This window comes from Aulonocara sp. 'chitande type north' Nkhata Bay, linkage group LG5 (genome assembly GCF_057382095.1).
Source record: "Aulonocara sp. 'chitande type north' Nkhata Bay isolate Kocher_YH1m ecotype deep benthic linkage group LG5, A_spYH_male_GT1.1, whole genome shotgun sequence".
NCBI lineage: Eukaryota > Metazoa > Chordata > Actinopteri > Cichliformes > Cichlidae > Aulonocara > Aulonocara sp. 'chitande type north' Nkhata Bay.
Genome location: NC_141348.1, coordinates 17,856,012 through 18,000,190, shown reverse-complemented (window position 1 = coordinate 18,000,190; position 144,179 = coordinate 17,856,012). Strand labels below are relative to the sequence as shown.

Genomic DNA, 144,179 nt, shown 5'->3' with positions numbered 1-144,179 from the left:
ATTACGATCCCCCCACCCCCATCCTTCTGACAAACTGGCTAATTTGTAATTGGCCATGTGTCTGGCAGAGGAGGCGCTCCTTTATCACAGCTAGATTGAGACATGGGGAAAAGGAAGATGGATGGGGAAGAGATTCTTACCCTTCCTGTGTGCATCCTCAAATAATTTGTGTTGCAGCGACATTTTAAATTGTTTTGATTCTTTACTTAATATACCGTTTAATATACTTTCTAGTATATTTGCAGAAGTTTGGTGTTGTTTTTCCATCTTAGTGGAATCCTATACTTATCATGATGGTACAAGTTTCCTCGCAGACTGGTGAACTGAAAAAGTTGGTGCAGTGCATTGCACTTTGTTGCTTACATTTCAGTGGCTCCATTACAGACAGAGGACATTGAGATGTAATCAAAGGAGCTTGCAAAGAAAAGCGTCTGGACTTCTTTAAGTTACTTGAAGACGTTTCACCTCTCATCCGAGAAGCTTCTTCAGTTCTAAGGTCAAATGGTGGAGAGTCCCAGATATAAACCTAGTGGGAGTAACCCCCCACAGAGGGACAAAAGGACCCCTGATGATCCTCTAATCGCCTGAGCCAAGGTGCGAAACTGGGTGTGGGTCCCAATCAGCCAGAGTTTCGGGTGAGTTCATTGTGAAACCTGGCCCCACCTTATCATGCGAATTCCTGAGATCAGATGGCCCAGGATGTGAGTGGGCGTTAAGGCGTCTGGGAAGGGATCTCAAAACTGGATTATAGATGGCAGAGAGTTGGTGTCGTAAACCCCCGCCTCTGTTCAAAGATGGTCGCTCACAGTGGACATAGATGGCTTCTTTCACTCCTCTTTCAAACCATCTGTCCTTTCTGTCCAAAATGTGAACATTGGCATCCTCGAAAGAGTGTCCTTTATCCTTAAGATGCAGATGGACTGCTGAGTCTTGTCCTTGCTTGATGTTCACCAGGGAAGACACAAAGGACAACTGTTTGCCTTTCCTGGACTGCGCTGTGCACATTGAAGAGAACGGCAAACTCAACATCGAAGTTTACCGGAAGCCCACACACACGGACCAGTACCTCCTGTTCGACTCCCATCACCCTCTGGAACACAAACTTGGAGTAATTAGGACCCTACACCACCGGGCAGAACATGTTCCCTCTAAGCCTGAAGGAAAAAAGAAGGAACACACACATGTAAAGGAAGCACTCAAAACATGCGGCTATCCTAAATGGGCGTTCTTAAAGTCAGCAAAGAGGCACAGAAAAGAAGACCAGACACCAGCGAGGGAGGATAAGAAAGACAGACGCAACAACATTGTCATCCCCTATGTAGCCGGTGTATCAGAAAAACTCAGGAGAGTTTTCTCCAAGCACGACATCCCAGTGTATTTCAGACCCAGCAACACGCTCAGACAAAAACTGGTTCACCCAAAAGACAAAACGCCAAAACACAGACTTAACAATGTGGTATATGCTGTACAGTGCAGCGAGGAATGCCCAGACCTCTACATTGGAGAGACCAAACAGCCACTTCACAAGCGCATGGCACAACATAGAAGAGCCACCTCCACAGGACAAGACTCAGCAGTCCATCTGCATCTTAAGGATGAAGGACACTCTTTCGAGGATGCCAATGTTCACATTTTGGACAGAGACGACAGATGGTTTGAAAGAGGAGTGAAAGAAGCCATCTATGTCCACTGTGAGCGACCATCTTTGAACAGAGGCGGGGGTTTACGACACCAACTCTCTGCCATCTATAATCCAGTTTTGAGATCCCTTCCCAGACGCCTTAACGCCCACTCACATCCTGGGCCATCTGACCTCAGGAATTCGCATGATAAGATGGGGCCAGGTTTCACAATGAACACACCCGAAACTCTGGCTGATTGGGACCCACACCCAGTTTCACACCTTGGCTCAGGCGATTAGAGGATCATCAGGGGGTCCTTTTGTCCCTCTGTGGGGGGTTACTCCCACTAGGTTTATACCTGGGACTCTCCACCATTTGACCTTAGAACTGAAGAAGCTTCTCGGATGAGTGGTGAAACGTCTTCAAGCAACTTAAAGAAGTCCAGACGCTTTTCTTTGCAAGCTCCTTTGACTACGATGACCTGGATGACTGAGAACCTTCACAGACATTGAGATGTAATCAATACCATTTTTGAGGGTTGCCGAATTTTTGTATTTTCAGTTTATTACTTTGGAATAAACAGTCAAAAGAGAGGGATTGTGGTAACAATAAGGTAAATTAAATGTAAACAGAAATTGACTATGTACTGACTTTATATAAAGGGATTGTGGATGATACCAGAGAAGAGGGCATATGGGATTATGGTGTTTGCAGATGACACTGTAATCTATAATGAGAACAGGCAGCAGGTGAGTGAAGTTCTGCTCTGGAGAGAAGAAAAATCAGACTCGGGATTAGAAATAATTATATCATCTTAGTTTGGACAGTTAGGGTACAAACTAAAAGAGACGAAAGACTGAGGAGAAATGAGAAATCTAAATTGTTCCCTCTCCTGAAATATGTAAACTTAATAAAGTGACATAATGGGAACTCCAGACAAAAATTATTGCAGCATTGAGCCCCTCTGTGTAACGTTGTATATGTGTATGTGTTCTTTTTGCATGTGCTTTTCCTATTTTTCTATTTAGATGTGTTTTGATGCATAAGTTTAAAAAATGTATGCAATTTTAATGTATTAAACCAGTTTTTACACCACTGGCAATATATTAATGGGTTGTGGCATACCTTAAAAAAATAACAACCCACCAGAAAGCTTGTAGGCTTATTCCACCCAAACTACCCTCAAACTTCCTTCAAAGCCTCTCTTGGCCTCTCTTTTAAAAAAAAAAAAATGGCAGAATACAACATTAGACTCCACTAATGTCAACCAGTAACATTCAGATGTCCTGATCAATAATCCAGTGCCCAGAATCATGTTCTCTTAAACCTATCCATAGTTTCAGATATGTATTTGGAGCATGCTTTTAGCAATATTTGTGCCGTCATGCTTTATGTATCTATGTATTAAAGGGTTTCTTTAATAAGTAGCCACACAGTGGCAGTATTTGCACCAAAACTTTATAACTGTTCTTTTTTTACATAAAATTTTGATTAAATATTCAGTAAACTCTACGTCAGTATCTTCTTAAAAATGAGACATTTCTACTGCACAAGTTGCTTCTTTAACTTTGCTGTATTGCCTAGCACTGCGGTGCACAATTACAGAAAACGTGAACTGACAGTGTTGCTTAGCTGCTTGTGTGGTCGCTGTTGAAAATGCATCCAGCATATTATTTAAATCCTTAGTCTTACTGGGCAGATCATACCCTGCTGTGAACATAGGCACATACATACGCATGCACCGCCTGCATGCTGGGAGAGTCTTGTTCCGACTGCAGAGACATATGATACTTGACAGTGGCACACATGAAAGGGAGGAGAAAAGATTGTATGTGCAACATCTATAGTTTCACCTGAGTCTCGTCAGAGTCACATAGCCGTGCCTTTAACTTTTTGTGGATATCATTTTGTAAACATTCCTGTATACAGAGAAACATCATTATCAAAGCTGCACTATCCGGTACTTCTTTTTGCATACTCGCTTGCTTTCTCCCTCTGTCTATTTTCCTCTTGCTAAAAAAACCCCAACAGTATAAAGTGATAAAGGAACATTGTGTTCCTCACTCATCTGAAGCCACTATCAGTCTGAGACAACTGTACACCTATGAATTCATGCATACACACCTCGGGAACAAGGTGTGTATGCATGGGTTCGTTTTTTTTTTTGTTTTGTTTTTTTACTTAGATCCTTTTTCTGGTCTTTCTTCTGTCTTTCCTCTCCCTGTCTCACCACAGCTGCTGGATGGCAGAGAGGGAGAGTAGTAGTAGAGGTGGGATTCCCAGACTGCCCATTTGCCCAACCCAGCCTCTGCACTGGCTTGATAACACTATCCCCACCCCCTCTCGCTGCCTCCCCCTACTCCTCCTTCTGCCCCAAGCTGCTGTGCTCTGCAGACCGGTGCCCATGGCAAAGCCACCCAGGAATCTTATCTTCTGCCCAGGCTCATTTCTGGCCCTGCCTGTCTGCCTGTGTGTGTGTGTGTGTGTGTGTGTGTGTGTGTGTGTGTGTGTGTGTGTGTGTGTGTGTGTGTGTTCTCTCCACCTGCCCATTTACAACACTGTCTTGCACTCTCACTTTCTCTGTTTGTCTGTTTGTCTGCTAGTCTCTCAAATAGCCTACACTCCACCCAGAATTTCCAAATGTCTCCCTGATCACATGCTTCAGGGTTGTCGACCTGGTCATGTGCGGCAGTCTCAGCATCTTAATGTGTGCCTTTTGGACAGCCAGTTTTCTTCAGCAAGCCTGCCTATATTTCATAACTCTCTGTCCATCTTTATGCTTGTATACCTGCATGTGTATCTTCTTTTCCCCCTTCGATCTGCTTCTGTGTCTTCCTCCATGTTTTCCTTCCTGTCAGCTTACTGTACATGCCTGGCTGTCTCTATCTGCCACTCTCTTTCTCCTCTCCACCCCTACTAGCTTGCGTATCACCCATTCTACCAGTCACATCACTGTCTGTCTAATGTCTCTGTTTTCACTATGTTTATCTGCCTGTCAACCTTTGTTCTTGTCTTTTTTTTAATATACATGTTTATCTTGTGAAATGTTTTTCTCTTTCTGTTTTATTAGGCTTCAGTTTAAATAGCATAATTGTATTCACCCTATGTGGGAAGCTGTTTTCAGTTAAAGTCTGTAAATCCAAGAGCAAGCTGGTAACATAGTGTCTAATTTGTCAACTATAGTGTCATGCGTTTGTGACAAGAGTTGTGCAGCATTTAGAAAATATGACTACATGGCCTTTGTGTGGTTTTCACACTGTACAGCATGTGTACATCACCCTTTATTCAATGACATCAGCCAGCAGAAAAGAAGAACATTCATTACCTTGAAACTCCTGGATATGACAAGAAAAGAAACAACTAGAAACAGAGACAGATGCCCCAGAGCACTCATTGTCTCAACAATTGACATGAGTGATAATCAACATTTCCACCGACACGCCATTCAAATCTCCTCCCATCGATATCTTTGATATTGCTCGAGGCATTGTTCATTTGTTGTTCCACACGTCTGTCATAGTACAAGTAGCCCCCACACACCTCACCAGCCCCATAACACAAACACACACACACACGCACACACATACACTCATTCTTCCTTGTCTGTGACTGAAATGACTATTGACGTTTTTGGATTTGAAATGTGTTAGAACGGAGACAGGTGTGTGTGTGTGTGTGTGTGTGTGTGTGTGTGTGTGTGTGTGTGTGTGTGTGTGTGTGTGTGTGCACATGTGTGGTAGAGGGGGCAGCGAGAGGGGCCACTACACATGGTGCAGTCTCACATGTGCTTTTGATTTCCTTGTAATTTTGTTACTGGTAAGCATTAATCCTCTTTCTGTCCAGGATCAGAGACAGCAGTGGAGCAAGTGCTACTAAGATTGGTTGGATAGCAATATGGGATTACGTTTTATTCTTAATTTTGTCTTTCTTATTTGTTGGCTTTTACACTATTACGCTTGTAAAATGTGAGACTGTGTTTTGAAAGAACAACAAAAAGAAATTAAGAAATTAGAGGGCTGGAGACCCATTAAAGACACCACTGTGTGTGTGTGTGTGTGTGTGTGTGTGTGTGTGTGTGTGTGTGTGTGTGTGTGTGTGTGTGTGTGTGTGTGTGTGTGTGTGTGTGTGTGTGTGTTTCCTTGTTCTTTTTTCATCTGTTTACCTGTCTTTGATGGAGGTCATTTATATTATTTCTCAATCAAAAAGGAGATCTGCAATACCCTTGATTTCTTGGTCACAGTTCATTTAACAGTAATAATAGAGATTGATGTAAATATTCCATATGATAGCTCCTCATTCAGCTAATGATCTTGAGTTGATTGTCACTTTAAGGTATTTTCACTCTCCTTTCCTGAAGAATTACAATAAACATGATGTTCATGCTGAAAGTCTAATGAAAATATATAGCTTTTTTGGGTAGGGCATGTTCAGCAGACCATTTGAGTTACATAACAATGACATGAAAATGAGGCATCTCATTCTGAAGTCATCGTAAATGTAACATCAATAAAGCATTCCCATCCTCAATCTGATCACCATAAATTAACATGTCCATTACTGGGAAAATACAGTATGTCTTCAGATTAGTTTAACAATTTGTTCATAACTGGTGTTGAACAGTAAGCTGAAAATCACTAGTACCTCTTGTTGAGTTTTGACTAAGCAGTAGCCTAGAAGGGTTTCCCATTCCCCTTTTCACTCACTGACTGCAAGTCACTCCTTCAGTCCTGGTGAGTCTCACCTCCCATTCCCACTCTTTGTTCAATGGTTATGACTTAGAGGCAGAGAGTCATTTTTGCAAGTCCAAGCCAAGTCTCAGGTCTCTAATGGCTGAAATTGATGTTTTATTGTCAGATAAACACTAAAAAAGTCTCCCTATAACACTTTGTTATATGTCATGAATTATGTTATATAGCTTCTATTGATAAACATTTAAAATGATGCGTGCATACTCACTTAAGAGGACTGCTGCAATAAAGGAAAATGAAAAACTGCTCAATTGAAGTCGATAAATTCATGAACTTCTTTGCTTGTTACAACTGGATGTAGGATGTTAACTGACTTAGTTTGTAGCTCAACCTTCTGATTCATAAATTTTTCCATGTTTAAAGTTTGGAGAAAACATTTGAAAGTGTTCTTACATCAACTATGGTGTTATTCAATAACAGCAAAAAATGGAAATATTAAAAATAAAATAACTTTTTAAAAATTGCAAGCCTGCAACAGGTTGACTACTTGAACATCAGTCCTGGAATATTTTAAACAGAACAGTTAGACTTAAAAAATATCAGTTTTGACAGTGTCTTGGTGTTAAGTCTGGCTATGTGAAGGCACATAATAATGCCTCCATGGCTGTATACCTGCTCCATTGGTGCTCTGGTGACTGCCGGAGCAAGTATTTTCATAGTTACATGATAAAGTCTTGGAAAAACTTTTTTCATTACTTTTCCACACAGTCAACTTCATATTCATCAGATACCACCTGGATGTACCGAATAACTTCAGCCTTTACCAATGAGTCATGGTCCTGAGGGTACCCCACCCTCCGGAAGGGGCCCAGCCGGGCCACAGGCGCCAGGCCCCGCCAATCGGCCACCAGGAGTGAGTCTGTACATACATGAGCGCCCAGCCCCAGACACCAAGAACCACCAACACACCAATGTCTGAGGGCATCAGCCACCGACAGGGAGTGTGGTGAGGGGAGATAGGCCTCCATACCTCGGAGAGCCTGAGATGTTCCCAGAGAGGTGGAGTCTAAGACCCAAGCTGACATATAGACACAGACGAACAGGCGCACGACACAAACATGCATTCCCACCCCCATATACACAAACAAATACTTGGCACTCACCCAACGTGGAGACAGACACAAACAGACACTATACACACATTCACACTCCCCAAACATACTCTATATCCCAGGTCAGGGTACCCCTGCCCCCAGAGGGGCAAACCGTACCCAGACCAAGGGGATGTAGCTCTTCTCTCTGGGGTGAAGGAAAGCAGACCGCCTTTTTATCTGCAGTAGCAGGGAGGCCCTGCATCCCAGACCCCAATCTGACGGCCAGCAATTCCTCCGAGCCCCTCAGCCCCGACGGTTAAAGGGGATGAGTGAAGACCCCAAACCTCCCTCCCCCCGCTCATATATAGTGTTGCTGCGTGCTGTTCTAAAGTGCATTTAAAACCCAGGAGGGCATGGTGCTTCCTGCTAGAGAGCAGCACAGCTCCTCCCGACAACCCTCAGTGTCTATATGCATTTAAAATTGAGGGTAGGGCACCAGCGCCAGAGGTGGGTTTGAATACACAGACCATCCACTGGACGCTGTATACGTGCCCACTCCCAAGGCCCTATATGTATGTGTTATGAGAGTATGAGTAATGTGGATGTCTAGGTTGCGGAATAAAATTGAGGCACGGGCGGACAGTAGGGGACAGAGGGGGAGTGCCTCCCCTGCACCCTGGTGACACACCTGCACCCCAAGCCCTGCGTGTGTGTGTGGGTGTGGTGGACCAGGAAGAGGGAGGCAGCTAAGGACGGGGAGGGAAGAAAGGGAGGGTCAAGTGGCCCCTCCCTGGGGCCAGCTCCCCCGCTGACCCCCGTAGGCACCCCAACACTCTGGAACCCACCACAAGGGCAGCAGCAGCACCGTCCCGCCCCACAGAGTCTGGGGTAGCCCACCTGACCCCACCGCAGAGAAAACTGCACCCACCCCATCATCCAATCATCTCCCAGACTACATAAGACAATAGACACCCAGGTTGAGTTCATTCTCCACTTCTCCTATATCTCTCCCCCACCTGCAGAGTGAACTCCTGTAGAGAGGAGACCTCCTGCAAAGATATAACAGCCTCCCCACCAGTTAGAGAGCCCTCCAGTGGGGCCAATGCACCAGAGGTCCCCCGCACGGGCCTGCTGTCAGAGAAGAGCTGATGTTGATGCTTTTAAAGCGTTCATGTCGTTTGATGTTTGAGCTGATAAATGGTAGGTCTGAAATTTCTAGATTATTACATAGTGCCTGTTCTACATCTATCCAGGGTTCATCTAAGAAGGTGTGTTTGAACCATCTAGAGATGAACTGAAACCTGTTGGCTAAAAAGTAGTGATTAAAGTTAGGCAGATCTAGTCCTCCTTTATCCTTGGTCCTTTGTAATGTTATTAAGCTGAGGGGGGTTTATCTTTCCAAAGGAATTTAGAAATATACGAGTCTAGAGATCTGAACCAATCTTGTGATGGCTTACTTGGGATCATTGAAAATAAATAGTTTAGCAAATTAGCAAGACCATCATTTTTATAGCGGCGATCCTTCCCATGAGTGATATGGGTAGAGATTTCCATCTAGCCAGATCGCCTTCTTCTGTCTTTAAAAGTGGGATGTGGTTTAATTTAGTTAATTCTGAAAGCTTAGGTGAGATATTGATACCTAAATATTTAATATTTCCAGATTGCAGTCGGGTAGATGAAGAATTATGGAAGGAGCAATTAATCGGAAGAACTATAGATTTTGACCAGTTAATTGAACAATCTGAGACACTTGAGAAAGAGTTTATCAATGCAATTACATCAGAGAGATTGGTTTGTGAGTTTTGGAGAAAAAGCAACACATCATCCGCATAAAGGCTGATTTTATGTTCTATATTTTTACATTTTATGCCCTTAATTGTTGTAGCCTGTCTAATTACTGCTGCTAGTGGCTCAATAAAAATTGCAAACAGTGAAGGGGAGAGTGGGCATCCCTGCCTGGTGCCCCTCAGGAGACAGAAGCTGGAGGATGTTTGGTCATTTGTTTTGACTGTTGGGGAATTATATAATATTTTTAACCAGCTTACGAAAGAGTTTCCAAAACCAAATTTATGTAAAGTTGCAAATAGAAATTTCCAGTTAACTCTGTCAAACACATTTTCTGCATCAAGAGACAATATTATGGTTTCAATGTTTTTACTGCATGAGTAGTCTATTAAATTAAGTAATCTACGTGTATTTGTTGATGAGTGCCTACCTTTTATGAAACCAGTTTGGTCAGGATGAATCAAAAGGGGGGTTATTTTCTCTAATCTCTTTGAGAGAGCTTTGCAGATTATTTTAAGGTCTACATTAATAAGGGATATTGGACGATAGCTTGAAGGAAATACAGGGTCTTTGCCTGGGTTTAGTAAGAGACTAATATTTGAAGAGTTCATATTAGGTGGTAGTCATTTTCTTTGATTTCCTTCAACATTCTGTGAAAAACTGGTGCCAGGATCGTCCAGAATTCTTTGTAAAATTCTGCTGGAAAACCATCTGGACCTGGAGCCTTATTATTGGGCATACTTATCAGAGCTTCCTGGAGTTCACCTGGTGTCAGTGACGAATCCAGTGTCATTGCTTGGGTGTCTAATAATTTTGGAAGAGTTACATTGTCGAGAAATTTATCAATTTCGTTTTTAGATGGGTTTATTTGTGGTGTCTATAAAGTTTCATAGAAATCCCTAAAAATTTTGTTTATTTTTTTAAGGTCATATATTGTGTTCCCAGATAAATCTTTAACAGCACATATGGTTGTTTTTTCTTTATTGATTTTTAACTGGTTAGCTAGAAATTGTCCGGATTTGCTACCATTTTCAAAATTTTGCAGGTGAAGTCTTTGTACTAAGAATTGAGTCTTTTTATTAATAATTTCATTTAATTCTAGTTTTGTTTTGCGTATTTTGTTCAATATTTCTTGATCTTGGCAGGACACATAGGTTTTTTCTAAGGATTTGATGTTTTTTTCTAATTCCTGAACATTTTTGTTTTCTTCTTTCTTTTTATGTGATGAGAAAGAAATTATTTAACCTCTCATCACAGCTTTCCCTGCTCCCCAGAGGACAGATGCTGATGTTCCAGGAATGTCATTATAGCTTAAATATAGAGTCCATTCTTTTTTAAAGTATTTGATTAACTTTTCATCTTTGAGTAGTGATGTGTTTAATCTCCAGTTTTTACTTGGCGTAGTATTATTCTTGTGTATTAGTGTTAAAGATACAGGAGTATAATCGCTGACAGTTATAGGGTGAATCTCAGTGTCTGAGATGTCACTCAGCAGTGAGCTGCTGACTAGGAGATAATCCAGACGAGAGTAGGAGTGATGGACATGTGAAAAGAAAATATATTCCTTACTGTTGGGGTGAAGGGAGCGGCATGCATCGCAAAGACCAAAGTCGCTGTATTGAGCCTATCCATTTCTTCATTTAGCCCCAGGTTGAGGTCCCACCCAAGAAGAAGTGTGCAAGCTAGGTGTTCAGAGAGTGCACTAAAAAATTCGTGGAAGAATGAGGGGTCATCAACATTTGGACCATATACACTTACAATACATAGCGTTTGATTAAGTATAGATAGTTTAACGATTAGGAATCTGCCCTCTGGATCTATAACTGTGTCGAATATTGTGAAATTAATATTTTTATGTATTAAAATTGCTACTCCTCTTTGTCTAGAATTATAACCGGCTGAAAACACATTAGGAAACTCAGGTGTTTTAAGTTCATTCAGACCTGTGACAGGCCTGTGAGTCTCTTGTAATAAAACAACGTCTGCCTGTAGGTTTTTATGTTGGTTAAATATTTTAACCTTTTTTCTCTGGAGCCAGCTCCATGCACATTCCATGTGACAAACCTTAGTGTGCCCATAGTTGTGTGTTTGTGGCGAATGATGTACGCTGTGTGTCTCACTTAGATGGGTGAGGAAAATGGAAACACATCATTTGTTTGTAAATAAAGAGAAGAAAAATGCACGTCGAGAAGCTCCATAGGTCTGACTATGTGTGTGCCTAATAACTAATATGAGCAAGTGTGAGCACATCTGAGTGTGTGTGTCCTATATCTGTGTGTGCTGTGAGGCTAAATGTGGTCTCCCGCTTCCTGTCTTCGGAGTGCGATGCGATGCACTCTTTCAAACCCTATGTTTTTCACCGTGTCCCCCGGTAGCTTCAGGTGGGTTTTAATGAAGCTTCTCACGGTCGTTTCCGGGTCCTCTCTGGCAGACTCTGGAAAACACAAGATTATCTCTCATGCTACGGGCTTGTAGATCAATAACGGTCTGTTTTATTTTCTTATTTTCTATGTTTAACTGGGTCACCTTTTTGGCTAGAGATTTGACCGAATCCGGCAGCGCGGCGTTTTCCGCAGCAAGTGTTTCCACCTGCTGCTGGCTGAACTCTTCCTATAGAGATTTAAATTCCCGGCGTAAGATCTCCACCAGGGACAGCCTCGCATCAAAACTGGACAATCGCTTATCGATTGACTCCAGGATGTCTACAACGTCTTTGCCGGCAGGCAATGTTGTGCCGGGGGAGTCTGCCGGGCGACATCTTTTAGATGACGGCGTCTCAACTTTGGCTGGGGAAGACGCGTTCTGGGCCATCTTCATTACTAGGTCATGGAAGCACCAGTCGATGAAATCTTGGAGAGCGTCTAAACTCTCCTCGTTATCCTCCAGGGTGTTGGAGATAGTTGGACAGATGTGGTTAGTTAAATTACAGCGAGGCTGCCAGTGTCCGGCAGCCTCGCCTCTGTCAGTGCGCCCCAGGGCAGCTGTGGCTACAATGTAGCTTGCCATCGCCAGTGTGTGAATGTGTGTGTGAATGGGTGAATGACTGAATGTAGTGTGAAGCGCTTTGGGGTCCTTAGGGACTAGAAAAGCACTATACAAATACAGGCCATTTACCATTTACCATTTATTTGGAATACTTGATGTTTAAAGCGTTTTTTATGCTACCATTTGCGTTTTTCCTCCAAATCTCCGGCGTCTGATGTCACCTACAGCATAATTCGCTTACCTCCTCCGACTCCACGTTTCTACAAACAGAAATTCTGAAATATTGCAGTAAAAACACAATTAGTTATAACATAGCTATAATACATTATATTTCATTGTTATTTAATTAAATAAATGACAATGAAATTCACATAGATGATGGTAGAATCATTAAATGTTTGAAAAGGGTGTTCTTACTGGTTATCATCTCCTTCACCTCCCGTTTGACTCGAGCTTGCCCTTGGACATCTTGCACCAGTCAAAAGAGACTTCTGCAGTGCTGTTACAAAACACACCAAGTGAATGGATTGCATTTGGCATCCTAATGAGGTGTCTGGTAAGTGAGTAAGTGACAGATAGAAGCGCTGCACTAAGTTACTAAGTTGAATGAGGTCTCCTTGAATGAATGGAGCCAAAACCTCCACAAGTTCTTTGAGCTGACTCAACTCTCTGGCTGATAACCTGAGCCTTTTATGACCCTGGGCCTCCAAGAATTTGGGGATTCCAGTCAGTGACTGCCTCTACAAAGCGTAAAGTGCTGGTCCATCTTGTTGATACAGCTGTAGGGATGTGCCGGATGGCTCCACAGACACCATCTCAAATGCTTCTTTTAGTCCACAAGTAGAATGTGGTAAACTATAGAACTTAGTCACTCTTGCCATGACAGTGTTCAGAACGTTTGTCTTCTTCGGTATGTGTTGTATAACAAGCTGTAGTGTATGTGCAAAGCACTGCAGACGTTGTTGTTGTTGTCAGCAGCTGCTCTCGATAGATTCCATGTCATCCTAAAACTCCTGACTTGAGTCTTCCCGGAGATCAAAGTTTTCCAAGTCTTCAGCATCTTCACTACTTGGAGCAGATGGAAAAGAACTGTGAAAGTCCAGGCTGGGGAACAGCACTAAAACCCCATCTCATAGAATCTTTATTTAACTAAACTTTTTTGTTTTATTTTGGTTCTTTTTAGACAAAGTAAAGATAGCATTGGTTTTCTGTTTTTATCCATTTGCACTACACTTATTTTAGTGTGATATAAATGATTGGAGGTGGAAGCATTAATTCCACAACATGCCTCAGAGACATCTGGTTCCCTCCAGGCTTTATGTCAAAGCTGCACTTCCAGGCAGGTGCATTCCCTTTGTGTTTGAGACAGGGGAGCAGAGTACTGCGGCGTAGAGGAGATCGATCCACCCTGGGAAGTGTTGTCTCTGCCTCTGCATGACATGAGGTTCTAACATAAAGGGAGAGGTCACCCACCTAGAGTCAGGCCGACACACCTGTGCCCATTAGGCATGTGTGTGTAAAAGTTCACTTACACACACACACACACACACAAACTCAAACATATACGTCTAAGCTTACACTTAATAATTTTCATAGAGATTTCAACTTTATTTGGTTGACAAAATCAGTTGAAAATACAGTTTATTTTTATGTTGTCCTAACAATAATGTCAGAACTACATCAGCTCAGATTCTGGATGCGTATTCACATTTACGTAAGATGAAGTTGCCTTGGGAACATCTCCTAGCAGCATCACCCTTGTTAACTTTCCTACTGCCTAATGATTCAACACCTCAGTAATGAGGTCTAGGTGGGTAATTAACAACAACCCCGCATCAGAGGGGTTTTTTTTCTCTCTTAGTAGTAGGACATATAATTACAAGAAGATAACACTTCTCAGATTTTTTTGACAAATGAAGAACTCTGGTTTATGCAAGGCGTATTCAAAAGATGAATATATAAATATATTAACCATGAGCTATCACCATTTAGGTTACAAAAACATATGCAAAGTGTTACTAAAGGGAAGAACATTTTAAGCATATTGTTTTATTTCCACTCTACAAACAGCTCCCATAAACCTGATCAAATCTTGTTCATGTGCAGCACTATAAAATGTGATTTCACCATGTGGATTGAGTGTAGTCAGTATATAAAAGCTGAAGTTTATAACAGTCCTCTTAATACATTTTTCTGTCAGCTGCATGAGTGAGTTGGAAAGAAAGATAGTGAAGGCAACAGTGAACTTAGCCCTTGTGATGTGTCTTTCCCTGTGGGCTTACTATATCCAGATTAAGGGAGAGTTCACAGATAGGCGACAGGCTCCAGCACCCATATCCAATCAGACGGTTCCCTCAGGGGAACCATGTGGTGCACACATATGTGGCCACAGCCTCACAGCATGACACCACAGTGTCCTCCAGGAGTCCTCCACAAGGATCAAGGGAAGCTGTTCGTGAGAGAGTAGCACTTTGCAAGAAGACTAGGTGGTGTATTTGCAACCCGTTCTCACTCCCAAAGCGTAACATTTTACGCTAGGTGACAAATCGTCACCATATTACGTTTTCGGCTACCCACCACGTTCCTAAATGACGACCTCGGAAAAAGAGGAAATATGAGAACCGTCTGGACTGAACCTACACATGTTCGCTCTTTTTCTTCAAATCGCTTAGAAACACGCTATTTAACATCATTAAAGTCCTGGTTACGGTCTGGAATAAGGTTATGGTTAGGGCTAGGGATAAGGTTAGGTTTAGGGCTGGAATACAGGGCTGGAACGTCTATTACCGCGGGAGCGTCATTGCACTGGATTCCAGCCATAACCCACCGCGTACCATAAGAACGCCGAAGGTCTCCTTTCGCGTTCCTCAGGAACGCCGCGGGACGTGACAAAACGTCGACATGTTACGCCTCGGGAGTGAGAACGCTCTGGTATTTGAAGATCAGGCAATGCATTGCATGAACACTGGCAAAGTATGTCATGGTTTGTGCAAAGTTCTTGAGGCACTATTAGAGCAACGAAGATGAGGAGAGGAGAGAAGGAATGTCCCAATGTGCTCATGTCTGATTTTTTGCAAAGCTCACACCTTTAAAGGACCTCAAAAGCTGATCTGAAAGTCTGTTTGTAACACTATTAACTTCTTTGTAGTGGAGATATCATCTGAATTTCAGGAGCGGGACCACTCCCCCTTCACGCCCCTCCGGCCTCAGACCATAAAAGCCCCCCTTCTCCAATACCTGTTGTTCTCATTTTTCCCTCTCTTCTCCTCTTCTCCTCTCTTCCTTTCCTTAATTCATTTCCTGTTAGTACATGGGGATCTGCCCGGCCCGGGAGCCGTCACCAGTCCCCTTCGAGGCCTTCCCCAAACCGCAGCACCAGTTCACACTTCCTCATCCCTCATTGCCCATCGTTACCGAGGATGTGGTCCCAGCTATTGAACTCATTTTTATCCTTATTTGAAGATTCCTTACATAGGTCACATGTGAGTAGCACTGTGAGCTAAAGAATAACATTACGTGTACATTATTGGTGTGTCTGCATTCTTAATGTTACGCATACGTTACGTGCATGTTATTGTTTTTAAATACATTTTGCTTAAAAAATGCTTTGTTATTTTGATGTCACTGAATTGTGTTGCCATGCATATCTGCAAATAAGTGTTCATCAACCAGTGACGCTAATGGTGCCTGTGATTGATTACTTTGTCATGTACAATGAATATGGAGCTTGCAAAGAAGAAGAAGAAGAAGAAATGTAAGTATTTATTATTCTTTTTTGTGTTTCAGAATTGCTGTACCTTTGCCGTACCTTTCTTTCTGTTTGACTGTATACAGTGATATAATGAAGAAAGAAAGAATAAGAAGATAAATTAACACACATGTTTGTGCTTTAATACATGAGCAAAGTAAGCAAGCACTGCAGACCAGTAAATAATTAATCATTGTATAGTTATTGGTTTAAAGAGTTCACAGTTTTATAATCGTACATCCTTCCACAGGTTTTTAAGAACACATTACTATGAAAAGCCTTACACAGTGACAAAAAACAGTCCAACACAACTCCCAGAGCCATCACACTTGATCTTTATGAATGAATCACACTATCCTACCATTTTCCTCTCATCTCCCTTCCTGCCCCCTACAGAACCAGAGCAAAGCCATAGCTCATATTTTCACTGACAAAAGAGGTGACAGTGAAAGGAAAGTGAAAAGGCTATAATAAATGCTATGGGAGAGGTACAAGGAAGAGAGTGCAGCGTTTGAAAATGGTAACCTTTTTCACATGCTGATTTAGTATTCATTATTAATGACCTTTCTCTACCTGAGCAAAGCTGTTGCCAGGAAGCCCCTTCGTGTTGGTGTCTGCCAGGAGCTGGGGAAACTGCGGCCTTGTTCAGACTTGTTGGCTGATGGATTTCGATGCTTGGTATGCGTCTTTCGCACAAATACTGTTTAATTTGTTCCGCAGAGTCCACACACTGTGTAAAGAATGGTACGAACATAACGGTCAAGATGTTAAAGTTCAGAGTGGCATGCTGGACACAAATTAGGGGTCAGAAAAGGCAGACTGGTGTTTTGCTATTTGCATTGTCTGTCTCTACCTGAGAGGAAAGAAATAAAAAGAACGGTGTGCAAGAAGACGGGAAGATAGGCAGCACGTGCAATCATCCACTTCTCTCAGTCATCTCGCATTTGCCTCTTTCGATTTTATCAAGATGGCATTTTCATGCTAATTGATCTTAAAAAGCAACTGTGCACATGGTGCATTGTGAGTGTGCTGCTGTGAATGCGTGTGTGCGTCGTTGTGAGCTTGTCTGTTTGAACAATCATCTTAAATGTGCTCATCCAGGCTCGATATTCTATTCACAGAGCCTACACACCGACAATCACTCCTACACTGTGAGAGACATGCTCCTAAGCACATTCAAACTTCACTGGCAGACAGTACTGTAAAACTGATCTATCTATCTATCGCTCCACCTGCCTGTTTATCTAGCAATTCTTTCTATCACTCTACCATTCTTTTCTCCGTCTGCCTCCATTCATCTGTCATTATCAGACCAAAAAAATGTAACACATACTTCCTCTCCTTTGCCGATAAGGCTCTCTACACATCACTCAGGAGCAAGCTGTGGGGACCACCAAAAGACACACACACACCCACAAGTAACTCTGCGAGATCTCACCTCAATTACACCATTATTTCTTTTGTTGTCATTTTTCTGTCTAAGTCTTCAGAAATATGTCTTTGCTGCCTCTTTTGTCTAGCCAAACGCCAAATTATTATATTGCAATCACGGGCTCTTCTCTGTGCCAGGGATTTACTGTGCCATCAATATTCACTATCACTTCCTCTTTGCAGCTATAATTAGACTTCTTGCTGCCATTGTATTGTGGAGAACTTCAGCCAAACCACAGTCTTCTGTGAGACTTTGGTCCCACTCTGATGACATGGATGGGAAATTTGTTGCATGGCCACGAGATGTTATTGACAGTGATATTTCTGTCAACGCTCTCCATAGTAAATTAAATTAAAGAATACTTTGTGATGATGGTGCTGGTTTAATTTTAGTAGTTAATGCCAAAAGGTCAGTTTTTTGATGCATTGTGTCGTTTTTTTGTTTTCCTAGACCCACTGAGCAATACCCTCTTCTGATTGCACTACATCCCCTGATCAAAAATACTATTTTATGTGATAAGGCAAATTGTTATAATTGCCCGACAACAACAGCTGCATAATATCATTATCATCCATCCCTAATTTAAAAAAAAAATGAATTCAATTTAACCGCACGTGATAATGGGCCTGTTGTGCTTAGTACAAATCAGATAGCACATCTTGTGGCCACAAGTAATTCATTATATTCCTAAGTATTATTAATAAAAGAATATTTTTCCCACCTATCACCAATGGGAGCTCTGTGGTAAAGATCGGAATTTGACTAAATCAATTAAAATACCTTACTTTTCCTTCACTACTTCACAATCACAATTTTTATCACAAACTGCATGCTTGTGATCTGAGTTACCTTTATAAATATTTAAGTCTTTTTTCTAATGAAACATACATTAACCAGCCAATCATTAGGTACACCCTTGGAGATGCTTAACACAAATATCTAATCAGGCAACCCAGAGGCACCAGCTCAATGCATATAGAGATGTAGCATGGACAAGATGTCCTGCTGAGGTTCAAACTCAGCATCAGAATAGGAAGGAAAGGTGATTTACTGACGCTGGACCTGATATGTTGTTGATGCCAGATGGGCTAGTTTGATTTTTTTCAGAAACTGCTGGGATTTTCCCACACATCCATCTCTAGGGTTTACAGAGAATGGTCCAAATAAAGAGAAAACATCAAGTGAGCAGCAGTTCTTTGGACAAAAAATGCCTTATTGATGCCAAAAGTCAGAGAATAGCTGAACTCCAAAGAGGTTATATGAAGGCAGTAACTGAAATAACCACTTATTACATCCAAGACCACACTGACTGACATTGGAAAAGCATTGCCTGATCTAATGAGTGTAAATTTCTTCTGCGAAATTTAGACGGTAAGGTTAGAATTTGGCATAAAGATTATAATCTACCTGAGTATCTTAGCTGACCACATCAATTAAACTGGTTTCTTGAACATGACAGTAAGTTCACTGTACTCAAAAGGAGAGCTCAATACAAAAGAGCACCTTTGTGATGTGGTGTAAGGGAAGACTTGCTTCATGCAAGCAAACAAATCTGCAGCAACTGTTTGATGATGTCGTTTCAGTATGGACCCAACTCTCTGAGGAATGTTTTGATCACTTTTTTGAATGTATACCACAAACAATTAAACAACGCTGAAGACAAAAGGGACCCCAACCCAGTGCTAGCAGGAAGTAACTGATATCATGTTTGGTGAGTGTATATATGATTTTAGACATGCTAAATGGGTTCAGTGGGAGATTATCTAATATGAAACACTATATTTTAAAGTTTCAGTCTTATGACTATGGGTGTCTCATGTGACACTGTTTATTGCTGAATGAGGTAACAACAGTGTACAGCTGCCAGCAAATGAAAGTACTGCAATATTGATGCATTTGTAGTATTATGAGCAGCATGTCTGTGGTGTCTTTCCAGGGGGAAATGCTGTATTAAGTTACTGCTAATGTAAACCAAACATTTCCTACTGCTGCAGCTTCACATTAAAAGCATTTCACCGTGGAAACATGAGTTGACCTTTTTTATTAAGTAATCTGCCACTGACTGCAAAACAAGACAACAGTCACTTTCTGCGATTTTTGACAGCAGATCAGTTTGAAATATTGCACGGAGTAATGGAACAAGAGGGAGAAACCGCAGCGAGCTGTTAGATGAAGAGCTGCAGGCGACGTCTCGGTGAGGTAACCAACTTTCACTGTGCTTTGCTGTTCGCAGGCTCATGCCGTGTGCAGCATAAAATCAGATCACAGTTGTTCGCCGAATGATGGAAAAATGGCTATAATTTGTGAACTAGCTTGTTTTGCTGCCCCCAGAATTGTTTGACCTGTTGTTTTAAAGTGCTGCTGCTTTTACCACCAGTAGCTTAACTACAGGTTGTGCCAAATCAACCAAGACTGAAACCTTTGAAGCTGACATTTTAAGTTATAATTCTTAAGATTTCACCCCATGTTGGATTTTTTTAATACCTGAGGTTAGACATGCATTGTAATTATGCAGAATTATTTGACCTGTTGAATCATATATCTGCTGTTTCAGCATATTAATTGCTGGTTTACTGGTGCTAAAAGTGTAAAAAGAAAATGTGTATAACACCATAGAATTCTTTGGTTATAAAATAAGGCGTCATCAATTGCTTGGGAAAGAATCATTCTTTTAGAAATTTGTAAAGAAATAGATAAGTGCAGAGTTTATACACCAACCATTCAAACATTAAGAGCTATGACCTCAATACTTTTGATCACATTGTGTACACTTAATGAATTATTTAAAATTCTCTTAAAAACATGGCAAAAATCGAATTCACGAATTCCCTCGATTTGAGGTTAGGGTAAGGTTAGGTTTAATTTAAGGGAGTAGTGCCATAGGCTCATATTTGCTTTGGCATGTTAGGCTTATATTCATATTCTCTGGCAACCAGCGTGATATTTTCAGATATTTAAATGTATGCATGTGTAGAAAATACAATATAAAAATGGACACGTTCAAAAAGTATTCTCACACACAGTGATACATGCACTACACCTCATCTTCTCTCAAGACATTTTTTGCCCATGGGTATACCAAACAGCCAGGTGTTATCGTGCTCCCCTATGAGTCCTGTTTTCCTTCCCAGAGCAATTAATGACAAACTGGAGTTGGAAATTGTGGCCCCAAAATGGCTGCCTATCTAGAACTGAGGTGTCACATCACCCTGACAACCGGGGCAAGCCCTCGGAGTATCATCAGTGTGCACCAACAAAGCCAGGAGTCAGAGTTCATCCCACCTCGTGACCTCTCTGTGGAATTGATCTGTTGTGGTGGAAATGGGATTTTGGTGCTGCATGATTCAGACAGCAGCGAGTAAATGAAGTCATTTTCTGTCTATGATGATTGATTGCATGTATCATGTATGACATCAGATCCAACAAGCCAGTTTTATAGTCAGAAAGAACACAAAATAGAATTAGGTTAATTATATGTCACATTTATGAGCGCGAAATCGTGCGTGTGCGTGGGTGTCAAAGGTAGGAATGTGCACGGTGCAATCGAGTGTATAGGTGATGTTGTCAAGAAGCTGGTGTTTGTAAAGAGACTTGTGTGTTTTCAGGGCAGCCAGTCAGTCAAGGAGAGGAGCTGTCAGCATGGCTGATCTGTGCAGCCGGTGCTCGGCACAAGCAGAGACGCCTACCCATGTCAAATGTCACAGCGCTAATCTCTTTCCAATGCAGGCCAGGTATAACTGCAGGGGCATGAGGTACACACACCTCATTGCTCCACATAGTAAGAGCCCCTTGAGATCCAGCAATTCGCAAATCTACAGGATTTATCTTAATAAAAAAATAGCACCCTGTTGAGATTATGATGGCATATGTGTAATCCACAAATTTTCCAGTTCTTACAGAGCAACGGGGATTACTTTCCTGGTCATATCAAGTATGGTGGCACTGTATAAACTAAGCTGAACTCTTGGTTTTTATCACCCAATGGTGAGTGGAATGTGATTCGCATACTTACATTATTGTGTTTAATTATGCAAAACAAGGTCTAAATGTATGTGGATGTACTTTTATATCAAGCTCATAATTTCATGTTGTGTATTAAACTAAACAAAGGTTTTAAGACATGTTTAGGCCACACATCTGCTGCAAGGCCGCTTTGCAGATAATTCCAAAGGTTTAATGTGTTATTGAATGTGTTTGTGGCCTTGTTTGTTTTTGCCTAAGGGGAGATAAGTCACCGCCTCTTATCCCTGTGTCAACAAACTTCCACTGGAAGACTGTTCACTCCACACATGACCCAATAAATTGCTTTTTCCCCCCCTCTGGAAATTAACGAATTCTCTGTCTCCGGATCAGCAGCTATTTTTGTATATATGCATTTGCATAATAAGTGCTTAACATTTATAGCTCCCCTTATTTATCACATAGTAAACCTATAGTTTTATGTGTAAGTTAGATTGGAATCTTCGCATATAATAAATACATTTTAAACAATCATAATATTATAGATATTCTAGCTATAGGTATCTGTATCTATGTAGATATAGATCCGGCTTATGCCAAGAACACAGTGTCATTTTCAAAAGATGCACATTTGAAACTACTGCAGTAATTTTGTTCCTGGCACATCCCTTCCAATCTCTAACAAATTGTTGCTAATCAAGTTAAAGAGGACCCCCCCTGCCCTTCTTGTCCCTCTAAACTTTTTGAGCATTCAGTCATGCACCTGCCATTTCCTCATCCCTTTGTGCTCTTCCTACTAAATTACTGAGAGGTGATATACAGCCCGAGTGTCCCAAGGCTAAAGGAGATTTAGAACTTTGTCCCATATGAAGGAGAGGTGAGAAAAGACATTACTATGCAGAATAGGTAATATTGAAAACGCCAGAGCACTTTACGGTGCCCAATGCAGATTATCAATCTATTTGTGTAACTTGGCTACTTCATTTCCCTTTTCATTTATTTGCCTTGCTGCAACCGTTTACAGTGCTGAAACTGAAAATTGAAGCAATATTCCTAGGCAAAATAGCCATCTTCTGAGGGATAGAGTGACCTCTTTTGTTGAGCTCAGAGGAATCTTTTGAGAGAAATGGCATTTCTACATATGATTATCTACACCTTGTTTATAGATTCTTCTCCAAGGCCTTCAGCTTTGTCACTGAGAATTTATCGGGGCATCTTGTCTTATTAAAGAGCAACACTTGCCACCATTGTGCTGTATTAAATTTAGCACCACGGACAGAGGCACGCTTTGCTTGTCTTCCCACTAGTTTCAGCACCGTGGATAGAGGCTTATCTCAGTCAGCATTCCTGTGTTTAAAAGCCTTTTTGTTGTTGCTGTTAAACAATTGCAATCTGTGAGGCTGTAAATATTAACAGTCCAAGTCTTGATTTATTTTGCTAATGAGCACTGAAAACTTAATTATAATTCCATTGCTTCAAACAAATATGAAGGGGGGTATAAAATAACAGTAAATAAATGTGGAAATTGTCTGACAGACTGGGTGTTTTGAGTATTGCGGAAAGGATTTGCAAGAGCTACACAATCGTATTTGAGTATACCCAAATGGACTGGAATAAGTGCCATTTGGGGAGTGCACAGACACGCTGTAACACGTCTTTCTCGCTAACTGCGTGTCATCAGTCCGATGGGCTCAGCCACCGCAGCCTCTCCACTACCTCTCAGGTAGGCTGTGTGACGAAGCAGACCACGAGGGACCCGTTGTGGCGCCATACCTTGCGTAATCATCGCGACAGTACCCACTGAACATAATTACAATGATTTGTGCCCTCCCATTTCACCCTTGTATTAAAAAATATTGCTGCAGGTAACTCAGGCGTGAGCGCAGACAGGACTGCTGTGGTGAATGGAGTGTGGCCCCGAGGGAAAGCTTGGAGAGCAGAGCACAGTGTCATGCCAAAGAAAGCCAAGTCCCACCCCCCGGCCCCCCTCCTTTCTCCACTACCACCACCATTACCACCACCCCCGCAACTGCTGGGGCTCGGTCATGCCGTGAGAACGGGATGACATTACCGGGCCATTTAGCTGGCGGAAGAGCGGAAAGAGGTGAGAGAGGCGCTGTGTCGCCCTGAGAGTGTGTCTTTTGTTATTTAATGGTTAGCTAATTTCTGGGCGGGGTGTCGGGTGGGGTTTCCACACATCCCCCCACCCCACCCCCCTCCCAAAAAAAGAGGAAAACAACATAGCACAGCACGAATTTTAAGAGTCATACCCTGGCCTTACTGTGGCACCTCGGCGTACATATGGCTGCGCGCATGGCAGTCCCCCAAGGGCCCACTGTGAGGTAATGGGTCTGAATCATTCTATTTAAAAGGAGTGTCCAGCAGACACAACTGCCAAGAGCCAACTAGCTTAACTTCACTGTGAGTTATTCATCGTTAACATTCTGCTTTGCTGACCGCTAAAATGGCTTTCATTAGTTTGGATTCAAACAGGATTATCAGCATTCTTATCATTTATACACTAACAAGACCCCGGGTGTTGCTGTTCTCCTCTGGGGATACAGATAAACATGTACTTACTCCCAAAGGAAACAACCAGGAATGGCAATTATCCCACTGAGAGGTCGTTGTCCAAGCTAATAGGAAGCTGATGTAACCATCTGATCTTATATTCAGCTGAGGTTTTGGTTACAGTGAATGTTCAAATCCACCGCCGTTGCACCTTCCCCGTGTAACGTCGCAGATTTCCGTTTGCGGTAGTTTGAATCAGATGATACTTGCTGTTATATAACAGAGGTTATTCTGTTTAGTCCGTTTTTATCACAGACATAAGCACGCCTTTAATTGGTGCATGCCTTCAATGGGAAATGTGTAAACACCTAACTCGCTCAAACTGTCAATTTTATAATGAAGGACTGCCAAAATAATCAGAATAAGGCCTCCGGTTTTATTTAAATTCAGATTTGTTGGTGCCTTCAGGCTCGTAAACTAAAACGATTTGATGAAGAAGCTGAGTGAATGTTTAGCTCATCAAATGATCAACAAATGATCAGGAAATATCTTTTTTCTTTCTTTTTTATGATTTTGAGCTCATTTCTGGTGTAAATGGAATCAAAATGTAGTCGCCCCCCCACCCCATTGTCTTCATTACCTGAAATAACCCGAATGGCTTTTTTTCTTCCTTTTTTTCTTCCTTGTGCCCCCTCTCTACGCCACTCGGCGGTGCTCACAGACTTCCCCTTTCTGAAAATGAAATAATCTATTCGGTGTGACTTTCGAAACGGCAGAAGAAAGTAATAATAATACGTAGTCTAAACCGCTGCAAAAAAAGCTGTGCTTGCTTTTGATAACAGCGAACAGTCGAAGCCGTGCGAGGAATTCTCCATTCGTGTATTTTTGAGCTTCGCCTGTAAGGCTGTGTTTCAGCACCACGGAGCTGTCCACCGTCCTGGAGCGAAGCGAGGATGCAGCGACTCGCTGCTGCTGCCGTCGAGGATGAGGAAGGTGGATGAAGGATATGCAGAGTGACTTAAGCACATAAAACAATAAATAAACCTCCGATTAACCGCAGACACCATCAATTTGTGGTCAATGTTTATTTTCACTTAATAGTAGGTACATTTCTGAAAATAGCTGTACGGCTTATTACTCCTGATAAAAACTGTGTGTGAGAGAGTCTTTGTCTGTGTGTATCTGCGTGTGTGAGTGTTTGTCAGTCACCCAAGTATTGCATTCTTAAGTTCTTGAAAGTGTAGTTATTTGCTCTGAGTAGGAGCACAAAGGACCGTATTCTCTATATCTCTCTATTTATAGACCCTCTCCCCTCGGTGGAATGTACCATTGTCTACTTGCCGAAGAAAAGGGGGGGGACAGAAATATGCTGGGTTTATATATGCCGAGTTTAAAGCGCCCCCCCTTTATTCTAACCTCCCCTCTGTTCTGGCAGAGATCGAACCGACCCTGTTCGTTTAAACCGAGAAGACACCCTTACAGACTCCTCAATGCAAAAAAAATAAAAGGGTGCCAAGAAGCTGGGACGAAGGAACGTGGGTGTAAATAGACAGTGAACGCTCTTGGTCTCTCTCCCTCTCTCTCTCTTCTCTCTCTCCCTCCCCCTTCTTCTTCCCTCTCTTTCTCTCTCTCTTTTATGAAATCAATGAACGAGTTATTGGTTAGGACATAAATATAAGGAATCAAAGCCTCCACCGGGACCAACGGCACTGCGCGCTTTTGATATGCGTCTTCGCCAAATGCTTCATGTGTTTTCAAATCATTGTAAATACTGGCTTTGATAGGACGAGAGCGGAACCATCCCTGGTACGGCTTGGTCTCGGAACCAAATTTTGACCAAGACTTCCACCAGCTTTTTTCCAACGTAAAACGAGACTCCACCATTACCATCTGCTGCTGTTGTACCCATCCCAACTCACTGGCCGGTCCGAAGATGGCAACTTTAACCAACGGGCAGGTGGACGGCACGGTGCACGGTGTTGGTGTGGTCTCCGCCAGCACGAACGGGCTCGTGAACGGATTAAACCACAGCCACAGCCCGGCGGGATGCCCGGCCACCATCCCCATGAAGGACCACGATGCCATCAAACTCTTCATCGGTCAGATCCCCCGCAACCTGGATGAGAAGGACCTCCGGCCCCTCTTCGAGGAGTTCGGCAAAATCTACGAGCTCACTGTGCTCAAAGACCGCTTCACGGGCATGCACAAAGGTGGGTTATGCCCATATTCCCCGCGACACCTATGGCTCTATTTGTTTTTGCCAGAGTGAAATCTGTCACACGTTTGGTGAGAGCGGGGCGCCTGAATCATGCGGGATTTAATAGGTAGAGCAGCGCAATTGTTGGCCAATTGTTTCTATAGTGCTGGAGCTTGAATTACTTTTCTGCATGTTTATTCGCATTTTGTTTCATTTGTGGCACGTAGAGGGGGACATTATTTCCAGCGTCTGACTTGTCACTGGCTCCCAAAATCAGTGCTTCATTTTCTACCCTATTAAACACACATATGCAAGCATAAGAGTGTCACGAATCGGGAGTCACGACGGCATGAATATGTGTGGGGGGTGATTTTTAGGAGGACCAATGTTCCTATAGTGTGCACGGGAGTATTCACACATCTAGTCCAGCGGTTGTAAACGTGCTTTCATTCACTCTGCTGAATCCTGATTATTAACCTGGTGTTTTCACGTTGCAATAGCAGGGAGGCTGTTTGATTGCCTCAAAGCAATACATTCTGTAAGTCGCTCAGTGTGTGTGTGTGTTGGGGGTTAGTTGGGTGGGGGTTGTGATGAGTTGGCGGGGGAGGAAGGGAGTGAGTGAGGGAGGGTGTGCGCGTGCACATGTACACGAACGTGTGCAACAGTGGAAGGACTATGAGCATGTTGTAATTTTGTGCAGCATTTAAGCCTTTGTCAGTGTTTCAGGTTTGGGTGATCGAAGTGATTCCCTCTTAAAAATAAAAATAAAAAGAAGAAATCGCACTAAAGTGGTGATTGCATATAGAGGTATTATTTTAACCAGTTTTGAAATATTCTAATCAAACACTGCCTTAATAGCTTTTTCTGTACCAACAATGACTGACCCTGTCAGGGTTGCCTTTGTTATAGAATTGACGACAGTGAATCATCATAAACTTTTGATGCAACAGTGTTATATACCCTTCTGGTGTAATATAAAGAATTGAAGTGCTCCAGCATGAATGATGGTGCCTTACCCTTGCATTTTATTTTCTACTCTCACGGGAATAGTCATTCTGTGGAAATCACCATCTAGTGAGAGGTCACAAATTGATCTGCTATACCTGCAGGACACATCGCAGGGTGAAAAGTAAGCTGCCACTTTTCAGGACCCCTCTCCTTTGCCTTTTAAGCCATCACCCCCCACCCTGAACCTTTGCCTCGTGCAAACAATGTGTGACATCCACCATGTGTCAGGAAATGATTATGATATACAAATAAATTCCAGAGGACAGAGAGTGTGTGCAGACATTGAGGGAACCAAAGAGGCAGGAGAAGAGGAGGAGGAGGAGGAGGGGGGTGTATCTTTTATTAATAGCCCAGCTGTAGTAGAGACTCCCTGTTGGACGGTTAATCACTAGTGGCCCCAGAACTATAGGCATGGCTCGCCAGCTGATTCTAAGAACTGTCTCCTAACTGCGATATACGGTCCTGCTTCCCAGGCTGAGCCCCCGCTTTCATTAGCGAGCCCCCGCTGTGCTCATATTTTAACTAGCTCGAGGCACCAGCTACTCCTTGGCTTACCAGCTCACTGGCTCACTGCGAGCTGTTTGAAGGCCGCGTTTCCCCCGCACCCTGAGGTTTCCGTAGAAGATGCCCAAATTAGCAGTAAAAGACAGTACATCCCACGGATAACGGGCAAAGTGACCGACTGTCGTCACACTGGGCTTATTGAACACTGCACAATATCGCATGAACTAGGTACAGTAAGCCATCACAGGAAGATAAATGCAGTTCGCAAATATTAAAATATATATACGAAGAACCTGTTTTCTAAAGAGATCACCATTACTGATCTGCAGAAATGAAAGTGAAATTAATCCATGTGAACGAATTTGATAGCAGTTTTATGTATGAACACATTTGAACTGGCTTTCAAGCTGCTACGCTTCCCTGTCAGCTTTTCCGCATATGTGTGGCTCTCCCCTTTCCTTTCAGTTTCTTCAGACTGTTTGCATTTGTCCTCTTACAGAATAGAGAGCATCAAGCTGAGGGCATGATGACCCTTTAAGGTGTGAAATGCTCCAGTGGAGTGAAGTCTATAGAACTGTCCAGCAGAAAAGTCCTCTTCCATCTTTTCTCCTTTTCATTAACTCTGCTTGATTCCATTCATTCCTTCCCTTCCTTCGCTCTTCTTTTCTCTTCACTTTATGCACTGACACCTTGTGTGTTCAGTGACAGTGCATCTTGTTCTGTAATGGTTGTGGTAGTACAAAGCCCCAGCTTGAACCACAGATTGTAGATGATCGACTGCCATTTACTTTACAATTTTGTTCTACCTCTGCTTTTCCATGTAGCACGTAGCTGGTAACTGTTATTGTTAACATGGTAATGCCTTGTCTGGGGATACTTTTGTGTTCATTTAACGTTACTCACAGAGACATGGCATTTTAACAAAGACCTAAGCATGGTTTTCAGGGAGATAATACACAGCTTTTTCTGCTATGGCAGGAAATAAAAGACCCTCATCCTTTTCTGCTATACATCAACAGGCATAAAGAACAGCCTTTGCTATGGTAATGCTACCGCTGAAGAAAGCTACCCCTCTTATTGCTATTGTCAGCTGTGCCTGTGATACTATTGCCATAACCCTCCCCATAATGACCCCATGTATCATTAGTAATCTAGTCTTTAGGATTGTGTCCCCTTGGAATGGAGGGGAGGAGGGAAGCTTGGGACGGAGGTCGACAGAGCTTGGTAGCGGGTGCAGGGACACCAGTGCAGGCCTACATTCTCCCAATGATTTTATTTCTCTCCCCTCTGCGACTCAGCCATGCTAATAGAGGCCATTTATAATGGTCACCGGCTGCTGCTGCTGCTGCTGTTGCTGCTACCAAGCACAACGGGACGGCGAGCACAAAGAGCCAACCCTTTCTCTTTTCTCTGGCAATGCTGCATGGGAGGTGGAGATCCATTCAAGAAGAGCAGGTGTAGATGTGATTGCTAGCACTATTCATCAACCTGATTTCGTGTAATAATCACTGGGGCAATTGAGCTGTGATGATACGGGGGAGCACATTTAATAACCAAAGGTGTTATCTACTGTTTACTGTTGTCACATCATCACGCAGCATTGTATTTCTTGGCAAACCTTTATTGTCAGCATCTTTCTTTCCTCTTAGCAAACACAACTGTCACCAAGTTTGTTTTAGGGCCATTGTTTCATTTGGTGCTTATTTAATGTGAGTAATATATTTGTCCTTGGTCAAACTAAATACATTAGCAGCGGCTCTCGCCATAGGCTCCGACAGTTAAAGTAGTTACAAAGCTGGAGAGTTGCTCAAAGTCAAGGCAGGTGTTGAAAACTCATTTAGAGTTGGGCCAAATTGTCCGTTTTGACCTGGGAAGTGATGTAAGCGAGGCGCCACAGGTCTTTGGCCGAGACTACACCCTTTCATAAGGCTTTCTCAACTTACACAAGACACTACTAACCCAATGAAAAGAAATGGATTGGTTGTTAAACCATTTTATAAGTCCATCAATACTGCAGAAATTTATTTGAATATTTACGATGGAATATGATTGAAATCAAATAAGCAGAGATGTAGTGTAATGACCGACTGTAATCTTGTTTAAATTTACCCATACTGCAGATGCCTTATGCTGCAGATGGGGACTATAATCTGTGCAGGTCATAAAGGGAGTTATGGTTCTCTCGAATTCCCTCACTTTAGATATTATAGCTCTTTCACCTGAATCTGTCAGGCAAGCAGATTTAGAACAGAACAGCTCATTTGGCTTATCATTCTCAGTGAGGCCAGAAAGTCATGATGCCAGTAACATGAAAGGATCTTTTTTTTTTTTCAGGAAATTGTATGTTACAGGTTGTTGGATGCAAAAAAAAATTATTTATTTATTTTTATTTTTAAAAAATGGGGCAATAAAACCAAATTTAGCTTTGAACAAGAAAAAGAACGAAGTACGGGTGTGTGTTTTCGTCCTGCAGGTCTGCGTTAATGCAGCATGCGTTCCGGCCGAAAAATTTCACTCCGGTTGCATCATCCTCTCTGTGGGATCCTTCCCTCTCCTCCTTTCGCATTCAGTTTTGGATGACTGTGTGAGTGAGTGTGTATGTTTATGTGCTCCTTGTCTCCTTGGCCCGTGTTCCACTCAGCGCTGTTCAGAATGCACGCTCAGGTCTCACATTGTGCTCCAAATTTATGAAGACGCATCGATTTCGAGTGTTTCGTCAGGGAGAAAGGCAGCATGTGTCGTAGAGGAAGGCACTTCATACCAAAGTAAACTCAACAACCGGTGCCATACCGCGCCCACTGCCCTGGCAGAGCCCAGAACTGCCAAGCAACAAGAAGAAATCGAGAGGCGGAGCCAGAATGAGGAGTACAACGAGTCTAATTTGTCACGAGGACCGTTGTCAAACCAGTGCTGCCTCTGTTGTCCATTATTATTGGAGGGGACTGTCAGATGGGGGCTGGCTTATGGCCGAGCGGGGAGCCAGTTAGTCACACTGAGAGATGGTCTGACCAAGCCAAAGGAGGCAGTGCTCATGGAGCTTGTGCAAGGATTAGCATGCTAACAGCAGGTTTGGAGTTATGTGGCCTGTCAGAGAGGTGGAGCCCTCTGGCTCCCCTGACCTCGGCAGTCCTCTCATTAAACCACTGACCTTTACATACACAGAGAATTATGTAAAGAGAAGGCTGTGCACCTGCCTGTTCACCTCATTTCATGTCCTCAAGATTGATGCAAATCAACTGACACACACTAAGCATTCAACCTGCAGCAAACTTTCTTTTTTTATCTTTTAATAATTTTTGTTAATAACAACAGCATACTTTCTAATAACTGTTTCTTTCCTCCACTAACACAATGCACATCATTTTTGTATAATTAGAATTCAAAAATTAGAAACAACTGCCTTGTGGTTCAAACCTGTTCCACGTGATAAAGTTGTGGCCAACAGCGGTCAGTGGCGGTGACAGATGTTTCCAACACTTTTTAAGGTGACTCTTTGAAAAACTTGTATGTACATTATAAAAGCTTTCTTGTGTTTTGACAGAGTTAACCCAGGGCTGAGTTCAAATAAAGCATGCCTTAAATCTTTCAACAACATTTGGCTTTTTAGTTTTTCATAAAAAGATTGCTGAGATGCTTGCGCCACAATCTGCGTTTTTTTTCTGTCTTTGTTTCCTAATCTTGCTTTCTTATTGCTGTGTTCATTGCCCCCGTGTGCTTTTTTTTTCAGAGGATGAAAAAAAAACAACCTTTTTTTGACAAGTGCTCCTTGGAGAGGTAAATGTTTTCGGTTTTCAAGGCTCTTGCATCAGTTAAATATTATTGTGCTTTGTGGTAAATTTTTTAAAAGTTGATGCTTTGGGCCTCCTCAATCTTTTAGCTACCCTTAATACTACTTCAACGCCCCCTGCTTCAAGCACCGGTGGCCGATTGTGGAGATGGAGAATGCAATAATTTTGAAATGTTGGAAAGTCTTACATGTTTTTTTTGAGTTTCATTTTGTTTTGCTGCTGATTGTGTTCAAGTCTGCAGTGCTAATCATAGAGCTTCCTGTGAGGAAGAGCTTTGTTTTTCCTTTCAGCTTAATAAGGTTTCCTTCAGTTTTTCAAAATTTTAATGTATTTCGAAATGATAGAGATGATATATAAAAGCATTGTCATGGAGCTGCATGTATGCTAATATAAAAAAATATAATGTGTCTTTTTTCTTTGTTTAACTGTCTAGATTTTGCATTTAGTTTCATTTCTAGAATACTTATCTGTGGCATACAACTACACAGGCACTCCACTCTATATGTGGTTGTTGAGTGTAAAAGGTTTAACAATAGTTCCTTTTGTTCAGCAGTCAAAGGATTATGAATCTCTTCTGTTTTTGAAGTTAGAAGCTGGTGTTTTGCCTTTTCGATTAGAACTTCTGGCTCCTTTTATCAAGCTTTGCACAGTCAGGAGGCATTATGGTCGGAAATTTTATAATACACATATCTGTGTCTGTGCACCTGTGTATTTAAAGCGAGGTATATATACATTTTCTATATATATCTGTCATCTTTTTATATGCATACAGTTTAGAATTATGTGATCTGTGCGTATCAGCATACAAGAAAACACAGTGCCACATGTGCTTACAGTGCTGTGAGTTCAATCATAGCCACAGTAGCGCTCAAGAGTGACTTTTTTTAATGCTTACTAATATATCTTGGGTCCAAACCTGATTCAAAATCTCAGTATGCTCATAAAAACGGGCCCAGCTGCAGCTCTCTACTGCAGAGGCTTTCCACAAGGAAATAGCAGCATGACACAGCAGCAATATGAAAAATAGAACCAAAGTTTGTCACAGCCAACTGTGGCAATGGCCCATTAATGCATACCCTGCAAGCATTAATTCTTGTTACATATCCAAAGGACTCTCATTCCTTTCAGTCCCCGTTCAAATAGATTAATATTGTTTCTGTTTTGACCCTTTCTTATATTGTTCTCGAGGCTAAATTTGGTTTTAATATCACAAAAGCAAATCATTGCTACTACCTTGCAAACAGACACAGCTTTTTCAGACTGTAATGCATGTACTTTCAATTACCGTTTTAGCTCCTACAAGACTGTTTCATGTAGACTAAACAAATCATTCGGCTTTGGAGATTTATGCTTTATAGGAAGTTGAATTGATGTTTATTCTCAACCAAATTGCTAAGCATAACTCAAAGTGGCGTATCTAGGTCCATCTGCTAGGATATTCTAAGGCAGGGATTACATGAGCCGTGTGCTATCGTTGCACGCAGAAAACACCTCATGGGCTGTCAAGCATGTGTGACTTGTCAGGCCAGATGCATATTTAGCCTTCTCTGTATGCTTGCATACAACCTCATACGCTGCGCCATGACTGCCACATTTTGAGCGTCCCTGATTCCAATTCCGTTTCTTCCCATCTCCCTTCATGCCTATTTCATGCCCCCTCCAATTAAAAATGCACCACGTTGACTTGTAAAAGGAAGGTGGGAATGGAGGTTAGGGCTTTTCAAAGAGCCCCCTCAATTATTCAAAGGCAAGTTTGATTCAGAAAATGGAGGATGATTAATAAGTTATGTGGAAGTTTTCGAGGGTTTGGGTAGCAAATGTAGTGCAAGATGTTCTGACAAAACTAGGAAAAGCATCAACCAAACAGACATGTTTGTTGTAAATTAGGCTTGACAAGTTTTGACTTCCAGAGTTAGCCTCATATCAAAACTACTTGTTCTCTTTGTAATATATAAGTGTGGTTTCATGAGTTAGCTACTTGCTTCAGAAAAGATTTGTAACTGCTCAGTTTTCTGTTCGGGGAAAATGTGTAGTTTGCACAATCCTGAACGACATCAGCTTTGAATTTGTATATCAAATTTGTATTTGTTTCTGAATACCCACTGGGTCCATTTTCATTCCCTCCAAAATGTGCATTTTGCCATCAGATATTACCATTCAAATGATATTGGCATCACATTGAGGGAAAGTACATCAAGGCTTTATTCTGTCCTGCTGGTTGGAGAGCAGATAGACCAAAACATATCGCTGCAGAGGGAGATGGTGCAAGAGTGCGTAAAACGACAAGGAGCTCTAGACAGAGAGAGCGAGAGAGACTGGGAGAGAGAGCAGGAGAGAGGGAAGCAGAATTAGAGACATGTTGAAACAGGGATGATGTAAGAGAATGCGTGAAAAGAGGCAAGGGAGATCCATGGAGGAGAGCGCTTGGGTGGGGGGCTGCACACAAAGACAAAAAGAGAATATCAAGAGCCAGAGCGATATAAAAGAAGGAGAGCGGAGATTGTAAAGGAAGGTGCAGTCTAAAAATGGAGGCATGGAGAGATTGTTCAGTGACAGACACGGAGTGAGAAAAAGGAACGAAAGGGAAGACGGAAGGGGCTGAAAAGAAAAGACCGAAAAGCAGGGATGGGAAACGACAGGCAGAGATAGAAGTAAAAAGAGTGAGGGAGTCCCAGAGACAGATGTCGCCCTCGCTGGCCCCGGCAGATTGATAGCTCCTGGCCCAGTTCCATGCCAGGCTCTGACCCCTCTGTCCTCTGCTGTAATTTATAGGCTGCATTTTACCAGATTTAAGCACTACTCTGTGGCCATCATGGCTTGAGAAGGGAGAATGACCTTCCTGGGATGGGAGCAGAATTAGACCCCTGCAGCGCCCAGGTGCCCCAGGGGTAAATAAGGAAGTGCCCTCCATATTAGCATGATCTCTGACAACATGTTAATTGGACTTGTATACTTGTCAGTGGTGTGTGTGTCTGTTTGTGGATTTTCCTCACATGCTACTTTTTGAAGTTTGATCTTGACTGCTATTTAAAGTTGCTCACGTGAGGGTGCAGCTGCGTAGGTCGCTTGTGGACAGAAACAACTTTTTACTGCATTACAGAGGTTTTCTATTGTCACTGGCATGCTTCAGCTGTGTTGCATCAAAATTGAATGCAATATGCATTTCATCTCATGCAGCAGAAATCCTGGACAACCCAGGATTTTTTTTTTCTTTTTCTGAAAGAAGTTCAAGTGCCAAAAGTAACAAGAGTAAAAATTTACAAACTTCTTCCTTTTTTTTTGTAATGCAGATGTTTCATTTTAGTTTGGAACTGACTAGCTGTTAAAGCTGAAGAACCACCAGATCTTTCTTTATGGAAAAATTAGTTGAAATCTGTATTTGCTGTACTGTGTAAAATTTGTGCAACTTATTGCTTCTGTGCAACTTATTGCTTAAAAGTGTATTGTGCAATTTATTTAAGGTTTTCAGGGGGAAAGAAATCACAGTGGTCTCAAAAACTCACAAAAACTCTGGTATCAAATATGTAACTTGTTGTTATAGGGTTAAATAACAAGTTAACAAGCTGGGACGTGGGATTTGCCTGCAATCTAAAGCCCCCTGTCAAACATAGCTGCCTGGAAAAAATAACCGAGCGTTCGTGTTCATCACATGTAAGCTGATGTAGAAAATATATTTTATGGTCTTTAATAAGAAGGTTCCATTCCACAAATCTGCACCTCAAAAAGGAGGTTTGAACTTGCATGGACTTATGAAGCGTATTAGCTCACGCCTTTATTTAATTTGGCTTTAATTAGAAGCAGACTGTTGGTGCAAATTAAGTGAAAAAGACTCTGTGAAACTTTGTATTGTGGTTCTTGCAAAGCAAATATGGTGCGTGTGTGTGTGTGTGTGTGTGTGCGTGCGTGCGTGCGTGCGTGCGTGTGTGTGTGTGTACATGCACATCTGGAGCGTGCCCCCTTGTAGACTAACTTGGCTGGCTAGCTGGTGGGCTCAGCTGGGTTTGTGCTTGGCCATTCAGAACACTACCTCAATGCACAAATCAGCCCAGGGAATGATCTGGACAGAAAGCCTTCAGCAAATTATTACAGATTTGCAATTTAATGGCTTCGGAGGTCTCTCCCAGCCCCACACAGGTTCCCAATGAGACAGAGCCTATTAGTTTGGTCCTTTAATCACAGAACAGGAGATGGAACCCTGGCCAAACCTATACATAGCCTGCTTCACTTGGTGTGGAATGATTTCATGGGGTTTATAGATAGAGACAGTGAAGTCTGTGTGTGTGTGAGAGTGTGTGAGCACTGGGTAGTTGATAAGCTTTGCTTTCCCCGGAGCAACAGAAGTGTGTGTGTGTGTGTGTGTGTGTGTGTGTGTGTGTGTGTGTGTGTGTGTGTAGCAGAGAGAGAGAGAGAAAAGTGTTCTTACTTTATAGACTGTTCATCAATACTGTAAGGACGCAGTGGGCAGCAGCAATTAATTTGGCATTGGCTTTACCTAAAGCTAACAAAAACTTTCCCAGTAGTTTAGAAGAAATGTCAAACTAGTGGTAGAAATCCATAATAACCATCAGTAATAAATAGTAAACTGTTAACTGAACTCAAGTGAACAGTTATTTCACAATTACCAAACAGTATATTCACTAGTCATTTGTAGTGTTACAGTTTATGCCTTTTATAAGACAAAGGTTCAGTCATGTGAATTTCCTCAACATCATTTTTATGTCCATTAAAGCAGGTGTTATAAACCTAGGTGTTATTATTCATTATGATTTAATTGTATACAGCAATGAAAAGTAAGTGACATACTCAGTTTACCATTGATTGTTAGTCATTGATTAAAAGTTACCAAATTAGTTTGTCTGTGAAGGTTCTCAGTCATCCAGGTCATCGTAGTCAAAGGAGCTTCAGACGCTTTTCGTTGCAAGCTCCTTTGACCAAATTAGTTTGCATTGGCATTTTCTGAAAACGTTTCCATCCAAACATTTTTTATTCTCATGTGTAAAAGATACTGAATTCTGTCTAATATTTTTTATACAAGGGAAAACATTTTGAAACTTATCTTAAAAAGAAAACAGCAAAATGTAAAATGTTCACTGAGCAGATTTGCTGTTCACAGCATCCATAGAAATGCAGTTATGTTTTGAGGTGATGTTCTCGCTGACACACCTCAGTGTGTGTGTACTGCTTTAGGCTTTCAAATCCATTTCCAAAACCCAGATTTTATTTGCAGTTTATTAGATTTAGGTTGAAGAGGTTTAAGCTCCCATGTTTTGGGAAATTAGAATTTTACTTCGGAAGATATTCATACAGAATGAAACAATGCATTTAGATAAAGGCGTAGCTTTAACGGCGATACTATTTGTTACAGATAAATGGCTTGTGTTTCAGAGGGCGCTTGAGACTTTTCCCATAGCCATAGTTGCCCTGATTAATGTGCCATCGATGCAAAATGTAAAAACTATCACTCCAATCTGCCTTTCAATGTCCCAATTTGTCCAAGAGGAAGCCAAGCTTTCTAAATGAGCTGGATAAAAGTGACTGCCAAAGGGGATGAATATATATAATTATCTGCGGCTGGAGCGCCAACAAAGGGACTTTGAAAATCAACTTTGTGCGCCAAAGGCTTCATTAGTCTGACGACAACAAAATGTCCCCTTAACTTGCAGGCGGAAAGACACAGGTATCTGCAAAGCTATTAAAAGCCAGCAGTCGCGCAGCCTTGTGTAGCCCAGCCACTATCTGTTTGGGATTAGAAGCTGTTTAATGCGCTAATGTTAATATGCTAATGTGTTAATGTTATGTTAGTGAATTATTAGGTGATTTAAGAAATGGCTGGCTGCTGTTTTGTTGGTCTTACGCACTGACACGTTAGAAAGGATGGATAACTGTGTTTACTTTGTATATGGAAATCCCTGAGTGTCTTTCATCTGTCCTTCCTATAGCGACTAGTGGTCCATGTTAGCTTTGCAAACATCTTAATTGTGTTAAATGAAGGAAAAAGGGGGGAAGATTAAAAGCCATTAATGTGTGTTGTGTGAGGATATGCTATTCCCGGGACAGTGCTTTTGTTCACTTTGCCAAAGCAGAGCAGAGAGTTTCACCTTGAAACTCAATGCACACCAGAATCATTGTCATTGTGCCTACCTAAACCACTGCTGTCTCTCATTCTCACTGTCAAACTTGCTTTGCTCGTCTTTGCATTTCTTTTTGTGATTGCCTCTCTCCATCCTTCTTACTCTCTTTGTACGTCTCTCCCATTTTCTCTCTGTCTCTCTCGTGCTTTTCCCTTTGTAGCCCGGTTTCTCTTCATTGCTCTCCCTCTCTCTGTCTGTCTGTCTAAGCGTCAGATAATCTCACTGGGGGAGACTTTAGAGGACTCTCCATCTGTGTATAAATAGCTCTGGATGAATTATTGAGGGACCTGGGGTTGCTAATAATCCCGCAGGACCCATCTGACAATGACACAGAAGATGGAGGGAAAACAATTACGCAGGCTTTCTCCTTCAGAAGAGTGGGAATGGGGATGGGGGGAGGGGGGGAACTCCGCGGCCTCTGGGAGCCTCCTCACGGGGCCCAACATCTTGGCTAATAAACCCAATTAAGTCTCCAGAATCAATCGGAGCCCCGGGGGCGTCCTCTCTCTTCCTTCCCCGGACGGTGTGCAACAACAGGAAGTGTAATGATTCATGTTCCCCCTTCTGCATTTGGATCGTCCTCTCATCTCCATCTTGCAGGTTGGCAAGGCGGACGGGACAGGACAGGATGTCCGCTGAGGCAGGATAATAGGACAGGGAGAGGAAAGGAGAAGAGAGAGGCAGGTGGAGTGGCGAGGAGCTCAGAGGAATATTAATGGGAGTCTTTATCCTGTAAGTGTTTTACCAGGGGGATGAGACATGGGACCACTCCCATGACAGAATTCACTTTGTCTTCTTAGTGATACATGATTCATCCGGAGATGGATTCTTGATTAATCAGCTTTGCCTGGTCCTTGTCTGACTGTTGACCCTCTATCTATCTATCTATCTATCTATCTATCTATCTATCTATCTATCTATCTATCTATCTATCTATCTATCTATCTATCTATCTATCTATCTGTCTGTCTGTCTGTCTGTCTGTCTGTCTGTCTGTCTGTCTGTCTGTCTGTCTGTCTGTCTGTCTGTGAAAAAAGCATAATAAACTTTGCTGAAGTCTGAATGTTGAATTTATGTTCAGTTAATTTCAGTCAGTCAGTATCCCCATTCAAATCCACACAGCAACTTTTGAACATGTTAATTTTAGATCCATTAAGCGAGTGCAGCGTGAGCAGGTGTGACTCATGTTTCGTGTTTCACTGTCAGTTTTTTCCAACTAAGAAAAACCTACAAGTACCATTTCATAACAAAATCTCTTAGTAAAGCAGACTACAGATGATGAAAAAACATTGTGCACACAACTGTCACACACACTGGGCCGGTATAGTCTGTCTCTTAATGGTATTTATACACAAGAAACCAAAAAATCACCATCACCATCTATAAATCCTATACTGCTGTGTAGTGCTGTTTTTGAAGGAGCGTTTTGGTGTCCCACAGTAGTCCAAACACTCCTTAAGAGGTTTTTCCACTGACTAAAGTATAATATTCCCATATAATACATTGAACTATAGTAACATGAGCTCAAAAATGCCCATTTGTTATCTGTCCCACATTGTTTTATTAGTCTCTGCCTCAATAAATTTCCCACAGTGACTGACCTGGTATGTCCGGGTTCAGACTTTAAGTTCGTCATAGGAGTCACTGCAGTTTTAATAATTCATATAATGAAAAGCTAAAATTAGTCCCCCCCCAAAACATTTCCTGACAAAATGGCAGCGGCAGGATGGGAGTGAGGTGATTCGTCTGCCTGGATTTTTGGGACATTTAACGTCTGTGTTTTGCCATCAGGGGAGCTTTTAACAAGCTCATACAAGTGGGTGTTGGAGCATCCATGTTTCATGGGATGCACTCAGAGTGAGTGCTGTTTAAGAAGGTATTTTATTTTGTGCTATGAGAGCTGAAGCATCACATGCGTGCCTTTTCTGTGCACGCCTCACGTCATGCGATTGTATGAATATGTGGACGTTTTCAGTGCACTCGGGATAAGGGGGGGGAGTGGAGGTTGAGTGAGGGTTGTTGCAACTCTGTGTGTGTGTGTGTGTGTGTGTGTGTGTCTGTGGGGGCAGAGGGAGTTGACACTGTCCTAATGATGCATTTTCTACTCCATTGATTCAATGGCTGTGCTCTCCACTAAATCCTTCACATGCAACACATTAAAGCTGGCCCTTTTTCCTCCTTCACCGATCGATTAGCACAGCTTAGAGACGGCAACTCTGGCAAGCAGGGCGAGAGATGGGACTTGTTGTCTTCAGGGACTTACGCGCACACAAACACAAGCACAAACCATTTAAAAGTTCTCATTGTTTCTCACGCATGTATGTCACAATCAAAACAAAAGAAACAAACGAAAAAGGCTTTTTATTCATCTTTAGTTGTAATGTTAGAAGGCATCAGGTCAGCTCATCGTTACTCCCAGCTCATTACATACTGATGCATCGCTGTTCACTGTTCCTTTACTGTCATTGGTTTTTAATATCCAAAGTAGAAAAGCATTGAAGCATAGAAAGGTTAGATTAGGAGTCGGTGCTATAAATCAGATGGCCTTCAACCCTAAAAAGAACACATGAAAACAACCCTTTAACCACCTTAACCAGATGTTAAAAGGCAGACTCCCATCTGCTGCTTCTCCTGCGTATCCTTGGAGACGCTGACAAGTCCCATGACAGTGACAATCCCAATCATTTTCCTACAGTGTCATACCGCTTAGATGTGTAGGGACTTCTACTGAAGTCTAAAACACTACCCCGCTCATTGAAAACGATGTTGCATCGAGGGAAAAACGTTTTTAGTTTGCATGAATCTGTAATGTCGATTGTTTTTGTCTCCCTTTATTATCCCCCTAAAGGTACCACATTGAAATGTAAAGTTACCTGGTTTTCAAAGCTTCTATTATCTGAAATAAGGTTGTTTTTATTCCCACATCTTTCAGGGCAATCTGGGAGTAATTTATTCTGGGTATTTTTCACTGTGCTGCTTAAAATTCACATTCAAACCATGAGCAAGCTTTGATTTGCCTTGATGATTTAACAGTTTTGCAGAAAATGCCCAGTTATTAAAATTTATTTTACACCCCGAGTCAATCAGAACTTAGTATTCACACAGAATACAGTATAATGACTTTTATTTTACGATCTTCATATCCTCATCTCCAAAAGTAATTTAGTTACAACCGGAGTCCCCTTTATTGTTCAAAATGACTATGTCCTGCACTTTTAAGAATGGAAAAAAATATAACAGACGTACAGAAGTGCCGTCCCTCAGAGATTCATCCATCACCTGGTTATTAACATTTGCTCTATCTATTCCTGCTCTCTGCTTCCCTCAGTGGTACGCTTGTTGTGCGTTTCTATATTATGGATTCTTCCAGTTCCCCCCAAAGAGAGGGCTGAGGGATCTGCATATAGCTGCCTATGGGAGAGCTGAGACTGCTATTACACTCTATTACAAATGAATTCACCTCCTCTTTCATAACACTGCCCCTTAGTTCTGCCTCACTCTGCTGAAATAATATCATAATCAAGACCAACATTCATTCGTCCCCTGAAACAACTCCTGAACTTTTAAGGCCTCTTTCACGCAGTGAAAAAAAAAGATGCTCGATTTGAGCAACTGAGTTATTTTTTTCCACTCGTACACTCAGTTCTGTTCTCTGAGCTCGTACTGTGGGCTTCAAAGTGCTTTTTTTTTTTTTTCATTTAATCAGCGATTACAGCAGCCAATTAAAGATTTTAAGACGATACAGGAGAAAGTTGGCGTGTTCCCGGAGACCTTGGCTGTGTCCCCTAAAATAGCCTCTATCCTCTGTCTCTTTCTTCCTTGGTGAGTAATGATCTGAAAGGTCAGCAAAGGTGAAGGGGATATGAGCGGCTGCTGCTCACTTTATTGAATTACTATTCCTCGCAGAACCAAAAGTGAGGGGGCTTGTCTGGGCTTTTACGTTTCGATATCAGATTTACTTGGAGATATGTGACTTTTTTTCCTTTTTTTCTCAAGTCTGCCACTTTAAGTCATCCTAAACATTTCCCTGTATACATATGCATTAGAGAAATGGCGAGAATGATTCTGCAGCGAATAAAGATAAGATGGGAATATAGCTATAGAGACATGGTTTTAATAGCTGTGTTTATTTTTTATTTTTTTAAAGCAGTTTTTTTCCTCTGCATTGCAAGTATTAACTTTACTCTTTTAATTTTATTGCATTTGAAAACCAGATACAGACTGAATAGCAATTGTATGGCTCATACCGAGTGTCCCAGTTACAGCAGTACAAGGGCAACTGTATCGTTGAGAAACTCTTTTAATATAACACTTATTAGTATTCCACTTTTGCACTCAGTGCTACTCATTTTCACCATACGACTAAAAGACCAAGGCTTTATATGCCATTTCTCTGAACACAATAAGTCAAGAATTTTTGTCTTTACTCTGACCCATTTCAAGAGTGAATTGAAGAGCGTTATCTAAGCCTCAGCACTCACAGAAATCCAGTCAGAACGTTCTTGTCTTAAGGTCAATCTTTTAAAAAGGAGAAAAAAAACATTCCTCTGTTTATTGAGCAAAGTCTGTCCTTGGTCAACCCTTTCAGGTGAAGATAAGTGCTAACAGAAGTGAGGTAGGGGGAGACGTGGAGATTTCTATTGACTGACTGAAATTGGACAGCCTCAAACAAAGTTTCATGCCAAAGTTTTTCAAGGCAGAGTTCCAGGGATTTCAGCTGTGCCGTGGATAAAGCTTTTTAATGCTATTGACTCTTTTTAGGCTCTTACCAAGTTGTTCTGAAATATTTAAATGATCACTGGGAGTTTCTCCTCATCTGTAGCTGGGAATAAAAGGAGGGAGAGAGAGGGAGAGCGAGAGGAGGGAACTTTTTATGTCCGCCTTTTACAATCCCTGAATTAATAGGCAGAAGATAATTAGAGAACTCTGTACAATAACATTGTCCCTCAAGTTTTTTAGTCTTGGGTGGCATCAGGCAGTGTATGCTGGTAAAAAGTGATTCATGTGTCCGGTAACAGTGCTGAGCACTAATTCATTAGTCCTTTTAATTTTAGTAGGATTATAATTAGTTTCAAAGGAGAATTTGAAGAATGGTGTGTCCCCAACCTGGGCCATGGATGTCACAGAGATCACGGTCGCTATATTGTTTCTGGGAATCTGAGGGTTTTAATTACCTTTACACCCAGTTTACACGTTAAATATGTCGACAGTCTTTAGTTATTAAAAAATAAATAATGAAGTAGCATATAGATACATTTTTAGTATTTGTTTAACATTTGTTCGAATTGCTATAGCATGGAGGTTAGCTCTGGTGCCTCGTAGCAAGAAGGTCTTGGGTTCAAATCCACCATCTGTCCTGAGCCTTTCTGTGTGGAGTTTGCGTGTTCTTCCAATGTCGCATGAGTTCTCTCCAGTTACTCTGGCATGCTCTCACAGTCCAAAGACACACAGTTGGTGGAGTTAATTGGTGATTCTAAATTGCCCATAGGTGTGGTTGTCTATAGTAGCTGGGACCCTGAATTAGATAAGTGGATCAGAATGGACTGGTGAACTGATAAATCTATGTTGCTACTTACTAACGAGGTAAACTGTTAGATTGGATGAAATGGCAACATATGTACGTCTACATGTAACATACCACATCCTCAAAACCAGGAAAGGTTGTGTGGATTCCTTCTATTTAAAAAAAAGTTAGCAACAGATTACAGCACTTAGCTCCTCGTGAGCTAAAATATAACCCAAAAAAATCAAATATCTGATTTGCATAACACAAGTTGGATTGAAGCACTCGTTTCAAATCGGGGGTAATGTTAGCCAAAGTCCTGACTTGATACTCGGCATCAGTCATTGAAATGAAGCTTAGCTTAATAAGGAGAATCTGTTTCCATTCAAATGTGCGCATTACATGTTTGAGCAATTCTCCTCTTCACTGCCACTTTCCCACTTCCACTTTACTGTCAAAGTCACTGCAACTTTGCGGTCCAATGATTTTCTTGCCCTCTTATCCAAGACGATCAGTCCACCATCCCTATTCTCTCTGCACATAGCTCTTCTGTCTTCCTGCCTTTCAACTGTCTTTGCATTCCGCTCCATCTCCACCTCATCCTGGATAATCAGAGAGTAACACGAAGTCTCCATCAGCCATCTGCTTACCCTGCTCCATCACCAGCATCTAGACTCTGGGGTCCTGTCCCATTTCCTACTTTTGTTCAGGACACCGCTCTGCTATGTTGCATTATCGGTATCTAATCGCTAAACTCCTCTAGATTCATATATAATGTATATACAGGATAATGTTCTTTGGTATGAATGATCCCTCCTCGTTGAGTTATCTTTTACAACAGAATGTTTAAACAAACAATGAATCAGTCCCATTGGCAACTTGTTGGGCAACCCATTGGCAAAGGCAGCTCATCAAATTTGGGTTTTCCAAATCAACAAGGTCAAAGCTCCATGTGGTCCAACACAGCTGTCGTTTAAATAAGGTCTGGTGATGGCAGATTTCTTTCTTCTTCCTCCACCAGAAAGTATTCAGCCTCCACCATTCCCCTGCTGCTTTCTTTCATCTTCTCTCATTTCCTTCCCCATATTTCTCTCTCTCTCTCTCTTTCCCTCCCTCCCTCTTTCGCTGTCTCTCGCTCGTTTTCTGTTTCTCTCCCTCTCAGTGGGTGTGTGTCCCTTTAGGGTGTCTGCTGCAGTTGAGATAAGAAGCGAGTGTAGGACACAGGGGGATGGTGTTCACAGAAGCTAGGTGATCTTATCTACTCTCTCTCCCTCTCCGTCTCTTACCGAGCATCCCTCGCTGTTCTGTTTTTCCTCTCTGCTGTTCTCCTCCCCCTCTTTCTTTTTGCCCTTCTTTCCATCTTCCATCGTCTCTCTCTCTCCTCTCCTCTCACACACACACGCACACATACATTCTCTCAGATCCCCCTCTGCGCTGCTGTTGATTTGAATTTGAAGTGATGGGAAACCAAATTGGCAGCATTGACAGCAGAAACAAACAGCTTATCTCTCTCTCCTGGGCCAATATGGATCTTAGTCAGATACTAGAGCTGCTGCCAGCATCTGACTTGTGACAATGATGATAAATTGAACATTTGTTGACTGTCACTTTTCATGTGTGTGTTGGCGTGCATGCGTATGTGTTTGTGTATTTAGTCATGTTAGAGCATCCATCTCTCATACGTGAGTGGATCTAAATAAATGTACTTAGCACATCTTTCATTTTCTTCTATATTACAGTATGCTCTACTTAATACGAGACAGCTATAATATGTAGCTATTTCCAGGTTAAGTTTTAATGTACAAAATGCACAGTGATCACACGGGTTAATATGTAGTAATCCAGCATGTCTTTGGTTGCTTTTACTCTCAGAGTTACATCTGCTGTTGTGATTGGGTAGATTATAAAATGTGGGGAAGGCAGGTGCATTTGAATAAATGGAAATTATGATTTCATAAATAAAATAGATTTACATTTTGTTTTTGTTTGGGAATAAAATACTAAGTGGTGTATTTTATTGGTGATTAGATCACCTAGTTCCTCCACTCTGCATGCCAAAGTGTCTTTGCAGGCAAACAAATACATAACTAACATTATGCAGCCTGTCTTCTAATGTTGCACATTCTGTTCTATATACAGTAAATGCAATTCATCACTGTGGGTGTGAAACAGTCAAAACTTTCTGGGAACCTCTGGAGCAAACTGTTTAGCTGAAATATGAAATAATCTCCATATCTGCATCGCAATGTTACATATTCACACACTGCTAATAATTAAAAAATGTTAATGTAAAATGTCATCATGAGTATTTTAGCTTTTGCTACTTAGGTGTATTTTGTGAGTAAAAATTCATTTTTAACATTGCATTTCTGTTCTTGCTTAAAGTAAGCCAAAGGAGTACGTCTTCCTATGTTGAATACGCTGATTGCTGTAGGTGACTGTGCTCCAAACATGTGAATGAGCGTCAGACGTGTGAATCAGAGGCTTGCGTGTCCTTCCTTTGGGACAGCAACGGCATGTAGTGCTAACATGACAGGCCCGGAGAGGACAAGGAGGTAGCCAAGCTGTCAGCGGCCAGCTCCCACTTCGCCTAATGAGAGAGAGGCACGTTAATTAAAAACACCAACAAGCAGAGCTCCCTGGGGTCCCACCATCAGGGCGACCTGGGGTTAAAGACACAGAGCAGAGAGGATGGAAGCTGCTCTCCTTCCACATACTGTACATGATGTTACCCTCAACAACAAATAGCCCCCAGTATTTAAAAAGGACAAAGAGCTTCGAGAAGGGGGTGCATTATTTAAAATGCACTGTGTTTTGGTCTTTGGTCTGTAAGTAGGGGTCTATGATAATCATCTCAGACTTAGGTGCTGATGCTCTCAAAACAAACTATGTACCTTTGTTCTTACAGATTGGAAACAGCAATAACAATAAATATATTATATGCACTATGAAATATTTTCTTGCTGCTGTGATATAATGATTTTGAATACCTCTATAATCGCTTTTTTGGAAAATTCCCAGATATTGTAATGCAACAAGTCCAAAGGCTAATTGTGCACATTTGGTTCTTTCCCTGATTGTGACTGAAATGAGTGTAAATGAAGAATATTTACATTTTTCCCACAACCTGGATGTGAGCAAACACCCAAAATACCTGTGCGTACAGTATGAGCTCAAATTGCGCATCAACCTATTGTGCAATTGTCTCTGTGAGCGTTTTATTAATCTGTCAAACACATGAATCATTAGGCTTGATCTGTAGATTGACAGTTTGTCAGCTCTCTGACAGTGGTGTGTGCCTCACTGTCAGCGGGGGGTGGCAAGGGAACAGCGCGCACGTTCCCCCACGGCTTCTTCTTCCTTGCCTCCTGCGTCTCCATCTTCTCTCCACCCCCACATGTCAGCCCAGGTGCTAACAAAACCGAGGATTGTGGGTAGTCTTGGAACATATGGAGCAGGGAGATGGAGAAATGAAGAGTGGAGGGAGTAAAGTAGAGGGAGGGTGGGTAAGAGAGAGAGAGAAAGAAGCTGTCAGGCTGTCTATCCCTGTCACAACAGCCAGAAGAGTGCGATGGACGAATGGATAACTGCTATTTCAGGCTGCCAGGGAGAAAGCTCAGTCAGATTTGATGTGGGCATGGTGGCTCTCGCGCAACAGAATACACAAATCGTCACACGTTGACGCAAATTTTAGTCCCACTTATTTCCCTTCTGCATGCAAGTGGATTGCATTCGCGGTCGCAGAAATATTCAATTTGTTCAGTCACCGAAATGCTGTTTATTGTGGACACACAAGCACGAACAAATTCCCTCTGCGGCCATGTAGACAGAGTTTCAGAGCTATGGCTGCAGGCTTACTCCGTGTGGTTGTGCGTGTGCGTGTGTGTGTGTGTGTGTGTGTGTGTGTGTGTGTGTGTGTGTGTGTTGTTTTTAGCTATTTGCTGATGATTGGTGCATCCCCCTCCCGTAGCTGTCTCTCCTCTGTCCCCAGTTCACATAACATAATTGTGTCTTTCTCTCTTGCTGTATTTCAGGCTGTGCCTTCCTCACCTACTGTGCCAGAGAGTCAGCCCTGAAAGCCCAGAATGCATTGCACGAGCAGAAGACCCTGCCAGGAGTAAGTCGCACACAAGAAAAGACATGCCAAGCCAGAAGCGAAATCTTACATAAACACGTCTTGGATTCAGTCGCACACAAACACAGATGCTCATTTTAGCATATAATGACTTATATTTATTTCAGATCAAAGAGGAGACTCTGTCTTTGCCATGCCTGCCATGTAGTGCTTATCACTGGCTATACACCACACTTCTTTCTCTTAAAGATCTTTTTTTTCATCTGCCACCCCCACCCCCACCCCCCCCCCCCCCCCTCTCCTTTCACTGCCTCCCTCTCTCTTCACTTTGACAGTCACACATACACAAACCCATAGGGATAAACCACACGGCATCACATCATAGGCATACTATTTATAGTCCTTTCTCCAGTTTGTGTAAATGAGTGTGTGTCTGTGCGTGTGCATGCGCCCATGTGTGTGGGCAAGTGTGTAGAGAGATAGACGGAGAGAAGGAAAGAGGAATGAAAATCTGGTAGATGTAGACTCTTTCTACATTTATGTGCACACTCTGCATTAAGTCCCAGGCTGGCAGCGAAACAGGAGTGCATTGTGAATGCATATCAAGAGAGCACATCTTTTACGACAGATGTCCGTCCACGTGCTGCGGCCGCTGCTGTTCACACGCACATGCAGCTGGAAGCAAAACATGCGCGTCTGAATGCTCGACTTCTATTTTTGCATGACAGGATGAGGAAGTTTTCACTTTGTCACAGAGAAGATGCAGATTTTCAGTTTGTAGTAGTGTGCGCATGCGAGTCTGAGGGTTTTATCAGCAATGTGAGCTCTTCCCTTGGCGCACACATGATTTTATTATTACATATGTGTGTTGTGTGCATGTGTCTGTCTCTGTCACACGCTTTGATTAGTACGTGCATGCTCCCCGATGCCTGAGTGTGAGCGTGAACATGGATGCGTAGCCGGCATTAGCTACGCATATGTGTGCGTGTGTGTGAGTCTTAGGAAGTTTTGATGCGTTTCTGTCAGGCCTGGCTCGGTTTGCTCTGTTCGTTTTTAATGACGCCTCCAGGGAAGCTGACAGTCGCCGTGTTGAGCGCACAGCCTTTGATGTGAGTGATTATGACATCACAGACGTGCAGTCAAGAAGAGCGGAGGAGTGGGGATCCGTGCTCTCAGTCTTTTTTTCTTTTTTTTTACTTCCCAGTGGCATATTATTCAGAAAGAAAGAGGGAGGGAGAGACAGAGACACGAGGAGAGATTAAATATTTGGCCAAAACCAGAATGCGATTTTGTGTTCACACAAAGTGTGCTGCCGATTGATGTTTTTGCCTTTGTTGCTATTGTTTGACACAGACCAGAATATGTGGTTCACAAAAACATTTTTTGAGGATTCTGCCTTTCCATCTTGAAGGGACTATGTTTGGCTTCACATGCTACATAGAAATGCATCACCAGCAAATTACTGTAACCAGTCGCTTGTAATTAATATTGTTTTTAGAAGGAAGATGCCAATTAGAGATGCCTTTGGCAGTTTAGGACAGTCTGTGTTTGACCTATGGCGAGAGCTAGATAAACACAGGCAGGCTATAGGACAGACCTAGATGTTTAACAAACCCTGAAGCAGAGAATTCAGACAGGCAGACCAGGAGACTGTCTTTTGTTGCTGGTGAAGGTAAATCCAGCAAAACAGAATAAATGAGTTCATTAGAAATAGAGCGAGGACTTGGCCCTGGGAAAGGCAGTGGGACGTTTTATGGCGCACGGCTACACCCTCTTACTTCCATTCCTTCATTCAGTGTTGTTTTTCTTCCTACCTACCTTCTTCACTCGCTCTCCGTCTATCCTCTATCAATCCCCCCACTCACAGGCCAACACAACCAAAACCCGGCAAATGAAATCTCCTTTCTACCCTGTTAAAGCCTCTTTCCCCTTCACTTTGTGTCCTGATGCGCTTTTTTCCGTCAAAGTTGCTCCCCAGCTCTTACATTTAAAAAGTTTTCTGCCGTCCTTTTTTTTTTTCTTTCCGTGCTGCCAGGTGAGCTGAGAGAAGAGGGGATTTGACTTCCTAGTGGAAATGCCCTGTAAGCATGGCTGTAGGCTGTTGGTGTAGCTCAGACAAAGTACTAAGGGATGCCTGATGTGAATGTGCACGCACACATGAGCGTAAGCATGTGCGTGTGCGCGCGACCGAGCGGGTGCAGTGTCAGGAGAGACTTTGGGTAAACAAGTGACAAGCAGAAATACTGATGTTAAAGTGACGCTGACATTGTACTACTGGTGATAGATGACAAATTGTTTTCACATTGCTCATTCCATTATAGCACTACAAACTACAGGTACACAGGATTATGCTGATGGAGAATATGTGTCTGCTAGCGTAATTAAATCAGCTCTACTGACAAGTGACACAGAAGCCAGCGCTGCTGAACATTCAAAATATTCAAGACATGGATCCAGTATTTGAATGATAAACCAACGCAGTGCAAAGGGAGCAAAGTCAGCAAGTAAAGAGTGAAAGACTCTCTTGAAGTGTGGATGGATCACTGAACAGTCAATAGGTCATGGAGCAAGAAATGACTGCTATTGATTATTGTGTTGTATATAATAGTCTTATTTTTGGTTCAAAAAGCAAACGCTTTGGTAAAAAGTGTATCAGTTTGCTTTTGATGTTCAAACTTGATTGAGCAATCAGTTAAATTTAATATTTTTTTGTTGACATTCAACTACAAAGCGTGTATTTTGCAGGCACTTTAGGCACTGTTTTAGGCATGAGTACCACAGTGTGTGGGTCTGCTGTGTCAGAATTTTATTAATCAACACCATGAGAAAAATACTGATCTACACGTGAAACAGCAGGCCATCTGCAGCAGTTTAGCGTTACGGTAAGCTTTCACAGTTACCATAAATGCAAACGTACCATGTAGTTATGACTGTTCCAGATTTTGACAATTCTTGTTCAATATGGCTACATTTCCAACATAATGGGAAATATGCCTGTGAAAAAGATTTTCCCTTTTTTGAGTTAAACAGACAACAAGCACATAAATGGACAGAACAAAAAAAAAAGGGGGGGGGGGGGGGGGCGCGTCCCAAACGCCAGGCCCTGACTGCCACAGTTATGATCCTGCGCTCCAGTTTCAGACTCGTACTATGGCAAGAAACATTAAAAAGCTCCTGTATTGATTCTGGCAAAAGAAGAGCCCTCACGAGTGGGAAGATGTATTCTTGTGTGCGCACGTGCATGCGGGTGTGCATTTACGTGTGGGTCACGGGGTGGAGTTGCAGCGCTAGCACTAGCACATGTGCTCATGAAACACTGCACAAAGACTCGCCAGCAGATTCTGGCAAACATAAAAACACTAACACCCTCAACACACGCAGAAAGGACATACATACATATATATATATGTGTGTGTATATATATATATATATATATATATATATATATATGGGCCAGTGCACTACCAAGTGCCCCCCACACAGGGCACAGAGGGAGCTCGCACTCTCGCATACATAGCGCTGAGCTCAAAGTTAGAAAATAATGCATACAAATACACACAAACAGGTACAAAACACCCCACACACATGCACTCACACTCCAAACACTTCTCTTGTAACTGCAATACAACACCCCTCATAAGCACTTCCATTCAAAAACATGATACTCCGATACACACAGAAAGACAGAGAGAGCGAAAGAAATAGGGAGAAAGTAAAAGAGAGAGAGAGAGCAAGAGAGTGAGAGAAATACGGCGTCGATTGACTCTCACTGTAATAGTGAGCCAGATGAGAAAATATAGAACACTGTGAATCAATGCGTCATTTCAGAGCGCTTTCACACACACACACACACAAACACACACATAAACACACAGAGTTTTCAGCCCAGGGGCAAACAAACAACAGAAATCACAGGAAAGCAAATGAATAGCAGGATGGAGGAAAGAGGAAGGGGTGGATGATGGCAGATTGGAAAGAGTGGGTGGATGGAGGGAGTGAAAGGAGAGGTATAGTCAGGGTGCCTCCATACCGAATGATTTGTGTCTGTTTCTTTTTCAACCCACCCACCACCACCCCCGCTTTCAGTCCTTGCTCTCAGTCGAGATAATGCCAAGGCAAAAAAAAAAAAAAAAAATCCATGCCATTGATTGGCTCCTGCGACCCAGTTTCATGGCAGCTTTTTCTCAATAAGTTGCCCTCATTGGTCAATAACTGCCAAGCTCCCCAGGTGACATGGGTGAAGAGGTGTTTGGATGGCGGGGTTTTTGGTGGTGCTCAGTTATGATTTGTGTACAAGTACTGTAGTTCAGTCCTTCTTGTAGATTTAGATTTATGGCTCAGCGTGCGGGAGGCATAGCTACACGTCCACATGAATAATGCCACAGACCCTGGAGCTAAAATATCCCCGCTCTCTCCCCAAGCTATCACCTCATCAACTATCCTAATCACCCCTATCCAAAAGAAAACAATTTGCCCCATAAGGTGCTCCATTTAATGAATGCACAGTCATTGAAAGAATGCCGGGGTGATGCACAAGCAAGTTTTAGCTTGAAACGACTTCTCCTCACACACACACACACACACACACACACACGCACATACAGATTTTAGTCAACTCATAGACATAATGAGCAACTTATTTCAGTCTCACATTGCCTAAGATGAAAAAGAAAATAGCAGCATGCATTGGCAGTAGTCTGGATGAAGAAACAGTAGACTGTACCCAGCGTCCACACCAGAGCAAAGCTTTTAAGTGAGGCGGTAGGCAGCCGGAATCTGGCAGGTCATAAGCCTGCAATAAAAATTTAAATGAGTCTCCCCAAACAGACAGTAGAAAAGCAGAAAGACTTTCTGTAAATAGTGTTTGTAATAAATTCAGAGGTAAACAGAGATTTCAGTTTGTTGAAAAACTTAATTTTGTAAGTTCTTATTTCTAACAATTTACGTTTTAGAGGTGCTATAGTCTGTTTTTTATGCTCTGTGGCTTTTTGTTCTTTGGATTACACTCTCAGTTTCAGTCTTGATGCTTCAGCATACAATAATATTTAGGACAATAGCGTGGGTCAAACTTTTTGGCAGTAGCTTGGGATCGTCGCCTTCTGTCATTCAATGGAGCAATGTCCCAAAGCCAGGGCCAAAAAGACATTGTTCATGGTTTGTTGTGGAAAAACATAACTGCTAAACTCCATAAATGTCTTTGGGATGAACTGAAAAAGTCTCTGTCCGCCAGGCCTTATCACCCAAACACCAGTAACGATAATGTTCCTGTGCCGAAACAGGCCCATATTCCTGCAGCCGGGTTCCCAGCTCAACCTCCACTGAAGAATGGCGGCTAACAGAGCAGCAGAATAATGCCATTGGTTTTGGTTTTGATTGATTAACTGATTGATTTGTGCCCTGAACTACATGGAGCTATGTCCATACGGGCTTAAGCTGCCACTACTGTATAAGCCAATCCAACCAAAGTGATTGACTGACAGTTGAGCAGCATCTAAAAACCCTTCACCCCAGATCTTCCAAACAACTTTGCAAAGCCGACAGTCTCACATTCACATCCATGTCATTGCTGTGGGTGAGAAAGACAAGGCTGCACCTCTCTCCTGCCTCCTAGTTTCAATTTTTAATCTTCCTCACCTTTAAAGTGTCCGCTATTCTTCTGGCAGTTAGGTTGTTACGAACAGGGTGGGACGTCATTTCAGCTTTTTTTTTTTTAGCCCTACACCTGCCGCAAGCAAAATCTAGCATATAACCATAAATTGAAGTGAACTTTTTTTTTTAATATGGTTGTGGTGTTTGGTTGTCCGCATACTTTTGGCTTATATAGGATGGCTTTGGCTGAACCCCTTTAAGGAGTAAAGCATGAATGGTGCCATAATTGCAACAAAGATCATTACATGCCTACACACCATCTTTTGTCATATAAAGTCTGAATGGTCCCATTATCATTGGGCTCCAGGCCTGATGTTACAACCTCCCATTGCCAAGTGGAGTTTGAGCAGATTGTACAAATGAGAAAAATTTATCTGTCTCGAGGCAGTAGTTCACTGTAGTCCAATAAGCCAACTAATTTCAGAGGTGGTGCATGCTACCTGCTGGGTCAATAGACTGATGATCCATATGTGAAATTATGCACTTTTTCTTTCCGTTTTAAGGGTTTTTTTTACTACTGAGCCATACTGCAGCACATGTAGCATTATATTGCTAATCCAGTTTGGGTTTTCGCCAGTGTAACTGTTCCAGTCAGCCCCATTGCCAATCATCATCGTGACATGTGTTGACTCAAGTTTGTTGCCGTATGAATCATTATTCTAATTACAGATTACTCTCATAAGAAAGATTACTACGGTGCTGCTCGCAGGAAATGATGAGGAAGACAAAGAAAGACCTCAGCCAAGAGCAGCTTTAAAACCCGTGATATGCTCTCCAACGAAATGGCTTGAACTGTCTGAGAGATTCTAAACACCTTTAAGAGGTACCATTATTTAGACTAAAAGCATGTCCCCCACTTCAGAAATTTTAGAAGTGGGATGCTCTTTTTTTCCAGCACCTCAGTCTATAGCTGGCTCAAGCTCCTGTCACAGTCTGAAATCATCTTGTCTTTTCCTCGAGTTTGTATTGATCCGCGAAAGCACGGTCTTAAAGCGCACCAATGAGTCTTCGTCCTCAACAGCCTGCTCCACTGAGCATTTACAAGTGCTAATGTCACAACTGGCATTTTCAGGCTGTTCCTTGCACTCACCAAAGTGAAAAGAGGTTTTTTAAAAATATATATATATCCAGCCGCAGTTTATTCACTTTTAAAATCTTGAGAGAGAAAAAAAAACGCTCTGTGATGCCCAAGTTACTGTTCAGAGAAATCACACATCCAGTTCTTGCTTGATTGGAATTGTTTTGTAAACCCTCAAAGCCATGAACTTGCTTACAGATACAAAGCTGGCAGTGACTGTGACTGTCGCTGGGGAGAGGACAGAAGTGGAGGCTGCTGCAGCTGGAGCTATTCAAAAAAGAAAAAAAAAAAACCCCCACTGTAATAGCATCCTAACCAGTGTGCGCCTTGGCTTCAGCGCTGGGTGTGCATATAGTTCACAGATTTAAGTGTCTCCATAAGCTGGTTGTGATAGTCATTCTGCCATTGTCATAGTTTTACCTCCTGCTGCTGCTGCTGTATTGAGTTCGCCTGACTCCAGCTGCTTTGAAATTTCCTGCCAGGACAGGGACTTCTTTTTTTCCCCAAATAGCTGTATGTCACACTGCTATATCTATTTGTCTTTTTCATGCTCTCAAGCCTCCTCACGCATACAGTACAATGTGTCTTTCCACACCAGCGAGTGCTGTGTTGTCTGATTTCTTTTATTGTGGCTTGTTCAGGTAATTTACCATGCACATTAAATGTTGAAGAACAGTGGAAAGATAACTGGAAACAATAAAATGCAATAAATCAGTCACGCCTACAATATAATTTATCTATTAAAGTGGTGTTTTATTGATCATTGGAGGATATTACAGTTCGCATTGCACACCTATCCTTTCTGTCAAGCACCAGCGACTAGTCTGTCCTACCTCAGTTGTTAATGTGGGGCAGAGCAGATGCTTTTAAACAGCAGCAAACATTTTCATTCAGTGTTCTCTTTTTTTCCTGAGATTTTACAGCGCTCTTGGAGCTTTTACTGTGAAGCCCACTGTGCTCTGCATCTTTTTATCAGCCCTTTCTGTTAATCAGCGCTTTCCCTTTTTTTTTTTTTTCCTCAAGCAGACCAACTGCTGTTATAAAATGAAAGCTTGCTGAGCTTAATTGTCTTTAAGTCTGTCTATTTTATTTGAAGTCTCGAAATGAACATTAGTCTTGACTCGTTCTCCAAAATGGCTTTATAGAATTTTTGGAATAAAGTTGTTCGAGTGTTTAAAAATTGATGCTAAGTTGCATTCTAGATTCGATTTCTTCGGTAACAGTATTTTACAGTGAACGAGATAGCCAATAAATAATTTCACTGTGATTGCAGTGAAAAAAAAGCCCAGTTTGAACAAGGCCTTTTATAATGAAAACATCTAGAAAAAATTGCTGCCAGTTCAAGGCCAAGTGCAATCATCATGCACTCCTTCTATCATTGATGTAATCTCTCATAATAACTTCCGAAAAGCTACCAAAGTGAAGCGGAAATATGTGGAAAATAATTATAAAAGTGTTGGATTGTGGATGGAAACATTGCCCATTGGTTTGTTACTCGCACTGACTACAGTACTAAAAGTTTTTAATACTAGGAGCCAGTGGTACCACGCTGCAATATTAATGTTGTTTTCTACTTAGAAAAGTTTTTATGAAGCATAAAGTAACCACACAGATTTCACAAAGAGGGCTTTACCCTTCTGTAAATACCATTCTCATGCTCAGTGGAAATGTGCAAAGGAAAAAACAAAACCCATTTTATTCCGTGACCTTCACCACCTCACCTCCGCTGTAGCCGTTGGAATATATAATGTGGCAATTTCACTTTCTTCGTTTGGCCCATATCCTCTGATACGTTCCGCAGAGTGCGAAGTGGCACTCGGAAATCTTATTCCCAACTCCGCTGAAGCAGCTGGTGAGCTGGTGGCCGGCAGATGTGATAATGACACAACGCACCAGCTGAGACGGCATAGCGGGCCACGACTCAGGCAGCTTTTAATAATTGATAGCAGCCAAGGCCCCGGATTGGCCAGTAATTGCATTACAGGTCACTTCTCAATAGCAATTTGTGAAAGTTGTGGTGATGTGTGCCGGGTGGCGATCAATAGGCACTGTCCAGAGAGGCAGACCCCCTCCTTCTCTCGCTCGCTCTCTCTCTTATGCTTTCTATCTTTCTGTGTCTATGAAGGTTGGATGTCTAGTGAAAATATTTTCTTCCAGTGCTCAGTGCAGCAACACGGTGAGGATTCATTCACTTAGCATCAAAACACTGACAATAATTTAAGACCCGCGAGCACCTGTTAAGCACATTAACCCCTTCCAACACTTTTTAAATAAAACATGTGCAGTACAAGCTTCCTGCCATTTCCAGGTAGCCTAATGTTGTTTCGCAATGCTGGAGCCCAGCCCGTTAAAACAGTTGCATGCCTTCAATTCAATCAGACAGAACTGCTATTTTATTTGAGCTTCATGTTTCAGTCTGATTGTGTTCACATGAGCCGTTTTCTGTTTGGTAGGGGCAGATTATTGTTATGTCTTTTGTAACTCTATATGAACGGCAGCAGCAGCTGGCGTGAAGAGCGACAGTAACTTTTTTGTGAGCAGCATGGCAGCATGGCATCTGATATGTGTTTACGTGAGCATGAGTGCACAGAGATTATTTCTGGAAATGTGTGACAATGAGATCTGTTTGTATTTTAAGATACTTGTTCTTAAATGAAAATTTATGTGTTATTTTAGCCTAATAGCTTAATTAATAATATCAAGTTGGCTGCCAAAGTAGCTTTGAGTTTATTTTTAGTATTTTGGAGTTTTAAACATACAGCCAACATTTCTGCCCCACTGCTTTTCGCAAGTGCCATACCTCATCACTGGAGGTCCCTATACATTAGCAATATATGGCACACTTGACTGAAACACAACCGAGTAAATTGAAGCCTCAGGTTCCCAACGTCGAAACAGAACAAGAGCTCAGATTTACCCACTGCACGGTGTTTTACTATCCAGCCTGCAGTGCAGGCTGTGAGCCTTGTGGCCCCCTCTGGCTCTCTGGCTGCACTCATTCTCATGGAAGTTATTTACTGTTCTAGCCGTTATTTTTCTCTTTTTTTCCTTCTCCCATTGTTGATGTCTCACCCGCTTTGACATGTAAACTATCAGTGTGTCATTTCGCTGCATCTGGTGTTCATTCTTTTCTCTCTCTGTATCTGCCTCGCTCTCTCCCTCTTCTCCTCCTCCTGCTCCCCTCTGCTGTGGGATGGAGAGGAGGAGGAGGAGAAGAGAGAAGAGTGGAGGAGACAGTAGATTTTGCATGCTCTAAATACAGCCTCTACGTGTGTGGGGTGCTGTCATCAAAGGAGAGAAGGGACAGGGGATGGTTCACTTCTTTTGTGGTGGTGTGTGCTTGCGTGTCTGTGTGTGCGACTGTTTGCTTATGCAACTAAGTGTGCATTAATTCAAGCAAACATCAAAAATGCTCCCTCATCCATCTCTCTGTTTAACTCTTCTCCCCCTTCTCACTCCCCGCCTGCCTGCATCGCTCTCTGTAATGCTCATTTTAGCATCATTTTGTCCGCATTGCCTTTTTTTGTTTGTTTGTTTTTGTCGTTAGGCTCTGCCTTTTGCCTGCCTGTCTGCTTTGGTGTGTCTCACCTCTCTTGCATGTGCTTGGTGGGGTGTGACAGCATTGAGAAGTCACCAAAGAGGTAAATGATGATAGGCCATCCATCATGCTTTATGGACTCTGTATGGTGCTGCCGTGGAGAGTGGCTGCACTGTGCAGTAACTCAGAACACTCTGTCCCTCCATATAACCTGGCAGGGGCTCTGCTGTTTGCCTCGTCTCTCCTGGGTGAGTGTTCATGTGTGTGAGACACAGGAAGAGCGCGGGTCTGACTCACCCACTTAAGCGTTTCTCACTGTGTGTTTGTGATTCAGGATGTGTGTGGACGAGTGAAGGAGGGAATGGAAAGAGTGTTTGTCCACACTGCCAAACCATGGGCAATGAGCTTTCATTATGGTCTGATATGCCACTGCTGGGAGCATCACCTCCAACCAGCAGACACAACAAGGTCTGCATATGTGTGTATGTGTTAGCGAGTGATAGAGAAACAGGCAGAACGACAGTGAGAAAGATACACAGAAAGACTTACCTGAGTACAGTTAGATCCAAAAAATTTTAGACAATCACACATATTTTCTTGGTAAATGTAGCGTGCTTATGTCTACCAACACACTGGATTTTATGTAAAGTAATCAAGATGTAATTAAAGTGCAAATTTTAGGGGTTAGATAAAAGCATTGCACTAACTGGTTATCCATGTTTAAATGTAGAGGCCCCAATTTCAGAGCCTAAAAAGTAATCGGACGGTAGGCAGACAAACATTTCCATGGCCAGGTTAGGGCTGGCCCCTTGTCACTCCATGACAAATTAACCAAATAAAGTATTTTGAGTTGGTTCCAAGTGTTGAACTTGCATTTGGTAGCTGTTTACTGGAACTCTTAGTATAGGTCCAAAGAGATGTCAACACGAGTGAAGAAGACCATCATTAGGCTGGAAATTGATGATAACCCTATCAGAAAGAGAGAAAAAAGTTTAGGAGTGGGGCCAAATCAACAGTCTGGTCCATACTGAAAAAGAATGAATGCACTGGGCAGCTCAAAAACACAGAAGAGCACAGATGACAGCTAAAAGTGAAAGATTAGAGTTTACTTTTCTAACCAGATTTTGCCGAAAGAGTCTGCACAGTTCTGGAAAAGAAAGAAATCTTTGGACGGATGAACTCAAGGGTAACGTGAGAGGATGAGATGATATGATAGGAAGATAACAGTATAGTGAAGCAGAGAAAAAACTCATGATCTGAAGCAAGTCACATCATCTGTCAAACGTGATGGAGGCAATGTCATGACATGGACATGTATGGCTTCAAGTGAAACCGAGCCACTACTTTTTATTAAGGATGTGATAGAAGTGGCCGGAGAAATCCTTGACTTTCTCCTCAGCTTCAGACAAACGCTGCAAAATAGACTGAACAGTGATTCACTGTGGAAATGGATGATGACCCAAAGCAGAGTGCAAAAACAACCCCTCAGAGTTGGCCACTGAAGGGTTGTTTGATTGCTGATCTCAGTCCAGCGGAGCATGCTTTTCAGTTACTAAAGACTAAAGATAGCTACAAAAAACACCTGGCAAATTATCTCAAGAGAGGAAACAAGCCTTATATCTGAAAGGTATGTTAGTTTGTCCAATTACTTTTTAGCCTCTGAAAATTTAACAGTTACAAAAATGTTTGTAAAACTCTTTTCAGTTATCACATTTTGATTATTTAATTTAAAAGCTATTATTAGAGTAGATATAGCTTGCTGTGGCTTACTGTTAGATTATCTAAACTGATATTTGCAAGTAATAATAGAACATAGAATAATAGTCATAGGACATAGTGCGGCTAACAAATTAAATTATACACAGTTTTGTGTTTTTACTTTACTTCTGTATTGCATCTGACCCCCTTTTAACAAATCCCACCCCTTTTTTCTGTAACCATGATTACGGCTCTGAAGGCATGCCCAGGCGGTCCATTTGTCAGGCAACATATCACCAATACGAGAGTGGCCACTGGGAACTTCTGGAGATTTCCAGAGGGGGCCATTTAATTTGTCCCAGTCGCAAAGCAAATGTACTAATTAAATTTGACAGTCTGCACATTAGTTTATCTGTTCTAAAAGTAGGTTACATGTTCAGCTTTCTACAACACAATAGTCTCTGTACAGTGGATCAGGTGGATTCTACCACCAAAAGAAATACCTCTAAAATACTGAAAGAAATACAACTGTTGCAAGAATTATGTTGTTAATCTGTTTATGTGATTATTTATTTTTCTTTGTTTTATATATGGCCTGTGAAAAACTTGGAACAAATAGGAAAAATAACCAATGCTGCAGTTTTCGAATGTCCACTTGCGTCTATGTGATGTCATCAGAAGGTGAATGTGAGGCTCCATTCAGATGTCTGCATGAAATCTTTGAAACTGTGCACAGTCATAATACCTATGCGTCCTCTGTGAGCAATCAAAGTAGAAAAGCAACAACTGTTGGTGTGAGTGGTGCCTCTAGTATGCTGGCATTAGTGCGAACAACGCCTGTGTTTTTCTTCATACTAGAAATGTACATAAAAAATCACAGTGTAGCTTGCACCTTGGTTTTGGGACACCTTAATATATCTGATACTAACTGGTTCAGAAAGGGAACAGAACATCTGACATTACATTGTACCAAAGAAGAACACTACGTATCGATCCTTACATCATCATTTTTTACCTGCAACTTAAGAAGATTTTACATTAGAAAAATCACACAATGTTTTTAATTCTGTGCAAAGACATTGAAGAGTGTCAAATTTTTGCAAGGCTCAGCATCTTAAACATACAGAAACAAGAGATTTGTGCTTCACACTCTCCCATGTAGTTTTACTACAGGAATACAACACTGGCAACAAATACCAAAACAACAGCTCATGTTAGCTTTAGGGAATTTTGGATTTTTTGTTAGGGAGCTACACAAAACACTTCTCCCAACAGACATGAAATATCCAAATGTTATTTATAAAGAAGCGATTGTACCAAACAGTGCAACATCTTTACAACCTTCTAATCGTATTACAGCCTCACCTTCATCCTTTTCCTTTCTGTTCATCCCTCCTCTTTTTCTCCATCCTTTCTGTTCAATACCTCCTGTATCTGGTGAGCCCTTTCACACTTTTCTTTTGTCACCTTTCCACATGGAAGAACAATTGCTCAGAGTTCACTCTGTCTCTCTGCCTTCCTCTCCCACACCTCCTCTCCTCGCTACCACTCTTAGATCCAGAGGGAATCACACTGTCTGAACCAAATGTGCCACAAACTTGTCAGATGATGTTTGTTTTCCACCCCCTTTCCCATGCCTGTTTTTTTTTCTTTTTTTTTGCCTGTGTGTTTTAATGCTGTCTACATATTTGACAAAGTGCTGTGAGATGCACTGCCCTCACATGTCAACAGACTAAAATTTTGCAGCATCATTAATGAAACAAAAATCTACAGGGTGGTTGTATGTGTGTGTATGTGTGGTGGGGAATGGGGACTGGGGGGGTGGGGGTTAGTCCCAAGCCTTGTGTGATAATACGGTTTGTATGTTCAGACAGCTTGTTAGTATGCTTGTGAAGACTGTGAGTAAACAGCCTTTCCTCTGAGGTTCCCTAGAAAGTTTGAATAAAGGATCTTCTACTGAAAACTAAAGGTGGTTAAGGGACTGAACAGCTGCGTTCCTTTGGATCTGTATACCCAAGAAAATGTAGCACAAGCTCTAGCTCCATTTCCCTGTAGACATTATTTGCCTGCTGAATAACTAAAACTTATTAGAGAGTAGCTTAAAGACAGATTGGTGATGTTCCTTAGCTTAGTAAGTGTCACGAAGACCCACTTTCAAAGCCCTAAACTGAATTGGATTGAAGTCAGAAGGGTTAGATTATTAATAATTAAACTTAAACTGACCAGAAGATCAGGAATTAATATTCTGGGCAACAGGTTAGGCAATTTTACAATTTTAATTCATTCAAATTACTACTTTTGACTATATTCCTAGCTGCTTTATAAATTTCTGTATAGCTCTCTGGAAATACGGAAAACTTGGCCTCCTAAAGTCACTCAACTCTTAAATGCCTGATCAATGATGGGCAGGACAAAAGGGTAAAAAGAGAGAGAAAGCAAAGCGAGGAAAAAGAAATAGGCAGGAAGGACAGTTAAAGTCTGCCAAGAAGCAAGGTAACTTACCTCTGGCAACCCCACATTGTAGACACACCTCTAAAACTCATCCCAAACTTTGGCAAGATGCGGTCCAGCACTAGCCTCCTTTATGAATGTCACACACCGTGAGAGGAAAATGATTACGTTGCAAAGAAGACAGGGGGGCAGAACAGGAGGGGACAGGAGAAAGCGAGAGAAGAAAAATCACTTTGATGGATTATGCTTCTCGTGGGACAACCTTGTATCGTTTTTGGACAGGAGTCTAACTCGGCCAGATTCTCTGTTACAGCGGCGATTCTCCTCTATTCCTTCCGTCTCCTTTTGTCATCCAAGATGTGCGCTAGCTGTGACAACAGTGCCAGCGGTGATACCTAATGATACCGCTTGCAGAAACTAATTACTACCAGTGATTAAGAGAGGAGACGTGGCTTCTACCGCACATGCTGTCTTTGGGTGGGGGGAGCTTTTTAATTGCCTTTGCCAAATAAATGATGGCCAAAGATGCATGGACCCAGACTTCTTAATGGAGTCTTAGTGCTCGGTGGCAAAGAGCGAATACTTCAGGGCCCTTGGCACTCCCTGCACACAGATGGTGCCGCCTGTTCACAACCAGCGCTTGTTGTTGATCAGTGCGTTAAGGGCACCTGTGAAATTAAACAGACAAATGAATTCCCCACTGGCTGCAAAACAGAATATTAGCATTGCATGAAAGATGGCTAAACTGATTCATGCATTAACCACTTTTAATGCCAAAGGGCAGAGCATTTTAATTTAGTTAGTCACAGGTTCGGCTCTGTGAAGTTACTAAAGGAAGCAAAGATAAGGCTGTAGTAACAGTTTAATCTCAGCTGGATGTTGGAGGTGTGGTGCTTGTGCACATTTGTTAGCCCTTAAGCACATCTAGACCTAATTAACAATCATGTTCCACAGCAAGGTTGTCTTTGGCAAGGATCCAGCCAACCAATAATTCATTTACTGAACAGTAACACGTCTGCCTGAGTAGTAAAGGACTTAAAAGTTTGACATGGCTCTTGCAGAAGCACTTAGTTCTAAGCTGCCTAGTGTATATTTCCCTCTTTAATGGCTTCTGTGAATAGCTTTCTCTGCACACTAATAATTAAAAAACTCCACTGCTTCACATTATTACGTTTTAAATGATCATCTCTTAAATTCCTGTTTATCTGTTTTCTGTAGTGAGAAGACAGTGGTTTTGTGTTCTTGAACTGCATTTCCCAGTGTCGTCTTTGACTCTGTGTTACCAGTACTCCAACTCTGACAGCAGCTCCCTTAATCCCAAAACAAGCTAGCATGAAATGAACTACTGACACTAGTGAGGCAAATACAAAGGCAGATTTTAGGATGGTGTCTAAGAGTGACCTTGTCTAGAGGGGCACAATCATATCCACACTGTATGAACACATCAGACACAAAGACATTTTAACTATGTCACTGCTTCAGACATGCTGCTGTTTGCTTAAAAGCTTAACTAATAATACCGCATTAACTAAAGGCATTTGCTGCTTAGTAAAAGTTGCCAGTGGACCTACACATTAGCGCTTAACAATACATCTAAAAAACTGCATCTCCATCTAGGCACTCACCCAAAATAACAATATAATCAAAGTGAGATTGCTTCTAATAACTGACAGTCTGGTCTGAGCACGAGACCTGCATCACTCACTCACCATCGCTGTGCTTTTGTTTTTCCGTCTTGGAACGGTAATTTTCGTGTTAACTCAGAATTAAGCATTTCGGGACAGCCGGTTATCCTTTTAAGCCCCTCTGAGCAAATGTTTCTCTATACTTTGAGTGTGGGCTTCTGCAGATGGCGTTCTGTTCTTATTCCACTCAGCCTTGGTGACTGCCTCTACTCATACCAACTACGCACTTCTACTTGTATTTGTGCCATTACTTAAAGCACACCAGAGAATTTTTAGAACAGCTACCCACTCAGGACCGGCTATTATTATGTGTAGTTTAAAACCTCAAGGCTGCTGAGCATTTCAGCAGCCTTCTACAATGCCAATTTGTAAAGCCTCTATTTGAGCTATAGTGAAGAGGAACATACATGCATCCTTCACAGATGTCTCTCCTTAAAAGACTTTTTAAGCAAATAAGAAAACAACCAAATGCTTTCCTGATTGAATATTCACTATAATCGTTCACATCTGGTGGGTGACCCTCTGAGCGTTTAAGTGCCTGGTGGTTTTCACATGTTATTCTCATATCCAAAATTGCCTTTTGGAGTTTCTAGCTGAACTTTGATATTCAATTCCTTTTGTTGCAAGCTCTATGCAGGCAGTGGCACTGGTGAATCAATAGCAATTTAACAGTGAGTTATAGCTGGGTATGTGCATATACTGGACAGCGTGAGCACGTTATGATTCGGGTGTGTTTACTCAATGAGTGCTGAGTCAGCAATAATGACACAGCATTTCTTTCTTGTCCTCCCCCTCACTGTATCTCTTCCTCCCTCTTTGGGATTTCTGTGTTATTTTTCTTCTCTTGATCTCATTACATCATGACTCAAGGGCTGTATTCATTAAAGTTTAAAAGTACAATGCAATCCAAAGTCACTCGCAGCGACTAACGCAGAACCCGTTTGGCTCTTTCTCCGCATCTCCACTTTCTTCCCTCCTTCACGTCTTTTATTTATTTATTTTTGTCTGCGCAATGCTATGGAAGAGCAATTTTTTTTTTCATTTGCTCCGCTACTCTTTCACCAATGAGGCAGACTGCTGAGAAAGTCTGCCGACAATAGCTGGAGCCCAGATGTTGAGACTGGCAGTTGACTCTTGACGACAATGCTTCTGTTCTTTAATTAAACTTTTGTAAAGTTGTTTTCATTTCCTCCTGCGCAAGCTGTACTGACAATTTCTTTTTACATGTGGATGTAAATGTGTTGGCTCTTTGTTGTTTTGCATCTTTCCTTCCCCGAGTCTTAGCAAAACCAAAAAATCATTCCAAACCCTCCAAAGACATAGCTTGTCTCATCAACAGTGGTGTGTTTTTAAGAGACAAAGTTACATAACGTAGCCCTGGCAGCAAAAGATGGTAAATAAATCTCTTTAAATGGAGGCTGAAAGATATCCAGCTTCATGCAGTCATTAGCAGCGATGTAGAAAAGGTTGATAATTTCACAGTTATCCTCCCATGTTTGCCAGCACTGCACAAACGTAGCCGATTTTGCCTACTTATAAATTCTTTGAAAACTGTACAAGCATGCCTGTTTTCTTGTCATAATGAGAAACAAATTATTCTCGTATGACCACGAGGTCACCGTGCCTTATTTTTCTGAAATCCTTTTCTAAAAGCACACGTGTATCCATGTCCTTATTTTGCCTCCCTTAGCAGCTCATAACCGACACAGGGACAGATATTTCTTAGTAACTGCTACAAAATGTCTGATAACCTCATTAAATTCAGAGACTGTTTGACCTGTATGGGGGGGGGGGTTTGTCTTCCAGCACTTTCAGTCCTTCTCAAAAATGGGAAAACAGTTCTGTCCAATTATGTGGCATCAACTGTCAGCATTTGCAGAACAGATAGACACCCATGTATCCGTTATTAATCATTTGATGTCATCTTTGTGCAACACAAAAATGCGTGTGGTGATGAATTATTGATGTGATCCTGGAGATAACAGTTGCGCTCTAATTACATGTCATCATTACCAGGTTGAAACCAGTCTCCATGTCCCTTTAATGTGATTACGCATTCATAATTGTGCTGTTATTAGCCTAGTTTATTATTCACAACAGTAAAGCCCACTAATTAGCATGGGTCCGCAGCGTGTTGTCGCTCATTTTCTGTGTGAAATGTATGTTTAAAGCTTCATGTTTTGTTTTTAACTTGAAACGTTGCTGTGATGTTGATTTTTTTCTGTGGGGGCAGAATACTAAAGAAGTAGAAATGGAGTTTGAACAAAAAAGTCTAGTTTTTTGGGTTGTGTGGGTGATGTTCAGTCGGATAGGTGGCCCATCACTGGAATCAGTGGTGATTCCAGAGTCTGTTAGGTCAAAATTCACAGGGGCCCTCCAACCAGCGCTCATCACCATTATGTTATAAACAATCTGAAAACAACAAAAAAATGGACTCCTTAGCTAGGCGTTAATTAATATTACATGTCAACATGAACAAAAACAATAATATAATAACAACTTTATTTAAAAAGCGCTTTTAAACAAAGTGCTGAACAGTTATTTGAAGATAAAAAGATAAATAAATAAAGGCAATACAGAAAAAAGCTATACAATTTACAAACTGATAACAATTTAAAAACTAATAGGCATAAAATTAAGACACATAGGATAGGGTGAACAAGTGTGTCTTTAACTTAGCTTTATAAACCTCCACGGAGCATGCCTGCCTAATATCTTCAGGGTTGTTCCACAAAAATGGGGCACGAAAAATACGCTCCTCAATAGTCTTTTTTCTAGCTTTAGGAACTTTTAGAAGGCCAGTGTCCTGAGATCAGAGGGCACGGGATAGAACATAGAGGTGCAAAAGGTCAGAGATATATGAAGGTGCCGAACCATTTAAAGCCTTGTAGGTGAGCAACAGGACCTTAAAATCTGCTCGAACCTGACCAGGCAACCAGTGAAGAGATGGGGTAATTTCCCAGTTTTGGTTCAAATGCAAGCAGTTGCATTTTGTACCATCTGTAAGCCTCTAAGACTTTTCTTCGGTAACCCAGAAAGAAGAGTGTTACAATAATCAATGTGTGAAGTCACAAATGCATGGACAAGAACCTCTGCAGTGTCCGGTGATTCCACCAGCATTGCAATGCAGGTGGAAGTTATGTTATTCAAGTGTTGCTCTCCCAAAGTCAGTGTTAAACTGGCAGCATTTAGTTACTGACCCTTATATTTAATCATTATCATCTGCTCCAATCACATCTGTCTTACTTTTTCTCCTCTTCCTCTTTATTTTGTCTCTCCAGAAAGCACAAATCCTCTTCGTCTTGCTTTCATTGTTCTCCTTGGGTTCATTTAAACAGAATCAGGTATGAGTACAGGTTGGCAGATCGATCCATATATTGATAACATCGATACCAGCGCTGGTATTGGTATCGGAGGGATACTAGCTCGATATGATATCAATGTAAGATGTCTCAACCTTTTTGTGCTGACTATCACATCTATTTTAAGCTGATCCAAAGTGCATACAGCCACATTTACATGCCACGTCTCCAAAAGAGCAGTTTCAAAATACATGACTTTCATAGGTGAAAAGTATCCATTTTGGTATTGGCAATACTGGCCTAGTATTTACTTGGTATCATATCTGTATCAAAATTTGCAGTATGAATTATATATTATATATATATATATATATATATATATGTATGAAGTATGGTGGGGCCTCATTCAGGGCCCAATTAGCAAGGTTGTGTTTCCTACTTTCCCTGCAAACTTTGCCACCGAACTTTAAAGTTAGTCTTTGTTATAGTAAAGATAATTAGACATTTTGATCTAATTATCAATACAAGACAAACATCTGATGTAATGTTACAGCTTGTGGTTTCAATTCATCAGCAGCTCTGCGCTTAGCATTAGCCTAGCCAAAACCTAGCCTCATACTGGGCTCCGTTCACACCTCTTCTTCCATGAAGTGACGTGTAAAAACAAACACTTTTGGCTTTGGTTTCAAAAGATACTTTTTTCTTATGCCTCTCCTTTAGAAAAGCCACTCAGATGTAACTTTCCTTCAAAACCTAAAGTACATTTTTTTTAAAGAAAGTAAATCAATGGAAAAAGTCTGTGAGTCAGACCGCGCAGGCTGTTGGGGGTGCTTTACTCAGAGCAGCTTTTTCCGTGTGTGGCTCTATATGTAAAATATGTTGACCTCAACTGGGACCAAGAGTAGAAAAAAAACTATTAGAAACCAAGCATTTAGAGTAGCCTAAAGCCTGACCTATTGACTAAAGTGGACACTTACATAGGTTGACCTCATAATCTAAACTTCTGCCTACACTTAATTTGCACATCCATCATTGTAACATTATAGTGTAGCACAATAACATGATAAATGCATACATACATATAGATGGATAGACAGGGAGACAGGCAAGCAGCCAGGCAATTATGGGAAATGGTGGTTTTCAGGAATTTTGACTTTTAAGGGGCGCCTTGTCAAACACACGGTCACAAGAACTGTTTGCGTTCCCACTACATTTGCCCAGACTGACAGAGACAGGTACCTGCTAGCCCTGAGCTTGAAGGATCATGGAGTTTGAACAAAACATGCTAAGCCTAACAGCATAAAGGGCCCTGCACATACACCGCGGCAGTGCAAGTGTGCTGTCCAGTACTCACGCACTGTGGTTAACTAATGGTTATAATTAGCTATATATATTAAATCCTAACAGTTTAAGGCTGCTATTGCCATTTTCATTTTGAATAACATCTTATTATAATTATTTTAGCACATGTATGTATATATATATTCATTTTCCTTAGGTTAATTTTGTTGCCCCCCCCCCCCCCCCCCCCCCCCAAATGTAACGTTATGTTTTGCGTTTGCTTCGTGTGTCTTCATTCAACGTACGTCACCTATCAGTAATCAAAATTTTGTATCCAGACAGAATTATGTTCAAGTCACTGCAGGGTTTTGCTGATATACTTAAATCATTATGGCTGTTATGTTTTCATGACTTGGGTAAAACATTACATGATTCTGTGCAATAAGCAAATGCTTTTGTAAAATATAAAAAATGCACTCTCCATGCTCTCTGAAACATTAATTAAAGATTAACCATCCAATTGTTTGTGCCACATAGGCTATTTATACATTCTAAACAAATCTGCAGTTCCAACCTTGGAGCAGACTCTTATTTTGAAGGAATTGTTGGCCCGGGTCAAAACTGACTCAGACCAAGACATGAAATATGAAGAGTAGGTAAAAGTTAAATGACACAGTGCTTCGTAATGCAGCTATGACACACTTTAGAATAGTAAACTCATCAGCTTCTGCGATGCTTGCAAGGCTTTAGATTATGCTCATATTTCCTTGTGACCAGAAAATGCAGGTTTCTAGCCACCATTTTCACTACTTTGGTTTCTGTGGAGCTGGCACTCCACAGTCTCATGGGAGCCAATTTGCTATTATTTTCATATATTATAGTAATCCTATTCCCCGCGCTCTTCACCACTCTTTAATTCCTTTTTGTCTCCATCAGACCTCACTTGTTTCTTTTTTTCTACCGAAGATGTCCTCATCTTCTCCTCGGCTCTTACCTCGCTGGAACCCCCTCCAGCGTCTTTCTCTCTTTCTCTCTCTCTCGGCCTCACTCACCCTTCAAGCCTCCTTTCGATATCTCCCCACCTTTCGTCTCACCCTCTCCGCCTCCCCTTCTCTCACACTCCATCACCAGTTTCTTATCTGCCTCTCTCTCTGCATTTGCATCACCCTCACTTTTCCCTCTCCCTTCTCTAACTCGTTGCCAACACGAACTCACTTTCCCCCCTCTCTCTCTCCACTCTGTGTGGGTCCCGCTCTCTCTCTCATTCTCTCTGTGTCCCTCTGAGGCATGTTTAATTAAGCGTAGGGCTATGTGTCAGAAAGAGAGGGAGAGAACTAATGCTATCTGGAGCACCAGGCTAGACTAGGCAGGGTCTCCTCCTCTTCTCCTCCTGTTTTGTCTTTTCCTCCTCCCCCTCTCCCTTTGGCCTGGGCCAACAGTAATTACCCTGCTCATTAGCAGAGGGAAGAGGTAGGGGGGAGAGGGGGAGCCAACAGGGGAGTGAAGGAGGACAAGAGGAGAGGAACAAAGGAGCAGGGGTGGACAGGTGAGAAGATAGGTGCAAAACCTAAATGTTCCTTAGGGTATTGTGTAAGATCGCCGGTGAAGTCGAGGGACGTTTGGGGGATTTTTTTTTTTAAGTATTTAGTGGCCTAATTATATCACCCTTAAAAAAAGCGTCCAAACTGGAAGTAGTAGAGTACATTTATACTTATTCTTATATACATATATTTTTCTACATGTTTACACGAGAGGGTTGTGTTCAACTGCTAGAAGTCATTATAAATGTCTGCACGGAACAATTAATCACATGGGTTTGGTGTAAATTAATACAGTGTGCAAAAACCCACATATAAGAAATCCCACACGTCACACCTTTGCTAGCTTCTGTTGTGCTAGCATAAATCAGAGGAGTCTCTCATTCAGCATTTCTTTCATCAGTGTTTCACACATCAGACATTTAAAGAGTTGTGGTTTTAATAAACACTTAAACAAAAGTTAATATGATAGCGCATGAAATTTTATAGCATCTGTGAAAATTTGCCAGCATAGCAGTCAGGACAAGTCCTCGGTGCAACTTGCTTGTTTCCATTTCTGTGAAGCTATCATAGCCGGAAATATCTACACACGTCAATTCTAGCCCCGTTTGAATTTGGCAATCATGTCAGTTTATGTTGTTAAAAACCAGGTGTGCTATTTTATTAAAAAGACGTTCAGAAAACTGAAAAACTTCCATATCACATTATGCTAAATTTCCCAATGCTGTGCCAAACCTACATGTGTAACAGAGCAGTGCTGGCTTATGTCAGGTGTGTTGATGCACAGACCTTACAAGCGTACTCTCCTATTTGTCCAGGCAAGGTTCCAAGAGAGCAGGTTCATCTGGCTCACATGTAGGGAGCTCTTTGGCTGCTTGGCCCTCCTGTGTGAGCATTGGCTAGGATTACTTCTATCCTGCACTTTTAGTTAAATTAGTCAGGGTTGGAGAATTTCATTGTTCAAGTTTTGCTGTTTAAGCACTCCTTAAAAATTCCAGCTTTAGACTGCTTTTTGCGATTACTTGCCGATTTAAGGAAAACTGATGGAACAAAACATCCAAAATTTAAGATATATATCGAAATGCGTTCAAAGTCAACTAAGCATAACTCTGCTGAGTCTTATAATGCTCCTGTCTTGTGTCTGGTAGAAAGAACTGTTCCTTCTTTCTTCTCTGCTTCACTGTATCTCTCATTTATTTCCGTGCATGTGTCATCTTATGTCAGCCGCAGCTCCATGTGCACCCTCCTCTGTGCTTTTTGTTCTTTCCCCTGAGTGCTTTCCTCCTGTTTGTCTTTGTCTATATTCACTCTACCTGATGCAGTGTTTTAATAAAATCCCATGGTTCAAATGAGTCTCATAATAATGGGAAGTAAAATAATATTTAATCACAGTTTTCTACAGAGGCAAGACAGTTTATTTTTATTCCTGTAGTTGTGAGCGATAAAGATACACTTTAGTTGACCTCTTTGAACAGGGAACAGGGATTTGCTTGAAATGTAATTGTATCTATATGTTAGGAAAAGTAACCTCTCTCTCAGTTTCTGTGTGATTCACTCTTTAATTTAGTCTTCATTGTCTGGTCTTTGCAACTGCCAACAAAATAGGAGGTGCTAATGTCAACACTCTGACTTTAATTTTGCAGAAATAACAAATAAATTATTAATGTAATTCTTTAAATACATAAACCTACAAATCTTCTCAGACATGACAGAAAACTGCACAGTTGTGATACTGGTTCATTCCATGTGTTACTTGTTCAGAGACTTTATACTTTTACAATATACAAATGCATTGACTGTCTTGGTTTGAAAGTCAAAGGAAAATCTACATACAGACATAAAAGGACAGCCAGGTAAAAGCAAAAAATACTGATCCTGTAGGCCTAAGAAGCAAATAAATAAAGGGGGGGGGGGGGGGGGGGGGGGGAGAGAAAACTCTTAAGGCAAGGTAGCTACAACAAAGTGCGTAGTAAAACATTAAAAAAAGAAACTAAAGATACTAGAAACACAAAGACAAATGCTGGGAAGGGACCAGGGAAGGTCAACAAGCAGGGATAACAAAGAAGAGGAAGAAACAGGACTTTCAATGCACAGACAAGTAATTTGGAAACAGCCCTGGAGTAAGCAAAGACACTGGAAACACAAGGTGAGCAACTTCAAAATAAAGCAGGAAGCAACAACAATGAGAGCAAAGCAGAGATGAGGGAGACATAAAAGGAGGCACAGGAGCTACATGAAAAAGGTTAAAAAAAAAATACATAAATACATTTTTTTAAACATAGAACTCGTTTTTACAAACATGTGCAGTACTGAGCTTATCAGACATGACAGGGAAATGTCTGATGTAGTTGCATCAGACACAAATGCTGTGTGATGTCTGATTGTGGCAACATGGCAATAATGTAAGTAACTGAATTTACTAAATTTATTCATCAAGATTAAAATAAATTTACCTAGTCGCACAATTTACCCAGGCGACTGGGTAAATTGTGCGACTGGGTAAATTGTGCGACTGGGTAAATTGTTAATCAAAACGACATACGTCCAGTAGCGAGAACATGTCTGAAGCAGCAGACTATCTCCTGCTGTTACATGTTGTGAAAAATAAAATATGACAAAAATGTCATTGCTTTATTCTCCCCGATACTTGGAAGATGATATTACAAGCTTAAAATTGAGCATAGCACTACTGGATGGCCATGAGGTCAACTTTAGCCAGCAATCCTGGCACATCAGTGGCTGCTCACATCGAACCAACTGATACCCTTCTGCACATCCCATTAGCAGATCCAGATAGATACTTCACATACTGCAGCCAGTGTACAAATGCTGCTGTTTCTGCAAGCTGCTTTGCAACCCACAATCTCCTCCATTTCCTGCTATTGATGCTATATCTCTCATAAACAGTGTTACGTCCATTGTCACTCTGCGATCAAGTCTTTCTGCTGCTCTCCCTGCCTTTTGGCTTTCCATGTCTGTGCATGAAAGGGCCAAGAAGCCCTATAACAAAGTCACACCACTAAATATACCACAGCTCAAATAGCAACCCTATTTTGACTAAAGTGGTCCTGATAGAACCAGAGAAGCCAAAAACTCCAGGTGTAAACACTTCTCTATACCTACGGGATGCATTCTGGGATGTCAGGGCTGCATAGCTTTGAGTGGTCAATAAGACTTGAAAAGTGTTATATAAATACAATCCATTTAGTAGCCATTTCTAAGCAGGCAAAGTGGGCCTACTTCCAGAGGAATAACCCCAAAGGGCTGCCACTTAGTTCCACAGTATTTGATAAACTTAAAATCTCTATAGGGACTTAAATTGACTAAATTGGGTCTGACAGCTTTATTTATTTTTTATTTTTACCTACAAACTTATAAATAGGGCTGTTTTAGGGTTTTTTTTTAATAATTGTTTTGAGTTTAATCATAATAGGCTCACACTTTGTACATTTCTAAATAATGTTTACTCCACAATAACCTATACCTAAACTTGGTGTCAGTTTGCATTATTTCCAAACATGAGCACTAGCTCAACCATCAACTGATGGCTGAGCTAGCACTCATGTTTGCTGCGTGCATTGTGGTTACCACTGGGAGCTTTCTAACTAATAACCGTGTGCATATGTGTACAATTCACAGAGGACTGAAGAACATGTTTCCGGGATCATTCCCGTTCTCTGTAGTTTGAATATGCACTTGTTTACTGGGAATGTGCTGGACAAGTAACAGTGCCCAAACTGTGCTTCCCATAACTGTTGAACCATAGAGAAGTTTACATCAGGCTAACCAAATGTAACAGCACATTTAACTTTTAGCTTTTGCAGTAATAAACACAGAATATACAAAAACTTACCGCGGTTCACAAATCGCAACACTAGCAAATCAAGTGGAATAAATAATAAGCCACACCTATCATATCTTTTTTTTAATTAGTTCTGTAATCCTGCCCTGAATACATATGCATAAAGGAAAAAGGAACAATTCACTGATTACATGCAAGGTGGGCTGCAGGTGACAAGCAAACTGCTCTTCCAGGCCAGTGAGCTTGTTTGATAAATAACATGGATTTCTCCAGGGACAGCATACATTTGAAAAGAGGTATAAAAAAAACTGAGTAAGTCTGTCCCTGTGTACATCTGTTTATCAGTCAGACCTGAATGGTGATTTCTGAGTGATATTTACCTTTTTGATGCAAGCTTGCTGAGTTAACCTTCAGCTGCCTATACCATGCAAGAAATAATTGATTCCCATCAGTGCAGAGATCCTTTGTGGTCCAACTAGATAACTCGAAGAGCTACACTAAGAGAGAAAGAAGGAAATTAGTTCCCTTTGGAAACATCAATATATAATTTCCTGTTTTACATTGCATTTAGAATGCTGACTCAGATTACTTAGTCCAAACTATTTAATAGTGGCTAACAACTAGTTATATTTGCCTGGACTGACTATTATGGAGTCATTCAGTCAGTATATTTAAAAACAGAAGAGCAGGGAAAAACTATAACTTTGTAGCCTTTTTGAAGGCATAGATCACACCAAATATGGCTTTTAGTCTTTCCTTTTTTTTAAACAGGATTAAATAAAACTCTTGAATCATTCTTTCCTTATTTCATCTTTAATGCCTTAAACATTTAAGCTCTAGCTGTGCATGTAAAAAGAGTTCTCCCACAACTGCCTCACACACTGTAGTTAATAGAATTACACTAGTGCTTGTATCATTGAGCTCTGTGCTATTAACCTTTCCTCTCCAGGTATCCTTTATTAAGGGCAAAATGGGCATCCCTCAGCAAAGACATGCCAGTGTTACCACGTTTTCAGCCATTGTGATTTTAATTAGAGGAATTTGGCCGCAGTCGACACCATTAGATCCTTTCATTTGTAATCTGAGTGAGTTGGCTGTGGCTGACAAGCTGACGTCCAAGACTCAAACGGACTCTTTAACCCCTCTGAGTAGATGGATTTTGTCTGACTCATCATCTTGGGCAAACACAGTGCTGCAGGAAACATTGTTGCAGAAGTGCAGAAAGCAGGGAAATCTGAGAATAAACTGTTCTAAATAATGGACATACGTAGTTTTTTTTAAGCTGGCTGCACATTAAATGTTAAAAAGATAGATTTTTACGTCTTAAATATATAGATGAATGAGGAATTTTTATTTACTCCTTGACTGAGTAGATCTGGTGACATTTTACTGGCATGGTTTGGATCCATTTTTACCCGTAGAGGGAAGGGCCACTGCAAATCAATACGCAGTTGCTCTGTGCGATCGCTGAGTGGCCCAGCATTTTCACTGAGATGCTTTATGTTGGGTTTTCCTTTAATTAGCCACTGGCCTGTACAATAACCTCAAATTTGGAAGGCATGAAAAAGTCCAAAAAGTGTTTCCCTTACACAACAAAAGTGCCAGAATTTACCAACACTGTGTTTAATCACAGCTAATCAACAGCTCACAGATGAACTGTTGAGTCAGTGGGTTTGAGTTGAAGATAAAATTATCGTTCTTGTAGTGTGTTCTGTAACAGTCGTACAAATAGTCTCTCCCAGCACTCCACATAGCAGGATGTCTGCCAGTGCCACGGCCCCCTATGGCACACTGTGCCTGGGTTTGCCATCTCGCGCAAAGTGAGAGGCTTTCACCACATGCACCATGCAGCATCTATTAGATTATACTCTGGCCCTTCTTGGGTTTGTAATTGTATTTGCCTGATGCTGTTTTTTAAGAATAGAATGGCCCTGGTCCCTGTGGCCCTCCTCTACCTGGTTTTTCAAGCTTTCTCCATGGGGAGCAGACCAGCACCAACCCCAGGATGAAATGTCGTCATGACAACCAGGAGGGAAATGGTAAATAGAGAAAGAAAAAAAGAAAGGCTTAATGTAGCCCTCCTGCCTCTGTGACTTTGCACTTCCTTTCTTCTGTTACATAATGTGCAAGGGGCTGTTCAGTTTGTTTAACTTCTTTGCGTCTCTTTCTGTTCCTCTCCTCCTTTTTCTGTTGCGTGAGGAACAAAAAATAGCAACAAATTTTGCTTTGTGCTGGGTCTCCCTGGGAGGGGGAAACAAAGGGCTGCATGACTCGTATTTCATCCCGTCCATAATTTATGGAGAGGCTAGGTTTAGGAAGGGACATTGAACTAACATGGGGGGATACTTGTCATAAGCATCCCCCAGAGTCATAAGCAACTGGAGGGGGCACAGTGCAAATCGATGATGACATGTGTTTTCTGTAAGCTACTCACTGTGCTTGCTGCCATTTTGCCATTGTAATCATTGCAGATATGCCCCCATTAAGTGTTATGTTACGTGTCAGTGACACTTTGTGGCAATGTTTAGTTGGTTAAAGAGTGTTTAAGGCCACTCATCTAAAAGTATCAGTTAATGGGAACTTGCAGATCTTGACAGAGACAGCCATAGCATGGATGGTTACAACATGACTTGCTCCACCATGCTCTGCTTATAGAGAGACAGCACATATTACTGTATATGGTATTTGACAGTGACTTAAAAAAAATACAGTGAGTTGCATCAGCTGTGACTAGTATATGATAAAGCACAACCTGTCTGCTAATCACAAATTACAGCCAGCCTCTCCTCTAGCCCTGATCCAGCTCTCTCCATAGGAAAGCAGGGCCAAGTCCTCCTGCCAAGTCCCCACCACTCCCCACTACAAGGTGCTTATAAATCGACATCCTCACAGATAGGTCAAGGTTTTGATTTGGCCATGACCTTAGTTCATAAATCTGAATGATGTAGGGGCCTTGGTTAAAAGGCCGCTGGATCAACCCTCAAATGGGATACTCCTCCCTGGCTTTCAGTGTCTTTCTCTCCTTCCCTGACTCTCTCTCCTCTTCCATCTCTCCTAAACTCACGTCCCTTTTTCAGTTCCCACTGCGGTCTCAAGTCCCCGGAGCCTCTATAACAGGCAGCGAGAGAGGGCGAGAGAGAGAAAGACAGAGAGGGGGAGAGAGAGAGATGGCGAGGGGGTGAAACAGGCAATCAATAAATCAATATGTTTTGTGCCACTAAGCTAGGGTAAGCTCACTCTCTCAAAGCTGCTGGTGCATGTACACACACACATATACTCACTTACCATCCCAGCAAATTTCTTTCAACACAAACAAACAAATGAAGGCCCAGGACAGAATGTCCCTTGCCAAAAGACATTTTGTTGTTTAAGGGACTTTCTTTTTTCCTATTCTGTTTCCTGTTTTGGATCATTAAGCCATTGATTTTTATTTCAACGGGTAAGTGGTGGAGGGGACCCCCTGGGAACTGGCTGAAAACCTCAACAGAGTGGCCCCAGCAGGAGTTTCTCTAGTTGTGACAGGCTGCTCCCAAGGGCCAGTGGGCCCTCTTAACTCTGCAGGGGAGAAACTATCGCCTGAAATCAGTCATTCTGCCTCAGCATTCCCAGGCACCACTCCATAAGGGTGTTCACTCGAATATCTATAGATTTCTTCTTGCAAAACGCCTTTGCAGCTACTGGAAGTACAAACTCATGCATTTAGTTATAGATTTGGATTCGCGTCCTCACAGAAATTCTTGGAAGTGTACAAATGGTCAGTTCTCTTCATAGATTTTAAGTGTGTAAAAAGTTGGCTGGAGCATATGCCTTCCTATCACTAAGTCCAATATTTTTAGGTCCATGGGGGTGGTGAGGTGAGAGCAGGAGAGGCGCTGCGAGATACAGCAGCAACTCTGGCAGACCAAGATTCAGCTGGCCAACAGCCAGGAAGATATTACAGTCAGATATATAGTAACACAGATGGATGCACTCAGCCTAAAGAGGCTGACATATTGGCCAGCGCTGTCATAAGAATGACATAATACCCACCCTGACAGGTAATGAAAATAAAGGCCACTCCACTGCAGAGTTGCATAAGAGCTTTAACTTTAGCTCATACAACGTAAAACATTACTCCTGACATATGGGATATCCCAAGGGAAGTTGGATGTGGAAGGTGGAGGGCTTACAATTGGAAGGGGTCCCATAACATGCTGGAGATGTAACTCTTGATCTTAGCACTCACAGCCACAGCATGCAAAGAGCTCTCCTGCTTGTCTCTTTTATATAGGGATGTTATTTTGCATTTCATTAAAATGCACCTCAGTGATTCACACTGAATCGATCTTCTCTCTCTTTCACAAAATGCATTCATACTGCACATATCCAATCTGACAACTTGCTTTCTCAGAGACTGTAAAGCTATACTTTTATTTATTTTTTTATTTAGCTGAATTTACATGATGCAATAGAGGCAAAAGCACCCTAGAAGTGGATAGATCACCTACTTAAGTATATCTGTTGTACACATGTTTGCATGTTAAGTTCAGTGTGTACTAAATAAAGTTCATTTGGTCATTTGGTTGAGGGTGTGTGTCAATGTGTATGCATATGTGTGTGTGTTGGGGGTAAGGGCGTCTGTTTCAAATGATGAGATAAATATGAAAAACTGCTGTGTTTTGGCACCATTCCTACAAAGTACATCAAAGCATAGGGCTGAAATTAACACCAAGGGAGCTCGGCATGTGAACAGGAGCTCCTCTGCTAAAAGAGCACATAAGTGATGATGTGCATGAGGGGAATGGTTACATTAATTCTCTTTAACTGTGGAGGAAAACTGACATAATCTTCCTTAGCAAATAAAATCCATAAACAAAAATAAACATCCATCACACCGTGTCCCACCACGTCAATCATTTTGCTACACTCAGCTGGTTTTGTTATGAGAGTAGTTTATAGTGGCAGACAGCAGCTGTATCGTTTGCTGACTAACATTACAAATTCAGTTTGCTTACCTTGTAGTCTTTCTTTACTTGTGCTTCAGCCACGCCATTCTAGCATGTCACAAATTACAATTTCAGTAGTTTTCTTAGGAAAGTAAAGCGGTAAGAAACAATTGGTTGAACAACCTACACAAAGCACAATAATGAATTAATATCTGTATAAAATTATCTACCGGAGAAACACGCAGTAGCAGAAAACTCCTTAATGTATTCCACTAAGCAATGCTGCATTTTGTATTTTGTAATTCAGCTAGGTTTGTGTTATTGCACTTCATATCACACATTAAAGGCCTTACGTGTCACTGGCGCTACTCGCAATGCCTTTAATGACTACTTTGTCCTTCGGTTTGGATGGGTAAAAATTAAAACTAAGACAATAAATATTCATAAATTAAATTAACCAAACTCCAACAAAAATGGAGGAAACAATTTTTTTCATTTTGCTCACTAACGTTTTCCACTTCCTTATTCAGGTCTTCCACCACCTCCTCTCCCTGCCTCCCTATGTTTGAAAAGAAAAGCAGCTGGAGATACTTTACAGGTTCAATTTGAACAAACTTTTCCTTCATTAATAATGAAATGTATTCCCCTCTTTTCCTCTCTCTCACTTCCCTCTGGAACGAACTTGGTGTTGGTCTGTTGCTGCTACTTAAAACTTCCCCTCTCTCACTTAGTTGCTTAAGACTTCCTCTTATCCTCAGTATAAACCTTCACTTTTAAATGAGGAAAGCAAGTGGGGTGGCATAGCCACCGTTCCATCTTTCCTTCGTTTCATCTTTGTCTCTTTGCATGTTTTCAGGATTACACAGAGTGAGCCTTTGATAATTTTACAGGCCACTGAAAAGTGAAAACTATCAATGTGAATGTGGGAATAAATGCGTGTGTGAAAAACAAAGACAGACTGACACATTGGCTGTTGCATCCTTGAAGATGTTTTTCTGTGTGTGCTTGTGCTTGTGTTTGTGAGTGTGTGGTCTCAGGTATTTCTCAAACTTAGTCACATAGTCGGGAGACATGTTAGAGATGGAGGTGTGTTTTAAAGTAAGGGTGAAGTTATGTTGGTTATTAGTTACGTTAAGTCAGTGTAATGCCCCCTAAAGTCATGGACGTTTGACTCTGTTAGCAAGTGTTTATGAATGTAGGCAGACCGGTGAGTTGCATGAAACATACAGGCCTGCATCATTGTTTGTGAGCACTTGTGTGTACTTTATACTGCATTCAGTCATGTGCATGTGCATATTTTTGACTAGTAAGTGAGTGGGAGTGAGAGAACATTCACATCGCCCACCTGGGCTTAGCTTGGAGCCAACAGAGCTGTCTTACTGAAAAACTCCCTGTTGTTTCTTTGGCGGAGCCTAAGAGGCAGATTTGACTGTATCACTCCCTTCTTTCTCATCCTCCTCCTCCTCCACTCTTAACTCCTCTCTTCTCCCTCACACTGCTCTGTTCCCAACACTCTTTCTCTTTCGCTCGTCTTCCTCTCTTCCTGGCTTTTCTATATTTAATCAGGCGGGGAGCACGGAATTAGTGATTATTTGATGGAAATATGCAGCTAAGAGAAGGAGTGTGTGTGTGTGTGTGCGTGCATGCACATGAGAGACAAGCTGCCATTTATTTCTCTGAATCCTTTGAAACCCTCCCGGCATTTAAGGGCAGTCCAGCGTTTGGAGAGTATGAAGGAGTACAGAGGTTACACATTACATAATAGGCTTTACAGGGTTTTAGATGGACAATGCACCCGTGAATGATACCTCCATGCAATTTCCCTCTGCCTTTTTTATTTATACTAGCATCCCTCACATTCCCTACTAGCCCCTGTTTCTCTCCATTCAGGGGAGCGTTGAGGCCATGTTAACATAGACACAGGATAGTCATGAATTTAAGAATCAAGGTGCTTTCAGTCATGTCAAAGGGAGAAAAAAGAAAAGATGTATTTAATTTAAAATGCCCTAGAATTGTTTTTTTTTTTAAATTGGCTTATAAAATACAGAATATTTATATATAGCCATTACACTTAAATGTACTTTTTCTGTTGCTAATAATCTAGTGTTAACATTAGGACAGGGGAGAAGAGAGTCATCCCTGTGGTCAAAGTTGTCTCCAGACTTGGATGTTATTATGTCCATGTAAGGGCAGTGTTGATTTTGATCTGGTAGAAACAGTTACAGCTGACAGAAGCAACAGTGGAAAGTTGTGAGATGCTTTTTCTGTCTGTCTTAGAAGAGTAAGACAGAAGCATTTCTCCACTAACCGCAGGCCGTCGCTGATGAAATCCATCCAACAAATGCTTCCAATCAACATGTTATGTTTTGTATGTTTTTGGGCAGCTTCTTTAAAGCGTCTTCTGTTTGTTGGCAAATCCTTCAGTAATGACTTCATAACTTCAAAATGCCAGTGTCTATTCCTTTAAATCTTCCCAAGGTCTCTAGTTTTATATTTTTCTGTCTGCAGTCAGAGCACTCAGTGATAGATGGAAACCATATTCCTTAAGCTGTTACAGTGTCATGGCATTAAGCTCATCAAACTCATTAGATTAAGACAGGAGGGGGGGAAATCAGTATCAACAACTCATTTTTCCTTACATCATCCCCCCCCCACCCCCCCACCCCTCCACCACCACCACCCTTCTGGGGGTTTTCCAGGACAAAAAAAGCTGGCTATTTTGAGTGACAGCTCATTACAACACCGTCTTCTAACCCCTCTAACCTTATGAGACAGAAGCTGTGTGTGTTTCCATGTCTGTGTGAGTGTGCGTGTGCAGGCTTTTCAGTCTACTTGAACACGAGAGAGGTTGCATTTCCTTCCCGAGCCGCAACGATGGCGCGTTTGCCCATGCTGCTATTTGTGTCTATATTTACATTTGCATATGCTGTAAGGTGTCTTTCATATGCATGGGGCATGCACGCACGCGTGCGCACACACACACACACAGTCCAGCGATAGTCAGCTCATGAATACAGTGCTCCCGCAGCAATTATGGGAAACCCACTCATCGTCTCTGTACCTCGGTGATGGCTGGAGAGGAGGACAAAAAAAACTGTGGAGGGATGCAAGTGAAGGCAGTCTGCTCGGCTCAGACAATGACAGCCCGCACACTTATTTTTATTTTATTTTATTTATTAGATAAGTGAAAAGCAAAAACCCAGTTATGGCATGCCAGTACCAGCCATGATTTATGTTCACCTCTGGAAAGAGAAAAGTAGAATTTATGGCTTTCTCATCTGGCCTAATCTTCACTATATGCTGCAAAGCCTTAGCAATGCAGCAAGCTTAGAGGGGGAGAGAGAGGCTGAAAATTGTCCTCTACAATTTCTGTAGTTAGCTCTTTTCTTTTCTTTCTCTCACTTACTTACCAACTCTATCACATTTTGTCCTTGTTGTTTTTTTTCTTCTCCCTTCCTGCACACTTTCATACACAAGAACAGCAGCACATACACACAGGTGCGCGTGCACACACACACACACACACACGAGCTTTGAACGCTCCTAATCACACGCGTGCAGGTGCACCATGCACACAAACTCACACATGCACCGAGAGCTGCTCCGCACCTCGGCAACACCTTCGCTTCTCTTGCACCAATTTTCTCACACTTTTTTCTTTCTTCATTCTCCGCGTCTTCTCCTTTCTTTCTCTTGCTGCCTCACTCTGCACCTCCGCCCTCAACCACCTCCACATATAGATCCATTCTTTTTATAGTCAAAGCTATTGTCCCTATGGCAACATCAGAGTTGTTGATTGCCAAGGTGCTGTACATCTAATTATATAACTCACAAAAGGTGTGTGCGTGCTCTGCAGGCTTTTTGTTTCCCACCCTGGCACTGTAGTGTGTGTGTTCAGGGCTCTTAAAAAAAGATCTTCCGAGTCAGCTGTGATGCTTTGTGCCTTAAAGAAACAAATGAAACATTTATGTAAACTTAAAATAGAACATTTTGACATATGATATATCATTTGGGAGCGCATTTCATTCGCGTGAGTCTTTAGTGAGTCGGGGCGTAGCTCGTGTACAAGTGCATGTCACAGGAGAGTGTGGAGCCATAACAGGTTCTGACAGGGCAAAATCATTTGGGGGTGCAGATGATGTGCTTTTTCTATCCTGTTACGCTGTGACAACAGAATTCTCAACTGTCGATTCCTATTAAAGTGTTCGCGGGAAGCATAAACCCTGTCTGCTCTCATTCCACATAGATTCTTATCCAGGTTGGAGCACTGAAAAAACGTGGAGGAAATGAGGGGAAAACACTGTTTTCATGCATGAACTTGCTGCGGGGGAAAAATAGGTCTTAACACTCATTTACTCTATTCGACAAACAAATTCATACAAGAGAATAGGAGGGAGAAGAATAAGGGGGGAATAATAGGAACAAGAATAGAAAGAAAAACAGAGAGAGAACTACATTTTCATTTTAACCTCTCATTCAAAATTGCTCCAGAGTCTTCCCACTACTGCCAGCATTCAGGCTGCTTGCCAGTGAAAGAAAGAGAAAACAGGAGGAGATAAAAAGAAGAGGTGGGCTGGTGTGAAATGGATCAAACAATGGATGTGAGAAAAAGCATCGCTGCTCTCAACCAACTGCAGGCAAAACAGAAAAAGGAGTGGAGGAGGAGTGGGGGTGTGCGATAACTTGCAGCTTTTAAAAATGTCTGTATTTTGTAACTAGTTTTTTTTTTTTTGAAAACAGGTCGTCAGAAAGTTGGGAAAAGAATTTTCAAAGAAATTGTCTTTAACCGGGAAAGGATGGATCTGCATGGAAGTTGAGCATAAATACACCGAGTGGACCTTTTGAGTTGTCATTATTCTGACACACACATTATTCCCAAGGTCAAGAATGATGCTCCGTGCTCGAGGGTGTGATTTGATTTGGATGCTTGTGTGTGTGCCTGTCTATCATCCTCTGTCTTCATGTTCCGTGCATGCTTGAGCAGTGTTTAAAAGCCGTGTTGATGAAGGAATCACCGGGTGATCAGAGGGTCGGACAGGGAGGCTTGCCTTCTTTTGTGATCTCTGTGTGTTTCCCTTTCATCTGCCTTTGTGGAGACGTAGTGATCTCTGTAGACACTACTGGGACAGCAGCACCACAGAGGAAGCAGCAGCATATAGAAACAGGCAGGGGGAAGAAGGTGGCGGTATTTTTCATTTATGTAGTGGCTTTAGAGGGATTTCTCAGTTCAGATAGAGAGGCAGCTTTATATTAAATTTGAATTTGTTTAGGATGATTTTGCAAGGGACGTTTGGGAATTTAACTTCCGCCATTCAAATACATCTTTCACCACCAAACATTAAACCTATTTCAGCTGCAGCTCAAAACCTAGCCCTAAAAACACTGTGCATGTATATTATTCTTCAGAGAAAGCGAGCTGCTTCGTGATCTTATAGAATTTTGAACATTAAGAAATACTGATCAGTCTTTTTGGGGGGGCCATAGTGCATACTGCAGCCAAGTTGTCATTCTACTAGCCACATTAGTGCTGCGGTTCAACAGCCACATAAAGTACAGTCTGTGCCAGTAATTCATAATTCATCTGGATGCCTTTTTTTCGCCCCTTTCTCTCTCTCTCTTAATATTTATTTTGTTCCTGTCCACTCCGGCTGACTGCAGCATGCTACTCAATCCCACCCCAAAAAACTGGGCCAGGCTGTGCTGTTGTCAGGAAATTCTCTTCTCGTTCTTGATCTGACGCGAAACAGATTGCCCATCTCCGTTTGTCTGTAAAGATGAAAGGGGTTAAAGAAGAAGACAATGCAACAAAAGGGAAGCGATTGTGATGTTTTGCTTTATAGCCCTCTTTACCCTCACACGCAGACCCTGATCTCGCTGCAATATGTTTCACTTCAAAAGAGAGGTTTAATGTTTGGCCGTATGTCAGAATGAAGAACTACAGCGGTGGTTGGGGGGGGGGAAATACTCAGTGAGATGTGTAGACATTAGTGGAGATTAAACCTGAGAGGAAGCCAAGTGAGATTTAAACATTCATCAATTTATAAGCTGTTATCAACACTACTATAGAATAGACCTAAAGGTTCTTGTCAAACCAAGGCAGGCCTGGTTCCAGTACAAAATGACTTAGGATCCATCTGAAATGAGTTTGGGTGTGGACACCCAAAAAGGTACCTGCCAAAAACAGATTACAACCATTTATATATGTCTGCAGCTGCTTTTAATGAATTAAAGAGCAATAACAAAAACTATACATTACTGTAATACCCCCGCCTGTCTGTGATACGCCTTTGTTATTATTCAGTTCCAACTGAGGGTGCAAGGCATGCTTTTGTGCCCCGGTAGAACTGGAGCCTGGGGCAACATCAAGTCACACTGCATTTCTGGCATTTCAGGAACTAGTAGAACATCATGGTGGCTGTTGTTTGTTGGTAACAGAATTGTGTCTGACAAATGCCTAGTATGATCTTGTAAAGATCAACATGCAGCCTCCTGAGATACGACACATCTTTACTACAACTATCTCCACTCAAATCCCAGCTTGGATTATTACATTTAAATATTAGGAGCACTTTTTTTAAAAAGTGGACTTTGTTAACATCTTGATACATAAATGCCACCCTGAGATTTTTGCCTGATTCATAGCTCGGCTAGATAACAGAGTCTCAGATACCAATACCTATAAGAGCATTACACGATCTTTTGTAGTGACAAGAAATCTAAAAGAGGTGGAGCAGTGGTTAATGTCAAAGACTCCTTGCAGGGTGGTCCTGTTCTGCTGTTTCGCTGCCTCAGACTTTTGAATATATTGCTGTTGACATCTGCTCTGGAGGTAGTGACCATTTTGCTGTTAGAATTTATGCCCCCTTTCTGTATGCTGTGAAGCCCTGAGAGAAATTGCCAAACTAATATCATTGTATATTACTTCTGAGGTAGTTATTCTGGATGAGTTGAGTTTAGATTGGCTCTCATATAGAAAGTAGCTTATTTTACTCAAGAAATCAGTGACCATGTTTAAAAAAAAAAACTCCTGCCAAATTTACGTCTAGAAGAACAATTCTTCTTTAGTTCACACAGATTTTTCTTTTACATAGAGGTGATGGTTCAAGTGAGCTTAATAATGTCCCATATGTAACTTTGTGATCCACAAATAAGTATTTGTAACAGAATTTAGTTTGACACGACTAAATACTGACTGAAGAATTTGAAAAAGTGCCACACTCCTGATAAGAAGACAAGAATGATTTTAAAAATTACAGTGAATTACAGCGTATATTTGTTTTCCTTTAGTAGGGTAAAGGAGGTATGAAAAGGGAACTTGTCTGCTGAGATGACAAAATAGGCACTGCACACCAACGCTAAAATGCCATCCCATCTGTGAAGCATGGTGGAGGGATCGTCATTGTTTCAGCTGCTTTCCTTCTTCAGAGTCTTGAATTCAAAACAATAAAAAAGAAACAAAGAAAGAAAGAAACTTGAAAAAGGTGAGGTTACACAGGAAAATGTCAGGGCAGCAGTCAGTGACCTAAAGCTTAGGAGAGGCTGACTGATAAAAAGCTACACCGATCTAGAGCTCACAAGACAATTCAACAACAGAACGGCTGAAGAGACAGGAAAATCTGGTTTTGGGGTGAAAAAGTCAGAGTCCTGACCCTAACCAAACTAAGGTGCTGTGGCACGACCCGAAGAAGAATGTGCACTCAAGCCACACCTGAAATATTAATGTACTCAAACAACTTTAAGGGAGGCATGCCCTAAAATCCCTCTAACAGCAGCTGTAGTAAAATTCTGATAGTGGTTCTTCCTGTTACCTCCAGGAGTTATTCAATTCAAGCATTTGTTAACATTTACTTTACACATTGTCCAGCTCATTGTCTCAGCTACATGACACTGGTAAAACATTTGTTGCACAGATTAGTTCAGGCACTTGCAAATATAGCTGTTCAGTTTGTGACTGAATGGCTTGTAACGAACACATCTGATGCTGTGGCAAGCAAAGGCCAGTTTCAGTCGTCACCTGAAGCAGTTGTAACGGTGATGCGTGAGATTTTGTTTCGGCTTTATAAAACATTCTTGTAACTTAGGGGGGGAAATCATATACTGTAGAAGCTTAATTTGTGTCAAATCTTAATTGTTGCTTTTAAAATAGGTTGTGATCACGTGTAAAATCTAATATACACCTGCTTAATGTTTCTAGTCAAGCTAATCTTGCCATTGAGAGTGGATTTTTCTCGCCATCAACAGCCCAGTTTCCCAAAAGCATCTCAGGGTTATAACCATATTTGTTCAGCTAATGTTTCCATTGGCGCGTTTCCATCCCAAGATGAGTGTTATGCATGCTGAGATACTTTGGAAAGCAGGTCCAGGTCGAGTGCCAGTGGTTCATTTGACATGAATACCAGCATTTGGTTACAGTTGCACTCAGTGACATTGCTCCTGCAGATAATTTTAACATTTGGAGCAGTTCTCTTTTTTTTTGTAGATGCTTTTATGTGTACCACATTTAAGAACCAGTAATTATATGTATGAGCAGAGAGCAAAAGAACCCCAAACATCTCAGCATTCAAATGGGATAAAGACAAAACGAAAGCAATTGGAATGTAATAAGAAAAAGACCTTCGACTGTAAAATGTAAAATAGAGCAAGTTTTGACAATAGTAAGGGAGGAATATTACGAGCAGCCTTCCTTGCTTCCCTGGGAGAGTTTCATGGAGTGCTTTCTCACTGTGATAATGAAATGACCTGGCCTGCACTGCTCTACTCTCTCTCAAAAACACATCTGCTAGACGAGGGTGAAAATGAGAAAATCCTACCTCCTCTCCCGAGTTTCGTAAAGCATACTTTCAATATTCTTTTTCACAGAGTGATGGGAGTGTGAGTGACTGTGGACTTTCGTGTCCTTGCGAGTGTTGTGTATTAATGTAGCTCTGTGTGCATGCATTATTGTGTGTGTGTGTGTGTGTGTGTGTGTGTGTGTGTGTGTGTGTGTGTGTGTGTGTGTGTGTGTGTGTGTGTGGCTTGTGATGCTGGCATTGCCTTGAGCAACTTGTAATAAACTGTATTTGAAGTGCATCTGACATAACAAGGTACTATAAAGAAATTCAGCGAAAAGAAATCCCGTAGAGTTGTCATCAAAATATTGTTCCTATAACTTCATTTTTGTGCTTTGCACACAGTGAAATCAATACTGTAAGCAGCAAAACTCAGATCAAGGACTTCAGTTTTGTCCCATTTCAAAGGAGAATCCAATAAGGCAAAGCTTGAGTCCCACACTGCTTGGAGCTAATCTTGTGGGCCTTGCTAGACATTCAAGCCACACTGATTCAGAAGAATGACTCACCAGTTTGGTAGAGCACAGACTGCATGCAGACCATGTATTCCCTCAGCTTCTAGTTAACAGGGAATCTATGGCAGCACTGAGGCAGAGCACTGTCATTGAGTTACATAATCAACAGAGGAGTGTAGCAAGAATGTGTGTGAGTGTGCGTGCCCCCATGCATTTGTGTAGCTGCAGTTCCTCTTGAGCTGTCAATCATGTGGTACACACCAAGGCCATTCTCAACACAAGTCTGCTGAGGTGGACTTTCAGCAAGAATGGAGCTTAGCATGTGTGTGTGTGATTCTTTTTTCGTTTTTTTTTTAGGCATATGAAATGAAAAACAGGCGACCGCACTTACAAGGATGAGGAGAGAAAGTGATCTACAAACAGGGTATTAGGTGTGCGTGCTGTGAGATGAGCCAATTTAGGCACTGCACATGTTGACTCACAAAGCTACATTTACATATCTTTTGTGCATACCTACACTTATTTATTTCCCGACCCACGCACGCTTGGATGCATAGGCCTATTTTGTGCTGTTGCATGTTCTGTGTACGCGCCAGACTTGTGTGGATAAGCATCCATGTCTAGTCATGTGAGCTTAGCCACTTACTCTTATTTCATGTCTGCGTGTATATATATGTATGCATGTATGGATTTTAGCCTCTTTTGTGTAAATGAGATTTTTCACTGGTATTAGGCTAAAGAGAGCTTCTCCTGCTCAATGCTGCCATCTGGCTTTAGCTAGCACTACCACAGACATCCGAGGGGAGCTATCTGTGCGAGTCAGCGTGTGGGTTTAACAACTGTTTTGGGATCAGTTGTCCAGTGGGCTGGTGCTAACTCACCCTATTATGAGCAGGATGATAAAGCTGACCTTGAAGCAGTTTATGGGCCTGGAGTAATGGAAACCACTGATAGAGAGCCCATGAAACAGCACTCAGCCCTCAGTGACAAAAAGAAAATAATGGTTTAACCACTTAACATTATTTTGAACGGTATCTAAAAATTTATGAGCAGACATTTCGCATGCTGGTGCTCAAGTGGCAATGATGATTTAAGGGATTCACCAATTCATCCGGGTTCACGGGATTTTGCACGTTAAGAGTGAGGAATTATTATTTTAATAAAATCTAGCTTTTTATATGTTATTACATATAAGAGATCAAGTATATATCACATACTGTATATTGTTGCCATCGCCATCCCCAAATAGTTTTTTGTAGCTTCTCTAAACTCCAAGTGAAGACTTAAATAAAGACCTGCGTAATTAAATAAAATCTCAGTGGGTCAGTGTTATCATATAACATGCAGGTTAATGCTGACACTTGCATAAAGAACTAGTTGAGGTAGAACACAATTAGATAAGATTGAGGTCAAACTATTTGTATGAATCATAGTAAAAGTGCTCATATGTATGCAGGCTTTTACCCCCGCCCCCGACCCCCTCGGGAGCATTGAGCTGACGTTGCCCATACTCTGATCCATATCTTCTTCTTCCCCTATGTCCTGTTTTCCTAATTCCCTCTCCCCTTACTCTTCTTCCTTATCCCACTTCCCTTTTTTATCACTACATTTATTCCTTCCATCGCCACCCTTTTTTCACTTTTTTCATTTAGTTTTTTTTACTTTTCTCACCCAGTGTGATCTCACCTTTCCTGCGATCAGTTGTTTACCTAACACTTTTTTGATTCACATACGGTCATGTGAAAATAAAGTTTTCACAGCGATCCATCCAATCGTGTAAAAAAAAAAGTACACCCTGATGAGTAACTGGCAGAGCCACATTTAGCAGCAATACTTTTGAGTAATTGTTTTCTCCATGAATTTATCAATGTCTCACATCATTGTGGAGACATTGGCCCTCTCTTAATGTCCCGCCAGAGCATTTCAATCAGACCATTGCAACACCTTTCTTTTCTTTTTCAGCCATTATGTTGGAGACTATTGCTGTGTTTGAAATTATTGTTCTGTTGCATGCCCCATTTTTGGCCAATCTTTAGCTGTTGGATAGATGGCCTCACATTTGACTCTTAAATATTCTGGTATGCAGAGGCATTCGTGGTCGACTCAGTGACTGCAAAGTATCCAAGTCCTGTGTTTTTGGAACAAGGCCACATCATGACCTCTCCACCGACGTGCTTGACAGTTGGTGTGAGGTGTTTGCGCTGACATGCTGTGGTTGGTTTTTGCAAAGCGTTGCACTGTGCATTACCAAACATCTCAACTTCAGTCTTGTCTGTCCAAAGGACATTATTCCACAAGTCTTGTGGTTTGTTCGGTTGCAGCTTTGCAAACCTTAGCAGTACTGGGCATGTCCTTTATAGAAAGGTAGCCCTTCCAACAGGCCATACTTGTTCATTTTAGCATCATGTTTCTGAGGTCTGTAGAGCCTGAAATGTAGCTCTTGGTGCATAATCTGACCCTGGTTTGAATTTGCTGAGCCAGCAACTCCAGGGAAGATTGTGGCATTTTAGAGGTGCTTATACTTTGTTGGTCAATTGATTAGCAGTTTGTGACTGGGTGTACTTAGTTTTGCACAGGATTGCACAGAGTCCTGTGAAGTCTTGTGAAAACTTTTTTTCACAAGACTGTACTCTCGCTTTTTACTCATTTTTAACTCCCTTTTTTTCCATTCCCCATTTTCTTTATCCCCTCTCGTCCTTTTTCCATATCAACAGCCAGTCTGATAAATAATGCATCACAGCACATTAAAAACATTAGCAGGGTTCTTGGCTGTCAAAGAGAGGGAGGAGACGAGGGAGATGAGGGAATGGGTAACTCAAGTGTTGTGGGGAATGATGTGATTTAATATTAGCAGCTGAAAAGCGCCAGAAAAGGGTGAAGGTCCGAGCATTAATTGTGTTTGCGCCGCGTCCTCGTGTCCTCGTGCTCAAAGTTTTTTGCCTTTTGGGGAATCATCTGAAAGCTTACAGATTCATAAGGGTGATGACTATATCAGCAAATTCAAAAGAAAAGATTTTAATGACATTTTGCAAAACACTGATTCTGCATCACACAGAACCTTGACCTTTCCCTTCTCCCTTTCATCCTTCACATTCCCCATCTTCTCCTCTCCTCTCCTTTTTTTCTCCTCTCTTCTGATCTCTTCTCCTTTCCTCTCTCCCTTCCCTTCTATTCCTCCTGGCAGCATGGCGATTGGCATTATTAAAAATTGATTGGTGGCGAGCGTTTAGCAGGGTGGCGAGGCGGAGAGGAAAATTTTGACAGGCAGGAGTGAAATGAAAGGAGGGCCTCGGCGGACACAGTGTGGAAAGGTCTCAGTGGGGGACAGCGTGTGTGTGTGTGTGTGTGTGTGTGTGTGTGTGTGTGTGTGTGTGTGTGTGTGTGTGTGTGTGTGTGCGTGCATGCGCGCGCGCATGCACGCACGCACGCACGCACGCGTGTGTACTGGTGTGTGAGGCTAAAAGAAGACTGTGCAAGAACAATTTGCAATGAGGCTTAGGAGTCTGAAAACCCATGTAAGATAGAGTCTCACTGTACAGTATGTACTATATGTGTTGGCTGCGCTGTACGTGCATATGTATCACATAAAAACACAAAGCCCACACTGATAATATTGTGGTGCCACATCAAACCTCTAGAGACAGACACATTCGCAGTAGCTCTGCTGACCCGGTGTTACCTTTCCTCTATCATCCCCTCTTTCTATCTTTCCCTTCATCCCTCTGCTTATCCCCCTTTCCAACCCTTCTCTCTCCTTTCATCTCAGATCAAATAATATTTCCAACCCATATTCCCAACCAGCTATTCCCCCAATGGCTGTAAGTGCTGCAGCTTTGGAGATTTTCAATACATTTTACCCTCAATTGCGGCTGAGTGATTCTAAAAAAGTTTTTTTTAGGAGGGGGGGGGGAGGTTGGGGGTAAAAGCATGTGCCATTACATGATGCTAACTGGGTTCTTTGTCTCTTGCTTTCTTCTTTCTATGTCACAGATGAACAGACCGATCCAGGTGAAGCCAGCAGACAGTGAGAGTCGAGGAGGTACTGTACGCCCCTCTTTGTTGCCTTTTTTCCCTCCACTTCCATTCTTTGTTCTAGCCCTTCAAGCATGTTGCCTGCGCGTATCAGCCTCACCATTATCTGTCCTATTAAACGATGCCCCGTACCTCGACGCGGGCTGACAGCGCGGCCCAGCCAGACCCTCCAGTTTTCAGAACACATTATGTAAACGGCGCTCTTCCTGGCCAGTGTAGCCTCTAGCTCCTTTCCTTGAGTCTCATCATATGCGCTGATGCATGTACAAACGCATATGCATACACGGAGATACGCATGACCTGTCATTTTCGAGGGGGAAACAGGTCACTTTGTTTGTCAAACACCAAGACAAACAAAGCAAACCCAATTTGACTAATGTCACAAGCTTGTGTCAGCCAAATGAACTGAAAATGTAAATGACAGGTCTGTGTCAATGAAAGTGAATTCCGGTCTGGTATTTTGTGTGCAGCGCGCCATATTGACAGCTAAGGCCGCTTAAAGCGAATTTTCTATGTCTAGACAAGTAGTGACCTGCTCCTGACATCAATCAATGGACTGTACAAGACAAGATTGATGCAGTCTGACCAATTTTGGCTGAAGTCTTTCAAAGTTTTCAGTTTTTAATATAACAGGCACCAGAGTGATTCTCCAGGCACAAGAAAGATGGAAAGGGTGAGGGGAGGGGAGGGGGGGAGAAGAAATGGAGCATGCAAGGAGTTCGTTGATAAGGTTGATAAGCAGTGGATGTCTACAGACTGAGAGAGGTGTTAGTTTGTACAAAAAAATAAATAAATAAAACTGCAAGGAATCCGCAACTTCCTCTTCTGTTTAGTTTGTTGGTTCTCTGAGAATGATTGATGGAAAGGGGGAGAAAAGAGGCAACACTGAGAATGAGGAAAGTGAAGGCAAGGCAAGACATCCATACTTCTCTGCCTCTTATCTAGTTCCCTACACTGCTGGTTTTCCAGGAAATTTCTTTACTTCTTGATCCCATATTTTCACACAGGAAAGCAAAGCAATATAATATAGTGCCAGAGTGTTAAATTGTACTGGTGGAGGAATAATTCATCTTTCAGTTGCACTTTCTGTTACAGCTCAGCAACGATGTGGTAATAATGGGGTAAAAGGGAAGGAATAAGAAGGTAATAATATGGAGATAGCAAGTTATTACCACTTAAATACCAAATCTATATCCAGTATGGCAGTATCCAGTAGGTATCATCTTTTATCAACAGCGGTTTTAGCTGAGTATGTTTGTGTAATGGGGTAATAAGGGGTCAGAAACTGGTGATGATAATAAAAAAACAAATGTATGCCAAAAAACAAGGCAAAAACAATTATATTGATAACATAATCGTAACCTGTTATCAATAAAATCTTAACATTTGTGCATTTGAATTTTTATATACTGGTTTTAAAGTGTACTGGTGGTACCTTCTAGCCCCTTGTAACCCAGTTACATACATTTCAGTGTGATATTACTCAGCTAAAACCAGTGTTGATACAAGATGTTACAGCACTTGGTGGTGCCGCAGGATGAGAGGCAGGGTATAACCTGGACGGATTGCTGTCACAGGGCTAACACAGTGAGACACCTACAGGCAATTTAGGAATCACCAATTCACTTAAGTACTAGCCAGTGCACCCAGAAAGAACCCACACGGAGAGTACATGCAAGCTTCACACAAAAATCTCGGTCAGATTTCTACCTTCTTGGTGTGAGGCAGCAGTGCACCACTGCACCACCGTACTTACTATTATTTTATCTTTTCAGGGTAAAATAGTAGCAAATACTTCACATCTAAAAAACTGGCATGGATCACCAACTAGGCGCTTCTTATTGTAACAGTGCCAGAAGCCAACAGGTTTCGACCCACTGATTTAATGCTCTGGATTTTAAATGCTTGTCATAAGTTTAAATGCAAGATTGAAACTTGAAGACTATGGCTTTCTAATAAAATAAAACTAGATGCACTGGAGTAAGTAATGCAATATTTCATCTTTAAATTACTTTAACAATAAGATAGCAAAAACTGAAAAATATTAAAGTAAATGAGATTCAAGTACAGCACTTGATTCAATAAGCACATTGCTTTCCACCACTGTTAACAAATAAGGAGAAGCTACTTTCAGTCATAACTTCTCTGATCGAGCTTCGTGAGAATGAAAACTTGCCACACAGTCAGCTCTGACATTAAGAGACCTTTAACTTGCCAGCTTCCAAGTACAAAGACCGCCTGATGACCAGGTGCACTAATGTGCCTTGATCTTGAAAAAAAACAGCTTTGTCCAACAAATTCACAGCTAGCAAGTGAGTGTCCTATATCCTGCTCTGTGCTTGCTCTAGTCAGACATCTCCCTCACCTAAACCAAACAGTATTTCCAGTACTGAGTCTGCAGATAACGCTGGCCATCTGCTACAGTGCGCTACGTGTGTGAGAAAGGATAACTGGGGACACCTGATTACCCTGACCCTGAGTTCATGTGTGAAAACTGATTTAGTGAAGATGGGTCTGCGCAAGTGATAAAAAAAAGGAGTACTGTTAAGTGTGGCAAAAATCAATAATGAAATTGGAAACTAATACTTTTTATGTATCCTGGTACAACTCGAGCCAACTAAATATTACTGTAGTGGGAGATCGGGGAGAGCCACTGTCATGTACTGTCTGTGTGCGTGAGAGAGAGGGGGGGCTTTACATCGTTATTGAGACTCTGGTGTATATTGATTTGCTCTCTTGCTGAATATGAGTGTGTGTGCGTGTGTGTGTAAGTCCTTTCACAAAGAAAGATGTCATGTTTATTGGTGGCTTCCCTGGAGAATTGTTGGGCACCATTGAGGTGTGTACTATGAATGTGTATGTGTCTGAGAAGATGTGAGGAGGAGGAGGGTGTGGGGGTGCAAACATTTCAAGATTTGCGAGTGCGTGCCTGTGCATATGTGTGTCCACCTCTGATATGCGCTACACTCTTGTAAACACTCACCATCCCACCCTGCCCCCTCCCCCGGTGCAAGGCCAGAGCGCAGATTAGTCTTGTTGACTTGGCAAGGACACCCTGTCAGGCACAAGCAGCGGGGAACGGACCCTCAACACGCATGCACACACACACGGGCGCCCGCGGATACCCACACCTAGACACACATTAATTTGCAGAGCACATTCAGAGCCTCAATTGCACTGAGGCTCATTAGTTTCCGAACGTATACACCCCCTTTTTTCCACAAAGCTCAGATTCTTTGCGACGCGGGAACTGATGACAGCCGTGCACATCGACACATCTGCTGCTTTCGCTTCCAGCACACTTTCGCTCTCAGCTTCACAATTCTCCTCGACCACTCATTGAGTGACTCGACTAACGCCGTCATGTGCTGACACTAATGAACTGATGCCGAACCTTGGTCTGTCCATATTTTATTAGAGACCCTGAATGACCGATTTGTATCCGATTATAACGTTCTACAATGTATTTGACAGCCTGTAAGTTTATATGTGAAAAAATTGGCAGTGAAAAAGAAAGAAATTAGGTTTTAATTATGAGTTACTTCACTAAAAAAAAAAAAAAGAGTGCTGGCCCTCATTAACATGACACAATAATTTTGAGTAAAATGCAACTGAAATATATCAAATCAAATGTTTTTTAACTCAAATTCAATCAAACTAATCATTGAAAAACATAGTTTAGTATAAACTCAGTGTATACCAATCAAATACATTTAATTTCACCAGTTGCATTAAATTTAATGTTTTGTACCAAAATTACGTGTAAGTTTTACATGTAATCAAGTTACTTCACGTCAGCATTTTGGGCAATAAATATGGTGGAGGCTTTTTGCCAAAGAAGAGGCCAGCAGTTAATATATGCAAATGGATTATTGCTACGTGCTCATAAATGAGAATTAGACCCATAAATGCATTAGGTGTTGGCCGTGAGAAATGATAAAGTATTTTTCCTGACGCTTTACCTGCTGTAACCTTATACAGAAAGTAGGTATGCTGCTTCGAAGGTCTTAGCAAAGCTTTTCTTTAGCCATGGGAAAAATATGCGCATAGCCTCCCACATTCATACAGCTGTCTCCTGGATTCAGCATAATCTTTGACTTATGCATATTACTTCCTACTTCTGTATAATAATAATGACAATACATATGTTGTTCTTTGGGGGGGAAGGGGGGGGGGGGGGAAGGAAAAGTTCACTGGCAAGACTAGGGAACTGACCTTAGTTAAATTTTAATCATGTTCTGACCTGAGGAAAGGCACACCCACACAGCTGCCTTCTCTCATATCTGACACCTGTGACAGGTGCACTTCCTTGCCTATAGGTTGTAATTTTAAATGACTGATTCAATGGGGGAAAAAAATGTCAGACTGATGTGACAAGCAAGACCCATGCATTGTCACACTGTCATTGTGAGTTTCTATCTTGTCGTGCCATTTCATATCTGACAAAAACATCTGATGAAACAGCTACTAGGATGCTGCTTACAGGATGTTGTCTCACCACACATTATGCATTCACATTTATTTACACATAACATTTAATACAAGATGATTATCACTTGGTGGCTTATTTTCTGTAGAATCTGCACAAATAACATTCAACATGGTAGATTTTTCAGATCATTCATATTCTGGTTTGAAAATTACGACATGTTGTGGAATCCTCGGGAGGACCGAGGGACTTGGTGAAATTTCCTTCCACAATGGAACTGAAGAGTATGACTCCTGGTGGATGGGGTGCAGGAGGCAGTCATAAATAAATAAACAAAACCATTTAATTTGCCACAAATACCTCGCTCTAGAAGAGACCACTGTTGCTTCACAGTAGAAAGCAGTGACTGCTCAGAATCCTGAGTGGTGCTTCGTGTTGCTTTCTTTTATTTCCATGTCATATGGATGTCTCAGCAGTGCTGGTTTGCCTTTGTGAGACATTGCTACAGCATAGAAATCATTCAAAAACTAACCAAAAACCAACAAAAATAAAACAAGACTAGCTGAAATGATTTTCTGAACTTGCGTCGGACCCTCTTTACTAAGCATTTATGCATGAAAACATCTTTGCTTTTATTTTCCAATTCTTCCCCCTGACAAATACCGTCTGTATGAAAATAATTAACAAAGACTACAACTAATGAACACTAAACTAAAGCAAAGCCATTCTGGAAACCAAGTGAAACTAAACCGAATTGAAAACAAAAACAAGTAATGAGAAAACACAAAACCATAAAAGCTCTGCAACCAGCCTCCGTGATGATCTGCTGTATGCCCGTTGCTCGTTACAAGTCCCCATCATCTCTTAATACTGGTGGCCTGGGCAGTGTGAGAGGAAGCATAAGCTGGACTAGCTGGCCAGCTCGCTTGGTAACTCCTGTTAATCTTCTCTCAACTGTCACTCTGCCAGAGTTATGTTTACAGTTTCATTCCCTGACTGTTTTTCCTGCTGAATGAAATTTTTAAAAAAACCCACCAAATCTCTGGGCAGCACTATTTCTTCTCACGCTTGAGTGAGGGAATTGCTGCTACACTGACTCACTATCCCTTCTTGAGGTACAAAGTGGTATTATATGAAAGTAACTTTAGTCAAATATCTCATCATCGCAACATAAGGGATGTTAAAGATGAAGCTGCCAGGCAGGAGGAAAAGAGGAAGCCCTCAGATGAGGTTCATAGATATGGTGAAGGAGGACGTGAAGTGGGTTGGTGTGGCACAGGAGGATGCTAGGGATAGGATGAGACGGAGGTAGGAAGGAAGGAACAGCCAAAAGAAGAAGAAGATAATCTCTCTACATAACATCATAGCTATTAATACTCCATATTCTGTTTAGTGTTATTTGCACTACCTGTTTTTGTCAAGGAAGTGCAAAGCAAGATGAAACAGATGAAGTCCAGAAATATAAAAAAAGATACAGAGCAGAAAATAGCTTATTTTCTCAGTATAAATGTAGGGAAAATATTACCTAGCAACAGCGTTCATAAAACTTGGAGAACATCTTTCCTTGGCATCTTTTATGACCTGGCTCATAAGCTCCAACATAAATCGGAGATTGACTCCACACTGCTTTTTTTTTCTTTTTTAGAAACATGGGCTTTATTTTAATTTACTAAATATTTTTAGCTAAAAATGACACCAACACCCAAGAGAGAGCATGACAGTGTCTGGTCTCCCTGCCACACCTTGTCAGGTATTAGCAATTAAATCCAGGGCAACAGAAACTTTCGCGCTACCGCTGCATAAGGAGTTGAGGTTGCAGAGGGGGCGTGACACGTGAAACCAGCAGCATAGCCAACTTATACAGTGGCAAACATTTACCACAGACACTGCATGTGTCACACAAGCTGCACTGAATGTGATGAGAGAGAACATTGTTGTTAGCATCAGACATACTGTGCCATGGGGTAGTCATATTCCCAAAGGACAGAGACTCCACAGAAAAGGGCTTCCTCGCCTTGATTATGGTGCCCTGCAAATATGCAATGGGCAGCTGGTTAAACAGTAAACAGTATTAATACATTTTAAAGTGAATATGCAGAAACAGCTGTGCACCTCAAATAGACTGCATACTAAATAATAACATAATACACCAACCAGCTAGTCCATTTAAAATGCACATTACAGACTTTCAGCTCAGGAACAGCATTGAATTAGAAATACACTAGGACTGCAGCATTAGATTACATTACATAATAATTTTTTCTAGCATTATGAACTTTTTGTGAACTGTTATTCTACTATAACTTTCTCTTTTTGGCGTGTAGCTTCAACTCAGTTGTTTTTAACACAAATAAAGTTGAATTTCTAATGAAACTTAATCAAGCAGATTTTCAAGTTTGAAAATTGTTGCAATTGACTATATCACAAAACAAAACTGCATCTGATATTTGACCTGGTGCTTGTGTATCTAAGGCTTAGCAAAAATGCCTCCGTCTAAGCGACACAGCACGTCTCTTTGTAGAATACCAAAAAGCATCTCCTGATCTCCTGATCTCCTGATTGTGACCTATTCCTTTTTCCCTTTAGAAGACAGAAAGCTTTTTGTGGGCATGCTCAACAAGCAACAGTCAGAAGATGATGTGCGGCGCCTTTTCGAGTCCTTCGGCAGCATCGAGGAATGCACCATCCTCAGAGGTCCCGACGGAAACAGCAAAGGTGAGTTTATAGCTGTTTATGACTTTGAGCCGGCAGACTTTTTTCACAGGCTACTGCACAGAAATGATTTGGCCTTTCAAAGTTGGTGACTTTGCAAAGTTCTTCTTAAAACACTCCGCGCTGAGTGATGTCAAAGCGGGCTATTTCACAATCATCAGAGGAGTCGTTACATAAGAATACCGGAGATTCAGTAAATTTCAACAGTAAATGCCATTTGAAAGCTTTCGCCCAAAGGGACGAGAGATACAAACCAGCAGCTCTTTACAGATGAACCCCATTAACCTCGTGAGTCAACCTACAAGGCTCTGATAAAGAAAAAAAAAATAAGTCACCCTCCTTATTAACCATCGGGCTTCATGTCATGCCAGAAAAATGCCCCTTTTTAAATGTTGTCAGAGTGCTACACAAGTTCACCGCATGAAGTTCATCAGTGGGCTTAGCAGCTAATCAATGAAACTCGATGATAACTAAGCCTGATGATTACAGTGGGCTTGATCATTCTGATTCCTCCGTGAAGCTCCATTAACAAGGCTTCATCAGCCAGCTTACTCAGCTAAGTGGGCTTTAGCTCAATAATTACTGAGAACTTGATCACTCAAATTTATCAACGGCGCTTGTCAATAGTAAGCGACACCAAAACGCTGTAGCATTTTGAGCGCTATCTGAGGATCCTCGAAGTCGTTAATGACGCCAGATTGGCACATTTAGTCTGCTGAGCTTCGATCAACATTGATGTAGCAATCCACAGCAAAGGAGGCTTTCTTCACTAAATATTTGTTACTGTAGAAAATTTATCCCAGGTGGGAAAAAAAGGAGGGGGGGGGACTGTCTGCTTGTTGTATTGTTACTATAAATGCTTTGTTGTGATACTGTATGATATACTTCTCAGGAAACTTTTTTTTCCCTTTGTTCTCACGATCTCATTATCCCCTTACTCAGGTTCTCCTCTCTCTCGTTCTCTTTAAGGCTGTGCGTTTGTAAAATACTCCTCTCATGCTGAAGCTCAGGCAGCCATCGGTGCACTACACGGGAGCCAGACAATGCCTGTGAGTAACTGCGTGCGTGCATGTAGGTGTGTGAGAGAGGTGAGTCACACAGGGAGATGACTCAAATACTGCTTATATTCCTTATAAATTTAACTCGGGCTGGAGTTTATCAGTCCCAGTGAGGAAATTTGTCCTTAGGGCTATTCGATCTTTCCATCTCAGTTGAGCCATTTTTTACACTTTTTTTTTCCTGGGTTGAAAGATGAATCTATGAATCTATGTCATGAGATTTCTCAAATATTAGACCCATAGAGGAAATATTTTTCAAGTTACAGCGTCCTCTAAAGAAGAGGTGATCATATGCACAATATTTGCTTAAATTATAGTCAGTGGATTAGGACTACTGGGAAATGTTGTATACCTATAATTTTGGTAGGCACAGTTGTTATTTTTGTTTTTTGCAGCAGTTTTTATCTGTCATCCTGTTCTGCTGTTTAAAAAGAAATAGCTGCTAAAAACTGCTAAACATTCACATATTTAAAAAAAAGTTCAGCCTGGGACAGATGTAGTTACATTTTTCACTAAATTTACAAAGGCAGCACATTTAAATAATTATCAATTGCTTTGAACTTTGAAGAAACTGCTGATCTGCTGGGATTTTCCAGCACAATCATCTCTAGAGTTTAAAGAGAATGGTCTGGAAAAAGGGAAAATATCCAGTACTGATGTCAGAGGTCAAGGGAAAATGGCCAGAGTGCTACGAGCTGAAAAGGCAACAGTAACTCAGAGAGCATCTCTGAATGCAGAACATGTTGAACCGCAAAGCAGGTGGGTCTACAGCAGCAGCAGAAGAAGACCACACCAGGTGCCACCCCTGTCAGCTAAGAATAGAAAACTGAGGCTATAAATCACACAGGCTCAATTTCTCGGGACGCTTTGGGTCCCTTAGTACAAACTGTGCATTGTTTAAATGCCAGAGCCCTCTTGAGTATTGTTACTGAGCGTATCCATCCCCTGATGTCGACAGTGTACACATCCTCTGGTCAGTTCGCTACCTTGAACCTCCAGTGCAAGCAAAATAAACAAACTAAGGCATGTAGCCCTCGAATAAACCATTTGGATCTTATTAGCATCTGAAATCTCAAACATTCTTCATGGATACGGTGCATTTATATGGGTAATTTGCATATGTGGTGTTTCGTACACTAGGAAGATATTTTACATTGCAGCTTACTGTGCTGCATTACATCAGCTACAATAGTACCTACAACCTGCAATGGGCTGGCAGTAAAAGTTTGAAGAGTGGCTCATTAAAGGAGTCCAACAGGCATTTCTGAATTTATCTGAAGCACCAATTACATTTTCACATTGTTCATATTTTATTCATTGTACCTGTTATATCTCTATAGCTTACAGTGCAATGAGAGTGAGCTCACATTGCCTACCACTGATGAAAACGTTTGTTTGATTGGACAGTCAAAACTAAGAGCTATGAAAAAGAATTTGTTTACATGAGCCAAATTCAGAGTGCATAGCGATGTGTTCACCTGCACATGTACATGTATGTATTTAGTACTGGTAATATTTTTTTACAGGTTTCAGGGGAAAATAGTCAAGATCTGTCTTGATGTTTTGCTTTTTTGTTGTTTTGTGTTTGTTGCTGTATCTGACAAAAATCCCATAGAATACTCCCAAATCTGGCAGATTCCACACAAATTATCCAGCTGTTCCCACAAGCACAATGGTGGAGATAAAGTATTGCTGAGCAGCTTTGTGAAACCACTCAACTTGTGAGTTATGATTTAGGCAAAAAAGTACGATTTTGCCCTTCTGTAAAAGTGGCACTTTTTTCATAAATATTTAAATTGCTCTAATAATTGGAATATATTCATAACGGAAGCCTTGCAACAGGAAATTATGAAAATGTAAAAATATTACATGAGAATGTAAGGTTGACTTAACATGGAATGTCCCTTTTAGTTATAACCCATCAGGACTTTTTGGGGAAAATGGGCACCAGTTAAAGCTCTGGGGGCCATTGCCTTGGCCAGAGATTTAAAACAGTATGTGTGTATGTGTGCTAATGCAAGCTTATGTCAGACGTCTATCGAACCACATTAACATGTACTTCCTGGCGTGTGTGTGTGTGTGTATGTGTGTGGGTGGATGGGTGGGTGCACAGGGGGCCTCATCCAGTCTGGTGGTAAAGTTCGCCGACACGGATAAGGAGCGCACCATACGCCGCATGCAGCAGATGGCTGGTCAGATGGGCATCTTCAACCCTATGGCCCTGCAGTTTGGAGCCTATGGAGCCTACGCTCAGGCAAGATGCCCCACAGAACTCCTTTTTTTATCCACAGTTATTTATTCAGTGAGCCACAGAGATTAAACAGAGCGCTCGAGCTTAGCTCAAATTTAAATTTGAAAAGGCAAAAGAAGAAGCAAAAGTCATCAAGTCAAATGTTAATTTAAAAAAAAAAAAAATTAAAGGATAGATGTTCTATAAAGTTTAATACATGGTTTTCACCTCCTAATATGCTGTTTCCCATCTCTGTAGCAGCATTTCTGCTATAGCTCTACTTCTTATGCTTTTTTTGTCTTGCTTTGCTTAGCTCAGACTCACAGGTCTTTACTTTTATTACTTTCTGCTTTCCCTTCTTCTTCACCACCTGAAGGTGCAGCAGCAAGCAGCACTGATGGCATCTGTAGGCCAAGGAGGCTACCTCAGTCCAATGGCAGCCTTTGCTGCTGCCCAGATGCAGCACATGGCCACCATCAATGGCCTCCCCGGAGCACCGCTGACTCCCACGTCAGGTAACTGGTTTAAGGTCAATTGTTAAAGTACCTATCAGAGTTTTTTCAGAAAGTGCATCTACCACAGTGCATGCATTGTGGATTATACTTCTATACATAAATATACATGAGCACAAGCTAGCATTAATGTTCCAGAGGGGGGCTGACAGCAGACAATCTGGTGTCACTGGAAGCCAAGAACCCAAATCTGAAACCCTAAACCTTCCATCTGTGCACATGAGACTTTTGACTTTTATGAGCACTCAGTGCTACTGAGTGCTCATAAAAGTCTTTACAGGTCATAAAGGTCATCTTAAGGTTAAGTACATACAACATAAAATAAATCAATAAAATTGAATAACCATATCCATCAAAGAAATACATCAGGTTGATTCTTTAGTCTAAACACCTGGTTACTGTGGTTACAGATTTACTCAAACACTAAAACTGGCTCAGGGGGTTGGGAAGCGCATCTGCAACCGGAAGGTCGCTGGTTCGATCCCTGGGTTCTCTGTCCTGGTCGTTGTGTCCTTGGGCAAGACACTTTACCCTACCGCCTACTGGTGTTGGCCAGAGGGGCCGATGGCACGATATGGCTTTCCTTGAAAAGCGCTATATAAATGCAATCCATAAATTGGCTGACTGAAGTGTTAACATGGCCCTACAACATAATATATCTGCACTGCATGACACAACAGTCTGGATAAAAGGATTTTTTTTTTTGTTTATTCACTTCCATCATGCCGTCTAAAGCGAAGACATTAAAATAAGATGTGGAAAATCGAATATAAGTATGAGATCCTTTTGAAAACAGCAGCACCAGCTGTTTAATAAAGTGTAATATTAATGACTAAAAATAGTTTATTCTTTTAAGACCCGACTCTAAGACTGCAGTGGAAATAAGATACAGCCGAAAGGAAGAAAATGCATGTTTCTGGATACACCCAAGGAATGTAAAAGAAGATCATTCTGGGAACACATAATTAGCAATCATTTGATATCAACACAGTATTCACTAGTCTCAGAAAATACGTCTGAGGGTCACATCTAATGGCTGTTGTTTCACTGTAAGGGCCATACTTGGACAAGAAATCAGCCCTGACATTTAGTGTCTTCACCGGCCCACTGGACCGGCCCTCCTGACATTTGCAAGAGTTACTAGGTGGCCAGTCAAAGTAAAACTTTTCCATAATGTCCTCGGGGTGGAAAAATTGCATTGTTTCTCTCTGTCTCTGTCTGTCTGCCCCATGGCTGCAGGTGGCAGTACTCCACCAGGCATCAGCGCCCCCACAGTGACCAGCATCCCATCTCCAATTAGTGTAAATGGTTTTACTGGCATGCCGCCCCCGCAGGCAAATGGACAGCCCCCCGCAGAAGCAGTTTTTACCAACGGGATACACCATTATCCTGGTAAATATGATCATCTCAGAGACAAACGCACACACACACACACACACACACACAAAAATTCAAATGTTAAAGTATGATTTTTTTCAATGTAGACACACGTCCACTGTAAAGCAGCCATCAACAGGAAAAGCGTGCATGATGTTGGCTTACACACTAGGATAGCCTTTAAGCATGTTCATGGGGGGTGAGGCCAGACGAATGTAGTCCACAGAAAGCAAGCAAGTTGAGGCGATTATCGTTTGGCAAAGGCGTTCGGGCTGCCGGAGTCTAACTATGCGCTTGTGTCATGAGCCGTGGTTAGTACCTTATTGGATGTGTTTGGTTGTCTTGTCTCCCCAGTGTTGCAGGAGGTGGTTTTTAGAGAGGACTCAGAGAAAAACGGCTTGGGCGTGGCTCCGCGGAGTTGTTTTGGGGTTCAGGGTGGCTGCTTCCTCTCATCTCTCTCCGAAGGTAGCGCTCTTTCCCTCCCACCCTCATCCCTCATCCCTTTTCTTTCTGAGCTCAGGGACAGGAAGATATCATTTCAAAGCCATTGGGACCAAACATTCTTTCTTTTTACATTTAAAACATTTTAAAAAGAAGGAAAGAAAGAGGGAAAATTCAAGTTTGTGAGTGAACAGTAAAGATTTATATTGCTTCAAATATCTGAAATATTTTCTGCTCTGTAATATGCTCTGAAAAAGACTCTGACTTCATGTTTCCAGACACTGTCATAAAGAAAAGTTCTTTGCAGTGTATACAAATACAAATCATCTTGTTAGAATAAACCTATCCCTGTGGCTGCTACATTCACAAACTTGCAATTCCCCTGGCAAAATGTATCACAGTGTTACAAAGGATGATAATAACACAGACAGCTGAATTATTTTTGAACAGGATTTCACCTGGTTTTTTTTTTTTTTTTTAAAGGTTCTTTGAGCCCATAACTCTTCTTCTTTTCTTCTGGCTATCTGTTGCTGTTTTTCCAGTGTTACTGCGTGCTCGGTGTTACTTTGGTTTTAAAGGATACTGGCGTTATCAGTGTGTACATGTTTATCAGTGTGTGTGTGTGTGTATATGTGTGTGTGTGTGTGTTCTCAGTGGTGTATTTATTGTGCATGCGTTGTACGCACGGGTGTGTAGCATTAAGGTGCGGCACAGTGCCGGCGGTAGTTCAGATGCAGGGAGAGTTTGCTGTAGATCTGTGAACATGTGAAGTGAAAGCAGCAGGCGTATCCACTGTTACGTGCGTTGTGCTCGTCCTGTTGTTGTACATGTGAAAAATAAATGTGTTTCTTGTTTTTTTTTTTAGGTTTTCTGTGATAGGCACAAGTTTAGGTACATTTTTTTCTTTGTTGTGGTGACAGTGGAGCCATGTGTTGTTGGTTGTTTTCTTTTTTGTTTTGTGTGTGTGTGTGTTGGTCTTAACTGTGGTTTATCAAAGTTTTGCTTTCCTGCTTTTCTTAAAAAAAGAAGAAGAAGAAAACTTTTGAAATGCTTTGGGGGAAACTTTTAAGTATAAGGGTCTGGAAAAAGAGAAGGGAGAGGTTCAGAATTCAGTTCCTCACACACCGAAGTGAAGTGAGTTGACTCCACGCTGTTCGGCTCGCTAACCTTTCTGCTTTTTCTTCTCTCCATCGCTCTCCTCCTTCTCATCCCTGCTATATATTACTCTCTCCTTCCTCCGTGCCCTCTCCTCCATCTACATTCTCCCTCTGTCTCGCTCCCCCTACACACACACACCTCCATCCATCTGTGCTCCCCCACCACCACCACCTCCTCCTCTTTTTTCTTCTCTTCTCTGTGTCTCTGTTGAAGCAGCTCAAAGTCCCACTGCAGCTGATCCTCTCCAGCAGGCTTACACAGGAGTCCAGCAGTATGCAGGTCTGTCTGTCACTCTCACTGCACCAATGATGTGTGTGTGTGTGTGTGTGTGTGTGTGTGTGTGTGTGTGTGTGTGTGTGTGTGTGTGTGTGTGTGTGTGTGTGTGTGTGCGCAGTAGGAAGGGAGGCCAGACTACGGAAAACAGGACAAGGATAAGCATACCTTTGTTCGAAATTAAAATTTTGATATTGTAACATTAAGTGTTTCAGTCTCACTCCATCAGTTTGTTCTCTGCACCGCGTCGGGTGTGCAACACGTTAGACTCTATTGTGCGCTATCTGATCGATTGCCTGCTGTGCCCCTGCATATATCACATTGTTTATATGTATACAAGTGTGCGCTCTAGTCATGACTGTTATCTGATCCGCGGTGTGTGTTTGTGTGTGTCAGCAGCCTACCCCGCTGCATACGGCCAGATCAGCCAAGCCTTCCCCCACCCTCCACCTATCATCCCACAGCAGCAGCGAGAAGGTAACGCTCACGCACGGCATGCTCCTGAAATACTCATACACGCTGGCGGGGTGATTTGAAATGTTGCCAGTCAGTTTTTACGAAAAGTACAAATATTCAGCAGTGTTTTGGGGTGTTTTTGTTTACCTGATACAAAACAGCTTTTTTATTATTGGTGCTTTTTGGTTCGGTAATATAAAAAAAACAGAGGACAGAGTTGAGAATGAGTCAAAGAAAAAGAAAAAGAAGAATATTACTGAGCATCTCAAACTCAGCTGTAAGCCTTCTCATGAACCGAATGACCGCCAAGCTCAACACCCATGCCTGGGACCTTACTGCCCTCTTGTGGAAGTTAAGATAAAAATTGCAGATGATTTCACAGCTGTGGCAACCCAGAGGCCATATTTTAAGCATTTGGGAGTCATATAGTAAGGGGTGCCATAAAATTATCAGTATGAAGGTTGTTAGTTTTCATGATACTTAACATTCAGCAATCACCTGACAACTTAAGGTTACCATTCAACTGTGACTGAAGCCTTGGAGAAAACTGCTCTACACTTTTTATGGGTTTTATTCGTGTTTCATTTTTGCAACTCTGGAACCTTAAAACTAGGCAAATATTAAGAAACACATTTAAGGAAAAAAAATTTTAATGTGAAACTGGGCATAAAGATGGTCTGATGCAGAAAACTGGAACATTTATTTTGTGTTTTTCACTCTGATGCATTTTAAATTCTAGTTTAGTCAAAACAACAATCCAAACATGCGAGATTAACTACCACATAGGACCGACACAGCTAGAAAACAAAGAAAACTGATGAAATTACGCAATCAAATGTTGAAATGTTCATCTTGATTGGTTTCTGTGAGAGCTTATGTTAAAAAAAAATGTAGCTCTTTTCTAAAATAATCAACATTATTCTATTTTTGGCAGAAAATTGAGTTTATACATCATTTATAAGAAGCTGTCAGAGGCAACTGACTTTCACTGCCTTTTAGCCCACTTTGACTAACAATGTGCTCTTCTACCCTCTTTATCTTTTACTTTACACTTTAAATAATTTCTTACTGTCATCACAGAGTTTTCTCCTCTCGTGGTCTGCCTTTCCCATTCTTACTCCCCGTCTCTTTCCTTGACCCTTTTCTCTGACCTTTGCCTTTTTATCTCTCTCTCTCTCCCTCCCCCTCTCTTCTCTCGCCTTTCTCCGTTTCTTTCCATGCAGGACCGGAAGGCTGCAACCTGTTCATCTACCACCTCCCTCAGGAGTTTGGAGATGGAGAGCTGATGCAGATGTTCCTGCCATTCGGTAATGTCATCTCCTCCAAAGTGTTTGTGGATCGGGCGACAAACCAAAGTAAATGCTTTGGTGGGTAAAAATGAACAAAACCAAACGATTATTGGTTATTTATTCCTGATTATTATTATTCTTTTTTTTTCCTAATCACCCTTTTTTGCACTGCAGTCAATACTCCCTTCCCACCCCCACGCCTTCCCTACCCCCAAACCTCTTGACACCTCTCCCTTTAAAAAGATGAACAAAAGAGCAGATCGTTTCTCTGCAGGTGTGCTGTTACTAATAAGAAAGAGTGGATACTTTGGATATTTTGTTTTCCTTTTCCAAGCGTTACAGACAGCTGAGATCTGAGAACTCAGCGGCCCGTTTTATCTTTCGATTACGACTGTGCTCTTCGTGACATTTTGTATAATACAAATGTGGGTTTTTCAGTCGCATGCCCCTGACTATAGCTTCCTTTCAGCTAAAAACAAAAAAAAGGGATGCATGCCAAGAACGTAACTTCAGAATCCCACAGTTAGTCTGCCGTGCAAAGACAGAAAACTGCCATCTCACGTCATGCTGCTGACAGTGCAGCGTAGTCGAACGCATAATTATGTGGCAAATTATAAATGGATTGTGGAGAATGTTTTGTGGAGAGTCCATCAGGTGCAACCCATTTGCAAATTAGCTTTCGCTCACTAATACGCTGCATTAATGTATTTCCTCAATTCATGTTGGTGTTTTTGTGATGCGGGTTTTAATTTGTTATTTGACGCTTTTTTTCCCCCCACATCACAGTGGAAGTTAAAAAGCAAAACTGAAATGTTGCACTACCATATTGATGTTTTAGTTATAAAACCCCATTATCCTGTAATCCTGTTGTTGTTGTCATACTATTACACATCTGTGTGATGTTAGTTTAATGTGCTTTTTTTTTAATAATCACACTATATTAGATTTACGCTTACAACTAGTTGTTTCATGAATGGTAACTGTTTTTTAGTTTTATGTGCTGATTAAAGGTTTTCATTATCGTTCCAGTTTTCATATCATACACACCTGTAAATGACTATTGGATCTTAATGAACTCATCTTCACATTCCATGTTTTTAGTGTCCCAAACTGCTCTTGCTTCTTCATATAACAATATCTCCTCCTTTCTCTTTCTCTCTCTTTTGGCCTTTCCCCCAGGGTTTGTAAGTTTCGACAACCCAGGTAGTGCCCAAGCTGCCATCCAGTCAATGAATGGCTTCCAGATCGGCATGAAAAGACTCAAGGTGCAACTGAAGAGGCCAAAGGATGCCAACCGTCCCTACTAGCCCGCGCCCCAGCCAGCCACCGCCACCCTGGCGGCCGGGGCAGCTGTCGAACACAGGGAAAGACAGGTTAGGCATCAGTGTTGACTCCTTGAGGAACACCTGTTGTCAGTTTAGTTTCACAGGTGGTTTCTTGAGTGCATGCACAGCTATTGCAAATTATACTGGCAAACACTCACCAAACAAAACCAGGTGTTGACATTCCCACAATCCTCCCAGGACCATGACTACAAACCTAAATAAATAAATAAAAATAATGTAACCAATACATTGAATTGTATAAAATATAAACATTGTATAAAGAGAGCCTATGAGATATTAAAGTTGAAACATTTTGTTTAAAAAAAATGTGCTCGTGTTGAATTTGATGCCAGCAACACACAAAAAACAGTTAGAAGCATGGTATGTTTACCACTGCATTGCATTACCTCTTCTCTTAACAGCACTCTGTAAGGGTTTGGGAACCAATGAGACCAAATGTTCACCTATAGAGAGCAAAATCTTCCCCAGTCTTCCTTGTTAAAGGATTTTCTGCCCAAGAATCCGCTGTCTTTTGTTTCATAAATTTTTGAAAAAAGAACTGACAGGCCTAGACTGTATACAGGTAGTTATAGCTGCTCTTAATATGAAGCAACGCTGTTGTAATACCCGCAGAATGGGGTTTAGTGAGGATGTAAACAAGGCCTTATCTCAAAAAGACAATTGAATGGCAGCATATGTTGCTTCAAAACCTCTTTGTAACATTCACTACCACCAAGTCTCAGATGTTCAAGTTATCCATGTGATGTACAAAAGCATTTACAAACCTATACCATCTGAGATGCTTTTACACTTCTACTATTTACCTCAGAGAATGCAGCATCCATGCAGGACAATTAGAGATTTTGATTCAAGGACTATTCCTCTTCATGTTAAAAATGTTTTGTTTGTTTTTTATCTTTACATGATAGTCAAAACGTTTTTGGATGATGCACTGGTATACTTGTACAGTAGTAATGATTTCCACTACACAAAATGCTTTTAATGCAGAAGCATCAACATCAGTTTTCAGCTTTTTCAGTATCTTGTGATCCTCTGATTCAGCCTCGTTGAGAAACTCTTCGTTTTAATCCCCAATTGTGTTCACTGTTGTGCATGAAAGCACTCACTGAGCATGCTCATGTTTTCATTGAACAGTGAAATGATTAAATCATTTTTCCTGCTAAAGAACAAGAGGACATTTTGCAGCTGTTGTCTTACCCTTTATTGAAGATGACAATAATGATTTTTTTTTTTTTGTTATCATTAGTCACATGCAGATATTTCCCAAGACAAGCTGAGAGTGAAACGTGACATTTCAGGGAATTTCAGCAGCGACTGCATTGTCTAAAACTCCTGCAGCTTTAACCTGCTGACAGCTGTGTTACAGTGCCTCACGTGCAGCACACACACCTAACAACACTCTCGCCAGAGCGCCGTGTGTTCTTGGGCAAACAAGTGTCACTCACATCGCCTTCTTCGGCGGAAAACACTCTTAGCTCCGTGCATCATTCGCTGAAAACAAGAGTGCTGTGATGCACAGCGCTAACGGAAATGTCCCACACACACAGGGGGCAAAGCAGACTAGTTAAAACATATTGAGAATATAAGATGTTAAATGTAATTGTGAACCATAAGACGTGTCTATCTATACTGAAAGTGAAACCTTGTTTTGATGTCAGCTTCCAGGCTGGCCGAAAAAAGTAGCCTCCTCTATTTGCAGAACGACTTTACAGTAAATGACCCTGTATGTTACCTCGTAGGTAAAAGATAATTGGTAAATGGTTCAGCATGTTGCACAGGGAAGAAAGTGCTTCCAAGGGAGAGGCATTTATTACCCCTCAGGCAGGTAATTGTGCTGTTCCTCTTTGTCTCCTCCCTTCATCTGTGTGATGGAGAGTTTAGGCTGTGTCGTTCATTCACTACTGATGACTTCATTCAAGGGCAACTTATCACCCACTCACAAACTAACTGAACCATACCAGACAGTGTCCTGAGGCAAATCACTGCAGGTGGAAGAGCAATCTCATATGAATTTGTCATCAAATGTGTGCCGCCACTCCTTTTGATATGTAAAATGATTTTTTTAAACTGAATGTTGGAGAAAACATCTTCTGATTTCCTTTTTTTTTTTTTTCCCAGAGCATCATTACGCTCTCAACTGATTAGCGAGCTGCTTTTCGACTTGCATCACCAGCTTTACTATTGGTATTATCATCTAAAAAAATAAAAATAGAATAAAATAGAATAATAACACACTGTTGGCACAACAGCAAGCTAGAGTACTCTTATTTAACATCTAATGACACGGTAAGGTGTGTCTCGATTAGAATCCCTTCACCATTTCAAAAACAGGATTGAAGAGTTTGTTTTTTAATAGAAACGAAAAATTTGTTTCATCGCGTAGAAGATAACAACGGAGCTGCAGCCAGGAAGCCAGATTAATTCACTGCAGGATGAGCACTGATTTGTTTTGAAAATTGTCTCAGCAAAATGATCTTTGTTTATCCACACCAGGACTTAGAGTCTTAGTGCTGGCTAAGACGCTTTAGAGAGGCAGGTGTCCTGTTAAGTATTCTGCACCGCTCCATCTGCATGTAAATACAGCAAAAATCAACAGAGAAGGAACACACAACACTGGTGACGTCATTGCTTCCAAAGAAAAATTAATTTAAAAATCAAAGCAAATATCTCTCCGTCATTTTTCTTGTTTTCCGGTATAATGTAGAAATGTGTAATGAAAGTTCAACGGCAAGCGACCTAGCTGTCTCATTCAATTATCTAAATCAGATCCAAGCAAGTGCACAAATGAACCGCAAAGCTAGACACACCTTCAAACCCCACAGCTGCTGGTATCAAAGTGCAGTTTTCGTGGGATACTTCTAGGAACCTAAGCAATCTGCAGAAAAGCTCGAGCCAGTGGCTATCCTGTGGAAAAGTGCAAGCATCAATGCATCGAGGTGCAAAACGTGAAACCTTGTGTTGTTTCTCCACACATTCCTTTACTCAAACAGTCCCTTTTTCTTCTGTGCTTTTCAGGTTTTGTTGAGCTGTTGATTATTTGCTACCCACCACTGAGTGCAAACTCAACATCTGGACCACTGAGGCTGCTTCAGAAAACAGAGGAGAGAGAGAGAGAGCGATGACCGAGTCAAGGACACCTCCTTTTTGGATGTACTAAAACTTTGGAACTCAGAGTGAATTTGTACCAGCCTGGTTAGCCCCAGGACTTTTTTTCCCCTCTTCTGCACACATATACACACTTCTTTCCCCACAAAACCCTGCTTGAATGACAGCTACCTTTTCTGGACCACAAAAACTTTTACTTGAACAAAGAAAGGAGGAGAAAAAAGTAAAAGAAACTACATCAAACCTCCTTACAATGACCAACCCCGCTGAACTCTTGAAAGGAATACGGATGTCAAAAGTCCAACAAGAACAAAACTTTGAAAAAAAAAATATAAAAATAACAAAAAAAAAAAAAAAAAAACAACCACAAAAAAAACCACAAACAAAAAACATAATAGCGGATTGCCGTAGGAGATCTTTCATTAAGATAGTGTGGAGCAATTGAGTTTTGAAGACCAATTTTTAAGATTTGAAACAAGAAGGGACAAATTCTCTGAGAGAGAACTTAAGTAGGAATGTGACATTTTCACGACACAGATTGGCTTCGATTTGGGATGGCCATCTTTAGCTCGGAGTGCCTGTCCGTTTCCAGGGGATACCGTTGCCGAGGAGCGCCATAGCAACAGTCTCCAGGGAGTCTTATCCATCATTCCTTAGTTGTTTTAGGGACCAAAAGACCAAACATTTTTATTGCTGAGGACTTGTAGCTCTAATATACTCGGACCACTGCATCTCTGTCAGCCAGCGTGGCTGGGGAGTTGCACTTAAAAGAAGTGTACATTACGAATATATACAACACATGTATATATACATATATATTGCTGATATGCTTTTTGAATACAGGCAAAACTATTTCAGATGACCAAATGGGGTCTCTCACTTCGCTAGTTTACAATTACTCAAAATGTTTATTTTTTTCTCTTCTCATTTTGTCTCGGGAGGGATGGCGAGTGCATGGGAGGGGCTGCTCTGTATCACAGCCTTATCTTTTTTAACTTGACATCCTAACCTCATAGATAGAATAACATCAGAAATGTTTGAAATATATGAACTTGTTTATATTTGCAGTACATATATATGTATAACAGGCATTCAAGCAAATGTATTCATATATACAGTATATATGGATAAATAGATATTAATCACAAATATATGTATTTATATGCACATATTTTATATATGTGTGTCTGTATATAGAACGGCTACTGACTATGTTGAGCTGTAATTTTTTTGTAGATTTTAGCTGGAGTTTGAAGCATTGCTCTGCTTGGGAAGAATCGCAAATCTGGCAGCTCCCAAAACTGCAGGCATTCCTTTCTCTGATTACCTATATGCTGACACACAATATATTGCTAAAAAGATTCATGTGTGATGAAACACATATGGTGTACATATTATCTGAAAATGCAAAAAGCCAATCTCAGTAGCAGGCTTTAAGAGAATCAGGCTAGATGATTTTAGAGGAAAAGGACAATTATCTTCGACTCTATTCCAAACATATCTTTTGAGCTTACACACACACACACACACGCACACATGCATACACACACAAACTTCTCTTTGAAACTTGAACCAAAATGAAAATGTCTCACAACCCTTGCTCTCTTTTGCATTCAGTAAAGTGCATGTAGCGTATGGGCTGTCACCATGTCAAGGTGTGCCTTGTCACCTGCAGAATCTGCCATCAAGCACTGTGCTCTCAGAAAACAAAGAAAAAAAAACTGAACACACACACACTACTGCAAGTAGCCAGCGCGCTATTATGATGTCAAAACTACAGCCTGATCCATATCATTTTTTCAGCTGCGTAGAGAGCTTCAGTGCATGTCAAATATAACAAAAATTGTCCAAGCACTGTTGGTCCATCATTGTCTTTGGGGGGGGGGGGAGCATTTAGGTCTAATGTAGATTCATGCGATACCACTTCAAACTTCAAACAAAAGCGGGCATTAGGTAACCTTCTAGCACAGGCACTAACTTTTCAAGTTGTGTGCAAGGCACCTGAGACTAAGTTCCACTAGTTGGAAGGTAATAAAGGGTAAAAAATCAGGGCTGAAATGGGCACAATGTGGCTTGATAAGGGATGCGACTGAGCTTACTGGACCGAGGAGGATTTTAACCCTCTCAAGGCAGGCGTTGCAGATTTGTAACACTTAAAAGCTAACAACCTGATTACCCCACATACATATTTTATGAGGTATTTTTACTCAGAAGTACCACTGCAGGTATTCTTTTGTGCATTAGCAACAAAAACTTAGTTTGAGCCTGAGAGGGTTAATGGCTGTGAAGGAGATGTGATATTGATGAATATGTCATAGAGCTGGCTTCCCTTTGAACAGAAAAAAAAAAGGATTTATACTTGACATGAAGCATATCTTTTAGAAATTGTTATATTGCCTTACGTTAAGTCTTCATGCAATTATATATATATATATATATATATATATATATATATATATATATATAAAGATAAAAGCTCTAATGAAACTGTAAAATGAAGCAATAAGTGTGAAAAACCATTTACCCATTACGCCTGCTGTATCACCGAGGCTGGTTTCATATTGCTTTAGCGTAGTTTCTCATAATAGTCTACAAAAATGGTATAAACACCTACTATAAACCTGAAAAAGGTCAACAGACTTGGATTTATTAGACCCTGCATTCAACACTTATTGAGCTGGTGGAGATTACTCAATGAATATTTATATATATGAATATTTATAAGGCTATATGACACTTTGGAAGACTATGCTTCCTGTTGGGTGCTGTTACTAGTTTTCCTATAAACTTCTCATTATGCCATTTCCCCAGTGTCTCTGTTTAACCTTTTTAGCAGTTTGAATAATTTAACATTTACCTTCCAAATCCAGTGAGTCTAAAAGACACCAGTGCACATCCCAGAATGCCTCTGTTTGTGTGTGTGCCACTTAACAATCTCCTGAGCGTGGCATACAGTTAAACCAGATGACCATCGAGATCTCTTTTTTTGTTCTTTTCTTCCACTAACTTTGGTGGATTAGTACGAAACCTCTAGCTCATCAACCTGACCTGTCTCTGTCTAACAATAACATCCGAGGCAAAATATCATATGTCTGGTGTCCCTGATCGCAGCACTGTGTGCCCTTTTTTGACTGCCCCGCTGCTCTGAGAAAATTAGAAAGAAAAAAAACTGCCATCACAGTCTGTGCTTCTCGTATGATTTGTTTGAGCAATCAGTCATTTTTTTCCCACGGCGAACGAAGTAAGCAGACGCAGAAAGATGTGCGAGAACTCAAATGCCAACCACCTCATCTTCATTTGCTCCAACTTTAAGCTGCAAGTTTACATGAGAAAAGTGAAAAACAAAGTTTAGTGGTTCAAAAACAAGAAACAGAGGAAGTTTGAATATAAATATATATATATAAATATATACATAAACTGATGAATATACTGTAAATTGTTTCTTTTTTTGCTCTGTTTTCCTCTGTACATAGGTTTGCATATTTTATAGGACTTTTACTTCTATCTACAAGGACTGGATAAAGTAATTTAAATACTTAAAAAAAAATATATGAATGAAAACATGATAATGCTCATTAAAACCAGGTACAAAAAAAAATATTCGCTAGGATACGGTACAAACTGTAGGACCTGACCAAGGCATTTATCCAGAATACAGTCAGGGAGAGCATTGACCTCAGTTAGAGCTTAGACACACATTGACCTATTTTATAAAAAACAAAACAAAAAAGAAATACTTTAATGGGTTCTATTCATTTATCTGTTTGTTTAGATATTTATTTATAAGTCATGTCTGAAATGATAAGCATGCTTTCATGGCATTATTTTTTTATGAGTTGGTACGTGACCAAATAGTTTTTATATGACATGCATGGGCCACTGTTGTGGTCCACAGATGATCATTGTTCCTGTCTGCAGGACCATGCCTTCAGAACTTCTTTGATGACGGAGAAAAACGCTCCTTTTGACCAAGTGATGTCAAAGACAGATTTGAATTATTTATTTCATTGTCTGTTTATTTATTTGTTTATTTATTTGTGCTGTTTGAGCCAAGATCTGAGCTCTCATTACTGACACTGATCTGTTTTCTTGCAAGCGTTAACCTTGAATCGCGACACATCTTACCGCTCAAGTATTGGAAGTTTAACTACTACTAAGACTGCTTCTACATTTTTCCTGTGGCTTGCAAACTACTCACAACAATGCAGTACAACACTAAAGCCTTATGTATATTTGTAATTATAAATGCATACTGTTCTGTTCATTTAAAAAAAAAAAAAAGGAAAAGCTTTGTTAAAAGATCGTTTCAAAATAAAATGCCACCGTTAAGCAAAGTGGGGGAAATAGTAATCCCTAGTTAAACACATCTTAAATCAACTGTTCAATCAGAAGAGACGCCTTGAGGTCAGTATAAGTTGCTGCTAATATTTAATGAACTAATGTCTGGTTTATTGTAAACAACTTTTGAAAACTGTATTCCCTTCCCTTCCTATTCTCCCCATTGTGCTTCATTTTGTTCAACAGAGCTCTGATCTTGTTCAACTCACGTGTTCTACCGAGAACTAAATTCAATGAAAACTGCACTATTTCATCCAAAAGAAATTTGAGTTCCTATCATTTTTTTTTTCGGTGCTGTTATCAGTGATTTTTATTTCTAAAGCTCAGTAGTGTTGCTAGAATCACATTTTACTTCATGTGGTTTTCAAAGTGTTCTGGAAATCTATTTCCCAATTTCAGCACATATGGAGGGGGGTGATGAATGTTGCATATTAAGCTTTGCCAGGTTCCTGATGAGCCAAGCTTCTGATGGGCAGCACGCTTTAGGCTCCCGCCCCCGTCTCTCCAGACTGCACCATTCTCTGGTCCCCTGGACTCTTCTTTTGTAATTCTAAATGAATGATGCGTCTCAGCTTAGCCCAATAATAAAGCACAGTCTAGAATAAAATACTCTGTGTTGTGTCATAATTACTGCTGATTGGTAACTTCTTGATATAAGATTCCCCTGGTTACTTTGGGGTTTACACAATGGCAACAGCTGTCTGCTACAGGATAGTTGTCACATGTGTATGGAACCGACTATGTATAATATTTCCAGTAAATCAGAGATTTATAAAATTTGCATCCTTTAGCCAGATGCACAGTGGAAAATTATGTCATATTGGCAATTTTTTACAAACGAGGCTTGAAAAATAAACATTTATTAGTATTTAAAAAAAATTCTACCAATATCACAATCTATGCAAACCGTGTGACATTGATTCTGATTTTAGAAAACCAATAAAAAGTTAAATGAAAAACATTTAAAAAAAAAAAAAAAAAAAAATGGACACAGCTGACTGAATCTTTTTCATGCTCCTCATTTTTTTCGTCAGCAAATGAAGAAAATATCTTCTAGTATTTTGCTTTCTTCCAGGTCTTGCTGAGTGCTCTGAGGACGAGGTCCACCAGGGGTAAGCATGGTTCGGCTCACTGATTTGGGGGCAGTATGAGCCGGTCTGTGTTGTAATGCTCTGGCTCTTTGAGTGGTTGTCTTGCATTGCTCAGGTGCAGAAACAGGACTAAAGATATCCAATAACTCAACCAGAGAAAAGTCCAACCTGAAAAAAAAGAAAAACTTTAGGTTAGGTTTCTAGCCCCCGCCCCCATTTTGCTTTTTTAGCCTCCACAGCTTGTTTCAAAGGTTGAATTGACACAGGCTACATTTATCATTTATGAGCCCTGTACAGAGGAAACACTTTAAATGAGCTTTCTCACTGTGGTTTCATTGTAGCAGAGGAATGCACACAGAAAGCCTGCCAGTTACATTCTGCTTAACTATGAGGGCACATAAACAGAGCAAGCTGAGAGACTGACATCACAAATGTACAAAGCAACATCCAGTTAGAGCTAAAAACAAAGCAAAAAAAAACAAAACACTTGGGTGAGAGTTTTGCTTTCTTGTGGTCTGTGTTAACAACTGAAAGGTGAACAAAAAATATTTTCATACAAGTGTTAACAAATCTTTCTTGGTGAAGTGCCTACTGAACCCTAACAAGCAGCGTTAACAAGTCCAAACCACTGGGGCGTCCCAGCAGAAAAACACAGTTTCTTGCAGGTGTGAGAGAACAAGGGGGAGAGAACCCAGTGCCTTCTCCCCTGGAATAGAAATGAGGGGAATGTGCGGTGAAATAAATAAACCAAAACAGGGGAGATTAAGCTAATAGAGATTCAATCCCTCAGTCTGGCTGGTTTGATAAATTATTCAGTGTATACACAGTCGAACGACGGCCATTCCAGATACAAAACATGAATTCTTTAAAGCACGCTCGACTGATGTTGCTAACATAATTCTCTGCTCGTTTAAAGCCGCATCGATTTGCATTGCGCGGCTCTGCACACAGCTCTCCCAGGTAAGGCCGATCCTTGGGATGTACTTGTTGATATGCATGCGGGTGGTCAGCACACAGACGCAGTGGTGAAACTTCCAATCAGGGTGCATTTATGTTCCTCAACACGTAACTATGGACCTTGATATGTCATGTTTTCAAACTAACTTCAGGCTTCACATATCAATAGCCGAAAAGGCTTTTAAAGGGCTATATTTTGCTTTAGCAACATGAATTCATGTATGTACATGTTTGAGCAAAGGGATTTGATTGGGGGAAGAAAGAAAAAAAAACAAGAAAAGAAGCTCAACTAAGTAAATCTGTCTTCCTCATTTGGTCTCCTGCCTGTCAACAGCAAAGGAGAAAAGAGGAGAAAGTCTGAGAGCATGAGTGAGAAGGAGTGTGTATGTGCCCGCTTGTAAGAGAGAGTCTGGAAATGACTGCTGCTTTGTGGATAGAGATGGAGGCAGAGAGGGAATGTGGGGGAGGGACTTTGGCTGGGTTGCTTCGCTCGAAATGTGAGAATTTGCATTTTTATTTGTTGATTTATTTAACGGACAGGGCTCTCAAACAGCCATCCATCAACAAACGACATGTTGGTAATGAATAATGCATCACTTACCGGCGGTCACAATCTATAACAAGGGTAGTGCGGGGGGTAGGGGGTATAGTTTGGGCAGCAGTATTGGGGGGTGGCAATGGGTAGGGCGAGGGAGGGCTGCTGGCACAGAGATTGCATGAAGGCCAAAGAGAAGAATGCCAATAGATTTTCAGAGGGGGTATACGGTGCGACAAAGAACTTCATTTCTTGGCTCCAGTTTGCATGAAGTAAAGTTGTGAATTGATGATGGATATTTATATCTCCCAAGGGAGTCCTGGCAGAATCATTTTTACTGTGTGCTTACAGATAAAATACATGGACAGCAGTAGCAGCAACACACGTTTCTGTCACTGTTTTTTTTTTTAAAAAGAGAAAAATAAGGTCTTGGACCTGGAATGTCGGGTCATTTTGAGAGCATCTGAAGACATCACGTTGTCAACATAAAGCATTTAGTACTTTTATCCTTAGGACAGGAAATGTAACAGAAAGGAGACTCGGACAAAGTTTAATCTTGATTTTGAAATTTAAAAACGTGTTATAATGACTACTGTGAAACAGTAGATGTGCGCTGCTCTGCTTTCAAATACTTTTTAAATGCTTCAAACTCGTACACCAAGAAGTCTTCAGAGTACAATAAAAAAATAAAAATTAAAAATAAAAAACACAACTACTGGACTTTATTTTCCCCAATTTATCAGTTACAGAGCTTCTGTTTCTCTTTTCTAGCTCCATGAGGCCAGATAAAAATTTTCAGAAAACTTCTTCAGCATATGCTACTCACCACCTCCTTCCCACTCATAACTTTCACTGCTTGTTTGGCTTTTCTCTTTCATTAAAGATAGCCGTCTCGCCCCGGCGCCTCTTTTCATTTGCAGTCCAAACAGTAAGATAAAAAACCTATAATGGCCACTGTGTATATCCCGCATGTCAATTTCCCAGCCAATCAATAGCAGGCGGGCAATGGCAGGAAGGATCAAGATGAGATGGGCGGCGTGCGCTGGAACTGTCTCATTACTAACTAGCACAGGATTCATGAAAGGATTAAAAAGGTCACTTAATGTTAACCTCAGTTTGGTTGTGCGATTTGCACATCAACATCGAATTGGTTAAGATTAGATGGTTACAAGAGCTATTTTGTTGCCAAGTGAAGGAGAACGCTTCAGGTAACATGGGGAATTTTTCAGTAAGATTTTTTTGTTTGGTTTTGTTTTGTTTGTTTGTTTTATCTTTAAAGATATTTAAATAAAACAAGTTTAATAGTGATAATAAAGCCATTCTTTCTTTAAACAACCTCAAATATCAAAACTTGATGTGGTTGTTCCCATGATTCACTAACCAAAGCTATAAAAGATTTCCCCCCCCCCACACACACACACACACACAGATGAAAATAAGTATTTTTGAAAACTAGCACCAAACCACACATTACTGATCTGCTAAAGTCAGGCCGCTCTGACAGGTTTCTGATGAGCTCAGAGCAACAACATATTGCCTTCACTTCATTCACTGAATTCTTTTACAACTATTTTTATTCTCGGTATTTTGAACACCAGCTAAGGGAAAGACATATGTCTAATACGATTCAGTGGATTACCAAAGGATTATAAATATCTGAAAAGATGCACATGAAAAAAACATGTTGCAAGAAAACCACAAAAGGCATCTGAGACACAGACTTCCTCATTACTGGCACAAAAAAAAAAAAAGAAAGAAGACATTGTGTATCTAAGAGTAGAACAATTTTAATAGGCTTTGGAGGTGAAAATGAATGGTAATAAGATCTGATACTCCAGATCCCCTGCTGGAATTAATGGGCATCTGCTAGAGCTCACAGTTCAACTTGGACCAGGCGCTGCTTTATTTAAGAGTTAATCGTCAGAAGTTGGAAACTTCAAGGTGTTTTGAAGAACTATCCTTCAAAACAAGGAGGGGGAGGCTGTCTCACAGCTAGTGTATCTGCTATCTACCACTGCATTTACAACAAGGTAGAGGAAATCTGACATTACAGAAAAGAATTGCTCCAGTGTGGAAATAATAATGGCTTTAAAGGAAAGCTGTGCAGAATCACAAATTATTTTTTAGCATCTGATATTTTTTTTGCATTTAATTCCACTGCGGCCTTGGAGTCCAACTGAACATGCACATTGCACACGCATTAAGACAACACACAGTCAGGTTAATTACTATTCCATGTACAGAGTCCTTTGCATTTTTAGGAAATGCTTGCACTCAGTGATTCATCCCTATCTTCAAATCCCCTCTCCCCCCTTCTTACATCTTTCTCACCGTTTCCACTACTATCCATCTGAACCTGCTCTACCTTTCCTCGCTTCCCATTTTTTCACTTTATCCAATGCTCTCACCCTCAAACACACTTTTAACATCTCTCCCTCACTTCTGCTTTCTTCGTCTCATTTCTGTGGCTGAGCGGACGGGGGGGGGGGGGGGGGGGGGGGGTATCCAGAAGTCTGTTCAATTACACCTGCTGCAGGATCCCTGCTAGGACGACTAATGGAACGCAGCATGTCTCCTGACAGGCTGGCCGCAGCACTAGCTAGCCCAGTAAAAAGCTTCAATTAGCTTCTCGCAGCTCGAAAAGTTAGCTAGACTAAGAAAAGTCATCATTTAACCACAAACACTGCAGCAACAGCAAGCCCAGGAAAAAAACATTAAATACTTATATTCTAAATCTGCTGTAATCTTTTTGTTGGAAACAGGAGGAAAAGACACTCGCTGCCACAGACCACTAATAAAACACTCCAATTTATCACCTAGTTTCTAAGCTGCTACCTTTATTTCACCCATAAATCCTTGTGGAAAACATTCCTTAACCCGAGGACCCTCAGTTCAGAATTTTAGATAAAAACAGATTCATGACTTCTTACATCCTTCAGATGTTTGAACTGTGTTAATTTTTCATATATGTTTTTAAATCACAAATCTGCTGGCACAAGATTCACCATAACTGGTGGCCTGATGGCGACGGGTCAGTTAATAAATAAATACATAATAATAATAATAATAATAATAATGTATGTTGGGGACCCTGACTGGCTAACTGCTGGCCTGTTGGGGTCAGTGAAGGCTTTTTCAGTGATCATGTACTCTCACATATGAGAAGTGTTTTTTCTTACAGTTAGTATACCAATAAGTCCTACAACACACCAAATGTTCAGTTAGATTAAATGTGAAGAAAAGCTACTTTTCAGCTGCTCCAACCCACCACTGGTGCATTTTACACAACAGCAGCACAAACAAACTAAGAAATTGTTCAAATGAAAGCTGTCAAGATATGCAAATGAACTGCTTGTTTAGTTTGCCACAATCTTTAAATTTGGCTGACTTTTTGTAATGATTGCTGGAGCAGACAGCAGCTACCCCAGCCCAGCGATACACAAATCATGGGCGAGTCTAAAAAGGGGTATAGCATTTACTCCACTACATTTACTTTAAACCTTTAGTTACTTAATATTTGATCGATTTACCTTTATGACATAAAATTTTGTATTTCTTGTGTAGTATAGGGGAAAAATATTATGCTGGACACTGTAACACTTTAACACATTAACATAAATATTTCAACCACACAGACTGTTCTTCTGAGAACTACATTATCCAATATAATTGCTAAAAATGGACCACCCTTATAAACATTGTACAGCACTTTAATGAACTTACAAACTATTACAATAAATGTTTATTAAATTGTTTATTGATGTTTGTTACCTGGTGTCTGGAGTCTTTTGGATTGCAGATACTGATGTGTGCTTCCTCAGGCTTGCAGGTGATTCAGCAGGAGATGTGGCCATGTCCTTTGTGGGCTGTTTTAAATATTCTGAGGTCAAGAAAAGGATATATTTGCTTTTTTTATTAAAAATTTAACAAGGTATTTTAGTGATACATGAGAGTGCTAAAATATGTATTTCAAGCTAAACTGTTCCCCTGTCTCAAGCTAAACTGTGCAAACACTTTATTGATTAATTGATAATACAAGCTTACCACTGCCATTGTTCAGAGGATTAGGTACAGTTTCTGGATGCTTTTCATGCAAGCTCTGTCCTCCAGGATGTACTCCTGCATCATCACACACACTGTAGACAACATACAAAATGCATTAATGTTCCTTTCACATGTGTCTGGTTGGTGTGCAATATCTGTATATGCCAAAATTTGCTTTACCTGGAGGGTATATCTTGGTGCGAAGGATTCTGCACTTCTGTAACATCACTCCTAGTATTAGAGGAGCTGACCTCAGCTTGAGTAGCTGGTTGAAATCTAACACAGATATAGCAAGTTAAAATAGTCTGCAATGGTATAAACTGAAGTACAGAGGATGACACAAAATATGAAAAGACCAAGGATTGCAGACACGTAATGGATGTACCAAAGTAACTACCGTCAACAGAAAATACCGTTCTACCTTTTGTAATCAAGATGTGACTGCTGTAGTTGCTGATTCTGTCTCTGGAGCCTTTCCTCCTGCTCTGCCAGGCGTGCATGCAGCCTCTCTCTCTCCATCTCTAACTGCATCTTCTGCAGCAGCAGCTGGTGCCTCTTCTCCTCCCAGTCCTCCTGACCCAGCAGAGGCCTGGTCAGAGCTTCCTTGGCCCCAGAGTCCATGATATTCCCACTATGGAGCCTATGTGCAAATGCATGTTACATGCCATCTCCTTTGTGCCTTGCTAAAATTTTCAACATGAAAAAAGGAAAGTAATGCTGGTATGGCTGAATACTGTACCTTTTACACTCATCTTGGTTAAAGGTATCATGGTGGCTCAGACGAGAGGAACTGTGAATTCTTTGCTGCTGTGTTCCACAGACAGTGCCTTGATCCCTGCATTCACAACACTCACATCTGTGGGATGAGTGTGGGCCCCTGCACTCTATTTTTTGACAATTATGCTGTATTACTGGCCCATGAGTTGGACTTAACGGTCCATCACAAGAAAGACAAGCAGTGCTCCTAAATGTCCGTACTGCTCCTCTTCTTCCATAACCATTCCTGTATGCTCGAGCTTGTGGTCCTCCAGTAGCAGCGTGACTGAGGTATGAGCCATCAAAGAGTGAGCTATTAGCTCTGCTTGTAGATGTCCTATTGGGGAGTTCCTCACTACTGTGCACCTGGACAGAGAACAAAGAGGACAATTAATGTATTTTGGCCCATTAAGGAAGCCTCTGAAAAACTGATGGGAGTTTTTCAGCCAAAACATTCGACTGCTCCATAAAACTTTAATTTAGAGCTGGCTGCAAAGCTGAAATTTACCAATACGGAATTAGGCCTCGCTTAGCAACCTAATTTGCTCGCGTTACTATGTGCCGTAAAAGCTCCCCATTTGCTTGCAAGAGCAATTTCACAAGAACTCACATTTCACTTGCACTCTATGTGAGCTGCTGCGACCCAAGGCATCTTTTTTGGTCTACTTCCTTGCATTTGTGCACATAATTACTGTGGCTGTGTACTGAGTTAAGAGATACCAAAGAACAGTTCATATAAAAGGTAGTAGGTGAGCACATGCTCTGTAGACACTGGTAATGAAAATGATATGATGATGACACTGATGATCCTCTTGTGCTAAAGTGGTGATTTCACCATGGACCTTGTATAGCTATAATATAAAAGGGATAAACCTGTGTTTTTCAACTAAACACAAGTGACAGGTGAGCAAAGATCATGAACATTATGAGATAAACATAAGGAGAAAAGCCCATTTTATAGTAGACTGAGAAAGAGACTGACTAATTTGCTGAGGGTCAGAGAGCAGGCAAACACACATTATTCAGAGCCACTGCGGACAATGAGGTTGGCCAAGTCATCCATTCATACAGAGGCTGCAGCCAGAGAGGCATCTTCGCCTTTAAAGTGTCACCTTGAGAGAGTTTTTACTAGGTTGTAGTCATATTGAGGTAGTGACTGTGGACTGTAGTGATTTGTTATAAATTATTATGGCACTTGGCCATGGAACAATGCCTCTTGCATGTGTTTCCACTGGATTTTTTTGTATGTGACTGATGGCAAACAGGGCTATTGCCTGAATGTGGCTCCCATAGGAGAATGGCTGTCATTTTATTGTGCATTTTCCATTGCAATAGAAACATAAAAGGAAATGTGTGTACATATAACCTATAACACACACACAACCATTTTATCCCATATCTTACCTTACTGTGACTTGATGGCTGGCTAAGCTGGGCAATGGACTGATTGAGCTTTGCCTGTTGCTGAGAAATGTATTGTTGGTAGAGCCCAAGCAGCTCCTGGCACTCTTTGTACTGCTGCTGCAGACCTGGAGGACCAAGGGTTAAGTAACTAACAAAGTAGAACAACAGCTAAACTGAAACAAAAGAAACCCTTAGAGTAAAACATAACCACCACCCCAGATTTGGCTGAGAAATCATGCAGTGAGTTCCATCAAATTGTGTGACTGAAAGAAATTCTGGCTTCACTATTTGATTCAAATAGGAAGGAGTTTTCATTTTCATTCAAAATAAATAAATAAATCTTACAAATCCCTAACGTGTAGCTCTTTGATGAGTTCAATTTTTGCTGAGAAGTAGTTTTAGTAAAAGAAAAGTTTCTCCTGTGCTACTTTGAAGATGCTGGATTTAGATCGACAATCTGAATTAAAACCTTGTTTCCGTAATCAATTACACATTGGACCAGAAAAGTAGAGAAAAGGCAAAGCTGAAAACAGAGACAGGGAAGAGTCCAGCAAAATCAAAGTTGTTGTTGTGGCACAGAGCTTTCACCATCTGGGCAGGGCCAAGCTGTTTTGAGCTGAGCTGGGCAATGCCACGCCAGGCTATCTGCCAGACAGAGAGCTGGCAGACACAAGAAAACTAATCTGGAGCGGGACTACTGCTGCGCCTCAGGAGCCCCACTAATGACAGTGGCAGCACCACACCACACCCGCACATACAAAGATAATGAGCATGAGAATGGAGAGACTGCACACAGACATACTCGCACACATTCAATAATCATTGTCAATCTGACTCTCTAGTACAAACATAAAAACAGCAAGACACGAGAGCACAAATTCCCCACCTGCACTGTAAACAGCCCGCACACAAACACTACAATAAAGCAAGTAGTACACACACTCCCACCCAAGCTGACCATAAAGTGTGTTCCTCTAGGCCATATCTTTTTATGATGGTGCCCCTGCTCCCCCAGCTGATGAGTTTCTCAGCATCCATTTGGAAAAGAAACCCTCATTTTAAAGAGAAAATCAAAGTTCAAAGAAGAGTCTTATTGAAGGAATAGTTGGCAGAACACTCCATAAGAAAACACTTTGGTTGTTAGAAGACTTCAATCAGGCTGTGGAAATGAGACACAGGGAAAGAGAAGAGAGCGGTGACGACTTTGAATTGAGGACCAGACACCAGACAAAAGCAATGCAACAGCTTCCATAAACACTAGAAAAATGCGAGGAAATGATTTGATTGAACCCTCCGTCTAACTAGGGCTCCTCTACCGCCTCACTGATCTCCATGGAAGCAGTTCCATACACAGAACTTAAGGACATCACAAGGACATCACATCATGTAAACCTGTGTTGGGAGGTCTATTTATGCAGCATGAATAAAAGTCCTAAAGGGGAGATAGTGAACATGCTTATACAACTAAACCTCACTGAAATCCAAGGTAATGTGTGGTGTGTTCAGGGTTTGTTTTTCTTTTAAATGCATATTTTACCACAATATAAGGCAATTCCCACTTTATGTCGGCATACAAAGTAGAGACCACACGCAATCTAAAACACACAAGCAAAGTCCATCTGTGCTGAACACCCAAGCAGGCTGCAGCATCATATCATCCCAGTGCATAGATGAACATAACATGTGTTAATGTGTTGACAGGGTAATGCAGTCCCTGGATAGCAAGTGCTAGGTAATCTGAACCGAGTGGCGCAACACTGATAAGATTCCACTTCTCAGCCAGTCGCTACACTAAACATGCTTCCTCTACAGCCTTGGACATCAGCCAATGGGGGCCAAGCTCTCAGCAAGCCCCTAGTTTACATCAGAGCTGCAACGTGCCAACAATGACTTACTCCTCCCCCCTGCTCCAAAAATACTCCGAATCAAGGGCTTGGGTTGAAGAGGCTTCAGACGGGGTCTGTCAAAATGATTCACTTCCCTGTCAGGCCGAGGCTCAAATGAAATAATGAAATCCACTTCAAGGTGGAACAAATTTGCACAGGAGGGGGGAATATTTTAAAACCTGCTTTAGCACAGTGTGCCAAACAGATTGAGCCTGAGCTGGAATGTGAGAGGTATGGGGGCGGAGACGGATGTGTGAATATGTGTGAGAGTATGAATGTGTGTAAGGAAGAAATGGCGGGGAATTAATAGAAGGAGACGGTTTACATTACTGCTTCAATCCTGCTGAATCTGAAAAAGAGACATGAATGCCAAATCTCACAATAAACCAATACACAACTCCACACATCATCTTACAGTTATTTTAGAAAATGTCTGGAAATTTCCAAGAGTGAAGATGAAGAAAACCATTCTCAGGCATCTTCGAGACTCATTGATCAGAACTCTAAAGCAATAGCAGTTCTGAGGCACAGATGCACGACCTGGCATCAGTACAAACTGGCTGGTGGCTATGGAATATGTCAAATGGCACACCTACCAAAGCTTAAAACACAAGGTCCATAAAAAAAATATTACATTTATTAAGCATTATTTATTTTACATTAGGCTCACAACTGGTTCCATTCACTTTTATTATACTCCTGCAGAAAGAATGGCTATATATTCAAATATAAAGCTGTCGTATTTACCCACTGGTAGGTAGTAATTTATTGTAAAGGACTACTGCACAACTTCCAAGAATAAAAGGTGAGTTACACAACAACAAGACCAAAAATCATCATAACCCCTAAAACATAACAAATTTGAATTTATCCAAAAGCAAGCATTTGATGTATGCTTATCACAAAAAGCACACTTGATAAAATTAGATTTCCGCATTGTAAATGTCACACATCAAAACCTTTAAGGCCAGAAATGGATTTAGCACTCCTGTGATAGAGGAATGCCAATGCCAATGCATTCCTCTATCAAATGCCATTTTAGTAACACGCAGCAGAACTGTTGTGTCCCTCTCTCCATGGCCTCAGGATTCCCTCCAATTGTTTCAGCTCAATAAGTGGCATTACATGTAGCACCTGCTGTGCCTTGTTCTGGATACAGAAAGTAAAACAGTATACCATGTTACTAACGCCACCTTGACTTGTGCTCGTGCCAACATGCCCTGAAGTAAAAAAGCATCCTTTCTATCTGAAACACAAATTCAGCCCTGTGTGCCAGTCAGCTCCAAATGTCAGCTGAACATCCCAAATATCAAGGGTACTTTTCCTTCTCATCCTAGTTGGCTTGGGGCTAAGGTATAGTCCTACATTCTTTATACCCCTGACATCCCTGAATCTTGGTGAGATAAGATAAGCTAAGGCGTAATGGAATTAGACTTGACAAGACTCTCATTCAGTGTGTTTGCCTTTGGTGTCTCCTTAACCTTTCGGAGAAGTGCCGAAACCTTCTGCCTGAGAAGAGCCTTCGTGACTCTTGCACACACTTTAAAAGACTACGTTCTCCCCCCCGGAGGTGCTTGGATCCGAACACTTTTTCCTCTCAAATACCTTTTTAATGGAGTTTAGAAGTTTGGTGTAAATGCCAAGTCTCCAAGCCAAAGTGCCTTTAATTGAGTTGTGCTTTCCTAATTTTCCCCGCCGCCGTTGCCAATCGTGCAATTTACCAGCCGGGTCAATTACTCTTCATATTTCGCAGTGTTTTTAACCTAAATTGACTGCTGGCCATACTCTAGTTTGACCTGAGCAGAATTGTTATGAAGACAGCAGATTGGGGTGTAGCATTACAACTCTAGCACCGTTAGACATGTTAGACCAACAAGAATCAGCTGTTGACCTGTCTGATCTCATTTTCTACAGGAGAAACTGAGAGATATTCTCTAACACTGAATAGTATGGGAGGGTGACAAAAAAACACGGTAAAAAGCAAATACTGTGGTCTTCTCTGTGAATATGAAAATTCATCTTTGGATGATAAGATGATTTAGATGGTTTAGGGCACGGCTCCAACCATGAAATTGATTCTGTACACAACAGCGGATAAGCTACAAGCACTCGCAAAAGACAACTGCAGCAGACATCAAGTAATATAAATTCATCTGCTCTACTTCTCTGCCTTTTGTATCAGATTGAAGGTTCTTGCCCAAAGACTGTAAATAGCCTTGCCTGAGACAACACTGCCCCCTGCAGACTTTCTTTTTGAACAGCACACACAATACAATCATATACAGTAAATACCATAATGAGCCACAAGGTGTTGGCTTTATGAAATGTCTTTTCTTAAATACATTTTACTTTTGGGGTTTTTTAAACATCAGCTTTAGCACAATAACTCCTTTTTGGTGTCTTTGCAGCAGCCTTATCACGTGAAGATGCATGTTCCAAAATAGTTTAAACAAACATCATTAAAGAAGGTCAAGTTGTCTGACAAACATTCAAACAGAACAAGATGAGCAGATCTGCTTTCACTGATTATAAACATAACCCAATGCAGCTCTCAAAAGAGCATCCACAGCCTTATTATTTCACTTAAAAAAAAAATAATTCACTTCATATGGCCCATTAGGAAAAGCAGGGCATTATACATTGCAGCTGTCTGCTTGCTTTGAAAGGATACTTTCCCTTTCCTGTGCTATGATTTGGTTCTGTTGCTCTAGCTGCTGAATCTTGCATTCAAAATTTCCCTGTTCATCTTTCAGACGCCGCACCGACTCTTCTTTCTCCTCGCTCACTCTAGAGAACAGGGAAACAAAAGACAATTTAAAAATAAAATAAAAAAAGAAGGAAAACATATGAGGAGTTAATAAAATACATTTTAATTTCCATCACTATAAATTGTTAAATTCATAAAAGATAATAACGTTGGATACCTAGCCAGTTCTTCAATGAGATTTGCAATTCGTCGCTTATCTTCAGGACAAAGGTCTTTCAGACAGACCTCACTCTTTGCTTTGCTGACTTCAGAAATTACCTTTAAGAATATGAGAGTAAGAGTTAAACATACAGATTTAATAATAAAGAGTAGCAGTACTGTTTCTATATACACTCACTGGCCACTATATTTAACAAATTCATCTGTTTGTTAGGTTCAGCCAATCATATGACAGCAATTCATGTAGTCTAGTTCAGCGGTCCCCAATCCCCGGGCCTCGGACCGGTACCGGTCCGTGTGTCGTTTGGTACCGGGCCACGAGAGTTGAGGCTCAGGTGTGAAATGTATGGTTTTCAGGGTTTTTATCAGTTTTCAGCGTTATTTTGTTATCGTTTTTATCGTTAACTTGGTTTTTCTGGGTCTTTTCACGTGTGTTATGAATAAATCTTCTTTTTTCGGTACCAGTACTAGTTATATTTTGTTGTATTTATCCGCGACACCTTAAAGGCCAGTCCGTGAAAATATTGTTGGGCATAAACCGGTCCGTGGCACAAAAAAGGTTGGGGACTGCTGGTCTAGTTGACCTGCTTCATTTCAAACCATCAGATTGGACAATAGAAGATTTAAAAACATTGCTTGGTCTAATGAGTATTGATTTTTTCTGTGGTATCCAGATGGTAGTCTGAGAATTTGGAGTAAATAACATTAAAGAATGAATCCATCCTGCATTGTATTAGCATGATGGCTTTGGTGTAACACTAAAGTCTACCTGAGTATTAACCATGTCCATCTTTTTATGACCAGTGTACTATCTTCTGTCACATGACATGTCACAAAGCTCAAATAATCTCAAACTGATTTCATGAACATGATGAGGAGTTCACTACTCAAATAGCCCCAAAAGTCACCAGCTCACAATGCAAAAGAGCACCTTTGGGTTTTGGCGAACCTGGAGATTGACAATATTGATGTGCAAGTGGCAAATTTGAAGCAACTGTGTGATGCTAATACATCAATATGGACAAAAATCTTTAAGGAATCTTTCTAGCCCCTTGTTGAATTTATGCCACAAAGAATTAAGGCAGTTCAGAAGTCAAAAGGGTGTTCAACCTGATACTAGCAAAGCGTCACTAATGAAGTGGACAGTGGGTTTATTTGAGACCAAAAAAAGCACTATACGAATTTAAATTCAGTGCATTACATATTGCCATTTAATCAAAAAAGTTCAGCCGAAAAAAATCCTATGATACCTGTGAAACCGGAAGAAAAGTCTGAGGTGTCATCACAGCAGCATTGTGGTGAACAGACACGTCCTCCTTAGTATAAACCCCTGAGTGATCACTTTGGTTTTTGACTTCTCTCCTTTGCTTGGCCTGTTTTTTGCAGTCAGAAGTGCTCTTCACTCCCATCTTGTGGCCTCTTTTCTTGGATGTACTGGTACTGAGTGGTTTCAGGTTAAAAGGGGCCTGAGACGTCACTTCTCCGTCCACCCCTGAGGATGTTAAGAAGACAACAATAAGAGCCACTCTATATAAAGTTTTACTGTTTATCACTGGACTCACCAGGAATAAACACCAAAGGCCGTTCATCATCTGACACTGTGTGGGCATAACAAAAAGAGGATGGAGACACTCAAATTAAACAGCTGCAGATGGCTTTTACAGTGTTATTTTTGCTCTGTTCTGTATTGGGAGACCTAGCAGGACTAACTCCGTGTAAGAGGTAGCATGAATACCGTTATCATCAATAACAAACTATCCAAAATCAACTTGAAATAAGTGGTTAGGTGAGCAGTCTTTATCTTAACTATAATTAGCTACAAGCTCTCTCACTTCCTCAGAGAAAACAACTTTCTAGTACGGACGTAAAAGTAACACTATAACTCTACTTCGAAAAGCTTTATGTCTTCCTGTAAGATATATACAACTGTGAAGTGTTGGATAAGGCTAATGTAGCTCGATAAAAGTCAGCGTACCGCCATTCATCCAAAATATCCCCGAATTTTCACTTCTTTTCGCTGCTGCCGCCATGTTGAATCAACCGCCACCACTCCCAGGGAGCCAAGCGTTGCTAAGGAATAGATGTCCCGCCTTTCTCTTACAAGCAAAAATCTCATTGGTTGCGTTGTAGAAGGGTGGCTTTCTATTGGTGCAAATTCATGTCCGTTTTGCGTCCCTTCTCCCTCCGCTTGCGTCCGCAGATGAGCTATTTGGAGCAAGGGGAAGAATGCGCTACAGACATCTGCAAAGGATGCATTCTGGGTTTTGTACAAATTTGTGATCGCAATCACCCAAATGGAAGAAACAAAGGAGAGCTTCAAGATTGCCGATAGGCTGATGCTCGGTATCACTCGGATACTTGGTGTGTATGATTGTGATATGTATTGAGAGCGTTAGCTAGCAAAGCATTGAATTCTGTGAAAAAATAGATTGTAATAAATGTCATGAACTTGTCCTTGCTGGGACAGAGAACATGCCTGGGGTGGTCGACGTGCGTTTCGCAGAAAGAGAGCCTGCAGAGAAGAGGAGTTTGCTGTCATGGGAGCAGGTGGGAAGGAAGATGCATGGTAGATGTCAGATATTGATATGGCAGTACTGTATACTTTTGTCATGTGTTATTCATCTTTTGTGTTTATTTGCCAGAAAAACACATGTATATTACCAGAGGACCTGAGAGACTTCTATCTGACAACTGATAGCTTTACACTAACATGGAGCGTTAAACTAGACAGTAGGTGTCCTGATGTGTTCTGTCTGCATTCACAGTTTTCAAAAGAGAAAAAAAGTCTGTTTTTATTTAAACTATTTTAAAGTAATGTTGTAAATGAAAATAGCAGCTTTTCTTATGTTCTTGGCACACAGCCCTCACTGTGTGGATGTGCTGTCTTTCAGGTGAGTGTGTTCCCTTAGGATGCATGATGATTAATAGTGTGGCCAGACTGTGCCCGCTGCTCCAGCCCGTGTCACTCTTCTCTCTGCCCAATGCGCCATCACTCGCTGACCTAGACTGGGAGGAGAGCGGCACAGAAAGTGGTAAATATTCACCTGCCGGATCCTCATGTGGGATCCTCAATTACAACACGTCACATTCAATTACGTTTGTTTACAGTACGTGTGCTCAGTTGTGCAGAAAGCAGGCTAATGAATGAGCTCTTGATTGGACCGTAAATATTTATTCAAGATTCATTAATGCTATCTGTCAGGGTCGGCGCGTGTGCCCGTCGCACCTCATTTCGACTCCCGGAGCCGCATCTTCGAGCTGGATTCCTGTGGTGGGAATGGCAAAGTGTGCCTAGTCTACAAAAATTGCACTCCAGGTGCTCTGCTTGTGTATTGTATCTTATAGGTTATAATATATATATATATATATATATATATATATATATTTAAAAAAATATTTTTTTTAAATCTGAGTTCCTTAAGTTAACATCCTTGCTTTTTTTTTTTCAGGTGTGGTTGCTCAGAGGAGTGAAATATGGTTTCTAGACCGCTCTCTGTGCTGGCATTTTCTGACCACAACCTTTACCTCTTACTACCGACTGATGATAACCCATCTGGGTCTGCCTGAGTGGCAGTATCACTTCACCCCATATGGCCCCAGCCCTCAGGCTAAGGTAGTCAAAGTGTCTAATCCTTTTTTTTTTTTCAGAATATGTGCTGTGACATAAATTGTATTTTTAATATTTATTCATATTATTAACAACATGTGAGACCATTGCAGTTGTATGAATACATTTTATTCAGGATGATTCTTTCACAGTCTACTACAATACTGGCAAATGTAACATTTTAGTAAGTTAGCACAGCACTGAGTTTTAAGTTGCTTCCAGAGAGCATAATTATGTGCATAAGGTGCCATACATTCCACAGAATCAGATATAGCATTGCTGGCTCGGTTAGTAAATTAAGTAGTATTTTCAAAACACATTTGGTGTGGGTTTGTTTTTTTGTTTTTTTCCCCATGTGTTACATGGATTATGTTAAATTATGTATATCTTGGTTGCTGCTGCAGCAGTGGGCATCCCTCTACCAGCCTTTGACTTTCAACTGTGAGCTCAGTTTGGCGGATCCTGCTGGGGATTTATATCTGAACAAGCTGGATCCTTCCAAGGCTTTCAAAGGCAAAGCCAAGGTCCCAGCCCCCAAGAAGAAGCAGTCGACACAGTGCAACTCAGGGGGCGCAGCCAAGGGCCAAAGCAATGCAGGAAGACAAAGTGGAGCAAAGCGGTGAGAAGGTACCCGTACGATGAAGACATTTCCAAATGTCTCCAGTTCCCTCAGGAGCTGGACTCAGTTTGTTGGACTTGGTGCTGTTTGACATGTTTGCCAAGGCTGAGTTGATATGTAGCCAGGGTTGTTGCTGGCTAGACACATTGGAAAGGTGATACAGTTATAGTACTAAAAGTGTTGAAGGCAAAAAATGTTTCTAAATTTTATATGTTTGAGGAGACGATGGCAATTTCCATCACACCTGGCTTAGATGGTTAAAAATGAATCCCCCTCACATGTAGAAAGACACAATCCTGAATTTTATCCACCTTTGGATGCCAAGTGTTGCCAGAGTAATTAGTCTTTGAATTAACAGAGAGTTGTATCAGTGTATATTCAGTACTTATAAACTCATTTAAGGTAATGTTCACTACTGACAGCTTATGGTTAAAAAAAAATCATATAAAATCAAAGCAGACAGATGTACAATATAACTGTACCACTGCTGTAACCAGAACCAGAGTTTATAAGTGCTGCTGTTTTCAGTGGGCTTGATTTCTGAATGCATTATGTAAATTCTACATGCAGCATGTAATACTGTAAAGTGCGGAAATGGCTAGATAACACATCTCTTTATATTAATAACTTTAAACTTAAGGAAACAAGAAGACTTAATGTAATGCTGTGTAGCTCACACCCTATATGTATTGATAATTGACAGGTTGAAAACTAACGTATAGGACTCAACAGATGCTTTTAGAGCTTCATTATCAAACATTAAGCCACATAAGTGTGAAGACAAACGTGACCTGTTACATTATAAAAGGACTACTAACTGGCCATTGTACTACTGCAGTGCCTCATGAATGCTGCTCTGTAATGTAAACTTCAGAAATGAACACTGTTTCTAACACAGATTATTCATCATGAGTGAATGAATATCAAAGGTATATTTTAACAGTTCAGGGCCACAGTTGTACAGCGGTTAGCACTGTCACCTCACAGCGTGGAAGGTCTCTGCGTTCAAATCCACAGAGTTTGCATGTTCTCCTGTGCCTGTGCGAGTTCTCACCAGATATTCTGGCTTCTTCCACAGACATTCACATCAGATTATCTGGTGACTCTAAACTGGCTGTAGGTTGTGAATGGTTATCTTGTGTTTGTTTCACATGATTTCTACTTTAAGTCTTCGCCACAGGTATGTCAAAACAACAAACCTCTATGAAAGCCAACAACGTAGTGCTTGCCCTAACCTGACGTGCGCCTCCCTTCATAAGCAACTATACATCGCACCAGATGGTACGTTTAGTACCACTGATTCCTCTTATGCATGTCTGGCTACGTTTTTGTGGCTGGCACTGCATCTAATAGATCAGGACATGATCACACGCACAAGCCTGAATACCCGCAACAACATCAGCCGCATACGTAGGTAGCCCCTGTCGACCCTACAAAGAATCACCAGAGAAGTTTAATTCAGCTAATACCCCTGCCACAGACCCCACCTACCGATTCTAAATTGGGTAAGCGCTTAAGATAATGGCTCTTGTAACACAAATATAAAGCTCAGTAGACCCAATCTCACATCTACAGTTTTGGTTCAAGTACTTTTTAGTATGTACTTTTTGTCTGTAGGCTGCTGTGCACAAGAATGCTAGAAAGAAAAATGTCTGTATTTGGTTTTGTCGCTGTCCTTTCAAGCGGTGAGGAGTCATCTCCTACTGTGTGTTTGGTTTTCAAAAAAATATGATCCCAGTGTATGGGGGCTGTTTGCTTCTCTTTGCACACCCTTAAGTTTTTCCACAGTTGTGGAAGTAGTCCCCTGTTGAGTGTTAAAGTGAATGATATTTATGTCTTCTAAGGTTACATAAGCTGCTATTGCAGTAATAAAAACAACATGAGTGAGCGAGTGTGGTTTTGTCAAATTTTCATCTCTAAAGTGACCGTATGTTTGTCTCAAACCTTTTTATTGTAGCGTATAGTAACGAGTACAGTGAGTCAAAATGTCTAATAGTGTATATTTTATATGTATTGTAGTCTATCATTTACACTAACTCTAGAAGAATAATTCAGGGATGGGCAATTAATTTTCCCAAGAGACCACAATTAGGGCCTAATTGTAACATCTACTCTTACCAGTAGCAGCTTATAAAGGAATAATTAATATTGAGCAGAACTGAGTTCATCTTATTGGTCCAGCTCTCCACAACAGTCTCAGTTTCCCATGTTGCCACTTGGGAAAATTAACTCACCACACCCAATTTAAGTTGATGTTGAAATTGTGTAAAACACGGTGAGCATTTTTGATTTGAACAAATCTTTATTTCACTCCCTGTTTGCTAATCATCCTCTGTCTCCCATCTAACAAGTTAGTTTTGGGCTTTTTAACCCTTTACCTTCATTGAATGTTGCATCTTCATAGAGCTATTCACTTAGCTGTCAACTTAGCTAGGGTGTCACACACACATATTTTCAATGGTATTTATCTCTTTATCCAGAGGGACAGCTTCTTCAACCATCTCTCCACCCGCTTTAGAGAGGTGTGGGTGATGCAGTTCCACAACAGCCTTGTATAGCCCTGCTCCAAGGACTCCTCCAATAGGGGGGGCAACTAGAGGCACCCACCACCATCCGTTTCCAGCCCTACACAGATAAAGGCAGCAAACCACAAAAAAGTAAATAGTTAATTAATAATGAAAAGTAGTTGGGGGGGGGGGGGTTTATTCTTGACTAATCCTTGATTAAGGTGGAAAAAGCAAAAGAAAATGATATGGCCTTTTTGTGTACCTGAACACATCAGATCCCCAGCCTGCCATGGCAGTGAAAACCCTGGGTGCGATGTCTCTGGTGGGGTTGATGGCATAGCCACTATTGCTACCCAAAGAAATGCCAATGAGAAGCACCAGGAAACCCGCAAATGCAGGCTCACTTCCTGCTGGCGCTGGTTTGTTCTTCTGGTCGGATAGAGCCATAAGGCACAGTAGTAGCATCGCTGTGCCAAATACCTTCCCCAAACACACACATAGAACAAAAACATCAGTCTGGAAAGATAACCGTGTAGAAAGCCATCTAGTAAAGGAAATCATTCATGCTGATTATGTCTGATGATGGAGAGTTGTAACTATGAAGCTTTAGTTGACTTTCAGTGCTACCTGGTCAAAAAATCCAGCTATCAGAGAGAGGTATGGAGCAGGATAGGTGGCAAAGATACCAGCAGTGGCCTTCTCACCAGTCACAGTCAGGTTTCCTCTACAGTAGTCATGAATGGCTTCTGCAAACGTATCAAACAGATAAATCGTGATAGTTGTGTGACTCCAAGAAATCGCAGCAATACTTCAGTAACAGTGCCTCCAGATCTGTATGAGTTGTTTTCCATGTGGTTTTTATAATACTTTTTCTAGGACGTTTGCCGCTTAGGACACATGATGGTGCAGTACAGCATGGTGGGCCTCTTCATAATGTGTTCCACATGTGTAGATGCAGAAAAACATCAGATAAGCTTTAAATTTAAATCATGCATGGGCCGATTTCCTGAGACTTTGCTTCTTTGTTTTTGAACCTTCAAGTGACCTAGATACCTATTTTTTCTTTTTTAACACATACTGTTGCGTTTCCTCACCATAGTAGACAGCATAAATTGTCCCTGCTGCAAGAAATGACCCCCATAGCTGTGCCGAAATATAAAGAGGTAGCATCTTCCACGGGAGGCGGCGAAACACACACATTGTGAATGATACAGCTCCATTCATATGAGCCCCTGAAACAGATCAAAAGAGCAAAATATGACTGCTGAACAACAATTGGAAAGCATTTCATAGGTTTTGATGTCATCATCTTTCATACCCGAGATCTTCCCTCCAACATGAGACCCCATGGCAACAGCCAGTCCAAAACCCAGGTTGATGCTGAGGTACTGTCCAAAAGCTCCCTGACCAGTCACTACCTGGGCCACAGACCCCAAGCCCAATGACTGGAGACAAAGAGAACCCATATATCATTTATGCAGTCAAACATAGAAACAGATTACAAGAAATACTTTCCAGGAAGCTTATTTCACAATATAAGAAATGTTTGAGGCAAACTGTGATTAAGTGCTGGCAGCCAGATTCTTTTGTAATCGACAATAGCAGTTTCTCACTGTAAAAAATCTTATAGTGTAACACTGTCAGCTGTTTGGTTGCTATTATTCTGCCACTTTAAATCTAATAGTAATGATTGTAAAACACCTGTAAAATATCTCAATTTACTGTAAATATTTGGCTGTAAAAACAAACTCATCCTGAGCTCCTTGTCTTTTTGACATATGACAAGATATCAGCTCATCACATGATTCTCCTACTCCTTGCACTGCAGATTTATATGAATGTCAGTTTATCAGCCACCACTACACTGAATGCTGCCAGGATGCAAGGAGTTGGACCACAGTTACAGTCTTGAAGCAACATAAACATAATTTCCTGTACAACTTTTCCCTCTCCAGCAATGGAATTGTCTAACAAAACATTTTAAAAAATCCTGTGCACCAGCTTGATATGATGTAGGGAAAGCCACTCAACAAATATATAGTGTGCATCCAGAAAGTATTCACAGCCTTTGCAAAATATTTTGTTGAAGCACCTTTGGCTGCAATTACAGCCTCAAGCCTTTTGTTTTTGGTGAACCAGCACTCCTTATTCAACTTGGTGGAGCTTGAGATACTCTACAGTCATTTTCAGACAGGTTCCTTCCCTCTGGCTGGGCTGCTTAAGGACATTTGCAGAGCTGTGCCAAAGCCGCTCCTTTGTCATCTTGGCTTTGTGCTTAGGGTCGTTGTCCTGCTGGAAGAGAGCTGCTTCGCCCAATCCAGTCCAGAGCTCTTGAGAGCACATTATCATCCAGGATGTCTCTGTATATTGCACATTCATTCATTCAAGTTCCTGCTGCTGAAAAACATCCCACAGCATGATGCTGCCACCATTTTACTACTGAGTTCAAATTTTATTTCATCAGACCAGAGGATTTGGTTTCTCATGGTATGAGAGTCCTTCAGGTGCTTTTTGGTATATCCCAGGTGGGCTGTCATTTGACTTTTACTGAGAAGTAGCTTCTGTCTGGTTACTACCACACTGGCCTGATTGGTGAAGTGCTACAGAAATGGTTGTACTTCTGGAAGGTTTTCCTCTCTCTACAGAGCAACACTGGAGCTCTGTCAGAGTGACCATTGGGTTCTTCATTAGCTTCCTAACTATGGCTATTCCAAAATGGAATAACCTGGAGCCAGATAATTGAGGCTCTGTGCCTTGAAACTGTCCTGTCTCAGAGGTCTCCAGACAATTTCTTGGACATCATGGCTTGGTTTTTGCTCTGACATGCACTGTCAGCTGTGGGACATCATACAAACAGGTGTGTGCCTCTCCAAATCACATCCAGTTGGCTGACTTTACCACAGGTGGAAGTTGTCGAAACACCAGTGGAACATCAGAGGCTCAGTGGACACTCAATTTTGAGTGTCACAACAAAATGTAGTGAATACTTATGTACATGTTATAGTTTTGCTTTTTTATTTTTATATCTATTTATAAACATTTCAATATTTTTTTACCTTTGTCATTATGAAGTATTGTGTTTAGAATTTTTTAGGTGAAAAATGAATTGAATCCATTTTGAAATATCACTGTAACATGACAAAAATGTGGAAGTGTTGTGAATACTTTCTGGATGTAAACAAGAAGCACTCTGAGAGTTTAAACCTCCACAACGCAGCTCACTCTCTGGGCAGAATTTACTTTTAAGAGAATGGTATAATTCAGTTTATTTTCTTTGTTCGCACACATTTTTGTTCTCACATGTTTTAAATCTGTATACGGTACTACGGTACTATATGTTCACAATACACATCACACTTGTAAGCGTCATAGTTTCTAAGTTATAAGGTTTTTTTGTAACTTTTCAACCGATGAATAATTTAAGTCTCCTAGAAGGCTTTAGTGAATGTAAGCCAAATTTTAATGGCATGTTAACATGACCTTATCTACACGCCTAGAAAGTGTTATCAGAATTGAGCTGTCTTGCTTATAGACAGATTGACACGCACCCAAATGCTACCAAAAGAATAACCTCTCTGACGGAGGTAAGTAGCAAAAAGTTACGTTTTTTGGGAGGTTTTTTTTGTTTGTTTGTTTTAATTATTTCTAGAAGTACCTTCGTTTCTAAACATACTGTATAAGTAACATTTTCTTTCTTACTTAAAAGTTAAAAGGCTGAGTTGCACAATTAATTTTCATTTTAATTATGGTACTGCACAAATGTAAAAGACACCACACTACTGAATTATCTTGCTTTTAACTCAAGCGGCTATGTTATCAGGGTAAAAAAAATGCTGACACTGAAAAACTGTAGCCATTCTATCAGGAAACAGGAAAAGTCTGGTTCCCCCAACAAAGTCACGAGTATTTTGTTTCTGTCAGGATTCCGAATCACAAACACAGTAAGTGCAATTCTTTTGTGCTCACATTCAGGCATTTACGCTTCCCATGTTCATCATGTTATAAATGCATGTGTTTTTCTTCCAGGCTTCTAAGTAAAAGGTTTATTGTAACAGCTGACAGCTGACGTGTGACTTCTGGAAACCTCTTCAGCTGGCTTGCTGCCTGACTATTACTCTATAATAATACTAGACTCTCAGGTTCATTCACTGAACCTGACAATGTGACTGTTAATAGTGCTTATGTGTGTGTGTGTATTTGGGAGAATGTTGCAACTTATCAGGATAAAGAGCACGACATTAATGATTAATAGCATATGGGTGCTACAGATAAGCAATTAGATTCTAAACAGAAAGAAGACCCGATAAATGAAAAGTCAAAATGTCAGCGGAATCATGGATTTGAGAGGTGCTTTTACAGTTTTTAATGAGATATTACATATTATTATTTGAAAGCATATGACACTTCAGAAATCTTGTGATAATACTGTATTCTTACCATCATGACATATGTGCTAAGTGATTCAGCAAGTCCCACACGAATGAGTTCATTCTTTAGCCAAACTTTGGATCGAGTTACTTTACCTCCCCTCTGCTGAAACACCCTGGGTTTTACTGACTGCACCAAGTCCTTCATTTCTTCTTCTTCTACTTTTTCTTCCTCTTCTTCTTTCCTTCCAACCTCAGGACTTTTTTTTACCCTTTTTGAATGAGAAAAAAAAAACTACACATTCAGCCTTGGTTGAAAAATTTATGAAGTGACTGGCACACAGTACTTTGCAAACAAGACCAACTTTTTGTCTCCTGACCTCAAAAGTTCCCCTTTTTCCACTCACTTACCTAATTGTGTTTCTCAGTCTCTCTTTGTCACTCACATCCAATGGAAGTTGTCCACAATTTAAAGCCTTCAACACACTCTCACCCACCTCCACCCCCTTCTTCTCTCCCCTCCTCCTGGAAATGGCCAAAGATACAGTGACACACACCCTGCTGTGCTTGATTATCTGTCAAATTTGTCATAATAAAAACACTTTAAATACATCTGTGGAGTACTTTATTCAGAACTGAAACTCATTACAAGTTAACTTACTAAAAGGCTGAATAAGATGTTTTTATTTTTTTTATATTATTATTTATGGCTTTTACAGCAACAAAAAGTTACCTTGAAATTATTATGTAGACTTTTTTTAATTGTTCCATGTTGTTTTGTGCACATGTTCTGTATACTTCTGATTATATGAAATGCACTTTACATCTACACTTACACTTCGCACCTTACATTACTGAAGTGGGGTCAAAACAGCATAAACTATTGGTTGAAGCAAGGCTGCTACAGTAACACACTATCTGGACTTCATAGCATTACAAAGTCCATACATGCTTTTTCTCTCCTAAATAAGCAAAAGAAACACAACAACAAAAACTGAAAAGTAGATTACGATGGCTACAACTTTGGAAGTTTGTAGGTGATAAAAGTTGATCAATACACACAAACAATTTCCAGCTGCAAAATCTGATTTTCACCAATACTGGTTACTTCAGTATAAATGTCGTATTTATTGATTTCAGCTGTTTCAGATTTGTTTATTTTATTGATCGCACAAAAAAGGGTAATTCAGCGCCCAGCTTGCTCACACAGTCATAAACAACCTAACCAAACCTGAGTCTGTAGTAAATGACGTGACAGTGTGGACTGCCATGAAATTTTATGTTCATGTTCCCTGAAAAGTTAATTGTAATGTCTTTGATCTTTGAAAATAATGCTACGTTTGTTCAATCTTAGTATGCTTAAATGTGCACTCAGCCTGACTAATGATGTTTATAGTTTAGGGCTGCAATGATTCATTGCATAATTCAAATAACTCAATGATAAAAAATGTAAAAAAAAAAAGTCCTCGAGGCAAATTTTTCGACGCTTCGTTTAAATTCTATATAAACGTTTCACCCACATTTGGGAATAAAATAGACCTGCGATAAACACGTATTTAGGAGCATGTATGTGAATACAAATTTTGACAACAATAAGCCCAGGCAGGCCCTGGTTTTTAAAAAGAAATACTGATAATATGCAGATGAACTGTTAATTTAGTCTGATACCATGATTAAATTAGCCCACTTTCTATCACTGTGGCCCGTGACACCAGCAACAAACAGCGGTGAGTCTAAAGGGGGGCATGGGTTGTCTGCAGATTGTGTCAGAGCTCTGTGTGCGGGCAGGCGGAAACCATAGCTTTATTGCTGGCGATAAACAAAACATGAACTGAAAAACAGACCGCTGAAAACAGAAACACACAGGCACAATTTGAGGGTATGACGCGGCAGAGAGCAAAGGTAAACACAGGGGAGTAATCAGGGAGTGGAAAACAGGAGGGAGACACAGCTGGGAGGGATTAGGGCTAACGAGACGGGGAGCGAAGCTAGACACACTGACATCAGCCACAACCCTTCAAAATAAAACAGGAAACAATTCACAAAGACACAGACTAAGAAATGCAGACTTACACAGAGGGAACACACGGGCAGAAAAAACTAAGCACAGAACTAAACCTAAACTAAACATGAGGGCATAAGAACTAAACCCTAAACTGGAATAAGCTGGAACATAGAATAATAATAATAATCAACACAGGATAGCTAAAGAATCAGAACATAAATTATAATACAGAAGAATACCAAAAACATAAGAAACAGAAAATGCTGGATCAGAATGACCCAGAACCGGGACAGATTGTTCAAAATGCTGCTGCTAGGCTTCTGACCAAAACATCTAAGTACTCACATGTGACCCACTTATTATTTAGCATACAAGGCTGAGACCTAAGGGAGACAGAGCTGTTGCCACTGTGTCTCCTTGACTGTGCAACTCTCTCCCACTGAGCATAAGATCTGTGGACTCAGTAGTCTCTTTTAAACAACAACTAAAAACACATCTTTTTAGAATTGCATTGCATTAACTTTTGTCTGTTTTTGTTTTATAATTCGTTATCTCTGTGTGAAGCACTTTGTGATCTTTTATCCATATTTCACAGTCTGGCTGGCAGACCGTGGGGATATGGGGGAATGAGGACCCAGAACGCATGGTTCTGCGATTCAAACAGTGCACTTTATTTACAGTGAAGGCTGTAAACACAATAACTCCCCGTTGCTCCCTTGAATCCCGTGTGTGTGCTCCCCACTGTTGTGTTCTCGCACACCCTGTGCGTGCTGCCGTTCTGGTCCACTCTTCCACCTGGGGGGAAAACCACAAAAACAGCCATCAACACCAACCCCAGCGGGCATACACGAACTGCACTGTCGTACGCTGACACACACTAACTTGGGTAGACAACTCAATGATCCCACACCGGTGGGAGCTCCAACACTCTCCTTAGTAGCTCCCCCGACGAGCCCTGACCACCAACAGATGTGTGGCAGGAACTTCAGGTGTGGCCAGTCCTCTTGCAGGGCCACACCCATCAGGCCTGCATGGGCTGTTCTCCATCCTCCAGCCACACATGTACACACCCACACCCTGCCTCTACATATAATGAGTGGAACACCGAACAACACAGAATAGTACAGAAAAACACACATCCCCAAATAACAACACTACTACTACTACTACTAATAATAATAACGATAATAACAGTCCATCCTGCTTAAGGACCCCCCGAGTCCTCCAGAGCCGGGTCCATGACACATAAAGGTGCTATATAAATAAAACTTTACTTACTTACTTAGTAGACCCTGTACTTGACTGTACTTGAGATTATTTATTTCATTTGGAATTTAAGAACATTTTTTCTTTAAAAAAATTAATTTGACAGATGTTGTTTAAGCAGTTAAACTTAAAAAAAATGCAATTCCTAAAATAGAAACCAATGAGTAGTTCATTCTGAAAGACCTATTTTTC

The 144,179-nt window shown here is 41.2% G+C and overlaps 4 protein-coding genes across 16 annotated transcripts; 2 read left to right on the top strand and 2 right to left on the bottom strand.

The window, feature by feature from the left end:
- The first annotated feature begins 25,301 nt into the window (after positions 1–25,301).
- Positions 25,302–114,093, top strand: celf4 (CUGBP, Elav-like family member 4). Of its 10 annotated transcripts, none has more exons than XM_086291791.1 (14): positions 25,302–26,035; positions 46,991–47,073; positions 91,252–91,300; positions 98,309–98,437; positions 99,404–99,483; positions 101,606–101,746; positions 102,099–102,237; positions 103,474–103,626; positions 103,966–104,076; positions 105,427–105,489; positions 105,880–105,960; positions 107,163–107,246; positions 108,408–108,601; positions 111,590–114,093. In XM_086291791.1, the coding sequence occupies exons 1-13, from the start codon at positions 25,759–25,761 to the stop codon at positions 108,533–108,535; spliced, it is 1,518 nt and encodes a 505-aa protein (XP_086147917.1). In that variant the 5' UTR covers positions 25,302–25,758; the 3' UTR covers positions 108,536–108,601; positions 111,590–114,093. The 10 variants fall into 10 exon arrangements, with proteins under 10 accessions (XP_086147917.1, XP_086147916.1, XP_086147914.1 ...); XM_086291790.1 differs by having other exon boundaries at positions 105,424–105,489; XM_086291788.1 differs by having other exon boundaries at positions 25,303–26,035; positions 98,312–98,437; positions 105,424–105,489; positions 107,163–107,306.
- Positions 114,094–115,031: 938 nt separating this feature from the next.
- Positions 115,032–131,686, bottom strand: kiaa1328 (KIAA1328 ortholog). 2 transcript variants are annotated; one of them, XM_086291778.1, is made up of 12 exons: positions 131,592–131,686; positions 131,179–131,214; positions 130,867–131,108; positions 129,615–129,715; positions 129,362–129,477; positions 124,805–124,929; positions 123,384–123,766; positions 123,066–123,284; positions 122,825–122,920; positions 122,645–122,736; positions 122,372–122,480; positions 115,032–117,276 (listed from the first exon to the last, which is right to left on the bottom strand). In XM_086291778.1, exons 1-12 carry the CDS (start codon positions 131,644–131,646, stop codon positions 117,048–117,050), a joined length of 1,803 nt encoding a protein of 600 aa, XP_086147904.1. In that variant the 5' UTR covers positions 131,647–131,686; the 3' UTR covers positions 115,032–117,047. The 2 variants fall into 2 exon arrangements, with proteins under 2 accessions (XP_086147904.1, XP_086147905.1); XM_086291779.1 differs by lacking the exon at positions 131,179–131,214 and having other exon boundaries at positions 131,592–131,683.
- tpgs2 (tubulin polyglutamylase complex subunit 2) lies at positions 131,317–135,734 on the top strand. Of its 3 annotated transcripts, XM_086291782.1 has the most exons (8): positions 131,317–131,402; positions 131,817–131,977; positions 132,084–132,163; positions 132,259–132,346; positions 132,478–132,648; positions 132,819–132,932; positions 133,066–133,229; positions 133,628–135,734. In XM_086291782.1, exons 2-8 carry the CDS (start codon positions 131,911–131,913, stop codon positions 133,844–133,846), a joined length of 903 nt encoding a protein of 300 aa, XP_086147908.1. In that variant the 5' UTR covers positions 131,317–131,402; positions 131,817–131,910; the 3' UTR covers positions 133,847–135,734. The 3 variants fall into 3 exon arrangements, with proteins under 3 accessions (XP_086147908.1, XP_086147907.1, XP_086147909.1); XM_086291781.1 differs by lacking the exon at positions 131,317–131,402 and having other exon boundaries at positions 131,778–131,977; XM_086291783.1 differs by lacking the exon at positions 131,317–131,402 and having other exon boundaries at positions 131,780–131,977; positions 132,508–132,648.
- Positions 135,735–136,124: 390 nt separating this feature from the next.
- Positions 136,125–141,216, bottom strand: aqp7 (aquaporin 7). Its single transcript, XM_086291780.1, has 7 exons — positions 141,128–141,216; positions 140,787–140,988; positions 137,668–137,794; positions 137,444–137,581; positions 136,977–137,095; positions 136,612–136,829; positions 136,125–136,467 (listed from the first exon to the last, which is right to left on the bottom strand). The coding sequence occupies exons 2-7, from the start codon at positions 140,922–140,924 to the stop codon at positions 136,281–136,283; spliced, it is 927 nt and encodes a 308-aa protein (XP_086147906.1). The 5' UTR covers positions 140,925–140,988; positions 141,128–141,216; the 3' UTR covers positions 136,125–136,280.
- Between the last annotated feature and the right edge of the window lie 2,963 nt (positions 141,217–144,179).

What these genes read in the sequence shown, in the direction of transcription:
- celf4 (XM_086291785.1), top strand. Translation starts at nt 25,759, where the DNA reads ATGGCAACTTTAACCAACGGGCAGGTGGACGGCACGGTGCACGGTGTT. An exon ending in CTTCACGGGCATGCACAAAG is followed by an intron (nt 26,036 to 46,990) that starts GTGGGTTATGCC and finishes GCTGTATTTCAG; the next exon opens with GCTGTGCCTTCCTCACCTAC. An exon ending in TCCCGACGGAAACAGCAAAG is followed by an intron (nt 98,438 to 99,403) that starts GTGAGTTTATAG and finishes GTTCTCTTTAAG; the next exon opens with GCTGTGCGTTTGTAAAATAC.
- kiaa1328 (XM_086291778.1), bottom strand. Translation starts at nt 131,646, where the DNA reads ATGGCGGCAGCAGCGAAAAGAAGTGAAAATTCGGGGATATTTTGGATG. An exon ending in CATAGCACAGGAAAGGGAAA is followed by an intron (nt 124,930 to 129,361) that starts GTATCCTTTCAA and finishes TTGGTCCTCCAG; the next exon opens with GTCTGCAGCAGCAGTACAAA. An exon ending in CACCAAGATATACCCTCCAG is followed by an intron (nt 122,737 to 122,824) that starts GTAAAGCAAATT and finishes TGTTGTCTACAG; the next exon opens with TGTGTGTGATGATGCAGGAG.
- tpgs2 (XM_086291782.1), top strand. Translation starts at nt 131,911, where the DNA reads ATGGAAGAAACAAAGGAGAGCTTCAAGATTGCCGATAGGCTGATGCTC. An exon ending in ATGGAGCGTTAAACTAGACA is followed by an intron (nt 132,347 to 132,477) that starts GTAGGTGTCCTG and finishes CTTGGCACACAG; the next exon opens with CCCTCACTGTGTGGATGTGC. An exon ending in GGAGAGCGGCACAGAAAGTG is followed by an intron (nt 132,649 to 132,818) that starts GTAAATATTCAC and finishes GCTATCTGTCAG; the next exon opens with GGTCGGCGCGTGTGCCCGTC.
- aqp7 (XM_086291780.1), bottom strand. Translation starts at nt 140,924, where the DNA reads ATGAAGGACTTGGTGCAGTCAGTAAAACCCAGGGTGTTTCAGCAGAGG. An exon ending in TGTTGGAGGGAAGATCTCGG is followed by an intron (nt 137,582 to 137,667) that starts GTATGAAAGATG and finishes GATCTGTTTCAG; the next exon opens with GGGCTCATATGAATGGAGCT. An exon ending in TGGGGATCTGATGTGTTCAG is followed by an intron (nt 136,468 to 136,611) that starts GTACACAAAAAG and finishes TTATCTGTGTAG; the next exon opens with GGCTGGAAACGGATGGTGGT.